This window comes from Staurois parvus, unplaced genomic scaffold (genome assembly GCF_062004578.1).
Source record: "Staurois parvus isolate SC_StPar_1 unplaced genomic scaffold, SC_StPar_1.0 ptg000048l, whole genome shotgun sequence".
NCBI lineage: Eukaryota > Metazoa > Chordata > Amphibia > Anura > Ranidae > Staurois > Staurois parvus.
In genome coordinates, this window is record NW_028317844.1 from 16,692 (window position 1) to 136,947 (window position 120,256).

Genomic DNA, 120,256 nt, shown 5'->3' on the forward strand with positions numbered 1-120,256 from the left:
AAATCTCTGCAAGGCAATGGTATAATGTACTAGTATACATCGCATACTAGCACATTATGTAAAATATACCTTAAAACAAAGCCCTCCAGCGGTGCGTTGTCACCATTGTAAAGGCTTCCATCTTTACCCGGTCTTCCGTTCGGGTTCGAAAGCTCCAACTGAGCCGCAATGAAGTCACTCCCACGCATGCGCACTGGAGTCATGGGCCATTCCTTCAGAGAACATGCGCCAACTAAAAAAAAACTGAATATCTCCTAAACCAGTGGTTTCCAAACTGTGGCCTGGGGGCTTGCTTTTATCTAGCCCTTGGGGCAATATTTCATCCTCAGACACCAACAATGGGGCATAATTCCCTCCACTAAAACCAATGAAGGGGCACAATTCCTCCCAATTACATTAACGATAGGACACAATTTCTCCCAACTACACCAATGATGGGGCATGATTCTTCCCACCCAATGACACCAACGAGGGGGCTCAATTCCTCTAACAGACATAAAAAATGGGCATTTTCTACTTCCAATAGCCACAGTCCAGCCCCCATAAAGTCTGAAGGACAGTGAACTGGCTCTTTGTTTAGAAAGTTTGGAGACCCCTGTCCTAAAAGGTGAATGTTTAGGAGTTATTTATTATACCTACAAGTAAGCTTAGTATAAGTTTATCTGTAGGCAGAAATGATCAAAGTGGGTTTACTACCACTTTAATCCAAGTGGGAAAGCATGCAATACAGAATGAGTGGAAAGAGGGTTAACATGTAAACTGAGGATGTACAACCAACACTTTTTCTTTTTTTTTTTTAGTTTCAGATAGTGAAAGATCTTTCCAAAATGATAGGATATCCACTGTTAGGAAGTTGTCACCAAAACAAGTGTCCTTATTGGGATGCTTCCCCTCAATATATATTTCTGTGACAACATGCAATACACATTATTGATTTCCAATCACTTCCTGTAGCAAGGACAATGGTCACCAAGACTAATAGTGTGAATGACTCTTCCTACTGAGGATAAGGCCAGCAATAAAAACTAACCCTAACTAATTTCTAACCCTTCCATGCTCTGTCCAAAAGAAAATGTGCCTTTGCATACACTTCAATGTCAATAAAAATTCTGACTTTAGCAAAGTTTTGATTTGCCCTGTATATCCTTTTCAGTTTATTGAATATATTGTGTTGCCTGGAACTTAATAAATATGATACTTCTTAAAAATATATTACCAACCTTTTATTTTCCTTTTGTGCAGAGATGTCAACCAGGATTCTACTATTCAGTTTCTGGAGAATGTCTACCATGTTCGTGCAATGGAAATGCATACAAATGCCTGGATGGTTCCGGCTCCTGTGTGGTAAGGTCATCCTCATAGTTATCTAATTTTTTCAATGTTTCTTAGAGCAGAGTCAACATCTGTGTTTATGTACTACAAGTATGCAAACCACTGTGAAATGTTTCCAATTGGTTACATATGGTTACCAGATATCCATTATTGTAAAATCCATTCTGAAAACTATGCAAATCTCCCTGGGTTTTTTTTCTCTAATTTAGCTGTTTCTTTTTTAATGGAATAAAAATCATAACACTTAATTTGTGTTAAAGGTTTTTATAGAGAAAAAGGTTAAACCAGTGCCACTAATATGTTGGAAACACTCAGAAGTGCTCATTGTCACCATCTAAGGAACTCACTCTGATTCTCAGCCACTTATTGGCAGTGAATCTGACTTATTGGGGAGATTTAGTAAAACTTGTGCACCCAGAATCTGGTGGAGTTGTAAATGGTAACCAATCAGCTTATACCTACAGCTTGTTCAATTAAGCTTTGGCAATAAAAGCTAGAAACTGACTGGTTTCTATGCAGAGCTGCACCAGAAATTACATTCTCCAGGAAGATCAGAAGACACCTGCTAAAAACAAGAGAGTTTTAATGTACAGTAATTTATGTTTAAATCCATAAGATTTGCCTGGACAGTCCTGTTTTTTTGTCAGTTGTCCTCTGTGAGGGCTTTGTACCAGCAGTGTCCTGGGATCACAGTGTGATGTTCTGATAGTTTTATCAGTAGCAGTAGCAGCGCCAGCACTGCCCACTAGTCCTGCCTTCTGTCTGTCCACACTGGTCCTACCCCCTGCAACCCACATTCCCACCCACAACATGCAATTTTGGTGTATTGCATGCTGTGCCAGTGATGAGACAGGGCATGTGTGCAAGCAGGAAGATGGAAGCTTAGTGGATCATGTGACTGAATCTGCTGCTGCGTTCTGATTGCACCTGCTCAACCTGAGCTAGTCTGGGTGAAAGTATTTGAGTGAGTAAAAGTTTTTTTTTCACATTCTTCACTGACCATAAATGTGAGGGGTCATTTAACCACAGACCACCAAACTGGTGGTCATTCTAAAGAGCCTCCATTCATTGGTGGTTAGTTATGTGCCCTCCCTCTTATATAGACTGACCGCCAAGGTATATGTATGTACATATATATTTTTTTTTTGGGGGGGGGCAATGGGTTAACAGCACTGCCACTGGCCATCAATGCAGAGGGAACTGGGTTAATTTAAACTGACCACAAGGGAGAAAGTGTTGATTAACAATCCCACTGACTACTAAGATTGGTGTGTTTTTAAATTAAACTGACCATCAATGAAAGAAGGGGGTTAAGGCAGGGTTGACAGCATTTCAACTGACACCAGTTCTGGGGGATATTATTATTGTGGCCACTGGCACCAATGCTGGGGGTTATTATTGTGGTAACTGGCACTAATGCTGGGGGTTATTATTGTGGTAACTGGCACCAATGCTGGGGTTTATTACTGCAGTCACTGACACCAAAGCTGAGAGGTTAATATTGCACTCACTGACAGTAATGCTGGTAATTCTTTTTTAAAACCAATAATTTACATTCAAACAGTACAAGATATAACCAATTTACATTCATGTTTGCATTATTTGCACAAATGAATGTACATGCACTTTCATTGGATGAATGGCTATGCAAATTCTTTATAAATAAAGTGTTGGACAAATCTTGTTTAAAAATCCCCCTGGAAGCCTGTAGGTAAAGAATCCAGTTTGAAAAATCTGGCTATTATTAGGGCAAATGGGCAAGCAATTTTTAAAAAAGGCATGGGAAGCTGGGCATTGTCATGGAGGACAATGTCAATTTAAAAAAATGTTTTAAAATACCATACAGCAGAGAAAGGGTCCTTTTTTATGTAGCTTTCAGAGTGAAAAAGCAAATACACAAATCTTTAACCACTTGCTCTCCAGAGGATTTACCCCCCTTCCTGACCAGGCCATTTTTTGCAATAAGGTGCTGCATTTGTTTAACTGACAATTGCACAGTCATGCAATGCTGTACCCAAAGGAAATTTATGTCCTTTTTTCCCCACAAATAGAGCTTTCTTTTGGTGGTATTTGATCACCTGTGCATTTTTTATTTTTTGCGCTATAAACAATAAAGCCTTACAATTTTGGAAAAAGAAAACAATATTTTTGACTTTTTTACTATAAAACATATCCAGTAAAAATTTTTTAAAAAAAATCAAATTTCATCATGCATTTAGGCCAGAATGTATTCTGTGTCATATCTTTGCTAAACAAAAATCTCAATACATGTAAATTAATTGGTTTACGTGAAAGTTATAGCGTCTACAAATAGCGGTATATATGCTGGAATTTTTTTATTTTATTTTATACTAGTAATGGCAGCAATCAGCGACTTATAGCGGGATTGTGGGACTGCGGCGGGCATTCTGACACTGGGGGAACTGACTAACTGCCACTGACATCCCAAGGACACTAATACAGTGATCAGTGCTAATAAAAAGCACTGACACTGTACTAATGACACTGGGCAGGAAGGAGTTAACATCTGGGGGGATCAAAGGATTAACTGTGTGCTGTTTTACTGTGTGTGTTGTACTAGGGAAACATGCTGCTTTGTATTGCTCTGCTATACAGAGCAATACAAAGCAGCATGTTAGTACTGACAGGGGAGAGTGCGGTGTTGTTTACACACAGACCTCTCCCCTGTCACTGTTCCTTGGCAATACTTGGCAATCGCTGGGTGCCAGAGGGGAATCTCCGGCCAAGACCTGGGGATCAAGAGCTGTAGCTGTCAATGGCGGTGTGGGTAGGGAATCTTTAACACAAGGAGGGGTGGCAACAGCCAGGGCTGTTAGAAATCATGGGGCCCCGTACAGCCTAACTGATGGAACCCCTGACTCCACCCACCCATCAGGGCTGCTTTGTGAAAACCATTGCACAGAACAGGTAAGTATATGTTTGTTGTTTTAGATTTCACACTGATGCAGTGCGCAATTCGCACTGCTTTCTGTTCGCACCCCATTCATGTGAACCGTTGCGGGTGTGTATGTTAAGTTAACAACACCCTGAAATCGGTTCACAAAACATGGCGCGATGTGCAGAATTGGATTGCATGGGTGTGAATACCCATGTGATCCGATTCTAGTGCAGACAAAAAAAGGCACTATTTTGTTAGGGATGCGGTGTGAACTGAGGTATACAAAATGTATAGGTCAAATTGCACCGCACAGAATTCGCATGTGATTTGCACAGGAATGCGGTGCCGTTCCTGTGTGAATCACATGCAATATATCCCGCACCGCAGAAGTGTGAACGCAGGCTTAATTAATAAAAAAAACAAAGCTTTACAATCACTTTAAGACACTTCTTAGCTGTAAAGTCATTTTAATTTTTGTGGTTTTCTTCCATAGACAAATATGACATTTCCCTGCTCCTGTAGTCTCCTGCGATATAAACCCATCACATATCCCAGGAGACTGCGGGAGTCCCTGACTGGAGAACACTTTGATTGCTGCTAGTGGCTATACTAGCTGCTAGCAATAATCGCATGTCAAATCTGACAGGCTGGTATACATCCACCCAAAAAAGGAAAAAAAGTCCCTGATGGCCACAATCTATGGACTCCCAGCTCCAGTCTCCAGAGGTGAGCAGATGGGGCCCCCCTTAGCCCCGCAGGGAGAATGATAGCCCAGGACTCTGGTGGGGAATAGTATATTATATACACAGATTGACTTTACATAGTGACATCCAAATGAAGTCTGAAGCTGCCGGCCAAGCCCCCCTGCTAGGTGACAGGGCCCGGGCACCCTACATGAGGCCCGGTGGAACCCCCTTATCAGCGGCCATGGCAGCAGCACACAGTCTCTAGAATCTCTCCTCTCCCAACTGTCTGTACTCACAAATGTCTTCAGACGATTGACTGCCTCTTTCCAGTGCCCTACAGAAATGTTCTCCCTGTGATACCAGAATAGATCCACAAATGACAGGCCCTCTCAGTCACCCCAGCAACTTCCAGCAAAATCCAGCTCCCCAGTTCACCCAGCTGGTACTGCAATGATCAGCAAACACGTGGCAGGTGGCCCCCCAGGCTATGATCTCCACCAGAAGATTCCCTTTTTCCTACAGGGATTGATAGAGGCAGTATAAATATTCAAGCTCCACACCTATGTTCCAGAACCATCCAAAGGGTTCTAGAAGGCAGTAGGAATAATCAAACCTGCAGCTTGTGAAACAGAAAACAGACCTAAACAATCACAAACAGCCATTCTGATTACAGTGAGCCAGAACTAAATTTACCTAATCATAGCATCTATCTAGGAGGGTGTTACATTTTCATTTACAATTAGCTTGACTTACATATAGCACTTGTTCCCCAGTCTGACTCATTACCTAAAAAAAAATGCCTTTTTTCAGGTAGTTTTATCAACGACACATGCTTTTTCATCAAGCGGTATTAGGCCTGCTTTGGCCCACAGATTGAAACTGGTCTGCTGCTTGCTGAGGATCTCCTTGTTCTCACTGTTGAAAAAGCATCCTTTGTAATTACTATCAAACTCTCATTAACAATTTAGATACCACAGATTATACAGCAGTGTAAAATTGGCCATAACAGGTCAATATCAAGACTAGGCCCAAATGTAGTGGAGACACAGAACAAAGACAGGTATTTTCATGTAAAAATTAGATTACATGTGATGAAGCAGCAACAAGACCATTTAATCATGGATAATAGGTGTAACCACTAAATACCTTGCTTTCATTTTTATTAATAGGATAGAGGGGTGCATGAGAGATATAATATGAGGTAGTTAAGGCCTACACTATTTTTGCACTTTTTTCTTTCAAATGATGCAACAGCACATCATTCACTTGTTGCTGAGCAAAAGAAGTTTGCACAGTTCATTCCATCTCTCCAACGTGGACTCTACTATGTACAGTTTGCAATTACCATGGTTATCTGTCCACCTTGTTGGAGGATCAGATTGCTGGTGAGCTTTTTTCATGGTCAGAAAAATATAAATTCTGTACTTTGGGCACTTCAAACCAAGTAAAATACTACCAACATGAAATAAAAACCAATGTTCCCTCAAAAGAAATCAAAACACCAAAATAACACCCACAAATCAAAAAGTTTTGCTATGGACAGGGCAGCTGCTAGAAGTGAACCACAAACTAAAATTAAGAGACAAAATTCCCCCAATATTAAGAACAAACAAAACAGCAAAGGGGGCAATTGCCCAAAGAGATGCCAATCAGAATTAAGGCTAGTTTCACACCTATGCAGGTTGTGTTTTACTCATTTCTGCATTGCATTTTGCATTGCGTTTTTGCACCTGTGTTTTTGCTGCATTTTTATGGTTGATACATAGATACTTCTATTTTATGGGAAAATTGTCCCTGAAGATAGAAAAATGTTTTCACTATCCTTCTAATTACATCTGTTTAGGCAATGACACCTAGGGATTTTTAGCCCCCTTCCATGTGCCTGAATTCCAGCCATTTGGCCCATCAGAATGATGAACTCCCCTCCAAAAGGAATGTGTTGGGTAATAGGAAAGTGTTGGAGGAGGAAGTGGATGGACAAACTTCAAAACTAATGGGAAGTGCCAATGATTTTCTCAATCAGAATAGCCCAGCATTGGGGCAGAGCAGCAGGGGCTTAAAAGCTACTGCAGGCAAGTCTAAACATCTCTACCCCTCAACATCAAAGTCAGTGTAAGGGAATTTGTTAGAACAGAAATATCAAAGTTGCAATTGCTGACTCTACGTTGCATGTTCCGGGGCTTGCAGTTCCTACTTTTCTAACAGATTCTGTTTAACCACTAGCCTACAGGGCACTTATACTCCCTTCCTGCCCAGGCCAATTTCCAGCTTTCAGCGCTGTCACACTTTGAATGACTATTGCGCGGTCATGCAACACTGTACCCATATGACATTTTTATCATTTTTTTGTGACAGATGGAGCTTTCTTTTGGTGGTATTTAATCACCTCTGGGTTTTTTATTTTTTCTTAAACAAACCAAAAACCACTGAAAATTTTGAAAAAAAAATGTTTTTTCTTAGTTTTTCTTATAAAATGTTGTAAATAAGTGATTTTTCTCCTTCACTCATGTGTGCTAATGAGGCTGCAGTAATGGTCACTGATAGGCTGCACTGATGGACACTGATAGGTTGACACTGATGAGGAGGCACTGGTAAGTGGCACTGATGGGCATTGACAGGCATCACTGATGGGCACTGAAAGGCAGCACTGATATATGTCACTGATAGGCAGCACTGATAGGTGGCACTGACTGGCACTGTTAGGTGGCACTGATAGGGGGCACTGATAGGCAGCACTGATGTACACTGATAGGCGGCACTAACTGGCAGTGATAGGTGGCACTGATTGGCAGCACTGATAGGTTGCACTGATTGGCATTGATAGGTGGCACTGACTGGCACTGATGGGTGACACTGAATGGTAGCTCAGATGGGCACTGATATGTGGCATTGATGTGCACTGGTAGGCGCTGATATTTGGCATTGATGTGGCACTGATGGACACTGGCAGGTGGCATGGATAAGCACTGAGAGCTGGCACTGATGGACACTGACAGGTGGCACTGCTGGGGCTACACTGATCATCAGGGCACACTGATCATCAGTGCCCTGATGATCAGTGTACATGTCCCTCCCAAGGAATGCCGATTACCGGCTCTGCTCTCCTCACGAGCTGTCAGTGTGACAGCTTGTGAGGATAGAAATGCCGATAACCGGCATTTCCCTGTTTACATGCGATCAGCTGTGTTTGGACACAGCTGATCACATGACCGAGCAGACATCTTCAGCTCTTTCCGTGGATCGGTGATCCGCTGTGTCCGAGGGACACAGCGCACCGCCGATCGCCGCACTGCATGCTCCAGAGCCACGCATGCGCGTTAAGAATGGGAGGACGTCATATGATGTCCCCCCAGAATGAGAGAACCGCCTTGCGTCCGTCATTGGACTATATGGCGGGCGGGAGGCGGTTAAATGTGTTTTTTCGTTAAAAATATTATTTATAAAATCACACATTTCAAAATTATTCATGTGTTCTTGTAAATGGATTTTCTGTTGTCCATGTTTAATTACTCACGTCTCAAAGTACAGAATACCTATGTAGTAGAAAAAAGGGATCTTTTCAATGACCATATTTGACAAATGTCTTCTTTGTGCGGTGTTTCCGTTCTCAGACCAGCAACGGATCACCATCCATCATATGTGGAATAGTTAGGACACATTTTCTTACCATGACAATATTTCCTCTCATACTTAACCTACTATGTATTCTCAATGAAATCATCTAAGCAGAAAGGCATAAAGATGAATGTAACTGAACAAGGGAGTCTTTGTGTTTGTGATGTTCCAGAGGAGGAAGCGTGGATTATTAAATCTGGAAGGTCACATCCAAAAGCGCCTATTAAAAATCTCTGAAATGCCAGAGGCAACTTGTAAAATCTCATTTTAAGTAATATTTTACATGTTTTGAGATGACCCTTTTCTACCCACAGCTCTTAACATCAGAGCTGTCCCTTCTTAACTTCGTCATAATAAATACTCTGGGAAACATGTTTAAGTTAGTACAAGGAGCAATGATTTGCCTAAAAGGTACCCATATTTAACATGCCTGTACATGCCTTTTTTGCAGATTTACATAGTACAAATTGCATCATAAACTATACATAATATAATCCTAGGTGATCATAGTTCGACGCAGTTGAATTGGCCTAATTGGAAATGTTTTGTTGGTAATGCAAAGTGTGGTCACCGACTCAAGATCCACAAACTACACTGTTAACCTTTAGAAACCATCTTTCTGGGACACTTTGTTTGAATGTGCTATTGTGAAGTCCTCAGAATCTTTTGCAGATGGTGAATTCTTGGATATGTACTGGGGAGCACATAGCAGAAAAGTTAATTTCACTTACAAGTATTTTTGAAATATTTATTGGTTTAGACCTTCAAATACCGCTAACATGTTTCAGAGGAAAAGCTTCCCCTCCTTCAGGGCTAGAGCAGTCAATTTTATTAGAATCACTATGAAATGCACTAAAGGACCTATGTTAAAGGCATAGTTCACTTTTATCAAAAAACAACCTATGCATTTAATAAATGTCTGTAGGTAAAACAAGCTGTGCAGCTTTGAACAAAGATGAATAAAGCCCTTGCTATAGATGTAAGCCATTTACGTATCTCATGAAGCCTGACTGAAAAACTTCTAGGACAATGCTAAGGAGGTCACTGAGAACGTTTTAGTGATTACCTTCATCAGCACAAAAGCTAACTCTTTCTCTGATTCAAATCCCCTCGCATCCACTTTCCCTCCCCTGATGCATTAGCTCTGGGCTTAGCATTTGAAAGCTCACTCCTGTGATGATGAAGGTGAGCCTTAACAGCTAAGCATCTCTTTGCAGTGTTCTTAGCAACATCTTAGAAGTATTCCAGTTAGGCTTCAAAAGGTCCATAAATGACCTACACCTATAGCAAGGACATTATTTAAATTTGCATAACAATATAGTGTAGCGCAACAAACTAATATCTCATATAAAATAAATCACTAAACAATAATTAAAGTCCCATAAAAAAGTCTCCTCTAACACCACTGTGCAATGTATAAAATAAATCTTCCCTCTTCTTCATTGCCAACCGTGCCACCACCATTAGGTGAAAAACCTGCTCACCTCACTTTATGACCTCATCAATAGGTCATTATGCGCTCAACATATGGACATACTTGTGTACACCTTTTGTGGTCTTCCTCCAGCTCCTCTGCCGGTACTGCCACAGTATACACTCCTCCAGCTGACACTCTCATATAATATGTAGAATTATCTATTTATAAAACTATGTATTCGCACCCAGATTAAAAACATCTACAAGATGTAAGAAAAAAGCCAGCATTTAATGTATATTTTATTACATGGCTCACCACCCCGATCTCCCGGATGGTCATCAATTCAAAATGTCTAGGGCTCAGCTCCTTCCAACCACACCTATAGGTGGAAAGCTGACCCCTAGACGTTTTGAATCCAGCTTAATTATCTCCTAGCTGTGGTAATAAAATATTCAGATGAATAGCAATGCATAGATAACAAAGGAAACATTTCCATCAGTGATGATGGAAGAACCAAGGAAAGTCACAATGTTGCTGGACTACAGCCAAACAAAATATATGTATCTTAGTAAACCACATATGGCTCTTAATATTCTGTATATATGTGTGTGCGTGTGTGTGTGTGTGTGTATGTATCTGGTGGTGCTGTTTTGAGCATCACCTCCCTGTAGTTTTTTCTTGACCAAGGAAAATGACAGTTAACCTATACAACATTCTTGACCACATTAGTGAACAACTGAAGTTGTTTTTCAGTTGCGAAGGAGTTTATGTGGATTCTTTAAAAACACAAGGAGCAGGCTCTCTGCATGTGATACCAGCTGGAATTATCAGCAGGACAGATAAGCAATATGTAATGACAAGTGTTTGAATTTTGCTATTCGACCTTTCCAAGTTAGGCTTCATTAGACTGAAAACAATGCTGGGTACGCCAATGCTGTCAACAGGCAAATAAGAAAATAAGGCTGTTACATTGGTACTCCACTGGGCTTAGGAGATATAAGTTGTGAACACAACTAGCAAATGTGTGATTGTTTGAGTACCTCATAGATTTGGGAGGGTAATAAAATCCGAGCTATACTAAATGAGGAAATCACATTTAATTTATCCAGGGTTATTATATCATGTACTGTCTGCTCTCATGTTGTAAAGTGCTGCGTAAATTGTTGCCACTATATAAATCTTGAATAATAATAATAATAATAATGGGTTCTTGCTGTTCATATATCTTGCAATTCTAATTAATGCAAAAAAAAAACAATCTAAATTTAAGTATTTTTAAGAGAAGACTTAAAGGCTGCCCAAAAAAAGGTTTGATGTTGGACAAAGTTAGAATTCCTACGCACACTGAGTGTGGGAAGATTGGTAATCTGCCACTTGGACACAAAAGCAGGCAACTCCTGACACCTTTTTGGGTTTTATTCCATAGGATACTCAACTTTGCAAACCCTGTAATATGAACTACAAATTAAAGAAATGTATTATCCCATGTATTCACATGTATGAAATGTTATGTTCATTTGTAAAATAGCCATACAACTATTTGCATATAGATACTCCATACATAGCTCTGGTGGATGTTTTAAAGAATACACCATAACTGTTTGCAAGTAAAATGAATAGCAGACATGGTCAATAAACACCCAATAAAAACAACCATTAAAGCTGTTTCATAGCCTTTGCATGAAAGTATAGATGATATTTCAATTTTATTTTGTGCCAGACTAAAACATGATTAGCTTAGGACAATGCACAAAAGAGTTTAAAATGTAATACAAGTCATGGGAAGTTCCTTTATTGTCTCCTTAAAGTCCAACTATTACATATGAAATTACATTGTACACAGTCTGTCACTGTCATTAACACAGCAGTTTTTGTATATTTGAGTTCCACTGTAATAGTTTTATTATCTGTTGATCCTGCCAGTAGATTTGCTATTCTTCCATTTCCTATAACAGGGTCTCTCTGTTGACAGGATAGTCTTAGACATATATTTTTTAAAACATATTTTGTAGAGAAAAGGTTATCAATAAACATGAGTTCAAATAGAAAAGGATCTGGTCAAGCTCTCATTACAGCAACTGTTTAGGCCTTCAAAGATATCAAGAAAGTTAAGGCCATTAATTGTGAACAGATAAATATGTCATTGTATTAAGGCCTAAAAAGAAAAGGTTGGCATTGGAGACATGGTGAACTGACTTGATAATGTCTAAGTAGTAAAAAAAGAATGGGAGAACTATAACCTTCAGGACAGAAAACAGAGAAAAGGTGAAAATAGTATTAGATTGAGAGTCCATAGCTGAGACTGAATAAAAGTATCTATATGTCCATCAGGGAGACAAGAGGAGAGGGGGATCCAGAAAGGTTTGAGAAGCTTGGAGTCCCTAGATTGGGACTATAGATACTGTATGTTTCCACAAGAGGTATATCAAGTTGATGTATCTTCTATAATTTTGTCAATGAGCCATTGAGGGAACGGATAAAGAGTCTGTTCCTGCTCTTGAATGGAGACATTTAGAAGTTTTTTTAAATGGACTCTGAATGCACTAGTTTTTGTTTGGTTAACCACTTGCCCTCCAGAGGATTTACCCCCCTTCCTGACCAGGCCATTTTTTGTAATACAGCACTGCGTTACTTTAACTGACAATTGTGCAGTTATGCAGCGCTGTACATAAATTAAATTTATGTTATTTTTTCCCCACAAATAGAGCTTTTTTTCAGTGGTATTATTTGTGTTTTTTATTTTTTGCGCTATAGTAAAAAAAAAACATCAATTTTTAAAAAAAAACAATATTTTTGACTTTTTGCTATAAAACATATCCAATAAAAAATTATTAAAAATAAAAAAATTTTCCTGAATTTAGGCCAAAATGTATTCTGCTACGTGTCTTTTCTAAAAACAAAATCCCAATACATGTAAATTAATTGATTTGCATGAAAGTTATAGCATCTACAAATGGCGGTATATATATTGGAATTTTTTTTTTATACTAGTAATCAGCGACTTATAGCGGGACTGCTGGACTGCTGTGAGCAATCTGACGCTGGGTGGGAACTGACTAACGGCCACTGACAATTCCAATGACACTAATACAGTGATCAGTGCTAATAACAAGCACTTACACTGCACTAAGACACTGGGCAGGAAGGGGTTAACATCTGGGCTGATCAAAGGGTTAACTGTGTGTTGTGTTTACTCTTTGTGCTGTGTGCTGTTTTACTAGGGAGACATGCTGCTTTCTCTCTCTCTGCTGTGCAGAGAGAGAGAGAAAGCAGCATGTCCATGCTGAGAGGAAATAGATCTGTGTTGTTTATACACAGATCTCTCCCCTCTCAGCTTTAGCGGCGATCACCGAGTGCCGGACGAGAATCACAGGCTGGGGACCCAGTGATTGACATTCTCTGCAACCCCTTACCCAGAACTGCAAAATCTCGTATATTTATGTGGTTTTGCGCAGAGCGGCCACCCAGTAGCAGTATATCTGCTATAGGGTGGTAGGTAAGTGATTGTTTAAGCTGGCTATTAAAATATGGTACCTTTCAGTGTACTTCAATTTTTTTTAACTTTAACTACCACATTGCTGGACAACTTGACCTGTTACAAAAAGTGAAAACATAGTAGATCTACTGGCAGAATCAACGCTTAATAAACTTTGTTAAATGGGGAGGTCAGAAAAACAAAAACTGCCAGTGATTTAAAATGAGCTTCTCGTGATGTTACACAGCCACCTGGTAATAGGCTCAATGCATAAATCTTTACACAAGAACAAGAAGTAAGGCCTCCTTCACACCATGTGCAGACATGTCAGTTTTTCTGCACACCTTCTGCAAGGGCACAAAGAAAACAATTGTTCTCTATGTGTCCTGTTCACACCGCAAGTATCATCTGCAGATTTTTTCTGTGCAGAAATCTGCATCGGGTATGCAGTTTTCTGCACAGAAAACAGTGCCGTGACATCAACAGTGTGGTGTGAACAGGGCAGATGATGTCTAACTGTGCATAAGAAAAACGCACATAAAAACTGATGTCAACATGCATAAAAACTCACTGAAATGTGCATGAAAACTGATGTTAGCCTAGGTTCACACTTGGGCTTTTTCAGTGTGTTTACCAGTTTGCAGGAATGCACTACAGTCCATTTAACATGATTTCCTATGGATCTAGTTCACATCTGTGTGTTTTAAACCAGTGCATTTTTTAGAAAGGGTCAGGGACTTTTTTCCTGCATCAGAAAGCTTTTTTGTGCAATTGATTTCAATAGAACTGCACAAAAAATGCAAGTGTTGAGGTTTTTATGCATTTTGCATTTTTGGGGTTTTTTTCACTAACAGGAAAGTATGATAGTTCTGCTCATGTAGTACAACTTTGATGTGACTTTACACTCTCTGGCACTCAAGTAGCATTAAAGTAGCATCAAAGTTGCACCCATCCAAAGTCATATGAAAGTGGCATTGAAGTCAATACTTTCCTATTGGCAAAAAAAAAAGTAAAATGCATAAAAATGTGGCAAAAACGTGTGTTCAAAAAATCAAAATGCGCCAGAATTAAATCGCAACATGCAGAGGTGCAACCCTAGCCTAAATTGGAGCTAAAGGCTTTTTTCTATTGCTATCAGGTATGCTTTTATTGCAGAAGAGTCTATAGGGTCTATTATTCAATGTTTTCACCGAAGATTCACACAACTTTTACCCGAGAGTGACACATTTAAAATTGAAGCTTTTTGTGAAAATTGTGTGAATCGTGGGTAAATCTATGTATCTTGGGTAAAAACATTGATGAATAAAACTCTGAATGTCTCCTAAGCTCCTTTCTGCCTGCCAAAAATAATCTTTGGATTTTACACAATGAGCACGGCATATGCAGCTCATTGTCCAATCCTGCAATGCCATAGGTGCAGAGACTATGTAACTCCTTTGCAAATTACCTAGGTATGTCATCCCAGACGGACCAATCAAGATAGCCAAAGGTGCCAAACCTGGAAAAGTCCCTGAGAGGTCATTGGTGGCAGTCGTGTGTCCATTTCACTACAGGGTCAAAACCAAAGTAAGCCCATGCTGTAAAAGAAGATGCTATATACCTCCTGTACAGCTGTTTTCTGGCCGATACAGGTATCTGACATTACTGGGTGTGTCAAATGCCTCCTTGCCCATGGCGCATTGTGGTTCCTCCCTCTGGATTCCACATCCTGTAGTGAGGGAGCGGGTATTTGATATACCTGAAAGCAGAGGCATAAATAGAACCTTTAAGTCCCTGGTGCAATAAACCATGAAGGACCCCCTGGTCTCTGGTCCTGGATCCCCTTCCCTCTGAGCCCGGGGCCCTTCCCACTGATCCTGGGGTCCTTTATTCCCATCGCGGGGCCCTTTCCCATGTTCTGCAGCAGGCCCCATATATGCCGTCTTGGGTAGTGTTGACACTTTTTCTTCAAGCCAAACCTGAACACTTTAGCGGCGCACTGCCGATTTTCTTCTGTAGTATACACTATAGATATATTTTGTGATTAAATAACCTTTCTAATCATATATATTTATTCACAAGAGTCCCCCCTTACATCAAAGTCCTCAGAGTTCCCCTTTTAAATCTGAATACACCGTATTCCCCTTCCTACATCTGAATCTGTAGAGTTCTCTTCACATCTGAACTTGCAGCATTCCTCTTTACACCTGAACTCGCTGAGTTCCCAATTACATCTGAACTTACAGCGTTCCCCTTTACATCTGAACTCACAGAGTTACTCTACATCTGAACTCGCAGAGTTCCCCTTTCATCTGAACTCGCAGAATTCCCCTTTTAAATCTGCATTCACAGAGTTCCACTTTACATCTGAACTTGCAGAGTTCTCCTTTAAATCTGAATTTGCAGAGTTTCCCTTACTCTGTAAGTGGGGACTCTGCACACTCTGATGTATGGGAGAACACTGGGGACACTGATTTAACAGACTGGTGTAAAGGATAACTTTGATATAAGGGGGTCTCTCGTAACCAGATCCCACACTTACATCATAGTTCCCAGCAATCCCCTTTAGTCAGGGTTTCCAGAGCCCCCCTTACATCAGAGACTGCAGAATTTCACTGTAAGGGGGAGCTCTGTGGACTGTAACGTAAAGGGGAACTCTGATGTAAGGGGTGCTCTGGGAACCCTGATTTAAAGGGGGGGGTTCTGATGTAAAGGGAAACTCTGCTCACCAAAGCCCCCTTTACATCTGCGTCCACAGAGCACCTTTTATATCTGAGTCCCCTTTTACATTAGAGTCCACAGAGTTCTCTCTTACATTAGTGCACTCATAGGCAGGAGAGAAGGGAGGGGACACTTCAAAAACAATGGATGATGAGTTATCTAACCCAAGGAGGAAGGCTCAGGCAGGCTGCATATATCCTCCACCATGCAGTTGCTGGGCTTTCCCGCCCACTTATCTCCTTAGTAAGGCATAGTGCTGCCGGGAATAGGAGTGTGGGCAGAGCCGTGGGCACACACACAGGAGGACAGGAGCTGGAGGAAGAGGAGCTCATTCATGCAGAGGGGGGAGAGGGGGAAGGCTGTCAGTGCTGGGTCTGAAAAGTGCAAGAGAGAGTGTAATAGACACTCTTTGCTCACAACTGGAGCCAGCCAGCCAACAGTCCGTGCTCTTGGGCCCCTCACAGTGGCAGAACACAAGGGCCTGGTCCCAAGTGCAACCTTTGCAACCTTGGTAGTTCCACCACTGCCTGGAAGTGTCAAATACCTGTAGTAGTCAGAGAACAGCAAACCACCACAGTTTTAACACACAGGCCTCTGGAATGGTATACATCTTCTTTTAAAGCATGGCCTTACTTTTATTTTGACCCATGTAGTGACATAGTCACTTTAATATATTTGCTGCTGGTTTTTATTTTGGTGCATAACCATGGTCCAATAACATCATAAGCAGTTTGTTGGGTTTTTTTTTTTTAAATACCTGGGTGAGATGACTGCACAGTACATAGTAGCACTTTGTTTCTCACATGCTATCAAAATGGTATTTGCGTATTTTGCAAAATGATACTTGTGTAGCAGCAGAATAGCTCATTAATCCCTTAGGTGTGCACTGTTACATCTTTCTCTTTCTTTTACACAGGACTGCCAAAGAAATACAACAGGCAAGCACTGTGAGAGATGTCCAACTGGTTACATGGCTGATGTAGTCCAGGGAGTATTGAAATCCTGTCTGCAATGTCCCTGCCCGCTGCAGTTTAGTTCTAACAAGTACGTTGCTTTCAATCCTGTGATAAAACACATAAATAAAAAAAGGCACAGAAAAGATCTCCATCTATACTTTGTCCTGAAGAAGGTTTACATTTGGAATTGGAGAAGTTAAAATATTCAGTGGTATAGGGTTGTGCTAGATAATGTTTTGCATACCTAAAAGAGAACTGTAGTCTAAATATAAATGCCTATTAATTGTATCTGATTCATGTACTTATAAATCATATTTGGCAGACAATTTCTTCCAGAACAGTTTTCAGCATGATATATGACCATGGTATTTCTGTCAGTGTTTTGTGTGTTAACTAGGTTTTGCTGTGGCTTCTGATCAGCAGCGGTTCGGCTAATTTAAAGTATATCCAAAGCAAAAACTTTTTTTCCAATTTGGATTGAATAGGGTTGAGTAGGGTAGTGTTAAAATTGCAGTTAGATTTTTATTTTTTGCCATCTGTGTTTTTTTTTAATGGAGATATCTCTTCACCCCCTATCCTGTAGATTCAACAGGACAAGAGGAGATATTTTTCCAATAAAAGGGAAATGCCCTCCTAGACCAGTGTCTTGGGAACAAGTGTCCCCAGATTTCTCCTGTATCCCTGTTCTGGTGGCAACTAAGAATTATAGATTCACCTCCACTTTCATTCCCCATTACATTGGAATCATGCCAATTGAAGAATGAATATCCGTAATGGTGACACAGACAGCAATAAGGAAAACTTACAGTGATTCTAACCTCTCACTACTGTATCCAAATCTAAACAAAAGGTTTGGTGTTTAGTTATACATTAAACTTATAACTGAGTTGGACTCCTGCACAAGCCTACCCTTCCAAATGTATGCAGCTTCTTTTAGAATGAGGGCTATACAGTAGTTTTTTCTCAACCTTTTTTCAGTCATGACACCCTTTAAAATTATGCACAATTTTGAGGCACCCCTAAAAGTTGTACATATCTCAGCAACATACACACACATAGGACACCCAACATTAGAGATGATTTATTCTTGCAAAGCAAATATACACTGGTAATGACTAGCATTCCAGCATTTGTTCTCCCTCATTTTCTCTCCACCAAACAGCTAATGTCAGCCCACAGAAGGGCAGAGGTCAGACAAGGATGCCAGTCAAGTGCCAGGCATCCTTCTTATCAACAGATGACTTCAGCAGTTGTTAGGATCCTGGCGGCAGGCCCAATTGGCATCCAAGATTGTAATGTTGCACAATGAAATCCTATAGCCTATAGCCAAAAATGCAGGCTCAATCCATCCACTGTCATGTACACAATTTTTGGGTAATTTAGGGCAATGTTTAGGCATTTTGTCAAGGCACCCCTGAAAGAACTCAGAAGGCAACCCAGGATGCCTAGGCACTCTGGTTGAAAAAGGCTGCTATACAGGATGTCAATTGTATTTAACTCGGGTTCTTACATTTTCAGAGTATGCATTATGTTAATAAATCAAATCACAAGCTCAGGTATGTTTCTAAGAAACCCTCTTGACAAAAATCGTTCAGGTTGTTATAGGGCTTACTAGAGAACAGTTACACTGTTTTTAAATATTTGGTCTACTTCTGCCAGTGGGCTGCTTGTTCGCTACTTAATGCCCAACTCCAGGCAAAACTGTTTTCTTAGTTTTGATTAGAGTTGGGAAGAGTCAGAACTTATTTTGTTATTGTTATCTGGGATTTCTCTTGACTTTTTATTCCTGAAACATCAGGACCAGAAATAAATGTTAATGATGTCACCAGAGCAGGAATACACAAGCTATAGTAAAAACCTGATGGAGATCTAATCCTTTTCCACTTTTCCCCTCTACTTATAATAATAATTGCATTTACTACTTTCATCCATATTATTCAAGCCAAACGGAAGCTTCTGGCTGCATAACCAATTTATTTATTTAAGTGTAGGTGTTTTGTATTGTAAAAGTTGCCCTGTATTGACAGCACATTGGAGAACCAAACCACAGCTTTCACACAGAACACAGCGGTCTGACACTGCCCCTGCATGGTGCAATAAAAAGTCTGATTGTTGTTGGGGAAAGAATAACGTCATCAACGTTCATACTCTTTGAGCAGCATTGTTGATTGGAGAGCTCTGCTGGGTGGTCATAAGCTGCAATTTATTTTTTCTTGTTGTTTGTGTCCCTACTAGGAAGATTCTGTCCTAGTGTCACGGTGTCACAGGAACTGAGTCATGGGAAATCTGTCCAATGGAGGCAGAGACAACAACAAAAACAATTTTATTTAGTAGAGTGGGGAAAGATTAGAACATGTGTCAAGTTGTTTTTGCTCCATGAGACTTCTTCTCCCAGTGACACCTATACTCCTTATTCTTTGTCTTGGTTTCACAGGGATGTAAAGTAAGACATAATTTACTAAATACCATCACTAACAGCAATAAAAACCCAACAGAGTTTCTAGCCCTTCCCCACTAAACTCCAAACTGAAAAAAAGATTTGGTTAGATTTGGGCTTTAGCAATCTAAGCAAGCAAAGGAGAAATCTTTGTAAATCTTTTACAACAGTTTTACTAAATGTTTTTCAGAATCTGATGAAAATATGAATTTAGATTGTTCCTTCCATCAAGTACTTAAGAGTTTATCTTTCCTCTAGGGGAGACAAGAGTACACATGATCTCATCACAGCTCTTATGGGAACAGTTACTTTCTGTTTTGTTCCCATGAACACAGTCCTTATTATCTTGTACTAGAAGGAAGCATATGTAACAATTTCTCTTTATTACACCAGATGTCTCATCTCTTAATACAACTTCAGAAAAGTTCTCAAAATAGATGTGCCTGATTACTGTAACGTAGAGACTGTTTATAAAAACTCCAGCCCGCATTACTTCAGATTTGAAGATAGTCCCTTGGTAGTGGATGAACGTTAATTTCCAGTAAAATTATAGATCGGTACAGGAGCAAATATAGAACAGGAAGTTCATACAATAGAAGGACAACAAGATAATAGGAGGATATCCATTTATGACATAGCTATAAAATAGTACAGAGAACCCATCCTAGTTTATAAGGATTTAATTGTGCTATGTTTGCCTGCGAGGGCCCTCAGCCCTCTCTTTTTTTTTTTGCTCATCAATTTCTCTTTGTGAAACAGCAATTTCTGGATCAATTTCCCACCATGACATTCACAAAACAACCACTTTATTTTCTATTACTTTATGACCCCTATGACTGGTTAACATTTCAACAAAGAGAACAAACAGATTTTCTAATTATTATACAGTATGCTAGTACTTAAACTTCCATTGACCACACCTTTAAAAAAAAACAGGACCAGATGCTAGATTACAATAAGTTATAATATGTTGACATCCTAATGGTTTTTTGTGTCCTTGACTTTGACTTTTGCTTGGAGACCCCACATGTGTACAGACATTTGATGATCTCTTGTCACAGCATTAGACATTTTGTGCAGCACTGGTATACCTTGCAGGGGAGGTCCAACCTTATTCTCTACTGCAGATATGGAGCTCAACTGAGTCTTTTAGCCATTGTATACATAGTACATACTCCACTCTATTAAAAGCACTTGTTTGTTTGTTGATTACAATAGACTATTATTCTTTTCCAACAGCTTTGCCCTTACTTGTGTTATGAAGAAAGGTTTTGTGCGTTGTATTTGTAGGGAAAATTTTGCTGGACCTAAATGTGAAAGGTAAGGACCTTGTGAAAAGACTGAAAGTTCTTTATTCATCACCTTTCAATATATACAGAACATTGTTTATAAATATATGTATATACTGAGTAATATATATGTGTTCTTACTCCTGGTCACACTGACTCCAGCCCTACCTGTCCTTTAGCCTAAAATCTGTACACTCACCTAATCAGATCAAATAAATTTGATTTCTTCTAGCACCACAATGTGCACTGAATTCACTCAGAAGTATGGCTATAATATTAATTCTGAATTCCAGGCACACAGCTAAATACACAGATGAAATAAATACCTGGGAACTGTTTTACCCACCAATGGATTTGTATTTGTGTCCATCCCTCCCCACAATTTGACGGAACTGTGAAACAAGCCCAATTATCTGTCACGCTGCTCTCTCTTGTGCACTGCAGAACACTAAATTGGTTCCTTGTGATGCATCTCTCCCTCTGGCTGGACTCTGCTGTACAGACTATACAATAGAATGCAAAAGGCTAATACCAAGTCATGCACTACAAGTACTGCACGACTTGCATTTAGAGTATATCTAAAGCCTATTTTTTTTTTGTACGGAGTAGGAGATGGATAAAACGTAGGTGTTTTTTTCCTGTGTATGTCCTATTGGGGAGATTTCCCTTCACTTACAGTTCTATAAATACAACAGGAAGTAAGGAAATGCTTTCCAAAGTGACGGACATCCCCTCCAAGATGGTTGCAACCAGAACAGGCATCCCCATTCAAAGATTTCCCCTTATTATGAGCCACCCTGTTCCTTAACTGTGGTCGCATCCAACATTCCACGCCACGTACACATGGATTCTGCTACTCCAGACCACCTACATTCAGGGAGCTGGGAAGTCAAACCTTCTGCTATTCCTGCGTATGAATTCATCACATGCACCCTCTAGACTTTCCCTACACAAACACCACACTGTCTCAATGGGAATGGAATCTCCCATTCCCTGTGCGCCACAGTGCTCACCCGAGACAGAGGTCTTGCTTCTTAATGCGGCTTGGCCAGAAAAAGGTGCAGTTTGTTGCCAGTGCAACCTGACGCCAAGCATCAAGTGGCCTGGCAGCAGGATCTCGCCCCAACCCAAGTTTTAACTATCTGAGCATGTCCAGCAGCAGACACACTCCTACACCCTCCACTGACTTGCTGCCCGTGTGGACCTGAAGCCATAGCTGGTTGCACAGGGCTTGTTTCTTGTCATACCCTGGATTGCTGGCCTGTGACTTTTGGTTTGCCTTGTTTCCACCCTACTGTCCAGCTGCTTTTCCAGTGCTGTGATCCAGGTTGCTACCACTGAACGTATTCCATTTCACTGCATCATATTTCCATCCTGTGATCCTGCTGATATCACACTAATGCCCTGCACCTTCCAGGACTACTCCCTGCTCTACCTCATTGCATCTGTGTACCCTGCAGAGTCACCCTCCACCTATTATATTAATAAATTATCTGCTTGTTGAACCCCTTAATAAAGAACTGACGGTCCTGAACAGCTATTAGCCTTCATGTGTGCTCTGTTCTGCCCACCCTTCCATCACACCCCTTTATTCTTGTTCTGGTGACAATACAAAACTTAATTTCCTCCATCACTTTCAATGTCACTGACAATGTTTGTGTATTCTGAATTAAGGAAAATAAAGAGGTTCGATGTATAGAATTATTGTTTTTTAATTATTCGTCTTGCAGCTCTGTAATTCACACTTTGCTTATATTCACACAGGTTTTTAAAGAAAACCTTTAAAAATGGTTGCGAAATGCCTATAGCATTTGGATGCATTTAGGAGGCATTTGTAAACCATTATCTGTTTCAGGAAACATTGTTAAAAAGGATTTTTTAAAAGAAAAATCAAGTGCTTACTGAAAGCCTTACAAGCATCTAAGGAGCGCTTAGGCTATGCTGTTATTAGCTTGAATTGAAGCATTTGTCAAGTTACCATTGCTTGCCAAATGTTGCTGGTGAACTAAAAAAAACAACACAAAGCAAAGCAAACACCTTCTGATTTTCATGTGTGTACTAAGATGGTTCACTTTTACAGAACAGGCAATGGCAAAGCATTTGCAAAGCTTGAATACCATGAAGCCAAAAATTGTTCTTTACTACCATGGGAGCAATGCCTCACAGGGCAGGGCCAGAAGTTAGTGATAAAAGTGGAAATGTATAATCAACCTTTGGCTGATGACCGTATGTATATATATGTGGACTTTAACCTTGTGCTATCACATATATGTACAGCCAGCACCGCTCTACTGTGCTTGGAGTGTGCCCCCAGTGCCCAGTGCCCCCAGCATTGTGACTGAGATGTCACTTTAGTTATCCAATCAGGGAAAGCAAGTTCCTGTTTACTTATTTCACTGCACATGACTGTATAATTGAAGTGAATATTCACACAATGTATGTGAATATTAGCAGCTCATTTAATAAATCACCCTCATTGTTTTGGCATTTTTACAATGAAGGGCGTAACCTGATTTATTGGGTACAATTTTACAATTGTTTATATATACAGTGTATATACAGTATGTTATATTTATTATTATAATAACAAAGTAACAATAGCTACATCATTATTAGTAACATCCTTATTTAGAGAAACAGCCATTTCTTACCTTTTTATATCCTATTTTTATATCCTACAACACATTTCTTATATAAACTGTTCTATGACGAGAAGGAAAAACTTTTATACAGTCAAATGATCTATGCACCTCCTATATTCAGACACATTTATGGGACAATGTTACAGATGCATTACACTTGACTCAATCCACTTTCTATAGCTATTTCCGTATAGCAAACAGCTGGAAAATTTTACAGTAGAAATATCTGTCATGACATATGATGATGCAAGTTTATTGGGACATAAAGCATATGGTTAACATCTCACACTCTAAGATCATTGCTGAATATTTATATTTTGTCCAAAATGTGGGTGTGATCTTTCATTTCATTTCAAAGTATAATACGGATGAATGGACTTTAAGACCTGTTGCAATGGGAGGTGTTCGTTAAAATGGAAACACTTTGCTAACTGATGAACTGACAAAAGCTAACAGACTTTACTGCAAAAAAGGCAGTTTTTCTGTACAGCTGTAGGAAAGGATATTCCTGCTACATTTTCATGTGCAATTCTAAATAATAAATGTTTATAGATTCCAGCAAGAAGCATTTAAATCTAAAAAGTGCATGAATGTTAAATAGTGAATTTTATGTGCAACATTTAAGTAACAATCAGTAAGAATGATCTAAACTGCCAACTAGTAAAAATGTTACTGTAGGCATGCCACACTTTCAACTACATCTATAAACAAGCATGGTTTAGTTTAACATTTTACAAGATGATTTACAAGGTGTCTTCATGAAAATATTTACAGTTTGTTATGGTTATTTCTCTTTTATTTTAGGTGTGCACCAGGTTATTATGGCAACCCACTGCTAATAGGTGGTACATGTCGAAAATGTGACTGCAGTGGAAACTCAGATCCCAACTTGATTTTTGAAGACTGTAATGAAGTCACAGGGCAATGCAACAGTTGTATGCGCAAAACCACAGGATTTCACTGTGAGCGGTGTGCACCCGGGTATTATGGGGATGCTAGAGTGGCTAAAAACTGCACAGGTAATGCTTATAGACTAATTTCTTTAAACTGCTTACTTACATATTTTTAAGCCAGTGCCATGGTCATTAAAGAAGCCCTGTCAATTCCCTTAAAAAAAAGCCAAATATCAAGCCTGACCAATAGAAGAGTTATTATACTCGCCTATCCAATGGCCTGTGTCTCCTAGATTTGTTCAGTAACTTCCAGCACTGCAGCCCCATCAAACTCTTCATTTTGACAATCACTGCTGAGTCCTTCAGTGGTGTCGGAATCAAAGGAGGAACCACATCATGCTGTTGGTTTCAAAACTATCCAACAATGCCGGACGTTTTGAATGCTGCAGAATCTGTCACAGACCGTAGAGTTGGGATAGAGGAAATAAAGCAGCATCGGACTTCCGAGAGATAAGTATACCATCTGTTCTATTGCAGGGACCTGCCATTTGGATTTTCTTAGGGAAGTGCATGAAGCACTTAACATTAACTTGAAACGTTCTTGAAAGCTATATGACAGAAAGCAAATGAAAAATGTAACAAAATAAAATGTTGACTATAAATCAGTAATGTATAATCATTACCACATGTTAACATCTTTATAAAGTAATATGTGTTATTGCATGTAATCATGCAAGTACACATAATAGTATGTGGTCCATACTAGGTATTATAAATCAAAGTTGTATCTTTAAAAAAAAGGTAATAAAAAAGAAGCCATCCAGCCTATATATAGAAAGGAATGTCCACACAAACCTTTTAAAGCAGGGGTCAGCAACCAGTAGATCATGATCTACCAGTAGATCTTGGCCAGGTGACTGGTAGATCTCTGTCTGGGCTTGCTGACATGCCATCCCAGAGCATCAAACAGAGTACAATGCAGAGGAACTACTTGTAAAGTTGGAGCTGTAGTAACGAGCAAGAGTTGCATAAGTTGATGTCTCCTCTGTAGTTCTGCATCTACGCCCTGTCATGGTTGGTGAGTTTAGCACCTGTCAAACATGGCCCATTCAAGTGAATGAGGCCGCTCTGTAATTGACCTGCAACCTTGTGCAGTACAGCAAACAAGGAGTTAAACAGACAGTGTGTTGCTTTCTCACCACCTGCTTTAACCTCTTGGATCCTGCAGAAGCATGCAGTTGCAGAGCACTTGCAGAGTGACCCATTTACTTGAATGGGTCTCGGTTGACAGGCGATAGCACCCACCAAAAGCATGGCGGGTGTTATTCCTGCTGCATCATGTGTACACCTTTGGCTGCTGCCTCAGCAGCTAAAGGGGGTCTGGATTGGGGGACAGTAAAACCATGATTCAGCCTCAGGGTTTCAACCCCAACTTTACATGTGAACAAGCTCATAGGGTGCCAATGCAGATTTACAACTAAGGGCTCATTCACAGGTGCAGTAGGCACTGCTGCTCCTCTGCAAAGCAATCCAAATGCATTGGCGGTGAGGAGGCGATATGTTGCCTCCTCATCACCTGATTTAAACCCATGATTGCCATGCAATGCACGCAATTGTGACAGGGTGGTATGACAATTAGGGATTTAAATCAGGTGTGCGGAGGCAACACTGTGCCAGTGATCTTTGACTTCTCCCATGTTGTTCAGGTAGATCTCCACATCTTTAGGTTGCCTGCCCCTGTTTTAAAGTTTCCGCAGTTTACTGTTGTTCTTCAGAGATGGTAGTGACATGTATCATTACATTGACATACTGAGAGAACTCTTTAGCGCACATTGCCATACATAAGAGCAAACTCTCTGTAGCACTGAGGAGCAGAACGCCAGTACATAATAAATACGCCAACGTTTCTTTATGCTCCTCTCTATGGGAGCACTACAGTGTTGGGACTCCCTGTACATTAGATCTGTAGCATTCAGCTCTATTCAATCCTGGCTCAGTCAATTTTTAAAGCAGGGTGGTGCTTGCAGGGCCACACACAGCTCACTTTTCAACTGATTCAGCAGAAACCAGTCAAAATTCAAGTTATTTATGGTCAGTTTTAGACATTTTATAAGTTTTCGTTTAATTGCTTATTGCTATGACTGCAAAAAGATACATTCAAAAATTTCATTACTGTTTCAGAGTGTCACTGTTCAAAGTGTGGTACAGATGCCTGCAGTGATATCACAGGAAAATGCAACTGTAAACCAGGTGTCACTGGAGTAACCTGTGATCGCTGTCAAGTGAGTATTAGATTCTATTGTTATCTGGATACATCTAATTATTAGATTGTTGAGCTTTTAATTTACTTTTATTTTTAATGTTCTTTTCTTAATACTATATGTTTTCCTAAACTCTTAAGCCAGTTTATAATTTATCAATGACATAGACAATCAACTTTCAAACCAGACTACAAAGTTTTAGAGAAGTACAATAATGTGTGTGATGAGTATGTACCAACTAGCTCCCATCCCCTAACACAGCAGCAGTGCCTAAGCAACCCATTGTCAAGACTGAGTGCTGTCGTGGTACCAATTATCAAATAGTAGTCTTAGCCTGATGCATTTTTTTTTCACTAAAAATTTACCTTCAGGTTATATTGTGTAGTGTGTTGTAAATTGTTTTGGAGCTGTATTCTTTTTCAGCTATGAAAGCTACAATGTTAGACATTGTCTACTGTATCCTTGCCAAACTAATAAAGCCTAAATGCATAAATGTTATACTCATGTTTTAACCACCCGTCACTATCATGTTACACCCCCTTCTGGTTCAGGCCATTTTGTAATTTGTGCTGTGATAGTATGGCTGACAAATACGTCATCATGGAACACTGTACTCAAGTGAATTTTACATAATTGTTCGAGACTGACAGAGCTTTCTATTGTGGTATTTATTAACCACTGCTTTTTCTAATTTGTTACTATATAAAGGAAAAAAGACAAAATATATTTTTAAAAAACTGTTTCAATTTCTACTATAAAACATATTAAATACAAGTGCTAGGGCACTAAAAATGCCCCCAAAATGATCCCTCTTTGGAAAGTAGACACCAAGGTCAACTTATTTTTTTGCATGGTGGTATTAAGGTGGTTAATCTAACCCTGACAGGGTCACTGCCACTTTAAATATGGCTTCAGCAATCAATGAGATGTCAGAATGACCCAAACCCAGATGTAAGCAGAGTCAGACATGAGAATGCAGCCCCAAAGTGCGGTGTGACCTTTTGTCTGGCCTCTGAGGAATAAACTACTAACCCAAGGACACCTACATAGCATAAGGGGTGAGAGGCCTTTGTGGTAAACTTGCTTGCTGCTGCTTAACTTTGATGCCCCCAGGAGAATCTGCCCAGTATGCTTTGGGAGTGTTTCCTTGTGGATTACAAATACTCTCACTTTAAGAGTAAGTTTACAGGTCCCACCACCATTCAACTGTTCTTCCACTGGCCAGTGGTATAGATAGGACCTAAGAAGAGTAGATAGGCAATACAATTCATTACATCTGCTGGTGTTTTCTTTTAGTTATTTCTCTATTATATTTTATTACGCTGTTGTCAGCCAGGTCATTTTAACTTATTGGCCCTGTTCATTCGAAAAGGCCTGTTACAAGTGATAACAGGGAAAATGTGCCATTGACTCTGTGGTCTTATCCCTGTTGTTGCTGTAACTGTCTAAGCTGATTTTCCCTTTGTAGGGCTTGTCCTGGCTCTAATAAAACCCCTTTGCATCAGGGGCAGACTGACAACTCATGGGGCCCCTGTGTCCTTGCCCAAACTCAAAACTAGCTTATGAAAAAGGTACCAGTTGCATCTCATGGGGCCCCCTACTGACCCCGGGCCCTCGGGCAGTGCCCGGGTTTCCAAATGGTCAGTCCGCCCCTGCTTTGCATCGTTACTCGTCTGTCAGTGAGCATATGTTTCATATCAGAGTAGGTCAACACTGAGAGATGGCAGAAGGACCCAACAATCAAGTGCTTCTTCAGAAGTTCAGAATGCCTGAGATTAGGAAGGATGTTACAGCAAGGTCTACCATGGAGCTCCATCCCAGGGGTGTCTTCCATTTCTTACATGAAGGTAGAGCTAGAACTCAAGTCTGGGTTCTTTCTTGCCATTTTTAGTTAAGAATGGCAACCTTCCACCCCTCGCTATGTCCTTTATGGGTACTTCCCTTCTACTTGTCATTTGTCCCTTGTGACTTTGGGATGAAACTTTGGATCCCATTTTCAGGGACCATTGGTTTAACTCTTTGGAGGTAATTTTACTCTAATTCACCCTCAAGTGGTTCTTCCCTAGTAAGCATTGCTTCTGGGAGATGAGTGTCTGCCCTTATACCCCTTTGAGCCTGTATTGGGATCAGGTGAATTAGACCAAGGACTAACTTCTGCCCTAGGGCAATTTCTGATCCTCTCCTCAACCAGGACATTGTTCTTCATTCACTCTGTCCAGGTCCAGCTCTCTTTTTTGTTTGAATGCGGTTTAAGCTGTGAGTCGCTATCTCTTAGCTACTGACTACTTTTTGGTCTTCCCACATGGAACCTGTAGTTTTTCTCATTCCATCATTCTCCGTGCTCCAAGCTTTTGGTTATAAGGATCCGTTTTCTCCTTTCCCTGTCAAGACATACATATTTGGCCATGTGAGTGTTTCTTGATCTTATAGCAGCAAGCACTGGCTTCCCAATTCAGGTGTACCTCTTGGTCTTCAGTTCTTACAATTTTTCTACCAGATGCAGGGTGCAAGTTCAGCTTCAGGTGTAAGGCCCTTCAAGAGGCTCATGAGCTTCAGGCAGTCCCCAGTTTTTCTACCACTCGCACTGGGCTTTTTACCAAAGGTGAACAATTTATCTGATCCTCAAAAGACAAGAAAGAAAAAAAAAGATTTTTTTTTAATTCACTGTAAAATCTTTTTCTAGGAGTTCATTGAGGGACACAAGTCCTACCCCTATGTGCTATTGATCATGCTCTCGTTACTGCTTTGCTACAAAACATAGGGGAGGTTATCCTAAGCTGGCCTACATTTTTTGTTTTGTCCAATCCTCCTGTAGGTGCCAGTATAACCCCCAGGTGGAAAACTTCCCATGTCCCTCAATGAGCTCCAAGTAAAGGATTTAATGGTGAGTACAAAAATCCTACTCCCCTTTTTAAATAGCTTTGCAACCCAAGCAAGACATTGGGGGAGATTTACTAAAACTGGTGCACGCAGAATCCGATGCAGCTTTACATGGTGGCCAAGCAGCTTCTAACTTCAGCTTGTTCAATTAAGCTTTGGCAATAAAACTTGGAAGGTGATTGGTTTCTATGCAGAGCTGCCCCAAAATTTGCATCATGCAGTTTTAGTAAATAACCCTTCTGAGTCAAAAACATGTATCTGTAGGAATATAAAGAATACTTTTTCTTTTCCATTGCATTGCTTACGGGGAGTAGTAATAAATGGATTCCAATTTCTTTTCATAATTTTTATTAAGTTCTGTGATAATTTTGATACGGATTTTATACATGTGGTTTTGCACTCTGCCAAGTAGTAAAATCTAATATTGAATAGATCATCATTCTCTTCTCATATATCTCTAGATTGGATATTACGGCTTTGACAGTTGCTTAGGCTGTCAGAAGTGTAAGTGCAATGCTGCTTCCATAGACAACAACTGTGATCCCTTAAGTCAGCAGTGCAGATGTAGACCTGGATCAGGAGGTCTGAAATGTGAGCGATGCAAGTCTGGATACTGGAGTTATGGGCCATCTGGCTGTCAGAGTAAGTGCCAACAGAAGCTAAGCATGTCAAAGAGGGTTATTGCTTAAATCCAGCCAAAACTGTAGATAAACACGTTTCAGGAGCTCACTATATTTTTGTTAAAGCTGTGAGGGAAATGAGAGGAGACATGATATAATATAATCCAGGTTTACCACCCTTTTTGACAACTTCAGTTAAGCAAATTACATGTTTTTAACATGAAAACAGTGTCCAAGTTAACATTTCTGAAGACTCCATGCCTATATTTGGTCTCCTTCCTGTTTTTAGGACTACATATGAGCATCACCTCACTGCTGATAGCCATTCTAAACTAACATTCCCATATTAACTCAGATAAATACCTACCCCTTCATCTCATTCAGTATCAAACGCTTACACTGTAAGCCTTATTTTAACTTTTAGCTGTTGTGTGGGAACTCATTGTAGACATATTTCAGGTAACTATGTTAGGTGAACTGAAAGAATTTTATGACATTTGCACAAATGAAGTGGAAAGGTGTATAGCTGACTCTGTTAGTAAAATGAAAGCTAAAGATTTCATTTTGGACAGGTAAACACAATTGTGGGGCTTGAATGGTGTACACATGATCTCTAGGCTGTGGCTAAAGTGAGGCCACAGGACAACAAATGAGTTATTTCCAACACACCACCTATGCACATTGCATTAAAACAGGTTTAATTTTTCATTATTCCTCATTGGATAAATTAGAATGAATTACATCATGCAATCACAAGGAGCAGTAGGAGACATGGAGCCTACAGAAAGATAAGTGCCACTGAACACAAATCCTGGAGGGGTTGTCATATCAATACTGACTTCAATGATGAGAAATATTTCCTTCCACTGACATCAATCACATTGATGACATTGAAATCTCCGCAATGGGAACCAGATGGAGAAAAAAAAATTGACTGGGGTTATAATCTTCCCTTACGCTATCCAAAATGATAAAAAAGAAAATAAAGAAAAAAAAGAATAAAAGCAAGAAATTGGGAAAAACCTGTGCAATTTCCCCCCCAAAAAAGTTGAGACAAACACATGAAAGTTTGATGGTGTGCAGTTTCCAGACTATTTGTGATCAGCAATGTAAATATTCTGCACAAGCAAGGATCACCAAGACCCTCGGTAATTCACAATTATGTTTATCTTTTGTCTAAAGTAGTTATAGGAATTAAGAATATACTTTACACATTTTTAGAGAACCTGCTAGCTTTCACTAAGTAAACATGTTGTGCTGTGTTGACACAAAATGATCATTGTCTGCACTCCCCTAACTAGGAAGGCAGTAATGGCTGAAGAATTGTGCCAGAGTAAATGACTAGATTTAAATCCATAGAACTGGATGCATTTTGGTGTCGTAGGACTTTCCTGGTAAATGCAAAGTGCACCATTAGCAATTATGTCAGCCAGGGCTGCTGTTAGAAACCACGGGGCCCCATACAATCAACCAGACAGGGCCCTGCAAATCCCCCCCCCCCTCCCCAAATAATAAAATGTGCTGTGTCTGTGCTTCAGTTATGAATGAACACCATGTGTGATTGGTAACAATCACTCATTGTGTTCATTCAGGAAAGGAAGGGGCTGGTAAATGTGACATATTTAGACCCTTCTCCTATTCTCCATCCTGAAGGATCCTATTGTGTGCTTGTACCTGCTGGTAGGAAGGCGAGGAGGGAAGATGGCAGCACTGCAGGGGTGGGGTCACACAGGGGAGCCTGGGCAGCAGGGAAAATGTATGGTGCACAGGGAGAGTGATAGGCGTGGTAGGGAGGCAATTACTTGAAAAAATTCCCTGTATGGCTTTCTCTCAGCAGCTGAGAGCCAGTGGAAGGGAAAGGAGAAAAAGCCAGCTTTAAGCTGCTGCAGAAAGAGCCATACAGGGGATCGGTTCCAGTGATTGCCCCCCCGCTGATCACCCTCATGCCCACATCCAATTCACCCAGCTGCCTGTGTCCCCCTGCTGGCCGGGACCCCGTACAGGAGGACTGGTGATACCCCCTTATCCACAAGCTCTGATGTCAGCTTTATAAAAGCAGAATATCATAACTTTCCTAGAAGTCAGCCATATTTGCATAGATATGGCTGGAAATTGAAAGCTCTCTCCAGGACTTTACCAAAATAAATTAGTTTGCACCAGAGTATTAAGGGTTACAGTATGTATTCTACAGGTAGTTTTAAATAGGACAGCTTTCCTTTGATGTAGATAATTGTCATATTTGGCCTTACCAAGTCTGCCAGAGCCCCATCCAAAATGTCCACTTAGTTTTGCATACAAAAACTGAACTATTACATTAAAGCATCAACAAAAGCATATACACTTATTAATCATGATAGCTGAACAAGAATTACTGTTGCTATGGATGCTCAACCAACAATTGGAGGACTACAGGTTGAGCACTCATGCTATAAAGGATATATTTATTTTCAATAGTAGAATTGACTATAGTTAAATTAAGGAAAATTCCACTCAAAGTTAAAAATTAAACATTGAGATGTACATATATTTCTATTGACTTTTAGGAAGAGAAAAGAAGTATTGAAGTAAGCAAAACTTCTTGTACACAGGACTTTAAAGCAGAACTACCCACATGGAAGAAAAATATATTTGAAATATATTTTTAAAATATTCTTCCCAAATATATTGATATATATTTGAAATGCTGCAATTTTGGCAATATTCAATATATTTCATTAAAAAAAAAATATATATATATATATATATATATATACTGCATGTTGAAATGCATTTTTATTATAAAATATATCAAAAATATTTTTAAAAATACATTTCAAATATACTGTATGTTTTTAAAAATAGAAATCTACATTTTTAGAATGCATTTACAAATAAATGTAAAAATATATGTTAAAATTACTTTTTTATATGTTAAAAAAAATCTGAAGAATATATTCCTGCCAGTAACACACCTGTGTTAGAGTGCCTACACTCTAGATGGGGGAGCACAGAAGCACCTTTGGATAGCAGTATTTTTATTCTTGGGGGAGAGGAGTGTTAGATATACTAGCAGATTTAGATATACTAACAAACTGAAGCCACACTCCAGATAAAACTTTCTAACCAAGTAGGCTCCCTTCATGCGGGGATCCACTTGCCCAATGGGGGATCTGCCCGCTGATCATCACTGAGCAAGTGGATGACAAGTCCGTGTCCGCTCAACTTATGCAGGATGGACAGCGGACACAGTCCGCTGTCCATTATGGGCTGTCGGATGGAAATGGACCGCCTGTCCATTTTCATCCGACTATCATCCAATCTGCCAGATGGATGGGGAACGGATCCCCATCCATCTGTTTTTGGTGGAAAGGATCGGATGCAGGCGGATGTAAACGGACACATCTCATCTCATTTTACACCCGCCACTCCATAGAGAGCAATGGAGCATCCAATCAGGTCCGCTTGAAAAACGGACAGGCGGACCCAATTGGTCCACTCTTGTGAAAGGGGCCTTACAGCAAGTTTTTTTCCTTTTGGGATAAAGGTTTTACATATGTAAATAAAAAAATAAAACATAAAAATGCGCCACATTTTTATGTTTTATTATTTGATATATTGTTGCCTGCAATATTAAGGCTTCTTATTCTTTATTGATTGTCTTACTATCAGGGGGTTTCATATATATTATAGCGCAGGATTGTATGTTATATGTAAATAAAAGCTGATCATTGTAAGCACTCCTGTTAGTGGTAACTGCTACAGATGCAGAATGGCTCGCTCTGTTGAAAAACAACAGACTTACTGGCCAGTTCACTTGGTGAAAATAATGGACTTAAAGCCCAAAAACTCTGATGTAGCCATCACATCTAAGAATTAATATGCTGCAATATAATAAATGTTTGTTTTTGGATTTAATACCGCTATAAGGAGGTAGAGAAAAAATTCAGAGGGGTTGTGTGCAACTTACATTTATTAGATAGACACTTCCCTCTGCCCCAGTGTACAGGTAAAAAGGTCAAGAGTACCCTTTATCAGTTCATCACAACTGTAGTGAATAAGTAAAAACATTTTTAGGGTTTTTACGCCAAGCCTATATTTATAATCTTTTCTACACTTTAATAGAAAAAAAATCCTAGAACAGCAAAACGCTGGTGTACCACTGTTGTAGCTAATGAATATTTGCTGCTATTTAGAATTCACAGTTAAAGCAATTCACATAGGTCTATCACTTTACATAGTGATGAGAAATGCACAGATGTTTGACATTCTGTGCAATCTTAAACATGTGTATGTCTTTCCTGTTCTAGAGTAAGTTACTCATTTTGTGTATAATTATTACCCTGTTTGAATGTCTTCTAGAATGCAACTGTGGTGGTGGACCATGTAACAATAAAACAGGAGAATGTCTATTAGAGGATCCTGATTCCCCAAGTGGATCAGACTGTTCATTTGGTAAGTTGTAAAGTAAAGATAAAGACTGTTTGTATCTTCAAAGTCTGTCTTCAAATTTATATGGAAGAAAATGCAGTCAAGGGTCACCTAGAGAATAATGCATTACTCAATATCAGCTGTTATCCCTATTTATACCTTGATTTATGGTGCAGTAAGGGTTAGAAATATAAAACAGGAAAGACCACAGGAAGAATATAAACCTGTGAAATATTACCTGTGATTTATTACAGCAAACTAGAGAGCCTACAGCTTTTTAAACTGATTAAATACAGAAGCACTGTCAAACTGAAGCCTTTGAATAATGTTTCCAAGTTTGACTTTTACTACTGTTTTCATTCTTTTGGTATACACACTCAATCCATTCAATATATCTATATATGACATATGTATCTTGTGTATATATAAATATATATATATATTACTTTCCAGATATCAATAGACTAAATCAGGGGCGGACTGACCATTTGGAAACTCGGGCACTGCCCGAGGGCCCGGGGTCAGTAGGGGGCCCCATGAGATGCCCCTGGTACCTTTTTCATAGGCTTTTTTGAGTTTGGGCAAGGACACAGGGGCCCCATGATCCCCTATTGCCCAGGGGCCCCATGAGTGGTCAGTCCGCCCCTGGACTAAATAGACCACTAGTAGTGCAAAAAAAAGTGTTGTGCCCTGGAAGGTAAAAATATACTAATATACACAAACATGAGTTCCAGAGTTAATGATCTCAGTCCTGGCATCACTCAGTGTTTAAGCACTCTCTTGAATGTGGCTGTAATGTGAAGGTGTTCAGAAGAATGGTGTGCTATGTTTTGCTTTGCTATTCTGTATAATCTATGCTGAGAGGGCTCACAGAAATGTGTAGCATTGAGCAAAAAGGTGAGGAACACTTTTATACTACACTGCTCAAAAAAATTAAAGGAACACTTTGAAACACATCAGATCTCAAAGGGGAAAAATATCATGCTGGATATTTACACTGATATGGACTGGGTAATGTGTTAGGAAGGTAAGGATGCCCAACTTCTGATGGAAATGAAAATGATCAACCTACAGAGGACTGAATTCAAAGACACCCCGAAAATCAAAGTGAAAAAATGATGCCGCAGGCTAGTCCATTTTGCTGAAATTTCATTGCAGCAACTCCAAATGGTACTCAGTAGTTTTTATGGCCCCCTCGTTCTTGTATGCATGCCTGACAACGTCAGGGCATGCTCCTAATGAGACGACGGATGGTGTCCTGGTATATTTCCGTCCAGATCTGGACCAGGACATCACTGAGCTCCTGGACAGTCTGTGGTGCAACCTGGCAACATCGGATGGACTGAATCATGATATCCCAGAGGTGTTCTATTGAAATTAGGTCAGGCAAGCGTGGGGGCCATTCAATCGTATCAATTCCTTCATCCTCCAGGAACTGCCTGCATACTCTCGCCACATGAGGCCAGGCATTGTCATGCACCAGGAGGATCCCAGGACCCACTGCACCAACATAGGGTCTGATAATGGGTCCAAGAATTTCATCCCGATACCTAATGGCAGTCAAGTTGCCATTGTCTAGCCTGTAGAGGTCTGTGCGTCCCTCCTTGGATATACCTCCACAGACCCACTACCAAAACGGTCATGCTGAATGATGTTACAAGCAGCATAACATTCTCCATAGCTTCTCCAGACCCTTTCAGGTCTGTGCACATGGTGAACCTGCTTTCATCTGTGGAAAGCACAGGGCACCAGTGGTGGACCTGCCAATTCTGGTATTCAATGACAAATGTCAATCGAGCTCTGTGGTGCCGGGCAGTGAGCACAGGGCCCACTAGAGGATGTCAGGCCCTCAGGCCACCCTCATTAAGTCTCCTTCTGATTGTTTGGTCAGAGACATTCACACCAGTGGCCTGCTGGAGGTCATTTTGTTGGGCTCTGGCAGTGCTCATCCTATTCCACCTTGCACAAAGGAGCTGATGGGTTAAGGACCTTCTATGGCCCTGTCCAGCTCTCCTAGAGTAACTGCCTGTTTCCTGGAATCTCCTCCATGCTCTTGAGACTGTGCTGGGAGACACAGCAAACCTTCTGGCAATGACAGGTATTGATGTGCCATCCTGGAGGAATTGAACTGCCTGTGCAACCTCTGTAGGGTCCAGGCATCGCCTCATGCTACCAGTAGTGACACCAAACGTAGACAAATGCAAAACTAGTGAAAATCAGTCAGAAAAGATGAGTAGGGAAAAAATTGTCAGTGGCCTCCACCTGTAAAACCATTCCTGTTTTGGGGGTCATCCCATTGTTGCCCATCTAGTGCACCTGTTTTTAATTTCATTAATACCAAAGCAGCTGAAACTGATTAACAATCCCCTCTGCTACTTAACTGACCAGATCAATATCCCTGGAGTTTAATTGACTTGATGCTATACTCTGATTAAAAGTGTTCCTTTAATTTTTTCTGAGCAGTAGATATATTAAAACTAGATTTCAAGTACACTGTTAAAAATGCTATCCTCAAAATGTAATGTATTTTTTTGTTAAAATTTTTAATTTGATAGAGTCCACAAATTACTGAATAAAGTACAATATTGTTTTCTCTTATATTTTATATTGGTGTAGCACACTCCTAGATAGGTGCTAGGTTAGGTAAATGTAGATCCTTAGCTCTCCTGTAATCAGTAGAGCTGCTTGTGATAGCTCTGGTCTCCTCTGTGGGTTTAACTGCTACCCCCTGCCTTCTTGATGGCTCTGGAAAGCAGTGGGCTGGGAGAGTGTAATTTTATAAGTGCATTTGTATTCTTATTCTGTTTAGTAACAGTTGTTTTACCTGCACTACCTAGGATTCTCTGTTTGCTTTATTATGAACAGCTGGTTTTATTGCCTTTAGATATACGCAAAACTAGCAAGGATGAGTAGCTTGCCCTAGGATTGGTGAAATGCATGAAAATTTGATCCGTGGTAGTGTACTGAGCTATGACTCATATTGTCTTCCCACCACCACCCTATCTTCTTGATTCAATTATTTGTCTACCTTTGCTTTACTGCTTGTATTTGACAGCCCTACCTCTGCTTGTGATGCCATCTGTCTGCATGCTGCCTGCCTGATTTTGCTAGTTCTACAGATTGCATTTCTGCCTAGGAAGTTGGCAAATTGCTTCAGTCTTTTATTTGCAAGCTAACTGTTGCTTTCTGAGGGTTACAACCTTGTGTACAGCAATCTCTATATGCTTGCCAACGTTTGTTGGTGAAGTACAAATGTTCTTTAGGGTCTGCCAACCACTAGTGGCATAGTCTATAGTCATTTGTGTTATATACTGTGGTAAATTATTACATATGCCTGTAGATTAAATAACCCAGTTGTGTATTTTGCCCCCAAACAAATCTAAAGAACATTAAAACATAGGACAGAAAAATTCAAAAATCAAACATTTCAGTAGAGATGCTGTATTAAATACAGCAATGAAATAGCATACAAAGTGTGAAATAGAATGAACTGTTAACTCTGCTTGTGGTGTCTCCATCTTAACTATGTCCAGGGGCAGACTGACCATTTGGAAACTTGGGCACTGTCCGAGGGCCTGGGGTCAGTAGGAGGCCCCATGAGATGCCCTTGGTACCTTTTTCATAGGCTTTTCTGAGTTTGGGCAAGGACACAGGGGTCCCATGATCCCCTATTGCCCGGGGGGCCCCATGAGTTGTCAGTCCGCTGCTGGCTATGTCCCTTAAATTTTACAAACAATGTCTGCAGATTCTTCCATAATTGACCCCGACCATCTGCCCCAATAACTCCATTTGGTGCAAGCCAAGGCTTGAACACGTTTTAATGGTTCCATCAACTGTACACATGGAATATCTCTTAATCCTTCCCTCTACTTAACAGGAGACACCTGGTATCTTCAACTCAGACACACTGATGAGTCTCAGATTGGCCAATGTGATGTAGTTTTTTACTCATCTGCATTGGAAGCTGTTTTACTCCAGCCCAACTGCAATTGATCAATAGAATTTATGGCACCCTACTACAGGTTTTGAGTGAGCAGGACTTATATGTCCTCTTACGTTGGCACAGTTACAATATATCTGTGAGAGAAAACTCAGTACTTTTATTCTTTTCAAAATGGTCAAATTATGTGCCCCCATTTGCTATAAATTCCAGGCTCTAGTAGAAACATCCTACATATGGTCTGAGGATGCTCTAAAAGTGGGCCTTTTTAGTTATCTGTCACTGAATTATTTGCTCATAGATTTCTAATACCCAATATCTGTAACCCAGAGTGATGTCTTTTTGGTATTTTTAGTGATATGGATTTAGATACCAATAAAAAACTTTGTATACCACCGTTTCCTTTTTCTGTTAAGAAAACAATAGTCCAACATTGGATGTCTATTGAAACTCTTGATATCAATGCGTGGAAACATTAAATGAATAATATGTTTCCCCTCTACAGTAGAATAATCTTAGAGGCCAGGGGATGACTTACTAAATTCAACAAAATCTGGGGTGACTGGGTTTCCTATCCTGAAATTGATAAAACACTTTCTCCTGGATTGGATTGCAGTTAAGTCTGAAGTTAACTTCAGTTATTTCAAAACTGATCTTACTGTTTTACTTAAAGTGTAACTTTAGGCAAAACCTTTTTTAGTTTTGTTGGAGGGGGGAGGGATTAGAACACCTGTCAGTTTTTATTGCCATCTGTACCTCCATTAGGGAGATTCACCCTTTCGATTTATCCTGTTTACCATTATTATTGAAAGTGAAAGTAAAAGAAAATCCCAAATTTTGGGTTGACATCAGGGCACTAATAGAGGGGAAATCTTCCAATGGGGACAATAGTTCTGGTGACACTGGGATTCCCTCACTTTAGAGGGATCTCCTTTCACTTCCTGTTTTGGCTATAGGACAGGATATGAAGGGAAATTTCCCCAATGGGGCAATGATGGCAAAGCTAGCCTTGTTACTTCACATAACTATTGTTTCTTGTTTATTGCTTTTGTATGTACAAAAACAAAAAGAAAATACACCTAAATACTTTGTCAAGTTATAATGCTGTCACACGTTTCTGTCTACAAAATCCCAATCTTTTGAATGTGTTGATATAAAATAATATGTACATGTGTGCCTTACTTTATAAATTACAGTATTAAAAATGTTCTATATGCTATACATAAACATATTGTTCTGTACATATACTGGAGCTAAAAAAAATTTCTCCTATTTTACTAGATTGTGATAAATGTATCTGGGACCTAATTGATGACCTTAGAATCAGTGATTTACTAATAAATGAAACCAGGTCAACAATAGGGAATATATCCACTGGAGTGGCAGTTAACAGACTTCTCAGTGGCATTAACTCATCGGTCATTCTATTCACGGTATTGATTCTGATCATTTTTACTTTACTGGTTTACAGTTTGCCATTGATTGCTGTCTTGGTAATAATATTTCTAATGTAATATCTCATAGCAATGCATTTAGTGAAAAGAGTTTCTTCAAAAACATTATGAGAAAAGGCTTGGCCTATATTCATTCCAAAAAGGCACAACATACTTTGTGTCATACTGATATTGTATCTCACCAGTCATAGATATACAGTACAAGCACCAAAACGATATAATAAAAAGCAAAGATTATCATCTCATTCCAAAAGTTGAATATACAAAAAGTTACATAGTTAGTCTGGCTGAAAAAAGACAAAAGTCCATCCAGTTCAACCATTAAAAAAAAACAAAGTTAAAACATTATTTACAAGATTACATATACAATGTAAACATTACAACACTATTTTATTTGTAAGTGACCTGTTTCCCCCATACATATAAATACTTGGGTAGATCTTAAGAGTCACTTTATATTTTAGGGGATTTCTATGGACAGAGGAACTTTCTCTTTGCTTTTAATAACTATAGGTGGTGTCAATAAAATTCATAGGCATTGTGTTGTAATCACCAAGGAAAAGTATTAACCATGCAGAGCAAAAGAGATGGGGCACACAAGGATGGATTTAAAACTGGGGCTCAGGGTTGTAGGTTGTTGTTCTTTGATATAATCTCATCTAAACATTGCTTGCTCTGGTGGCTTTCACATGTATCACTAATGAGATATGATCTTCTTCTTTTGGTACCATAAAAATCCCACACTGTAGAAACCTTATTTGCATGTACTCATGTGTAAGGACAAGTGTACCAGTCATATCAGCCTGTATCATGTCCTTTTGGCTGCCTTTGGAGTTCTGCTGATATTGCTATGATGTATTTATAAATGCAAGTAGATATATATCATTGGCTTCATTAAGTACTACATACAGTATATTGCATTAACCTTCTGTTTTGTAAACATACTACAAAATGTTATCACTTCAATTGTATCAATTAAAGGAAAAACTGCAAGATAAGAAGAACCAATCATTGTTTGAAGATTTCCAGATTTCTAACATTGAAACAGAAGTGGAACTCATTGAAGCAGAAGTCAATGAATTTGCTGAGAAGGTTAGTATAATATAGACTTCATACGCTGTTTTCATATTAGTACATTCACAGGTAATTGCTTGATTTACTAAATTTTTAAGGTTGCTTCAAAACTCAACCAGAATAATTTTCATAGCCATCAATTGAATATACTGTATAAACATAGGCTGCTAATAATAACCAATACAAATTTTTTAAATATATATATATATATATATATATACAGTCAGGTCCATAAATATTGGGACATCGACACAATTCTAACATTTTTGGCTCTATACACCACCACAATGGATTTGAAATGAAACGAACAAGATGTGCTTTAACTGCAGACTGTCAGCTTTAATTTGAGCGTATTTACATCCAAATCAGGTGAACGGTGTAGGAATTACAACAGTTTGCATATGTGCCTCCCACTTATTAAGGGACCAAAAGTAATGGGACAATTGGCTTCTCAGCTGTTCCATGGCCAGGTGTGTTATTCCCTCATTATCCCAATTACAATGGGCAGATAAAAGGTCCAGAGTTAATTTCAAGTGTGTATTTGCATTTGGAATCTGTTGCTGTCAACTCTCAAGATGAGATCCAAAGAGCTGTCACTATCAGTGAAGCAAGCTATCATTAGGCTGAAAAAACAAAACAAACCCATCAGAGAGATAGCAAAAACACCAAAAGACCCGAAAGACCACGGAAAACAACTGTGGTGGATGACTGAAGAATTCTTTCCCTGGTGAAGAAAAACACCCTTCACAACAGTTGACCAGATCAAGAACACTCTCCAGGAGGTAGGTGTATGTGTGTCAAAGTCAACAATCAAGAGAACACTTCACCAGAGTGAATACAGAGGGTTCACCACAAGATGTAAACCATTGGTGAGCCTCAAAAACAGGAAGGCCAGATTAGAGTTTGCCAAACGACATCTAAAAAAGCCTTCACAGTTCTGGAACAACATCCTATGGACAGATGAGACCAATATCAACTTGTACCAGAGTGATGGGAAGAGAAGAGTATGGAGAAGGAAAGGAACTGCTCATGATCCTAAGCATACCACCTCATCAGTGAAGCATGGTGGTGGTAGTGTCATGGCGTGGGCATGTATGGCTGCCAGTGGAACTGGTTCTCTTGAATTTATTGATGATGTGACTGCTGACAAAAGCAGCAGGATGAATTCTGAAGTGTTTCGGGCAATATTATCTGCTCATATTCAGCCAAATGCTTCACAACTCATTGGACGCTGCTTCACAGTGCAGATGGACAATGACCCAAAGCATACTGCAAAAGCAACCAAAGAGTTTTTTAAGGGAAAGAAGTGGAATGTTATGCAATGGCTAAGTCACTCACCTGACCTAAATCCGATTGAGCATGCATTTCACTTGCTGAAGACAAACCTGAAGGGAAAATGCCCCAAGAACAAGAAGGAACTGAAGACAGTTGCAGGAGAGGCCTGGCAGAGCATCACCAGGGATGAAACCCAGCATCTGGTGATGTCTATGCGTTCCAGACTTCAGGCTGTAATTGACTGCAAAGGATTTGCAACCAAGTATTAAGAAGTGAAAGTTTGATTTATGATTAATATTCTGTCCCATTACTTTTGGTCCCTTAATAAGTGGGAGGCACATATGCAAACTGTTGCAATTCCTACACCGTTCACCTGATTTTTATGTAAATACACTCAGATTAAAGCTGACAGTCTGCAGTTAAAGCGCATCTTGTTCATTTCATTTCAAATCCATTGTGGTGGTGTATAGAGCCAAAAATGTTAGATTTGTGTCGTTGTCCCAATATTTATGGACCTGACTGTATATATATATATCCAGTTTGGCTCTGCATATCCCTTTATGGACTGAAGCAATTTTTACATTTCATTTATGGGTCTATGTATTTGCCATTAACCTAAGGTAACAATGTGATATATATATTGTTTTATTCAGTAAGAACATGGGATTCTTTTGCTGGTAGTGTCTTGAAAACATTTTTTTTTCTTTGCAGTCTATAAGCAAAAGGTCCAAAACAAACATAATTTTACCAGTATTAGTTTTGAACCAACAAGCATTCCTGTTGATAAGTGCACATTTTATTCTATAATTTCCCCAACACTAACATTTTGTTACTATTAGGCTAGGTTCGCACTTGCCTGCAGTCTGCGGGCTAGTTGAGGGTGTAGGAATTGTAGCTGTTCCCACACCCACAACCAAATTGCACTTCTCTTACGGGATGCGTGGAGCTGTCTTTCATTCTGAATGGCATCTCCACGCATCTCAACCCACAGCTCATTTGCAAGTGCAGGAACCACAGGGAAATCACATGGTCAAAAAGACCATGTGGTTTCTAAAACCACTTTTCTAAAAAGGTGCATGCACCTTTTTCCTTTGGGAAAAATGGGCACAGCAGCTTATTCAATCAAATGGGCATCCATGCCTGAGCAAATGTGGGCCACACTGCCTGCAATAGTCTGAACATATGCTTACCAAGCACAGCAAAGTTATTTACAAATTGAATAAAGCCTTTTTTTTTAAATTTTGCACTTTTTTTAAAATGTGTCACTAGCAAAATTAAGCAACAAACAAAGGAAAATTTAAAAAAGAAAGTTCAATTATAAAAGGTAAAAAATCAGCATCAATATAATAGATAAAAAGGGAAAGAAATTAGCACTGATAACGGTTAGCTAAAGAGTTGAAGAGGAGTTCCAGCCCCCTAAAAAAAATGTAAATTAATATTAGGGCACTTACTTGTCCAAGAATGCAGTGGTGTCCTCACCCCAAGCCTTTTCTTCAATCGGCTATCAGGTGCTGGTGCCACCATCTTGACTAAGGGAAGATGGCAGTGAAGCCTTGCAGCTTCACAATCACTTTCCTACTGTGCATGTGTGAAGCTGTACTTTGTGAATGGGCCGCAGTTTTCTGGGACCTGTGAAGTGTTAAGGTTTGCTGCAGCACACTGAGCTAAAAGTAGAAGCAGGTATCTTTCAAAACCAGTTACCTTCTCCCCCCCAAAGGGTGCCAAATGTTGCAGTGGAGGGGGGGAAGAAGCAGGCAAGTGAAGTTTCCCCTATTTGGTGGAGCTCTGCTTTAAGTAGGAGCATTTTTTTTTCACTGTTTTACTTTTTGACTTGCAAGGTTCTTTTAACTGACATTGTATGCAAATCTAATGTAATCCCTTTGATCTGCTATGAATGATCCAGAGAAGTTACAGTGAAGCAATAATAGCATTGCCTTATTGTACAGTAACTCTTTTTGACACTCCCAACACTGTTCTCTGGGTCAGTTTACACAAGAGCAAAAAAACTTCTCCTGTGTAAAGAAAAGTCCTGGCTGTCCTATGCAGCTAGGGAACTTCAAGGCAGGAGGGGCTGGGCATACTACACATGTCCAAAATATTAAGATAAAATTTGCAAGATGAAGGGCACTTGCCTGACTGCATTGTGCCAAGTGTAAAATTTGGTGGAGGTGGGATTATGCTGTGGGGCGTCAGCATACCAAGACATTTTGGACAGTTTCATGCTCCCAACTTTGTGGGAAGAGTTTGGGGATGGCCCCTTCCTGTTCCAACATGACTGCGCACCAGTGCACAAAGCAAGGTCCATAAAGACATGAATGAGCGAGTTTGAGGTGGAGGACCTTGACTGGCCTGCACAGAGTCCTGACCTCAACCCAATAGAACACCTTTGGGATAAATTAGAGTGGAAACTGCAATCCAGGCTTTCTTATCTGGCATCAGTGCCTGACCTCACAAATGTGCTTCTTGAAGAATGGTCAAACAATCCCATAGACTCCTAAACCTTGTGGACAGCCTTCCAAGAAGAGTTGCAAAGGATGGTCCAACTCAATATTGAACCCTACAGACTAAGACGGGGATGCCATTAAAGTTCATGTTTGTGTAAAGGCAGATGGCCCAATACTTTTGGCAATAAAGTATATATATATATATAATGATATTTGAATAAAACTAAATATATATAAATTATATATATGGTATATACTTAATTAATAATATAATTATACAGGTGACTCAACAAGTAATCCACTGTAAACCTATAAAAGAACACTAGCACCTGCACCATTTTGAGCCTTCAGGCAAAACCTTTTTACATTTTGGATTGGGCAAGGGATAGAGATTGCTGTCTGGGTCCCCTCTCTTTGTCCTGTTGACCATTGTCCCTGAGAAAGAAAATGGGGGAAAATCTAACATTTTTGAGTTATCCCTAGAATATGACATGAAATATTTCTGTTCAAGGGACAACTGTCTGAGAGAAAAATTTATCAACTTAAGGAAATTTCCTCTAATAGCTGTTACGTTTCTAGGACAGAAATTTTCCTAATGGTACACAGACAGCAAAAAATAAACTAGCAGGGTTTTTAACCATTATACTTACCAGGGGGGTTTAACCCTTCCCTACTGTAAAGAATAATGATTTGTTGTATTTTGAGCCTGGCGGGGGAAGCTGAGGGTGGACTTGGTGCCTACCACTCATGGCCAGGACTTCACCGTTACACACTCTATAAAAAAAAAAAGTTGTGGTTGTACGTACACTTTAATATTTTAACTTAACTGGGCAGCTAGCCCAGAAATATGTGACACAGCAGTTACGTAAAAGTCAAATACCTCCTTTTATGTACAGTGATGGTTTCTTTTAAATCTCTAGCTGTCAATTTAAGTAGTTGCTTTATGATTTAGTGTATTTTCATTGGTTAGTTTATTTATTATTAAAAATATATTCAAGTAAATATTGTAACATAATTTGTATGTCATGTGTATGTTCACAGCAATACATTTTGAATATATGCCTCCATGTGATTAATGTTTAATGTGGTATCATGGGGGGGCAGTATGCATCCAGCTGTGCATGGAATGTACTGTGTACTTTTACGGATTATGACATTGTGAACTTATGCTGACACTGGCCATTTGCAGGGAAATCTTGCAGAGATGAAAGGCCAGCTGATACACAAGGAAACTATGAAAACGATGAGCCATGCAAAGTTAACTGCAGAACAAGTTAGTGACATAGAAGATGAGGTTAATGGTACGGAGCATATTTTTTTTTATACTGTTATTTTAGTTTGTATCGTTCAGCAATATGCAAGAAATGAATTGTAGGTCCAGAGGTCATGATTACGGAAGCATCCCCGAAACACAAGAACATATTTCAGTGTTATATTTATTTCTGAAAATATAACATTACTTATAGGCTACTCAAACCCAACATTAAATAGCACATGGCAATATAAGATAACAAATAATCACAAATTATTTTAAAACACATTAAAACCTTCTTATTATGCTTCAGAGCAGCGTACAAAGTGCAGTAGCTTACTACAATCAAATTAAAATAATATTTGAATCATTCTGTGAAATTAGTTTAATAAATTGTAGTCTGATTGGTTGCAATGAACAGTGCACATCATCTCTGCTCTATACACATACTCAATATACTCAGTTATGATTTTAGATTATGTTTGAGATTATCTGTGAGAAATGTAACTCATTTCTATCAATCTACACTTCTAAAATCTCAGAGTTGTGCACTACTGTGCCTCTATTCATTTTCTAGTCTGTGCTATCGATACCACACGTACAATGGGTGGACTACAGGAGGTGAAGCTTTCAGCTTGTCTGCCATACATGTCAGTGATTTGTAAATTGTGTATGCCACTCACCCCACTAGGCACCCCTGTAACAAGCATTGGGAGACGGAAATAGGTCACCTGCTTGGAACACAATTTGCATTAAAAATAGTTTTTTTTTCTTAATTGGCCAACACCATGTTGGGGAGTTGACAGGATGGGGGGTTAGGTATTTTTTGTAGGTGAATCTGGGCTGTAATGCAACTCTGCCACTATATTAAAACAAAGGAACTGCTGTCAAATACAAAGTGTGGACACCGAAAAGTGCCTGGAGATTCCTGCAATAGTCTTTATATCCTTAACATTATCCCAAAGGCTGCATTTTAAAGAGAAAGCTGTGGCATTTACTGGCAAGATAAAAACTTGCAGTTGCCTTAATGCATCCTGAACATCCAATGAGAAAGCCCAGAATAAGAATAGGTGGGCAGTAGGAGGAAGTGAATGATCTTGACATATTCCACATGTCAGAGATATATCCATCACAGTGGCCCAGAATGTGGTCATAATAGAAGGGACAAGTATATTCAGTTATAGTTGCACTTTAAACTTTACATTCTCTTTGTTTTATTATAATGACTCAGTTTCTTTAGTTGGTGAACCGCTTACCTGGAACATGACTGTACATAATTAGTGTTGGAGACATTGACATGCTTGTTGCAGGTCCATGACTTAATTTGAATTATGAAGGAAGACTAATGATGGCAGCCCTAGCAACTATTCAACAATGTGTTTTTTGGGGGTTTTTTTAGAAAATATTAGAGATTGGAAAATATTTTAGGATCTATTATGCTTAAATCTAGGTATTTCCAAACAATCCCCAAATATTTGCTTAAAACTGTAAGACCTCTTGTCATTTATTTCAAAGACACAATCCTTCTAGAGACTGGGACACTTCTCTGGCTGGCAATACCCAAATGTATGCAATATTCCAGCTGTAAGCAGAAAATTAGATTTCCCCCAAGGCACGCTGCCTCTCGAAAGTCAGATGGAGAAAGGCTGCAGTACATCACTTTATTGTACTCCCCAACATCCTGTGTCTGTGGTTTGGATGGCTCACTGTGCTGTCTTGTATTGCAGCTGTTTTATATGACCTCTTCTTCACACTTTGCATTGTAACTTAGAACTCTCCCTATCTCTATAACAGTATCATTTCTATAGAATGCTATCATTTAAAGCCAAGTTGGTACTCTATGAAATAAAGGAAAGTGACATTTAGTAAAATAAATAAACATAATAAATGACAAACATAAAGTCTTGATCTTTTTGTTCCTCTGTGCAATGCATTCAATGCAGCAAATATGTGGGAACCATCTGTCAAACTGCTGATTTAATATGTCGGTTCCCTGGTATTACTCTAATAGTTTGTCAGCATATCAGCAAGTGTTTCAGTTCATAGTATGTGATGCAAAATGCACAGTGATTTTTAATATAGATTATAGATTCTCTAAATATGTAGACTCTATTTAGGCACAAAATCACCATACTTAAAGCTTCACTCAGTTATTCACAATGTTGGACTGACAATAACACAACGCATATTGTATATTTTAAATAGAAGGTAAGTGTCTCTTAAAATAAAGGTTAAAAAAATTATATATTTATATGTATATATACAGTATATATACATACACACACTACACAATAACATCACATCTATCTAAATTATTAAATGCATAATTTGATTTAAAAAACTTGGATTTATTAAATTTTATTTATTATTGACATATTATTTTTTTGTAGCCAGTCATGAAATATTAATTGACATTAATAACTATAGAGTTACACTGTAATGGATTAAACATCTACTTCTGCATTTGTAAAAAAACAGTTGATAATCGAAATAGGACAGCTATCCACAGTCACAGCAAGTAGACACTTTAGTTAGTGGGCAGGCAGGAAAAAAGGAGATATGCACAGACAGAAGTCAGTGTTGCATTACACTATTTGATTTATTATTATTTCTCTGTGACCATCACTTGTTTATTATTGCTCTGTGTCTTTAAGCTGTTTTCTCCTGTCTAAGCTGAGCTCTTTCTCTCACCGTATTTATGTATACCCTCCCCCCTGCCTCTCTCTGGTAGTCATTCCACTGTATCCTGCCTTCTTGAATGCATCTTTTCATGAGGCTTACGATGTTAATGTTTTTTTACCTATGATTAGCCACCATTAAACGGAACATTTGAATTATCCAAAACTACCACTAGATGTGAGCATACTAAGAAAAAAATTATAAACTCAAGCAATTGAATACAAGACATAAAAAATACATGAAAGTGGGGGAAGAACAAGACTACCTCTGAGACCTGGCTTATGTGGGGTATTGGAGAACTGCAGCCAGTATAGGCTGTATCTTTGATTTCCCATAGGACTGTGATTGATACACTATGCTGAACCTCTGTTACCTCTAGTCACTGGGACCTGGTTTTGTACCTGGATACCCACAATAGATACAATAATCTGAATGCAATCTCATTATTTCCACAGAAACACTTGTTAAGCTAAAGTATTATGAATCCCTGCAAGGCGATGTGAGCCCCAAAGATCGTATTAAAAACTTAAAGGATGCGGAGCAAATGCTCAAGGAACTGTTAGTACTTAGCTTTGACTTTGAAAAAAAGCTGGTGCAAGAAGAAGTTGAAAATGCTGAAGACTGTAAGCAGACACATTTATTTACACATTTTTAAATTAAGAATCATGTTAACACTTGGAATCTGCTGAAATAACCATCAGATTGATCTTTTTTACACGTGCTGTTGTTTTTTAGGTTTATTATATTGATTAGTTGTGCAATTATGAACATGTCTATTTTCTTTATTTGGATTTTATAAAAACATTTAATAAACAAGTGTAGGGTGAGGCATTGGTTCCACCATATTAAAATACCAGCATGGTTCTTGTCTCTATCAGTGAAGGCAAATGTCATGCTCTGTCTGGAATTCAGCTAGCACCTTCCTAAAGCTGGCCAAACATACTATTCAGCGAGTTGAATGAAAAAGACTGACCAGATTGACCTCAAATGTGTAGATGGGAGAATTCTGCCACTGTGTTATTGTATTCTGACAGTGGGGAGACTTCCCCGCTGTCAAAATACACTGATCAGTGCTGCAGGCTCTAGCTGATCATCTAAATTGTCAAACAGCCTGATTGAACAGAAGTCGATAAATCAGTAGATCAACTTCTGTTCAACCATAGTGGTCTACATGGATCAAAGCTCGGCCGGTCCCTGCTGAAACTTTCGATCCATGCATGGCCGGCTTAAAGTGTTACTAAACCCACAACAGTAAAATCAGTCTGTATATACAGGAAAGCATGCTTGGTATACTCACTGTTGAACCTAAATGGTTAATCCTCTGCATTGTGTAAAGAGACTGTTTGATCCTTTCTTCTCTGCCCTTCCTCTTGTTGAAATGTCCACCTGATACAGACTGAATCTGTAGTCACAGGACTAGGCTGGTAACTTCCTCTTTTCTTCATGGGTTTTCACATATGACAGCTACAGAATGCAGTTTTACTGGGAAAGGAATTAATACTTTGATAAAACAGGGAAGTTAGCAATGCCTGGATACAGTATAATACATATATACACTATAATTTATTAAGCTGAAATGGGCTAATGTTTACACATAGTTTTCTTTTATTGTGATTATTTATAAATATTGTGATTATAATGCACAAAGAGCATCTATTCTCAAAACATCTTTAGGTTTGGGTATAATGGGGAAAGTATAGAACACCTGTAAAGTTTTACCACTATCCTGGAGATATCTCACCTAACTTTCCGTACTGGAGACAACCTTTTACCAGACAGGAAATGAGGCAAAATCCACAAATGGAAACAGAGAACAATATAAAGCTGGCAGAAGTTATAGCATTCCCTCACTTAACTTAAAAAAGCATTTTTACTTCTGTCTGTGTTGCTGTTGGAGAGATTTCCCTTCATCCCAGTCTTGGGGACAACCTTCTATTGAACAGGAAGTGGATTTTCCGGCTATAGATGCATTTTAAGGTCTCAGTAGATGTTGTTACATTTTCATGGAATTGGTAGAGTATTATATTTTGCTATGTGATCCTAATTTTGCAGTGTTAAGTGAGGTCCAAGAAGATTGGGTGCAGAAACACAACAATACCCTGTCTCTCTTTCCTATTGTACTGGAGCCCATCGCAGAATACAATAAGAAGCTATCAGATCTGCAAGAGTTCATAAAGGAAGCTCGCAACAACACCATGCAAACAAATGACAAAAACACTGAGAACAGTGCCAAGCTTCATATGCAAGACGTAAGATGATTTTATTCCCTATAGTGCATTACAAAAGACAAGAATACTGCAATACAATTAGATCTCTATATAATATCTAGCCATAAGAGAAACAGTGTTCATTGCAATTTAGTTATTTTTTTAAGTCCAGAAGTGAGTTAATTTAAAATTTGAAGCACAATCTTTGCACTCACCCATGCGCCTCTCCTTTTCTCTCTACACCTTTTCCTGTAACCTTTTTTCAGATGATGAGTACCTTCATAGACTAATGACCATAGACTACTGGGCAGCACAGTGGCTAAACGGTTAGCACTTCTGCCTGGCAGTACTAGGGTCGTTGGTTCGAATCCCAGCCACAGCACCACCTGCCTGGAGTTTGCATGTTCTCCCAGTGCCTGCATGGGTTTCCTCCAGGTACTCCGGTTTCCTCTCACACTCCAAAGACATGCTGGTAGGTTAATTGGCTCCTGTCTAAATTGGCCCTAATATGTGTATATATGAATGTGAGTTAGGGATCTTAGATTGTACGCCCCTTGAGGGTTAGGGACTGATGTGAATGTAGAATATATATATGTGTGTAAAGCGCTGCGTAAATGGACGGTGCTATATAAGTACCTGAAATTAATTAATAATGACCACATTTGGGTAGGGCTTCATCAACTAATGAGATGGTGAGGAATGCCCCTCTCCTAAACCAGACCTTAGATGTAGAGCTGCACTGGGAAGTATCCCATTTCTGTATGATGTACATTCCACAGAATACCTTGAGAAGATAACTGTTTTCCTGAACAACTCTTTATTTACCGTAATAACATCACTGATCTGACTGATTTCAACAATATCGCTCTTTGTCTTTTAAAAAATTAACAACCAGCTCATTATCTCAAGATGTCACTGAGATCAATTCATAGCATATTCTCAGTGAAAAATTATGTAGAACCCAGCAAGAGGGACCAAAATGAATATTTTAATAGAATCAGATAAACATTGCATTTGCAAATGTTTAAAGCCACATGCCATGCCAAAATGTATTGGTATGGTATTCTCAACTATGAAAATACTAAATACAGCTATAAAAAATGTACAGTAAATGCAGTTTTCAAAAAGTAAAGCAGCACACAATATGAAGCATCCCAGCATACCATCTCCATACCATAGAAGTCTGTTTCTAGGATAGTTTCTCATAAAGGAGCCTATAACTGTGAAGTCTTTTACCTGACAGTCTCTAATAGGACACTGTTCTCTCTCTCAAGACAGTCTCTCAAGGGGCAGTCTCTAAGAGGACAGTATTTCGCACCACATAGGAAGATCTCCCTAATAAGCCACTCCCTAACAGTGAAGCCTGTTTAACAGAGCAATTGATTATATGACTGGGTCCCTCCAAAAATGCATTCTCTTTTCTCTGTATACTCTGGTGGGGCGGTTTTTCTATCTTATGGGAGTCTTATTCGAAGGGGGCTTTCCCTTCCAGTCTCTCAAAAACAGGTTGATCTCTTGCTCTTACTAAGGGCAATGTATTTTAAATAGGATATTATTTTCAATCAGAGCAGGCTACACACTTTTTTTCATTACAAATCCACAGTCACAATTTAAAAAAAAAATAGATTTTATTCCAAGTTTTTCATATTTCCATCACAAATCACAACATTTATTAATTTCTATGTGTCTGTACTTTCTATTTTTAATATTGTGAATATGTGTTTTCAATACACCATTTCATTTTTTAATATTGAGTTAGCAAGCTCTATGATTAGAAATATATGCAAAATGCCTATTTAATACTACAAAAAAAAGTGGCATTTGGTAGTTTTGTTTTTAGGATTTTGTGTCTTTTAATATATTTTACCTATTAAGTTATTTTGTTTAGTACTAAAAACATGTATTTCTCTTTATCAAGCAGATATTTATATTGCATGTAAATATTTTACATTTGCCATCCGCAGCCAGGAGGTGATGCTCTGTGCGAGTACTAAGTCTCTTCTTCATATATTTTTTAGATATTTATATTGTGCTAAAGCAGACTTGAATGGGATATTTCCACTCTGCTATGATAATATTTTAACCAGTTGATTAACAGCTAGAAGTGGTCAGTCACATTTAACTGGACATGCTCTGTAACATTGAAGTCATTTTTTAGCTTATCCAACCCACTTCTTCTTCCAGCGATTGTCAGGAAGATACCTCAGCATTCATATCCACAGCTTAATCCAATCGCCATGGAATATATAGATACGGATTGTCCAAGAACATGATGGTGGATGTGAAAATTATGTAACCACCCTGTCCTAGTTAAATAGTCCCATTGCTGATGTCCTGAAACCTGCAGAGGTGTTAGTTCTTCAATTTACATGGCTAAAGGTGTGAGTTGTTGTCAAATCCCTGTGCTAGAGATGTGAAATTGACATATGTGGAAGACAGATGGTACTGAATAATGGTTGTTCCATTTTGACTTCTTTCATGGCTCTTGCAAATCATTTGTCATCTCTGTCCAAATATGCACCTCACTGTTTTTGAAAGAATTTCTCATTTTCTTAAGGTGTAGGAGAACTAATGAATCTTGACCTGCAGAATGTGTCCTCCTATGTTGGGTCATTCATTTGTGGAATGGTTGTTTTGTCTCCCCAATGTACAAGTCTTTACATTACATACTACATTGCACTGCATATACCAAGTTACTCTAGTTTTGTTTGGTGCCAAGACATCTCCCTGACACTCTGAACTGTAGAAGTGGTGTGGATAAGCTATGGGACATCTTTAACACTATAGAATATAGTCCAGTTGAATGCAACTAATTACTACTAGCTATACTAGGACTTGGATGAATGAGAACCTCAACAGACACAATAGATTAACATAGTCTGCCATGAAGCATAAGGGAGGTGATGCTTATTAGAAAGCCAAGCATGCTTTTGAAACAGAATACCAACAATTCACCCTACAATCAATCTATATTTGTCAAATTATCTAAACCATGTATTAATAACTAATGTGTACATTTTGAGGTCCTAATGAAATGTAATATCCCCACTAGGAACAGAAAACAAGTGTGAATGAAGCAGCAACATCTACCAAGGATACTTTGAAAGAAGGATGGACAATACTAAATAATACCCATGTGCTCATTGAAGATATTAATGGCATTATCAAGGTAAAGTGATGTGAACTGAGTAGGGGAAAATGGGTCAAATACCTATTTTGCATTTTGCGGGGATCTGAAAGTGTCAGAGAATAGTATTAGTATAGTATTTATGAACATTTTGACACCAGATGAGAATTTATGCGAAATATTAAAAAAACCTTTTTTTGTGGCAAGTTCTGGAACATACCAAGTAACATCTTTATTTGTTAAATACAGAGTGGGAAAAATGCACGAACATGAGTTAGAACCATGTACTTGGCTTACAAAATGTTAATACAGACACATTTTTCATATAGTTTTTTGCTGTACATAGAAAACAGGAGTAATGAGGATGAAAAGCATAAGGCGAGGTAAGTTAAAGTGAAGTGCACCAGTGTTCAAATTTAAACAACTAATCACTGAAATAAGTTCTATTTTTTAATATTCCCCCACACATGATTGGATATTTGAAGTGTACATGGGACATACTTCACTAAATTGGTAAATCTAGTTTAAGTTCACCACAATTATTCCTATTTCTACTTCTATTTACTACATTTAATTTTAATATGTTTATTGGTTTTAGCTTTGCAATGTAGCAAACAACATAGAAAATAAGTAGGGATTCTCTATCCCAGATAACAGAGATTGTGCAAACAACACATGTAGTTTGAAATGAAGGACCTGGAGTGGTTAGAAAAAGTGGCATCTGCTTGAGACCAGCCAACAGTCAGTATCCAAAAAGAAATAAAGGAGAAAAGTGGAAAAAAGGGGAAACTAAAAACAAGAATAGCCACAGAGGGAAAATTGTTTTTAATCACTTGGACCAGTTTGCTGAACCTAGAGAGAAAAGTAGTAAGGCACAGCCACTGTGCTGTATTACCAAACAGGATGCATAGCCTGTATATGTAATAAGCAAATATGGCGGTACCCCAAGTAATTTACTACATACTGAGAAAATGATTTATATTAAGTTCAATTCTTTTACATATATATAAAAAATACCTTATTTTCCTTATGAATGCAAAAGTGGGCAAAATGTATAAACATTTCTTAGAACCATGTAAACATAGATATTGTTCAAGCAATGATCAACTTAAACTGTCAGTCCATCAATAAAGTAACATTTTAAATATAGGTGGAGTTTGATGGGCAAACCTTATATATGTCATGATTACTTTAACAGTGTGATCTCTCTCCCTTGATTCCCAACTCCATTCTTGCCCACCTGGAAGATTTATAGCCCCTCGCCACCACCTTTATGTGTTCCAGCATCTCCTGTTTAATTCTTCATAATATAGGAAAAGTTAAAAAAAATACAACAGGGAGAGTGGAAACCCCCACATAATCACATTAGATATGTAGACCAAAGAACTTTGGACTAGAGATCTCACCAACAGTCCTTGAAAGATAGAACTTGTCAGGGAGTTTAATTATTCAGCATCTATCAAAAATTTTAATGTAAGTTTTGTGTGGACTGGCCCTTTAGCATTATGATATAATAGGTGTTTTGGTAACTCATATTTACATTGCTTTTAATTTTTAACATAGAACATGTCTGGCCACCATGCTGAAATAGATGGAGCTAACAATGAACTGCAAGAGAGAATAGCTAATTTATCTGACAATGTTGAAGACCTAGTCCGGCAGGCTGTAGATCATGCACTTGTACTGCAAAGGCAAGCTGATGGGCTGAAAAGGTAAGAGAACAAAATTTTAGGATCTTCAGTAAATGACAGCTGTTTTGTACCGTAGATGAACTTCAAAGTTAATGTTTAATATACAGACCTACAAGAATGAGATGGATTTAGTATAGCAGGCTGCACAAGATAGTTGCATGAATACCATAGGTCATTAATGCAAAATAAGTAATATTTTATTTTTTAGATATATGGGTTCTTTAAAGCCCAACCTCTAGAAAAAAAAAAAATTTTTTGTTTTGGCTAGAGATGAAAAGGGTTAAGCATCTGTTACTTTTTTGTCATTTGTGTCCCTGTTGGAGAGATTTCCCTTCACTTGTTGTCAGTAAAGGAAGTAATGGGAAATCTGTGCAATGTGTACTGTGTTGCCAGATGAAAGAAATCTTTCCAAAGTGGACACAGCCAGAATGGCATTGTCTGGTAACTACAGCATCCACTATTTATAGGCTGGAACGCTATATTGAGCATGCTAGGTTTTTTGCACTTTGAAAAAACAAAAATACATTTTTAGTAAAATGCGGAAGTGTTAGAAATTCTGGGGGTTTTTTTTGCTTTTGCACCTTCCTGTACTGGTAACCCAAACACAAATTGCGTTTTTTGGGCATTTTTTTGCATGTTTTTGGAGTAGTACAACTCATTTGAATGGGTCTCCCCCTACTCCACCAAATTTTGGACATGAGCCAAGTGCATTTTATGTCACGTGTTTTTGCATATTTTTCACATGTTTTGTTGCACAGAAAATGCATGGAAAAATGTGTAGCGAAACCCACAACTGCTACCCATGTTTGGGTTACGAAATAATGGCAGCGAAAGTACGCCCTAACTTGTGTTTTATGCGTTTACAGAAATTCAGGCAGAAACACGCATTTCTGCTACAACCAGATTTCAACAGGGCCTCATAAAGTAGTTGTTACTTGCCATTAGCATGCTATTAGGCTCTAGCCTTGTTGCCTTCATGCAGCTTCCGACAGTGTGCGGCATTTCACTTGGTTGTAGATCACTTGTCCAGTTACTGCTGGCTCATCAGGTGTGACCTGCTGCTCAGGGTAGCTGAGGAATATACACTCACTGGCCACTTTATTAGATAAACCTGTTTACCATCTAGATGTTGTGAAGACAACTTGCTGAAGTTCAAACCGAGCATCAGAATGGGGAAGAAAGGGGATTTAAGTGACTTTGAACGTGGCATGGTTGTTGGTTCCAGACGGGCTGGTCTGAGTTTTTCAAACACTTCTGATATACAGAGAATGGTCATGAAAAGAGACAATATCCAGTGAGCAGCAGTTGTGTGGACGAATATGCCTTGTTGATGTCAGAGGTCAGAGGAGAATGGGCAGACTGGTTCAAGATGATAGAAAGACAACAGTAACTCAAATAACCGCTGGTTACAACCAAAGTGTGCAGAATACCAACTCTGAATGCATGACACGTCGAACCTCAAAGTAGATGGGCTACAGCAGCTAAAGACCGCACCGGGTGCCATTCCTGTCATCTAAGAACAGGAAATGGAGGCTACCATTCACACAGGCTCACCAAAATTGGACAATAAAAGATTGGAAAAATGTTTCCTGATCTGGTGAGTCTTGATTTCAGCTGCGACATTCAGGTGGTAGGGTCAGAATTTGGTGCAAGCAACATGAAAGCATGGATCCATACTGCCTTGTATCAATGGTTCATGGATGTGCAGCCAACAAATATGCAGCCACTGCGTGATGCTATCAAGTCAATATGGACCAATATCTCTGAGGAACACCTTGTTGAATATATACCACGAAGAATTAAGGCAGTTCTGAAGGCAAAAGAAGGTCCAATCCAGTACTAGTAAGGTGTACCTAATAGAGTGGCCAGTGAGTGTATCTTCCCTGGGTATGTCCAGGAACCCAGGGTGTTGTGAGAAAGGAGTTAAAGGGGTCTGTGTCTACATCTCAGCATGGTGAGATAATGTCCACTCTACTACAGAGCTCAGAAAGCAATAATATGTCCCCCAAGAATGGCTTTAATGTATGTCAGAATAATGGTGGATCATATTGTATTTCATTATCCCTAACAAACTTGTGTATCTTCATTATCAAGAATGGTCTAAAAATTGTTCTCTTACAGAAAAATTGGAAATCTCCTCCTAGACACCTCTCTACCTTTCTCAAAACCAAATATCATAAATATTGGGGTGTGATTTGAAAAGAATATATTATGATGTGTAGTGTTAACTCTACCAGCCAAGAAAACCTCAGAGACCATAAAGTAATCTATCCATGAAAATTTTTTCTTGGATTTTGAGTGAGATATAAAATCTCTTCAGTGCTAAAGCCTCCATGGGCCAAATAAGTCTAATTGAGGTTTAATCTGTATTATAATTATAACTCTCTTCGTTACACTATTCATTTATTAAAAGTACGGTAAATAGATTCACTTTGCAAGTGAGGCTTTCTTGGCTTAGTGAATGAGGTCAAGGTTTGTTTACTTCCATCAAGCATTTATGTGCAAACAGAAATACCATTTTTGTTTTCCTTGCGTATTCCTTGCAAATTAAATGTTTACTATATTCACAAGCTAAGGGAAAATTTGCTTTGCAAAGTAAAAATTCCATTACCTATTTGCCTATAGTAAATCAACCCCTATGTCTCTGTTTTGAGTGAACCCCTTCTATTATCCTCCAATGGACTGAATTATGTTGAAATCCCATAATAAATTTAAAGCCAAAGCATACATTTATTTTATTGCAGCTTACCAAATCTTAGATGGTTGCATGCATTTTTTAGGCTTTCTTTCCTTTATTTTTATCTGGTGATCCTGTCAATAGGTCTGTGGTTTTTCACAGAACAAGCTGTCCTGCAGATGTAGCAATTACAGGGTTAAGACAAACCCAGGGGCGGACTAACCATTTGGAAACTCGGGAACTGCCCGAGGGCCCGGGGTCAGTAGGGGCCCCATGAGATGCCCCTGGTACCTTTTTCATAGGCTTTTTTGAGTTTAGGCAAGGACACAGGAGCCCCATGATCCCCTATTGCCTGAGGGCCCCATGAGTTGTCAGTCCGCCCCTGGACAAATCTTTTACCACTGACAAGGGTGCTTCCAATGGTCAGCTTTTATCTATTTATGTAAAACTTTTATCAAAAAATGAACAAAACTGTTGCTGTAACTGCTTAAAAAGTCTTAGCTGGAGTCTTACTTCAGTTTGTTAGTGTATCTAAATATGCTAGTGCAGTACCATTATCATTTAAACCTCCTTTTCTTGTACTAGCATCAATTGTACATGAAGTGAGGGAACATCTCCCCAGTAAGGTCACAAACTGAAAGGATCTAAAGGAATTTTAACATTTCCTCCCGTCACCCAAAAAACAAAAAAAAAATTGTGGCTGGAAATAGGTTTTAAAACAGAAATGTCTCTACTGACAAAATAACATCACTGCAGTTTTTTGTAAATATTTAATTTAATAGAAAAGAATATTAAATTATAGTAAATATAGATTAGACTTGAAATTTCTTAGACATATATTAGATTCAGAGAGAAATATTTACAGTCTTTACACTATACATTTCCCCAATAACAGTGATCTGAAGAACGTTGACACAAATGGATTGGTCCAAAAAGCTCTTGAAGCCTCCAATGTGTATGAGAAAATTGTAACTCTTGTTGAAGATTCCAATGAGACATCTGTTATGGCTGTGAATGCTGCTGACAGGGCTAAAGATGTAAGTCACAATGATTTCCACTGTTTACTGAATCCCTGTTGCTATCAGCACCTGTTCCTAAGCATTCCATGACTGTGATCTTGTAGTTCTCGGGTGTTAATGTCAGCTCATTTATCCACATTGCTCTGCAGTGAGCTTTTAATTAATGTGTTGATTATGCAGTCTATGGAGATGTGTCTTTCCTCTTTGGAACAAAGCCTCATAGTAGCTGTGTACCTTATACTGTACTGCAATAGGGTGAGGGGGAACAAAGACTTGAATCATTTCTATGCTGCAGAAATATGAAATCAGTCTTAAAGAAGGTGTGCCTAAACTGGGTACTAATAGCGAGGAGCAGGAGTTACAAACACAAACTCATTTGAAGACTTATCTGACAGGGATATCTTTTTCATATGCTATGTGCTAAACAAAGATGAAAGGTGTGGCTTACCTTAACATTTCAAGGACTGAACAAAAAAATCTAACTTTCCTAAAATTGACTCTGATGCATCCAGGTTTAAGCCCCATTTAGAGTCTCCTACTTTTCAATCCCTTTATTGTTTATTACAGGTACACAGTCACACACATATATATATATATATATATATATATATATATATATATATATATATATATATGGTATTACAGGTACATATGTATATATACAGTAAGTATATATATATATATATATATATATATATATATATATATATATCACATTCGGATCAGTTCTCTATCTTTAGCTCACAATTGAAGGTCCGTAACTCATATTCATACATACACATACTTTTAGACAGGAGCCAGTTAACCTACCAGCAGCATGTCTTTGGAGTGTGGGAGGGAACCGGAGTACTCGGAGGAAACCCACGCAGGCAGGCACAGGGAGAACATGCAAACTCCAGGCCCGGTCCTCTACCTGCATATGTTATAATTTGTGACTGCTTTCTGCTTGCAAATGCCTTAAAATACCCTGTTGTTCCCTGCCACTACAGCTGCATAGAGCACAGGAGTACAGAGCACTCCACCCTCCAGCACTTAGTGCAGCTGTAGTTTACATGATTAAAGTGTTACTAAACCCACAACAGTAAAATCAGTCTGTATATGCAGTAAAGCATGCTTGGTATACTCACTGTGGAACCTAAGGGGTTAATCCTCTGCACAGGGGTGGGCTGAGCATTTGGAAACTCGGGCATTTCCCGAGGGCCCGGGGTCAGTAGGGGGCCCCATGAGATGCCTCTGGTATCTTTTTCATAGGCTTTTTTGAGTTTGGGCAAGGACACAGGGGCCCCATGATCCCCTATTGCCCGGGGGCCCCATGAATTGTCAGTCCGCCCCTGCCTCTGCATTGTGTAAAAAGGCTGTTTGATCCTGTCTTCTCTGCTGCTCCCCTTCTTTTACTGTCCCCAGTCCACCTGCTGATAGTATAAAGCTCTAGGAGGCACTCTGCACATGCTCAGTTTGGTGTGTATTGCTAGAGAGTTTTTTCTTTTCTTGGGAGAGTGCATGTGATCAGCACAGGGCCAATCAGCACTGTCCAGACAGAGGGTCAGGGGTTATGCAGCCTCATAGGACAGTTCGAGCACAATGAAAACTCCTTCTACAACCTTTAACAAGTGTTTAGATGGAGACTGATAGAAGTCACTAGACTGCTATATACTGCTGATGAGAAAAGATATTTAGCAGTTTATATTTACTAAAATAATTGCATTTCCATGTTGTGTGTACTGTGGGAGACCACATATAGTGATTGCAGGGTCCTGGGTTTAGTAACACTTTAAGGCCTGAACAGCTGAAATGTGTTAACATCTTTGTGACTGTATTCCTCTGCATACAATAAAAAAAGCAACCACTGATTTACACCGATCTGCCGGCTTTCTTCTGTGATTAAGCTCATTTCTGAGTGAAACGCGTCAGTGGTGGAGATTCAGGAGATTTTGCCATTTGCACCAGATGGATTAATAAATATCTTTATCTGCTTTTATCTTGGAGCATAGCTTGCCTTTCTCTACAATATTTGCATGTTTAGCAAAGGACAGACTTCTTGGGGAGCCAGCACCAGTAGCTGGGTATGCAGAGGAACAGAATCTGCAGCAAAGCATTTGAGTTATTTGATAGAATGCTTAAATTTATCGTATATATGTTTTGATCTTTCTGGAGCTCATGCATTTGGTGTGATTACACAGAATTGTATATCAGAACTGCAGCTTGTTTGAAATTCTCAAGGTATTGTGTAAATATCCTTCCAGGCTGTGGATGGTATCGATAACCAAGTTACCTACCAGAGAGGAGAAAGTAATCGACTTATTGCTCAAGCTAACAACCTTAGAAACTCAGAGCTTATCAGTAAGTACATGGTCACTTACTACAGCACAGTCTTATGATTTTAGTATATGTAAACCCTCGCCTTGTAAAACAACCCATTCTGTTTAAAATAGAAATGAAAGGCAAAACATTTGTGTATAGATATAAATATATATATATATACCTTTTTCCCCTTTTTTTATCATCATTCCCTCTGTTCTCAGCTGCATAATGATCTTACAGAGCTGGGGGAGGAGAATCAACAGCACCGTGATCTTTTCAGTGAATGGCTGTGAAGGGGGGGCATGTCAGGACGGGTTTGATCATTGGAGGAGAGCAGGACTAGAGAACTGACCACACTGTGCTCGTCTGCTAAGAGTGGTCAGTTTTTATTAGGTAAGCAGAGGGACTGGCAGGAACACCAGGGATTTCACATAAAGGAAGCAAAACAAACAGAACAGGATACATTTCACACGAGTACGTGGTACAGCAGGCAAATATCAGGAATATAAAATGTTTGGTTTACATATTCTTTAATGCTTTAAAGTAGCATAAAATATAATTTTCTACCAAGTTACAAAGTGCTTAGATGTTATCAGAACAAGATACATTATTTAGCACATTGCTGGTGTTGAAAACATCAAGTAAAATAGTCCTTTGTGATTGTTTTATTCATTTCATAAAATCTTGTAATTTAGGTTTAACTGAGACCAGAAAACGGGTTGAAGCTGCCACTTCCAGAAAAACTTACTTGAGTGACAGGTTGGCAAATGTTATTGATCAACTCCAACTAACAAATGATGGTGAGTGGGGCATATCTGACACTGTTGTAAATCGATTCCATATATATGTATTGCTGCTAAAGATAAAAGATATGCAGGACTTACTTCTTACTTTCTAAAGTGCTCTGTGGAAGTCTATTGTTCACACCACTATGTTCACTTACTAAAGGAAGATGTTTACTTAACTTAATCAGTAAAGTGAAGCTGTGGTCACTTCAATCATCCAATCATAAGCAAGTAAAATTGTGGATTTTTTTTTCCTCATATCTCATTCAATTAGGAAAATGAAGGTCATTCATTCAAAACTGATGCATGCACTTATTTTATTCTAAGACAAAGCATCACAACACTACCGTGTGTACAAGACCCATAGGGGTTACATAGTTACATAGTTAGTCTGGCTGAAAAAAGGCATAAGTCCATCCAGTTCAACCATTAAAAAAAAAAAGTTATAATCCTATACCCACAGTTGATCCAGAGGAAGGCAAAAAACACAGCAAAGCATGATCCAATTTGCTCCTGCAGGGAAAAAAATTCCTTCCTGAACCCCCGAGAGGCAATCAGATATTCCCTGGATCAACTTTACCTATAAATGTTAGTATCCAGTTATATTCTGTGTATCTAAGAAATAATCCAGGCCTTTTTTAAAGCAATCCAGTGAGCTGGCCAGAACCAACTCTTGAGAGAGTCTATTCCACATTTTCACAGCTCTCAATTTCCGTGCTTGGAGATTAAATTTCTTTTCCTCCAGAAGTAAAGAGTGCCCCCTTGTCCTCTGTGATGACCTCAAGGTGAATAGGTCTACACCAAGTTCACAATATGAACCACTGATGTATTTATACATGTTGATCATATCCCCCCTTACTCTCCTCTTCTCAAGAGAGAATAAATTCAGTTCCTCTAATCTTTCCTCATAGCTGAGCTCCTCCATGCCTCTTATCAGTTTGGTTGCCCTTCTCTGTTCTTTCTCCAGTTCCCCAATATTCTTTTTGAGAATTGGTGCCCAAAACTGAACTGCATATTCCAGATGAGGTCTTACTAATAATTTGTACAGGGGTAAAAGGATATCTCTCTCTCTGGAGTCTATATGTCTTTTAATACAAGAGGGCTGATTTAGTAAAATGAGAGTGCAAAATCCAGTGCAGCTGTGCATTGAAACCAATCAGCTTCCAAGGTTTTTTGTCAAAGCTTAAGTGAACAAGCTGAATTTAGAAGCTGACTGGCCACCATGCAGAGCTGCACCAGATTTTGCACTCTCCAGTTTTAGTAAATCAACCCCATAGACTTCTCTCTTCCCTCAAAAACTGCATTTTCCTGCATCACGAAGGATAAGTTGAGTAATAGCTGTTGTCTACTTTTTCTTTTCTTAATAAAATATTGTGTCTAAAATTGCCTCAGTACTGGAGATACTGGGCTTCCATTGTTCTCATTGTTCTCACAACGAAAGACGCTGAAAAGCATGCCCTGCTGAGAAACTGAAGACCTAAGAAGCTGTAGCAAATGAAAATGTAGAAGTAGAAGCAATTTTCATATACAGTATATGAGGACTACTACTAATCCGGTTGCTTCTTACAATAGTGTAAGACACTGAAATTTTCAACTATTCTCTGTATAAAACCAAATTCCAGATATGTTTTTTCATTGTTTGCACTTTTCACACAGATGAAACCAGAAAACGACTTGAAAAGTCAAAGTTTATAGCAGACAAAGCTTTAAATATTTCTACCATGGTGGCGGAGATGACTGACCCAATGTCCAAAAATGCAAACATGTGGAAAGAAGACCTAAGCAATTCAGGTTTTGATGCTTCTGCTTACAACTCTGTTGTAAATGCAGCTGGTGAAACAGGTAATCAATTGTCTTGCTGAACATGCTGCTCTAGCCTATAATCTGCAATATTTGAACCATTTAGCTAAATAACATATATAAGAAGTGCTTGATGTATGACAGGCTCACCTAATATGAACACTGATGACACACAATGTACATGAACCTTTTACATAATAAGGTTGGTTAAAGATGAATCGATATTGATTTTTGTGGGCTAAAACACTTTGTACATTGCTCTTGGCCTTATCAAGTAGATCCAAATGGCACAAATAAAATCAAACCCTGATTTGTCATTGAGGCACACCAGGATTTGCTGTGGATGAATGCTTGTGTAAACACTTCATGTAGTGGCTATTGACATAAAAAAACACTAAATGCTAGGCAGAATAATGGCACAAAACCATTAGATGTCAAAAGTTAATTTGGTTATAAATGCCAATTGATGCAGAATACAGGTACCAAAACAACTAGATGCTAAGCTATTCATCTCCAACCCATAATACGCTTTATTCCATCCTTGCTTCATACAACTGTTTGTCAACCAATCTGTTTCTGATGCTATTAACATATGGATGCACAAATGTTAAGTGGCATGGAGTTCAAATCTTAATAAAGAGGTATGAAACAGAGAATTAGATGCTAGGGGAAAAATGGGCACAACATCCAGAACTTGCCAGGCATAAATTCTTCTGGATACCAGATAGACAACTGGTGCAAAACGTTTAGATGCTGAGGTGAATATTGGCACAACATCCAGCATACGCTAGGGAGAACACAGCACATAGCCAATAGGTGCCGGGAACAATATAGGCAAAACTACGACACACCTGGGCATGTGTCACTATGTCAAAGAGACTAGAAATCTATTTTTCTTTTCATATTTTGAAAAATATTAGAACAATCTAGTGAAAGCTATATTATAATAAATAACTTCCTTAAAATAATAATTTTATTTTTTTTCATTTCACTGAGATGTATACTACCCTAAACTATGTGCAATTCATTATTTTCAGTAAAGGAGAGCTCAATTTCTTTGCCCAGGATAGTGAAGTTCATTTTCACCATACTTTTCGTATTTTTTCACCAATCTACCTATTTTTCACCATTCTATACTTCTAGAAGTGGTGGTAGGAAATAAATGAAGGCAAACCCAAATCATTATTATAAGGCCCCTATTAATAACCCCAAGAGCACCAACTTGTTTATTTTCCACATAATCAATTATTTATTTTGCAAAAACAATTTAATTTTCACCTACAATGATTGTTCATTTTTATTTTGGTGTTCTTCATAACATAGCTCTATTATAACCTATTTGTGTTATCAATCTTATTTCCCATGTCATTTACTTGGAAATTAAGTGAAGAACCTGACAGAGGTAATGCCATTACTACTGACTAAACTGCACACTGTGGAACACAAGTTTCCATCAGACAACATTTCATCCAGCATTCTTCGTATCCGTGAGCTCATTGCCCAGACAAGAAGTGTTGCCAGTAAGGTATGTGGGCATTTCAGTTTTTTTCCTTTAACCTGTATTCATAATCAAACTGTCAATATATATAATATTATATCTTTTCTTTTTTTTAATAATCTTCTTGTATATCATCATAGATCTTTATAAGAAGCAAATAGCAGACATAACATAAAACACATAATAAATGGAATTAAATATAACGTACATAAAATATGTGTGTATTGTTGAAATTACTTAATAAAAGAGTAGATAATGTTAATTTGAACCAGAATTTAAGAGAAAAAGATTTTGACTTGCAGAAGGTGGGCTAGTTGAAGTGAACACAATATCATTATATTCTCTTTACCAGAAAGGACATTTTTAAAGAGAGAACAGATATTGCTATTTGCTCTTCGCTATACTCCGCAAGGTTACTCATAAACAACGGGTCATGAAGTGAAGCCTTTGGTGTCCTTTGGAGTTTTCTCTGCTTAATGCATAATGGACAAGGGACTGCTCAACATTTCTTTGTAGGTCATGTGACCTGGCTCTCCTCTTTCCTTATTATTTGTTTTTTTTTATACTTTCTTTATTTTACTAACATTCCACCGACATTATAAATGTGTCAGGGTTTTTTTTTGTAAGCAGCAATGTGGCTGCAGTAAGGTCATACAGCTACTTTTTGAAAGGACCCCTAAAAGAACATTCTCTACTCATTTAGTAATTCTACATTAATGCATCCTTTGTTGATTCTCTCTGAAAGAAAATGCTATCTTAAACTAAGTCACTTAATAAACTGCCATTTTTATTCTCAGGTTCAAGTATCAATGAAGTTTGGTGGTAAATCAGCAGTTAATGTCAATCTGAAAACAAACCTTGATGACCTTAAGGCCTACTCATCCATAAGTCTATATATTAATCCAGAAGCACATCAACAACAGCCTCAAGACAGATTTATTATGTATCTCGGACATAAAAATGTAAGAAAGTATTAAAAAAAATTAACATAAATAACAGGTAAACTAAAAATCAGGAAATTGTGTATTGCTCTGGCCACCTTTCACAGCTGCAAATATGAGTTTTCTAATCTGGTCAATACTTATGCAGCAACTCTCTATACTGATCAGTAGAACTACGTGTAATGCACGTTGTGTTAATAGTTCTCACACCAAATATCCTTACTAATTAAATTTACAATTACAACCTAATTAAGAGGTACACATGGTGATACAACACCAGGTTAACTACACAGTGGGATTGATTTACCAAAGGCAAATAGGCTGTGCACTGAAAGTGCACTGAAAGAGTAGTTGCTCTAGATCTAAGGGGAACATGCATGGAAAAAAAAAAAACTGCATTTTTGCTTACACATCATTAAAAATATGAAATCAGCAGAGCTTCGCCTCATTTCAGAGCTTCCCCTTGGATATAAAGCAACTGCACTTGCAGTGCACAGCATATTTACCTTTAGTAAATCAACCTCAGTGTGAGGTATGTTAGACTTTACCCATGAAAGAAACCCTTTTAAACCTACCCAGTTGTCCAACCAAATGAAGAAAAATGTTGCTCCAATCAACCACTGCCCTTTAAAGGGCTAAATCCATTGCTTATTTACAAAAAATCTGTATCTGTAGACAAAAACATTTTTTGGAGGACATCATAGACAAAGTGGCACTTGCTGTGTGTGACTGCCAGAGATATGCAAATTGAGTCTTTAAGTTTCCACCTAGATTAGGTTGATTTGCCAGAGGATGAAATCTGTGAACTTTTATCAATTCAACATTGTGTACCATTTTTATGTTTTGGTGATACTAAATGGGTTTTAGTATCCATCATCAATTGTCTTGTACCACCTTGTCCCACAGCCAGTTGGGAAGGGTTGTGTCATAAAGAAAAAATCTAATTTTTTATTGCTGTCCTTTTTGCCTGATCTAAAATGTTGATTGTGTTGTTGTTGCTGTAATTTAGTCCACTTTTCTTACTAAAACCTACTTCTCACCAAAGTGTTTCTATTGGGACACCTTTCTACAAAAATGGTAAGGTAACATAAAGTCAGGAACTTAAGCAGCTTTTTTTCTGTAATGAAAAAGAAATTTCTATAATATATCGGCCTGGTGTTGGAAAATGTACTAATCTGGGAAGCTTTTTTTTTCAGATCAAAGATGTGGTTTATGTGGTCTAGGACAAATCATTTACACAGTTCACCTATTATCTTTAGAGCCTGTGTTTCACATCTTCATCAAGCGCTTCTATCTGTTGGTTTTAGGAGGCACTAAACAGGCACACATCTTCTTTATTTTTTCATCACTGGATTTTCCCTTATGCAGCCACTGAGTTGGTGGAGGGGGTAGGGGCATCGTTAATGATACCAATCACATTTGGCTCTCCTGCGTGAAAACTAAAAGTGTGAGCAGGAAGCAGCTTCTACTGGAAACCCTGGTATCACCATAATGTGACATCATTTACTGGCTACTGCTTCCCACCAGCATTATCAATCTTTGTATTGAATCATGGTATGCTGCTAACATAGTAACCAGTAGGCACTCCTTCCTTCTAATACACCAGTCTTTGCTTTCCAGCAAGCTAAATGTGAGAGACCCTGCCACTGATCCAACCCTAGATCATTACGCCTTCTTGCAATTTCAACACCATAGCACAGCTGTGTTAAGAAAAAAATATTTTGAGTGGGCAAATTATTAAAATAAATAAACAAGATTATTTTTATCTCTTTATAGGCCAAATCGGACTACCTGGGTCTCGCGATTAAGCGCAATAACCTCGTTTACATATACAACTTGGGAAGTGGAGATGTTGAAATTCCCCTGGACTCCAAGCCCATCAGTACATGGCCAGAGTATTTTAGCCTTGTGAAAATAGAAAGGTGATTTATTTTCATTCCTTTGCAAAAACGAAGTTTTCACTTCAAGGCAGCAATATGTAAATACAGCTGTTCCAGTAGACTGAAACAGATGCAGCTATATGAGTTCACTGCACGAGAGTTCTGTTTCCTTTGTACCTAGTTCAAAAGATCAAGAGTAGAAGCAGTCTAGAAGTGATCATTTGAAGTAAACGTGCCCTGACTCTGCTTGCCAAACCTGGGCTGTAACTTCAGATACATTTGGTGTTTGAATGAAAAGTAATTTTGCAAACTTTTTCGACATAGACATTCTATAACTGCATTTGAAAATTAGAAGAGACTCTGTCACTAGACTATTAATTTCAACAAAAATCTTCCTATAAGAATACATGTGTTTAAACAACTAGGGATCATGATAAGCTCCACTTTAGGGAATTAAACCCAATTGAATATAGTACCCTCCTAACCAAACTCAAACTCAAGAGTAGAAGCTGGGTAAAAATACCATTGGCTGTAGTGAGAAGGGTAAACTTAATAAAAATGATCCGGGCACCAAAAATAATGTATACAAAATTCACCACTATGAATCTCTCAGGTCTGGTTCAAAAAGATTGACACTTTATTCAGGGATCTAATTTGGAAAGGTAATGTCCCTTGTCTCAAACTTTCATCTCTACAACTGCCATAAGATAAAGGTGGTCTGGTGCTACCTAATGTTAAAATGTATTTTAAGTGTCGCCATTGCAACATACAGTGGGTTGGGGAAAGGATTGAAGATCCCAATGAAAGACGTGTACCTACTCAATCAGACAAATATCCTGCCATATCCTCTAATTTATTTTAATTATGAAATAATGGGGTTACAAACACTTAGACTTTTAAATAAAATATGGGCTGAAATGAGACAGATTATGCAATACATGTCATATACTCAATATACCCCTCAATATATGGCACATTAGGATTTGGGGGAAAGTTGATAAATTAACAGCTTTTGACATGTGGCTTACACTAGAGGTAAAATATCTTTCTCAAACTTTTTTCTTTTAATGTTACCATTAAGCCCTTCCTGACTTTGTAATCAGAGTTTCAGATTCCTAAGCAGAAGTTTTACCAGTGTTTAGAACTGCGACACGCATTGATGACACAGTTTAAAACCCACCCTATCGCATTGACGCCCACACCCTTATTGGATGCACTGGCATTTTCTTCTAAAATGAAGGGATTTGTTTAATAATTATACTGAATATTGCATAATAATATGGGAGATTAAATATATCTTCCATGCAAAGGGGGTTGGAAAACAGATTTAGGAACTATATCAGAAAAATGATGGCAACAATCATTGGAATGATACCTTTAGTGTCTGTCACCATCACAGAGGCTAATGTAGCTATTTATTGTACATAAGGTTTATCATACCCAGAAGTTGTTTGGGTGGAACCATTGGGACACCCCAAACTGCCCAATATGTTAGGGAGCTCTAGTAGATCATATGCCACGGAGGAGCCCTTCACTTTTCTGATATTGGCTGTTATACAAATTACTTACCAGATGACAATTGCTATGGATCACCTCCAGTGTATCATAGTGGCAATAGATGAGGAGGCATACCAACCATAAGTTATAGCTCCAGTAACCAGATTGTTCTTTCTTGCTAGAAAAAAGGATTGCACTGAAATGGTTATTTCCTTTCCCTCCTATCTTAGAAGAATGATTTGTCCAAATCAATACTATCTTACCCAGAGAAAAAATAATATTTCAACACAGAGAATGCCTAAATACATTTCATAAAATTTGGGATCCGTGTTCATCCATTCCAGGCCTTTCCTTTATTTTCCTCTATATCACTAGTTATCTGATGACTGTTTTAAGTGGTGCCAAACCACATGAACACATATATTTACTTGTCTCTTGATCATACTTTTTGCTTATCCCATAACTGTTAAAACTGTTTTTCGTAAATCTCACTCTTAAAAATTCTTAATTTTTACTGATTCACAAGACGTAGAAACAACTTGCTTTTTGCACACTATTGTTTTATTATCTAATTGCTACTTTGACCTTGAATATCAATATTGCAAGATGATATATGTCTTCTTTTTCCCTATGGATGCTCTTCCAAGACCTCTTGGTTTGGTTAACCCATTCCTTAAAAGTGATGCTTAATATGTCTCATTGCTATATCTCAAACAACTCAAATCAGATAAGAAGTGTAAAAGTCTTTTGTATGCTTTTTGTGCTTTTCAATCCAATTTCAAAACCCAATAAGGTATCTAGGAAAAAACAATATATGTACATTTAACACATTTTATGCATGTTATTCACCTGCAAAGCCTCCCTTGTGCAGACATTTAAAAGTGATGAGGCTTCTGCTGGGTGCTGCCATCTTGGGTGTGTTGTCAGCAGTTCTAGCAAACTCTGACAGACTGAGACCTGTCACTAAAATGACACTCTATATCAGCCTTTCCCAATATTTTAACACAGAGGAAACCTTAACTTTCTCAAATCTCAGGGAACCCCTGCCAATAGTTACATTATCCTCAGCTCAGGGCACATTAGCTTGGTGGTTAGTTGAAAGAATGCCCTTTAATTGGTGGCTAGTGGGAAAGATAGCTGAAAAGATCATTGGTGTCAGTGGTAACTTACCTGGGAGGCATAAATTGCACAATGCTCAAGGAACCCCCCCCCCATGACCTTTGGAGAAACCCCAGAGTTCCACAGAACCCTGGTTAAGAAAGGTTGCTCTGTATTATTTTCCCCTTCACTTCTCCCTGGAAGCTGCATACCAGTGAGGTGAGAAAGCGACAGAGAAGCTGGGCCAGCACAGAAAGTAATTAGACACTCCCAGAAGAGGAGAGGGCTATGACATGCGGAGAGGGTGGGGACTGTGCTAGGAAAATGATTCTAGCTTAAGGAGTCCAATTTTTTAGCAAGTCCAAAACCACATTGCAAGTTGATAAAAAATTATTTATGGAAAGGAAAAATACTGTAAATACACATTTAAAAATACTTGATTTTTTTGTGTTTTCACTTGCATTTTTTTAGGTTGGTGACAGGGTTCCTTTATGACAAGTGTGGACAATTAAGTGCTGAAACTTCCAATATATAAAATATACAAGAATGAATTTACTAAACAGCAGTCAGGAAAGAGGAATAGCTACACAAGTAACACCTATACATCTACCTATATATTAAGCCTTAGTGAAATGCTTTGTGTGCATGCTGCATGAATATGGATAGAATAACACTTTTTGCTGAAAATTCTCCCAGATTGGGCCGACATGGAAAAGTACTTCTAACTGTACCTAGCCAGACTGGTGCAACAGAGGAAAAATTCATTAAAAAGGGAGAGGCTTCTGGCAGTGACACACTTCTGGATCTGGACCCTGACAATACCGTATTCTATGTTGGTGGCGTGCCTGAAAGATTTAAGGTAGTATTTGACAGACTGCTTATTATTACTATTCCCTTGGTAAGGTGTAGTTCTACAGTTGGGGACAAAATATGAAAAATATATCCAAAGCCAAAACATTTATTTTGGCTTTGGATAAGTAGGGTATTTTTTAGCCTGGGGAGTAAAGTAGAAAGAGATAAAATGCCTGTAAGTTTGTTTTTGCTCTGTATCCAGTTGGGGAAATTTTCACTTACGAACTAGTATAGAAACAGGAAGAGTGTCCAAAACTCTCCAAAGTGAGGAAATTGCAACCGTATAAATCGCTAACAATGAGATAATAGCAAAAGTACTCAGTGATCGGCCACTGCAGGAAAGAGAAGGAGCCAATAATTACAATGCAAAGAAACAGAAATGGCTTTGTAAGGCAGGACTCTGCAGGCCTGTTTACTTTGCAGTATGAAATAGCAAAGAGACAAAAGCATGCTGGTAATATTTCTATTTGTATTACTATTTTTTGGTAGTACTTCACCTGAAAGTTCAGCTTGTTGAGGTTTTTTTTTTAATTTTCAAGAAATGATCAAAGGCACATAAACCTAACATATCCTTTAGCAGTGGTTCTCAACCACTAGCAGGCCTAGTTCCCATTGTGCCAACCAGCTTACCCATAGTGGGTTGCAGAGGGCCACTCAACCTCCTGCTGTGCCCCGAATCCCCATGAAAGCCTCGACTACTGCAACTCCCTCCTCACCGGCCTACCCCAGTGCAGGCTCTCCCCGTTTCAGACCATCCTGAACTCAGCGGCTAGACTCATCCACCTCACCAACTGCTCCACCTCTGCCACCCCCCTCTGCCTATCCCTCTACTGGCTCCCTATCGCCCAACGCATCAAATTCAAACTACTCACTCTGACCTACAAAGCCACTCACAACACTGCCCCTAACTACCTCACCAACCTGATTCCCAGGTATCACCCTACCCGTACCCTTCGCTCTTCACAGGACCTCCTTCTATCTTGCCCCCTGGTCTCCTCCTCCCACGCACGTCTGCAAGACTTCTCCAGGTCCTCCCCCATCCTCTGGAACTCACTACCCCAATCCATCAGACTGTCACCTTCCCTCCTCACCTTCAGGCGCTCCCTGAAAACCCGCCTCTTCAGGGAAGCCTACCCCACCCTCACCTAACTGCCGCTCTCCTTCATTCCTCCTACCACTCCATTCCCCACAGCCACTTCCTCCTGTACCACTACCCCCTCCCTCCTAGATTGTAAGCTCAAAAGAGTAGGGCCCTCTAACCCCTCGTGTGCTGTTTGTAGTTGCTGTTCTGTTTCATGTATTGTCCCCCCCTCTATTGTACAGTGCTGAGCAAACCCTTTGGCGCTATATAAACTCGATGTAATGTATTGAAAGCCTTCAGATTCTACAGTTCTGCTCAACCTCCCACAGTATCCCCATTTACCTGCAGTGCCCCCTAGCTTGCTGCACAGTCTCCAACCCTCCATAGTGCCTCCAACCTCCAACAGAGTCCCTCAGTGCACCCCAGCGCCCACAGTGCCCTCCAGTCTCCCACAGTGCTCCTGCTAAGTTCCCAGCCTCCTAGAGAGATCTCCAGTCTCCTCCAGAAACCCCATCCCCCCTGTTGTCCCCAATCCCTCTAGAAACCTCAACCCTTACAGGGCCACCAAATCTGCTGCAGAGTCCCCCAACTCCTTCCAGAACCCCCATCATCCCTGCAGTTACACCCAGCCCCATTCAGAGCCTTCCAGCAATTGAATATATATTCTGAATTCCCATGCTTTTGTATGACTTTAAACATTTTTTTAGCCTGGGTTCACATATGTGTGTGGCCAGTTTGCAGTGCGATTTGTACAAAAGTCCACTGCAATTTCATTAAGCGGGTTCAGGTGCAATTCCATTGCAAATTGTTAAAGTGTATAACATCGCAGCAAAATCGCGCCTGAACCAGACTGCGCCTGTGCTCACACTAATGCAGTGCAGAATTCGCACCGGTTTATGTTTGAATTCTGGACCGCATCATAATTGCACCCCATTCATGTGAACTGCTGCTTGTGTGTATGTTAAGTTAACAACACCCCAAAATCGGTTCGCAAAACGCAGTGCAATGTGCAAAATCAGATTGCATGGGTGTGAATACCCATGAGATCCGATTCTAGTGCGGACAAAAAAAAGGGTCCTGCACCTTTTTGGTGCAGATGCAGTGCGATTTGAGCCATACAAAATGTATGGCTCAAATTGCACCGCACAGAATTAGCATGTGATTTGTATAGGAATGCAGCACAGTTCCTCTGCGAATCACATGCGATGTTTCGCACTGCAGAAGTGTGAACCCAGGCTGAAAATGGCACAGGACACTTTGACAAATCGCACTGCGGCCGGCCCATATGTGAACCGGCTGAACAGAAAAAGTTTTTGGTTCATGTGTTATGTGGATCAAATGCAGCTCAAAATGCGCCTAATTTGCATATATGGAACTGGGTCTTACTGTTGATGCATGGAAGGGTTTGGAAGAATTGAATGGACCTTGGCCCTAAGGTTGAGAACAGGGGCGGACTGACCAAGGGCCCGGGTCAGTAGGGGGCCCCATGAGATGCCCCTGGTACCTTTTTCATAGGCTTTTTTGAGTTTGGGCAAGGACACAGGGGCCACATGATCCCCTATTGCCCGGGGGCCCCATGAGTTGTCAGTCCGCCCCTGCTTGAGAACTACTGCCCTGTAGAATTTCCTGTAAAAAAACCTGTGGTTAAAAAGAGCTACACTGTTAAACTGACACAATTAAAAGACAGTCAGGGGAATTTGAAAAAGCGTCAATGTCCCTTTTCTGGCAATATGGCCTCTTTAATATGGCCTGTGCCTAATTCATAAATGTCTTGTGCCAGTTTTGGTACATTTACACATGCACCAGATTTAGGTAATTCTTACTATGACCGCTTTTAGGATCTGTCACTATGGCTGCAGCAAAATCTACAAGAATTCTAGCAAGTTCACAAATAAGCAAACTGCCAGTAATTTAGGCTACGTTCACATTTTTGCAAAATTGCGTGCATTCCCGCAACATGCAAAAACACGCAAGCCTTTTGCAGATGCGCAGTGGGGCCACTAACTCATAATGGCACCCTCATGCATCTTGTTAACGTGTGTGAGGATGAGAGATGGCTGTCATATTGAATCCTGAAATCATTGCGCAGTGTATGCCTATATACTATCCATCCTATCCAACAATGTTCATTTCATTTCTTTAAATCCCTGTTACCACAATGGGATGTGATAATACAGTACATAGCATTAATAAATGATGTATAAACTATTACTAGTGTGATGACGGAACAGTGATTTTTCAAAAAATGTCTTAATTAATAACACAAGATCTGTCTGACAGCTATGTTCTAGTAGAGGTCACACTTTAAACAGGGAACTTGGCACATTTGTTTGCAGCTAGTATCTCAGGCATGATGTGTGCCAAGCATTGCTTGTGTTTGATTTACATTTTCTTACTGATAATTTGTTTTCTTCAGCTCCCGGCCAGTTTGAACCTACCTGGCTTTGTTGGCTGTCTGGAACTTGCTGCTGTAAATGATGATGTTGTCAGTTTGTATAATTTCCATAATATATATAACATCAATACAGCCACAGCACCACCTTGTGTGAGGTAAAGGGAATGTCTTGACATAAACTCAACTCTATTTTGCAAATGTTTCCCTATTGTTTAGTTCATTACTTTGCTACTTTTTATGTCATTCTAGCGCTACGAAAAGAGTAACAAATACAGTGACAAGAAAAAGTATGTGAACCCGCTGGATTTAACTGTTTTTTTTACAGTAATTTGACATAAAATGTGATATGAGCCTTATTTAAGTCATAACAATAGACAAACTTGATGTGCTTAAGCTGATAACAAACAATTCCAATTTCCCAATTGACTTTATTGATCACACCTATTAACTGCTTGCCTACTGAACACTTAAACCCCCTTCCTGCCCAGGCCAATTTTCAGCTTTCAGCACTGTCGCGCTTTGAATGACAATTGCTCGGTCATGCAACACTGTACCCATATGAAACTTTTATAATTTTTTTTCACACAAATAGTGCTTTCTTTTGGTGGTATTTAATCACCGCTGAGTGTTTTATTTTTTGCGCTATAAACAAAAAAAGAGCAAAAAATGTGAAAAAAAAGGTCTTCTTTGTTTTTGTTATAAACTTTTGCAAACGGGTAATTTTTCTCCATCATTGATGTGCGTTGATGAGGCTGTACTGATAGGCAGCACTGATGGGAACTGATGAGGTGGCACGGATAGGCAGCACGGATGGGCACTGATAGGCGGCATTGATAGACAGCTCTGTAGATGTTGCACTGATAGGCGGCACTGATGGGCAGCACTGATGCTGCTGCACTGATGGGCACTGATGGGTGGCACTGCTGGGCAGCACTGATGGGTGGCACTGCTGGGCACTGATGGGCAGCATTGCTGGGCAGCACTGATGGGCACAGGTGGGTGGCACTGATGGACACAGGTTGGTGGCACTGATGATCAGGCCCTCCCCCTTTCCTGACCTGCCGGGCATACTAGACCAGGGTCTGGTATGGATTTTGGGGGGGACCCCACGCCATTGTTTTAATAATTTTGGCGTGGGGGTTCCCCTCAAAATCCTAACCAGACCCAAAGGGCTTGTTATGGATGGAGGGGGGGGGGGGGCATACAATTTTTTTGTGTTATTTGGTAGTTGCCAGCTTTTTTTTTTTTTTTTTTTTTTTTACATTCAGCTGTCAGTGGGGAACCACGCTGACAGCTCATTACTATAGGTTGTTAGGGACTGACAGATAGCAGTACATACCGCATGCCTGGACCACTACTTAATTACCACATTCATTTAATTATTTATTTCCTTTTGTGAATTGACTTTAAGGTCTTTTTTATGCAGGATTTACAGAGTGTTTTTGCTATTTTCGGTAAATACCGCATACTAGCAATAGTGAAATGACATTTTCAGTAAGCGTTAGCCCAGACCTTCCCAATGTGCGGTGCGTTTTGGAGTGTTTTTGAGGTGGTTACCATTCATTTCGATGGAAAGAGGCATTTTTGAGGCATTTGTTTTAACTCCCCAAACATGCCCCAAAGATGCTGCATGCAGGAGTTTTTACAGCGCAAGCACAACGCCTCAGTGTAAAAACATACATAGATATACATTCACAAACACAGGGAAGCAGTTTTCTTGAGCTTTTCAGGCAGTTTTTTTAACGCAAAAATGCTTCAAAAACTCCTCAGTGTGAAAGTAGCTTAACTGTTGACTGAAGGATGTCTAAACACTTTGAGATTGCTTCATATCCCTTTCCAACCTTATGTATCAACTACTTTTGATCGTATGTACCCAGAGAGCTCCTTTTTGCTAGGCATGGTTCACATTAGCTGATGCTTCTTATGAACAGCAATCTTAAAATGTTTGAGTGATTTTAATCAAAGTAGCTTTAAACCACACCTCCAAACTCATTTCATTAATTGGACTCCAAGAGTTCAAACTACCGACTCCAATTAGCTTTCACTTAAAGTGTTACTAAACCCAGGACACCACATTCACTGTATCTGGTCTCCCACAACACATAGAACATGGGACTTCAATTATTTTAGTAAATATAAACTGCTAAATACCTTTTCTCATCAGCAGTTAGAGAAGTCTTGTGACTTCTATCTGTGTCCAGCCTACCATTAGCTAAAGCTTGTAGGAGTTTTCTTTCTGCTCTAGGAGGATGCAAATCCCCTGACCTCTGTCTAGACCGTGCTGATTGGCCCTGTGCTAATCACATGCACTCTCCCAAGAAAAAAAAACCCTCTCTAGAAATACACACCAAACTGAGCATGTGCATGCCTACGGTTCATTATGGAGATAAGAAGTGGTCATTTGAAAAAGGGAAGGAACATAGAAGAAAGGATCAAACAGTCTTTTTACACAATACAGAGGATTAACCCCTTAGGTTCCACAGTGAGTATAACAAACACGCTTTACTGCATATACAGACTGATTTTACTGTCGTGGGTTTAGTAACACTTTAAGTAATTAGTCAGTGGGTTCACTTACTTTTTTCCTCCAGTACTGTGAATGTTTTGTGGGTGTGTTCAATAAAGACACAAGAAATTAGATTTGTTTGTGTGTTATCAGCTTAAGCACACTGGAGGCTATTTACTAGAACTGCATGGTGAAAAATCTGGTGCAGCTCTGCATAGAAACCAATTAGCTTCCATGTTTTGTTGTCAAAGCTTAATTGAACAAACTTAAGGCTAGATTCGCACCTATGCAGGTTGTGTTTGAGCCATTTCTGCATTTTTGCGTTTTTGATGCATTTTGCATTTTTTATATTTCTCTTGTTGCTGGGCAGATTTAAAATGCAAAACGCATCAAAACTTGACAAAAATGCAGGAAAAACCCAGCAAAATTGCACTACATGCTTTTCTGCAGCGTGTCCATTGACGTCTATAGAACCAAAAACACAACTTTTTGCGTTCAAAAAAGTCCCTGACCCTTTCCATAAAATGCACCGGGTGAAAACGTGTGAACATGTCCCATAGGAAATCATGTTAAATGGACTGTACTGTGTTTCTGCAAAATGTTGAGGTGTGGACCTAGGGTAAGTTAGAAGCTGATTGGTTACTATGCACGGCTGCTCCAAATTATGAGTGCTCTAGTTTTAGTAAATCCTCCCCATTGTGTTTGTCTATTATTGTGATGTGGAACAGATACCTTTTTATGGCAAAGTACTGCAGAAAACCAGTTAAATCCAGGAGGTTCACATACTTTTTCTTGCCACTGTTTGTGTCTGATCTTGTAGTTCTTTTCAAGCTTAGATTGAATAGAGTGTATTGTTGCCTTTTAAAGTGACACTAGATGATTTTCTAAAAAAAAAAATCACCCATACACATCCACTAATTAATGGCCCTGTGTTTCTTCTGCCTCCTTGTAATGTCCTCCATCAGCTCGTAAACCTCTCCTTTTCCTCCCTTTCTTCCATCTGTTTGAAATGAACAGTAGATGTTAGTTGCAATCATGAGCACTGCTCTATGCACAATACAAATCCCACAGTCCATCCCAGGCACAAGCAGGAGAGTGTGGCTATGTTGCTAATTACATTTGGACCATGGAGGACGTCCATACCTAATAGGAAGTTGGATCATAGCAGCAAAAAAAAGGAATCTGGATATTTGAAGGAGGCATAAAGCAATGAAGTCTTTTTGGTGTCACTTTAAATTCTAATGAAATACCATTTCAAGTGTTATTATTTAATGCTATAGATAATAAATGGAAGCTGCCATTGATGAGGATCCACATTGAAAATACTAGTTGCTGGACTCATACTGATCCAATGGCTTCATTACACTGTATCTCAGATCTAGAAAAATTTGCAGATTAGGAAGCCTACTTTCACTCTGATTTTCTTGAGCTGTATAATTGCCAGATACAGCCAATCAACTAGCATTGTCATAAGCAGCTCATCAATGGCAGGGTCAATATGTCCTTTAACCATTTGGTACTAATTCTGTGCGTCCATCACCAATACCAATTTAACACATGCCAAAACCCTAAAGTTACATGTTTACGTAAAAAGAATAAAATATGATGCACCCTATATGCTTGTATCTGTCTTAGAAATAAGTTGGCGTTCACTCAAAGTCGAGCAGCAACCTACTTCTTTGATGGCACTGGTTATGCTGTAATACGCAACATAGAAAGAAGGGGGAAATTTACTCAGGTTACCCGATTTGATATTGAAGTCCGAACACCTGTGGACAATGCTCTTGTTTTCTTAATGGTTAATGGCGTAAGTATGGTCCTTGTATTCACACTCAAAATATCAATGTAACGTGGTTAAATCCCACGCTGTAAACAATGCTTCATATCCATGCCATTTAATTATTATATGCTCCCTATTTCCCAGACAAAATTCTTTAGCTTGGAAATCCAAGATGGCTACCTGAGTCTCTTGTATGACTTTGGCTTCAGTAAAGGTCCCATGCTTCTTGATGACTCAATGAAAAAAGCTCAGATTAATGACGCAAGATTTCATGAGGTATGTTTTTTTTCTATAGTATTTCATGATTCAGTGGCCAGAAAGAGCCACTGATTTACACATACAATAAATGCTAAATATCTGTTAGTTAAATATATAAAAGTTTAGAAAATATGCACTGTGTAAATGTTTTTAGCCAGCAAAAATACAAAGAACATTTATTTGTTTATTGCACAGCATGTAAAGCATGTTCATTTGAAAAATATGTTGATAATTTGCACAAATGAGGCTCACAGCTTGATCACAGACTTTACTGCCAAATTTCATTTCCCAGATCTCTGTAATTTATCACAATTCCAAGAAGATGATCTTGGTGGTTGACAGAAAGCATGTGAAGAGTGTTGACAATGATAGAACCTCAATTCCATTTACTGATATTTATATTGGTGGAGCGCCTTCATACATTCTGGAGAGGTGAGTTAAAAGGAAACTCCGGGCAACTTCTATGGTAGCAACTATGTTAAAGTCAGGAAAACAACTTGATTTGGATATATATACATCCTTGATAGACAAGACAGTAACACAGCTTTGTCTTGACCACTGATCCAAACACCCCCATCCTCAGACAATTAAAGAGCAGCAGAATACTGATAAGTTCATTCTCCTGGCATATATCCTTATCTCAGTATGTTCCCTGGCAAATATGTGCATCTGTCTTCCCTTACATAGTACAAGTGCTCTGTACAGGGTAAAGCTCCTGATAGTTAATCACATTCAAGTGGACTTTTTAATTACGGAACAAGCCCTGCTGATCGTGACTATTAGTAGCTATACTATGACATGGATAAATGAGAACCTGCACAGTTGTCCTGTACAGGGGATTACAAGGAACTGATATCAAGGCAAAGCTAGTTAATTTAAAAATATATTTAATGATTTTAATGGACATACTGTATAACTACATTAATTGGCATTTATATAAATATGCTTTGAGTTCAGCTTTAATATAATAGCTGCCAGTGAACAGACTTAGTTTTTCTGCAACATTCCTTAATATTAACCCTTAAAATAAAGGGTGCTAAATTAAGAAAACACAATTCTCTCATGATAGCCATGTATTGTAGTCCTATTTTCTTTTCACTAAACCTCCCTGTACACCCATTATACTTTGTAACCGGTAGGGCAACAGGGTTAGACTACACAACAACCATGAGAGATCAGGTATCTTTTTTGTAATACAGCCCCTGGATTTTAGGGTTAATTTGGCATTTGTAGGAAACGTAAAAGCCTTGTAACACTAGCAGTCCTGTTGCTGGTGGCAACTTGCTAAAGAGACTGCTCACCTAACCTTAGGTGTTATTCCCTCGTTGGTTAAGAATACTGTAAAATTTTGCTCACCAGAATGAAAGCAGAAACAGAGCGACAACTTACCAGATCGGCCAGCGAGGAAACAATATCACAGGAGCAGGTGAGTATTCTAGCTGCTCTTTTAGGCATCATGGTGTTAGTAAAATGGTAAAGGATTGCTAGTGTAGCACTCCACTGACACCTCAAAGGCAGGATGGCACCTCCAGAGGCAGGGGAAGGGCTAGATTTTACCCCAGGGCCGAGTCCATGGCTAAAATGGGGAGCAGAGAAGGAATATTGGGCCCCAGTCACCTTTGTCTTTTTGAGGTTTTATTACAGAATGGGTAAGAAGGTGAGGGTTAGGGGTCCCAGATACCACAGCAGACAAATTACAAGGTCTCCAGATCCAGATCACTGTCCAGCTTCACAGTATCATAATCTTTAAGCTGATCCAACAACACTGTAAGCATGTTCCCAAATTTGAGTGTGTCCTCCAAGTAAGTCACCAAGTCCTTCTTCCTGGCTTTCTCTAGCAAGGGGACTTCTCTGGATCTTCTCCTTGGCACAACTTCTCCCAAAGCAGGACAGTTCCAGGACCATTTCAGCACATGTTAGGCCCCAAACAGGCTACTGGACCTAACAGCAGAGCTCCATCCAGCAGAACTTCCTCAGGCCTGAGCCTGAGGTAAGAGAGCAAACACATGTCCCAAATATTTCTATCCTCCCCCAGCATGCACCTGTGGCATAAACCTCCTACTGTATTGACTGAAGAAAAGATACATGTTCATAACTTAGTTTTGGTTGTGAAATTTCATACTATGACCAGTGATACCAGTGGCAAGTGAGAAATCACAAGCCAACTCACCCAAAAGGGGAAGCCCCGCTTTAAGGCCATCTCCCCCTCTCCTCATTAAAAAATGGCACTTTTTTTTTGGGGGGGGGGCAGGTAACTGGTTTTAACAGGTACCCACTCTTCTTACCGCTCAGATCGCTTCAAGAGGAAGATCTCCTTCCCCCCTCTCTCCGCAGTCTTCTGAGACACGTCAGATGACCATTCACAATCTGCAGTGAGGCTAATGCACATACAGTGGGCACCTGGCTGTAAAGCCACAAGCTGTCACAGCCAGGTACCCACAGTTGAGATGCCACCATTGGGGACCGAAGACCAAAGGAAGAAAGGGCTCAGGTGAGCACAGCGCTGGATCCTGAGACAGGCAAATAATTGTTTATTACACGTCAGCAGCTACAGTTTTTGTAGCTGCTGGCTTTTAATTTCTAAAAATTAGCCTAGAGCCCCTCTTTAAGCTGAGCTAAATGCAGCCCAGCCAAAAACTAAATTGACATAATAGCCCTTCTTTAGAGCAAGGGGGCTACACTAGTGTGACATGGGTCTAAGTCTGCATGCAGACAGTGGAAGGTGCCTGCACTATAATGCTGCCAGTAGCTCTACTCACAGGTTAAGAAATGCCATAATGACACATAATCGCTATGAGCTTATAAGCTGTTTCTCCTGTAAGTAAATCCATGCTAAATGTTTGCATTTGACCTAAAAATAACTTTGGAGTCAGTATGTGCAATATTATAACTCAAGTTTGCAAGCAAATTATCAGGCAAAACAAAAATGTGTGAACTACAGATTTTTCTGATTCAATCATCACTAGTTTATTCAATTTCCATTAGCCTTAACCAGTGGCATTTATCTCATTATTTCCCACAGTATGAAGGCCCATGTGGCTGCAGATATTTCATACAGAGGATGTATGAAGAGCTTCCAATTCCAGAAAAAAGATTTCAATCTCTTAGAAGAACCAGACACCATTGGAATCAGCTATGGTTGCCCTGAAGACTCTCTTGTAATTGTTCTGTTTTATTAATTAGTACTAGTAAAGAAAGGCTTATTTAAACTTATTATACATTTTAAACCGTTTTCTATCATTTGTATGCATTTTTGGAAATATGCTCATGCACGCTGCTGTTGTACTGTAATTTAAGCTCTCGTTACTCAGAAGAAGTATTAAATGAAAGGATCTATCCACACAAAAGTATTATTTTAATAATAGGTTCCTTATATGTCTTGGATATGCCAATGTTGATATCTACCTACCATAACTTTTAGCCAACAGGTTGAATGAAAAAAACTGACAGATCACTCCATTATTATGATAATATGTGCTTTTTGTATTCTGACAAGGGAATCACCCCGCCCCCCCCCCCCTCTCCCCACCAGAATACAAGCATTGACTGCAAGCGCTAATCAAATGCTGGTTTTCCAGCAAGACCATTCGATAGAAGCCAATTGTTACCCAGACTTTGGTTGAACAGACAGTGGTACACATGTATCAAAAGTTGGCTGGTTCCTGCTGAACTCTGCGTTTTGGGTGTTCCCATCCAGCTTTGAGTGCACTTGATCTCCTTGTTTAATTTCTTGTAATATAAAATAAACAAAAATCCAACAGGAACAATGTGGACCTCTGGTAATGGCCACATGAGGGGTGCAGACCAAGGAACTGAAGTGCAAATTGCTTACCAACAGTGTCTCAGATAGATAGCAATCTCCCAAGCAGCGTCTACCTAAAATTGAAATATTACTTTTTGGTGGATCAAACCTCAAATTGGGTCATTCAGGAACTGCAAGAAAATTCTAGCACTACCTGGTAATGTTGATATTAATTCATGGGAAGCACCCTGGACTTACACAGTATTTTTAGATGCCTGGCATAATTTTCCAGCACTTCTCAATGCCTGGGGAGCAACCTGTGCTGGATACAGCTTGCCATACAATTGAATGGCTTTACGCCTGCCATGCAAGTGAATGAATGTACGCAGCTATACTCTTACTTCTGCACATTGGTGCTCACTCATTCATGCAGGACGCTGCTAACCACCGATGTAAAGAAGCATTGGTGTTTACAAGAACACAACCACATACAGCTATACATTAGTATGGCAGGTTGTATGCGGCATGTGCAGCATCTGAAATGTCAGTGTGTTTTGTAGTGGCTGCTTAGCAGCCACACAGCATTGTGGCCTAGGCAAAGACCAGCTGCAAATTTCCTACTGTAATTCCTGCAAATCATTCACAACTGACATGCCTTGCACTGTTTGAAGGATAAGGCTGTCTGAGCCTAGGCCTGATTTAAACTGAAAGTGTCAGGACAAATACACAAAAGTATTTTTATTCTTAGCTAGTCTGACAAGCATCATATCCAGCAGGGATATTTAAGCTTCATTTGACATTTAGTAAGTTTCCCGAGAGCTTGGTCTAGTAACCTCTTTGTATTCGACAATATCAGAATGGAGCAGAAGGGTGCTTATACAGTAGTACTTGAACACATTTGTTCATCTCTTTGTAACTGCTTGTTGAATTTGATGCCCTTTACACTAGAGGATCAAAAAACATATTTATGTACTTTGCCTACAATTGATTTCTGCAATGTCTTAGTCTGCTTTACATTACCATCCTCATGTCGGAGATTTATTTTAAATGAATGCTTGTACCAGTGTTTCTCAACTCCAGTCCTCATGGACCCCCAACAGGTCATGTTTTCAGGATTTCCCTCAGATGAAACAGCTGTGGTAATTACTAAGGCAGTGAAACTGATCAAATCACCTGTGCAAAATAATGGAAATCCTGAAAACATGACCTGTTGGGGGTCCATGAGGACTGGAGTTGAGAAACACTGGCTTGTACCGTGTAACATACAGTTACCAGCTTAAAATAAGTATTGGAATTTTCTGTAGCACATACTGAAAACCTTTTATTTTGAAATCCTGAAATCAAAGTAACAATAAGAGATATATTTGCATTGCTGGAAAAATGTAGAACAACTATGAGTGCTTTATTGATGAATCAACAGTCTAGCACACCTGTATTAACCAGTCATTTTAAGGAAAGGTTTTTATGTTTGTGTTCTCCTAAAGTGATTGGCTATTTGAAGCAAACATAAGCAGATGCTCCTAACCAATAAAGCTGGCCACACTGTACATGGATCAAAAGTTGGACAGTTGAGCAGGAACCAGACAAATTTAGTTTCATTTGTGGCCACTGAAGTTGAATGGACGTCCATCTATTTATCGACTTCTGTTCAACCTCCCTGTCCAATAAAATCCACTCAATCAGCAATGCAGGCAATAGGCTGCAGCACTGATTTGTGTATTCTGACAGTGGGGGAGTCTACCTGCTGTCTGAAACCAATAGCACAATGGGGAGGGTTCCCCCATCCACCTTGAATGTATGGATGAGGGAATCGGCTCAATTTTTTTTTTATTTAGCATGCTAGCTGAACGTTAAAGCTGAGCCATGTATGTATGTGTACAGGACCAAAAGGAGCACTCAATACTTGAAACTAAAAACAAGAGTGTGATCGAGCCTTTCTGAACCCCTTTACTTCAGAGGAACTCTTTAAATAATGTTTGGGTCTCATGGAATCCCTGGTAAGGTTAGCCTATAGTGAGCCATTGGGAAAATGGCTCTTACATTGGTGCTGATAAGTGGGAAGAATGCCTCCCTTAGAGGGGTGGCCAGAACAACACCTTTACAGTCATGCCACTAGCTCTGCCAAGTGGTGCTGGATCTGGAACTATGCAGGAACCATCAGATGGAGGGTCAGTTAGCCACAGCTCAGGGAACACCTAGCCACCCCTGGAGGAACCCTAGTGTTCTTTGGAACCCTGGCTGAGAATGGATGATGAAAACATATGTAATGCCTTCAGGCAACTTGGGATAAAACTGTTCATTCCAACTTGGTCAATATATCAAATGGTCCTTTATAAAGCACATTATCCATTTACTCATTGCAAATGTATTCATATCATGAGTAAGCATGGATGGTTAGAGCTGAAAATTATCATTTTGTGCTATTCAGTATTAAAAGAATTTATAAATTTACACAAGATAGACATGTTATAGTATTACAAGATAATGTGATTCTTCCCACAGAGCCAAAAAAATGAAGCTGTTTTTTGTCTTGGGCTCACGTTACCTTGTCGTTTGTTAAACAAAGAACTAGCAAATATTATCATACCATAAAGATCTACCATATGTTTGGCTACAGACGTTTTTAAAATGAATCTTTGTTATTTTTTGTTTACACAGATGTCTCGCAAAGCATATTTCAATGGACAAAGCTTTATAGCATCCAGTCAAAAATTAGCTCCCTTTGATGCTTTTGAAGGAGGCTTTAGCTTCAAAACCCTACAGCCAAGTGGATTATTGCTCTATCATTCTGAAGGGGTAAGAACTAGTTCACATGCAACAAACAAATTAACCCTTTCAATAAAAATCAAACTTATGAAATAAGTTTACATACAGTACAGCAGTACATACAAGAATTGCGCTGAATGGGAGATTTCCATGTGGGTTCTAATGCATTTTTAAAATAGGACCAAATCTAGATTCCAGATTCCAATTAAAAAAAAAATCTGAAATACAAAAACTAAATATTTCTTACTGTAAATTACTGATTATTACCCACATACAGTTATAAATGGGGAATTTCTTGTTATTGACAACAAGTAATATAAATCATTGTGTCACTGTGCACTGCAGAAATAGAAGGAGAAAATTGGTTGCTATGGACAAAAAAAGTTTCTTCTCAGCATACATAGGGTCCCCTATATGGGGCTTATATTACATTTTTAAATAATGAGACATTATAGTGTATCCCTGATGCCAAGAGAATGTTCAAGGAAATCTTTGATAGGAGCGGATTCCTAAGTATTAAAGCCTGTTTGGCTCTGCATGCAGAGCTCTAGTGAACAAGTAAATGCTTCTCTAGCTGCCCCTTTTGTATGAAGTTATTTTAGCTCAATAGATTTTTAAACTACTATATTTGATGATTGGCAAGCATCTTAAATGCATGTGGGGTTTTCCTTTTGACATGCATGTGAAAATTATATATAATCTGCTCTTTCTTTAATTTATTGAAGCACACAGTTGCAATCACAGATTCATTTTAGTCACTTGCTCCTGAGCATTTACCCCCTTTCCTGACCAGGCCATTTTTTGCTTTACGGCGCTGCGTTACTTTAACTGACAATTGCGCGGTCGTACAACGCTGCAATCAAATGAAATTTACATCCTTATTTTCCCTTAAATTGAGCTTTCTTTTAGTGGTATTTGATCGCCTGTGCGTTTTTAATTTTTTTGCGCTATAAAAAAAAAGTCTGACAATTTTGAAAAAAAAAACAATATTTTGGACTTTTTGCTATTAAAAATGTTCAGTATAAAAATGTTTATGCCAAAATGTATTCTGCGACATGTCTTTGCGAAAAAAATTCCAATATGTGTAAATTAATTGGTTTACATGAATTTTAGAGTGTTTACAAATGGCGGTATAGATACTGGGATTTTCTTTTTTCTATTAGTAATGGTGGCGATCAGTGACTTTTTGCGGGGCTGCGGTGGCCATTCTGACACTGGGGGGAACTGACTTGGTGTCACTGACATCCCCAGTGACACCAATACCGTGATCAGTGCTAAAAAAAAGCACTGACACTGTACTAATGGCCTTAGGTAGGAAGGGGTTATAATGAAAGGCGATCAAAGGGTTAACTCTGTGTAGGGAGTGTTTTACTAGGGAGCGGGGAGGTGTGCTTCACTGTAAGCACACTGCTCTGGATAGCTGTACTGTGCACAGCCAACCCGAACAGTGTAAACAAAACAATCTTCCTCCCCGTCAGAGATTCTCGGTAAAAAATAAAATAGTGGCAGTTCCAATTTTCTATGTCACACAATATTAGCGCAACAGTTTAGAACACTCAAACTTTCAGGAAAAAATACACTAAAGTTAATTTTAGGGTACACAAACTCAATAAATTACCCATGTTTTTTATGAAATATAAAAGATGAGGTTTTGCCAAGTAAATAGCTTATTTATTACAGGTACTTACTGTATATAGCACCCTCAATGTACACAGTGCTTTACATATACTGTATATTGTACATTCACATCAGTCCCTAACCGTCAAGGGAGATACAATCTAAGGTCCCTAACTTACATTCATACACATACTAGGGCCAATTTAGACAGGAGCCAACTAACCTAACAGCATGTCTTTGGAGTGTGGGAGGAAACCCACGCAGGCACAGGGAGAACATGCAAACTCCAGACAGGAAGACTCATGGTTGGGTTTTGAGCCAATGACCATAGTGCTGCTAGGCAGAAGTGCTAACCACGGCCCAGTTTGTATTTACTCCTCCCCCCTCCAGCAAAGAAGCCTTTAGTCCAAATGCAGGGCCCGGGGTCAGTAGAGGGCCCCATGAGATGCCCCTGGTACCTTTAATAGGCTTTTTAGGGAGTGGTTTGAGTGTGGGCAAGGACGCAAGGGCCCCATGATCCCCTATTTTCCGGGGGGCCTCATGAGTTGTCAGTCTGCCCCTGGCAAGGAAACACAATAAGAGATGCTGTAATCCCCAATACTAGTGTGAGTCTGCACAAGCCATATATGTAAAATAAGTTCAGAGTGTACCGGGGCAGACTGACCATTTGGAAACTCAGGCACTGCCCGAGGGCCCGGGGTCAGTAGGAGGCCCCTTGAGATGCCCCTGGTACCTTTTTCATAGGCTTTTCTGAGTTTGGGCAAGGACACAGGGGCCCCATGATCCCCTATTGCCCGGGGGCCCCATGAGTTGTCAGTCCGTCCCTGGGGTGTACACATGTACAACATCAGTAAACGATCCTGTTAACTGCAGCTATCCTGCCACTGTATATTTTAGTAGTAATACAGTTATGCATATGTATTTTTTCTTTTTTAGGCTGATGTGTTTTCCGTTTCTATGGATAAAGGTGCTGTGGTCTTAACTGTAAAAGACATGAAGGTGCAGTCCAAAAACACACAATACAATGATGGGCATAATCACTTTATTGTAACGTCAGTTTCACCAACTAGGTAAAATGGTCTTTCTTCCATTTTTACTTCCCAAAACTAAACAAAACAAGATCTTAAATGTTTATTTATTTGGGTTATTTTGGGGGTTTTTTAATTTTGTTTTTGTTTTTTGTTTTTTACAATAGCACATCCATTTTGATATACAGTAAACTTATACAATTAAATGTACTAAGTAACTTTCTAAAATGTATTTTGCTGTAGATGTCATCTGTTGGTAGATGAGGCAGATACTGCTTCCCAGCAGAGAGATGAAAAAGACATACCTCTTCCAACAGCAAGAAAGTTCTACTTTGGTGGTTCTCCTAATGATCCTCCACAAGCTAACTTTACAGGGTGTATCAGCAATGCTTATTTCACCAGGTATGTACCATGTTTTTCCAAATTAATTTCTGCTTTAGATAAATCTGATATATCATGTCAAACAACAACTCAAGAAATTGCACTTTGATTTTTCATATGAGATTAAGCCTGCTCTTTTCTTACTCTAAGAGGTCGGTATGTAAATCTTTTCACACAAGATTCATAAAGTTTTCACTGAAGAATCACGGGTGAAAATTGTGTGAGTCTTGTGTAAAAAGAATTATAGACAGACCCCTAAATTGCATTGTGTTTTTTTTTCCATTGCCCAAGCTTCTATTGTCAGTAGTGGCTTTAGCATATGGAAGTCGAATTCGAAGGCAGGTCCTACCCTGGCCAAAGAAAAAAACCAAAAACCCTGTCACCAAGTTAAAAACTTTGCTGGTAAAAGCACAGAAGCACAGTAAAATCAAGTTTTTTAAAAGATTATGTACTTAAATTTTAGAGGTACTTTGCAAGACAGTAAAAAATGTTTCTGGAAAGCAAAAATTGACTTATTCATTAAGAGTCACATTCCCTTGCGCAGTCACCTCCATCTTGCAAGTCATGGCTCTCTGCTGTTTTGGAAGTTTTCTAATTACTGTCTATGCTGGCCCAACTCCTCCTCACCTCCCTACATAGCTTTTTATATAGCAGTCAGGGGAAGAGTGAAATTAAATACTATTGATACACTTAAGTGAAAGCTCTGAGTTTGCGGGGGCTGCTGACATCACATCCGAGATGAGGCAACTAGCACCAGTCTCAGGACATTTAGATGTCTGAACAAGGAAGGTTTTTACAGGAAAATAACAGGCAATAAATACATTAGGGGTTGATTTACTAACATGGAAAGGTGCAAAATCTGGTGCAGCTCTGCATAGAAACCAATCAGCTTCCACTTTTAATTGAACAAGGTGAAGTTAGAAGCTGATTGGCTACCATGCACAGCTGCACCACATTTTGCACTCTCCAGTTTTAGTAGATCAACCTCTAAATGTACACACAATCTTATGGGAAGACTGTTGTTGAATTAAATTGTCTGGTAACAGGGTTCTTTTCTCAGCTGACATTAGAAATCATTACCCTGTTGTTATGTACAAAGTTGATTTTTGTAGTTAGAATAACAGTAAATTTGCTCATCTACAAAATTTCATAATATAGTAGACTAGTTTAGTATATGTATATATGGTGCCTAAGCTGTTTCCCTTGCAGTGGCTGTAATATGTGTGGACTATGATGTTATTTTGCAGAACTGACAGAGATGTGGAAGTTGAGGACTTTCAGAAATACCAAGAAAAGGTCCAAGTCTCCCTGTATGGATGTCCTGTTGAAACACCACCCATTGCTCTGACCCATAAATGGGGTAAAAACTCTTCAAAGGCCAAAGGAAAACAAAAAAAGAGAGTAAGCAAAAATATTTCTCATAAACAGATTTACTAAATATGTTAATTACATTTATGGGAATGTCACTATACACATTAAACTCACTTTTCCAATGCCATATAAGACCATCTAAACAATTATCAGATTAAGCCTAGAAAAACACATTGTCCACTGCCAACAACTATCAAGAAACAATCCTATACTTTTTAATGTAGACAGGTCACAAACTATTACAGTAAAAAATCTTTCAGTACTTATAAGTATAACTATAGCAATAGTTAACCACTGAGGATTTATCCCCCTTCATGACCAGGACATTTTATTGCGTTACGGCGTTGCATTATTTTAACTGACAATTGTGCGGTCATTCAACACTGCACCCAAATGAAATTTATGTCCTTTTTTTCCCACGAACTGAGCTTTCTTTCCTTGGTATTTGATCCCCTGTGCGGTTTTTATTTTTTGCGCTATGAGCAAAACAAAACTACAATTTTGAGAAAAAAACAATATTTTGGACTTTTTGCTATTAAACATGTCCAGTAAAAAAATTTTAAAAATCAAATTTCATCATAAATTTAGGCCAAAATGTATTCTGCTACATGTCTTTGCTAAAAAAAATCCCAATACGTGTAAAGTGATTGGTTTACGTGAAAGTTATAGTGTTTAAAAATGGGATTTTTTTTTTCTACTAGTAATGGCGGCGATCAGTGACTTTTACCAGGACTGCGAGACTGCAGTGGACATTCTGACACTGGGGGAGAACCAACTTGGTGCCACAGTGACCCCAATACAGTGATCAGTGCTAAAAAAAAGCACTGACACTGTACATATGGTATTGGGCAGCAAGGGGTTAATATGAGGGGCAATCAAAGGGTTAATTGTGTGCTGGGAGTGTTTTACTAGGGGGTGGGGGGTGTTCTTCACTGTAAGCACACTGATTGGCATGGCTGTACTGTGCAGAGCAATCCCTAGCAGTGTGCTCGAGCTGACAGGGAGGAAGATTGTTTGTAAACAAAACAATGTTCCTCCCTATCGGAGATGCTTGGAAATCACCAGTCGCTAGCGGGTAATTACCGGCCAGGACCTGGTGATTGACATCCGCAGCCGCGAATGGCGTATGCCCCCTACCGGTAAATGCAAAATCATGTATATATACGTGATTCTGAGCACAGGTGTCACCCTGTAGCAGTATATCTGCTATAGGGTCGTCCTTAAGCGGTTAATATATCAGAATGAGGTAAGTCTAGAGTCATACACTTACATATAGCACTTTTCAGGGCAGAAATGGAAAAGTAAAATTACAATTTGTATGTCATATTTTCTTTTTTGCTTTCTAAAATGTTTCAGGCAACAACCCAATTACTGTATGTACAAGTTATGCTTCCCAGGAGTACTTTGATTGTCATCATTCTAGTATACAAAGATTTTGATTATGTTGGTAATAATGAGGCTGATTTACTAAGTGCAAAAAAATTGTTCACTTTGCATAGGAATTTTTCCCAGAGCTTAGTGAATGTGATTAATCTTGCTGAGTTTCATCATTCAATCACATGCAAGCAAAATACTGTTTTTTTTTCTTTTTATTTTCATTTGCAAAATTAAATTTTGCCACATTCAATAAACTCTGGGAAAAACTCCCTTTCCAAAGTCCAACTTTCTGAAAAAAAGTCCAAAAACGCCAGTTTGCCACTATTTACTGCGTTTTCCACGTTTTGCTGCATTTTTCAGCGTTTGAGCATTTTTACAGCTAAAAAACTTCTCTAGAAACCCACTAATTCTGTTTTTTTTTCCAGTCAAAAAATGCCCCTGCCAAAAAACGTTGATTACAGTCTATGTGTGCATAACATGCTGGGGGGTTTACTGGCTGCAGAAAAAAACGTGAAAAGCCCAAACCAGAAGCTGTAGAAATGTCCAGAGTGCATGAGGACTTTAGGTGAGGTTAAACCTTCCTCTCCTAAACACAAAAGAATCTCATTCAGGACAGGAATGTTTTGATAGCCGACTGCGGAAAACCATAAAAACGCGGTAAAACGTGGCAAACACGGTACTGTGTTTTTGCCGCGATTTGCGTTTCCCAGCGGCCAGCGGCCAGCGGTCAGAGTAGGCTAGTGTACATGAAGCTTTATTCTTGTTTGGTTTCCCTCTTCTGGACATCTCTGGACTTTTGGGGCCAAATTCATGAAGAGAATTGTAGTTGGAAGGGGATAGCATTTGATGATAAGAGGAGTCAGAAGGTTCATTATAGCCAGTGCCATGTATTCCATGCAGTTTGGCAGATTGATGTTTAATGAAAACACTAAATTCTTCTGTTGTTCGCCTTTTGTCTTCTTTTTCCAATGTTTTTACAGCTTGGTAAACATAAAACACAATCCTCACACAGTGTAACTGAGACTAAAAGTATAGAAATAGAAGACACAGAAGTAGTCTCCCAGTGTCTACTGCCTGGTAGACCGAGATCGGTCAGGAATGCCTATCTCTATGGAGGAACTGCTAACAGTCGGCAGGAGTTTAAGCGTATTCCTAAACAGTTTCATCAAAAGTAAGCTACGTGTCCTTGTCTTGTAAAAAAAAATCTACTGATAATGAACAGAACTTGAGTATATAATTAATGAAACAGGCTTGTGGGCGGGTCCTACCCTCGCCTGTGCACATGGGGTACCTTTAGCCTGTGTGCGCAAGCTCATCAATACCCAGGACTAGGTGCAACAACATTATGGAGGCAGTCCAGCAAGGGATGAGTGGTGTACCATGTGTAGCTGTATGACCTACAGACTCTCTCTGTAGATATACTGTCCCATCTCACTACACACCTTGTTGTTACGTGGTTGCATTTAGGAGGATCATTGTGGAGCCCATGCCCTCTCCCCCAGTCCAGTGTACCTCTTCCACCTCACTCCCAGTGACAGAACGGGGTCCCATCAAGCACCTCTGCAGACCTCATGCGTGCTCTCATTTAGCTCTTAACACTCTCTCATACCTTGCGGCTGGGTTGTGGGCCACCGTAATGTGAGTCTGGTCCCAATCTGAGGGAACCGGCAGCCAGAGGAAGAAATCAGCTTACTGACCCCCTCGCTCCTGAAGGACCCTCCACCGACGCCAGTAACCACTCTTCTGACTGGCTGCTTTGTACTTTGCACTAGTTACTGGTTACTCCTAGCAAATGCTTACCCTTACTAGTGACCTTTCTTCATACCCCATAGTGCTTTACAGACCCTGTTCTTCTGAAGCCAAATTCTACCTTTGAATAACTTCAGATCAGGCTCAAAACGTTTAAAAACTTTACTGAAAGTCATTTAGGAAAGTCCACCGAACATTTAGTGTAAACGTTGTAACCCCAACTGTCTAACTGTTGCTGCCCAGGCATACCTTGATACAGGTGATAGTCCATGATTGGTGTCCTCCACAATTTGGCAGTTCTCTGGGAGTCCAGTATTCCGTAGAGGATTCTTTAGTGCTCCAAATCCTTTGCAGCGGGGATGGGCCAAAGCTTGAGCGGGAATCGGCAGCTCTCTCTGGGCCTCGCCCCCTCCATTTATAACACACCAGGTAGGAATGCAGGACCTATAAAGCCTGGGAAAGAAGACTTGAACAGATAAACCCCTTCCCTGCCTAGGCAGATTTACTGGCTAACTGGAACCAAACCCGACCTGTAAGCAACCTGCCTGCAATCTTACAGTACAATTACTTTTAAAAAATTGTGAATTTTGTCATTATTTCCAGTTTCCAGGTTACAATAATGATCTGCCTCCTCTCTGATCTCCTGAACCATGTTTTGGAAATAAATATCTAGGACACTATATGTTTGTGGGTTGGGCTCAACCTACGTACCTGAGAATTAACAACAAAACACAAGTTGATGCTTACAGGTTATTTTATATTGTAGAAATTGAATGATCACAGAACTAAGGTTGTTTACAGAAATGGCAACACTTGTGAGGTGGGTTACACACTCTTTCAAGCAGGGAGCTAATGTCCCTCAGCAAGGGCACTTTTTCAACAGCAATATAATGTGAGTTTACAGACCATAGAATGCCTGAGGAGCACTTCCCTTGGAGGTGGTATCCAGATTACTGGATCGTACTGAGATCTCCAAAGTTCTTGCAATTTTTTTCAGCTGAAGGTGAGAGACCAAGAAGCTAGCAGAAGAGATACCTTGTAAGGAAAAACCTACTCTTTCCCTTCTTGTCTGGTACCTCTCTGTAATACTGCTCCTATACTATCTCCATGTCAAGCAAGGCTCTATCCTTGACCTTCTCGCACACTGTAGCTGTGCCAAATGACACGGAATATGCTATTTAAGCACTTCTGCATCAATATGGACACCCAAATCTCATGGGATTTTGTCATCTAATAGGAGATTTTATATTATGTAGATATTATAGGTACATACATATTGGCATCAATTTACGCATCACTTTACAAATAAAAATATATATATTTTGTACATTCACATCAGTTCCTAACCCTCAAGGAGCGTATAATCTAAGGTCCCTACTCACATCCATACATACACATACTAGGGCCAATTTAGACAGGAGCCAATTAACCTACCAGCCTGTCTTTGGGGTTTGGAAGGAAACCTACACAGGCACAGGGAGACAAATTAGTCCCTAATAGTTTCCTGCCACCTTCATGTTGGTGGGAAAACTACAGCCTAACACTTGCCTACATATTGGTTGCTTAAAGTATACAAATGAAGAACACCTGTTAAGCTAGTGTGTACCACATTGGTATAAATTCAATTTGACAGCTAATTTACGATATGTGCCATCATCATGGAAGCTGCTTCCTCCTGAATTTGAGTTGGTAACAAAAATGATTTATGGCAATATTATGTTTACAGAAGCAGACTTACCATACCCCTTTTTATATCTGGCAGGTCTGAATTGTCTTTCCGCTTAAGAACACAATCGTCCCATGGAATGATCTTCTATATATCAGATGAGGAAGAAGATAACTTTGTAACACTTTTCCTTTCTGATGGACGTCTACACTTCATGTTCAATGTTGGACCTGAAAAACTCACAATTAAAAGCCAGGAAAAATATAATGATGGATTGTGGCACACTGTAAGTAGCTATTAAATAACTAATATATTACAGCTTACCAGTCCTTAGATGTGGCGGCTGCATTAGTTTTCTTTTTTCAGGCTACAAACATATTCAGAAATAACCCATAATGCCTGTTGATCTTGCCAGAAATGCTGTGTCATTGTCAACAGTTGTGAACAGGATTGAAAGCACAAACAATGTTATCTTTCTACCAAAAATTACTAGTCCCCCTACCCCCATGTCATAAAGATTAACAAGGGCACACATGTTTGAAGTCCATCCTAGGTGGAAACCATGGCTCCCTCCATGGGTGCAATGGAGAAGTGAGCACAGCCACTTTGGGCTATAGATAAGTCAAAGTTACAATAAACAAATCAGCTCTCAATGCCATGCTGTGCCTTGCAGACTTACCCCTTTTGCAATTTGATACTAGTCCTGCTACAGGTTAAATTATGCCACTTCCTTTGAGCCCAGGGTGTCAATGACCTGCCCCCAGGGAAAGTCATAAAGCCTCCCTGGACTCAAAAAAGAATGATGTAGGAAACATCATTACTTTGGAGGAAGATGTCACTGGAGGAAGAGGACCTTTTATGTCAGGTGACCAAATTGGAGAGGAAAAACGTATGTATGCAATTAAAAAACAAAAAATGCTGTGTGTGTGAGGTCCAAGGTGGAGAAGAGTGATTTTGGGACCTAACCTCGAGTTGGTCTTTAAAACAAAAAGGCAATTCTCCCCCACACAACTGGATGTTTGAAGAGAACACAGGTTAGGTTCATTTCACTTTATGTCAATCATTATTAATCTGTCCAATGAAAGCAAACACCTGAATAATTGGGCTAACACCTCTACCTTTTTAACTGGCAAAGGAATTTGGAGTGCAGTAGCATTTTCCAACACCCTATCACATTCTAGTTCAATAGGTCCAGCTGAAGAGATGGCTTACAGTATATGAACTGGTATGCAGCTGAAGGGAAGAAAAGTCTAGCAGCTATTAAACCCTGCAAACAGTAATTGTTCAGTAAAGAAGTTGGAATTAGCCTACTAAATATATGGAAAACTACCAGAAGCTGCATCTGGTAGTAAATATAAAATATTAATATGCCATATTTCTTATTTTCCTGAATAAAAAATAATTCAAAATCTTTACTTTTTGGTCCTGAACATAATAAAGAGAAACGATATATAAAACATAATACATGTTTAAATGTCATAACTTTAATATGTGGCAGGCATCGTTTCTTTTTCTGTTAGAAAATCAGAATATAAACACTATTTTTCACTGAATGTATAAAAAAGATCTTGCTTTATCATACAAGAGAGTTCTGTGTTTTGATTGTAACACGGGAGTTTATTTACTAAAGTTGGAGAATGAAAAGTCAGGCTCACTTCTGCATAGAAACCAATCAGCTTCTAACCTCATCTTATTCTATTAAAGTGATACTAAACCCAGGACCCTGCATTCACTATATCTGGTCTCCCACAGTACACACAAAATGGAAATGCAATTATTTTAGTAAATATAAACTGCTAAATACCTTTTCTCATTAGATGTTAGAGCAGTCTTGTGACTTCAGCAGAGCACTGATTAAAGCTTGTAGGAGGAGTTTTCTTTCTGCTCCAGGAGGATGTGAAACCTCTGTCTGACCCTTTGTCTAGACAGTTCTGATTGGCCCTGTGCTGATCACATGAACTCTCCCAAGGAAAGAAGAAAACCTCTCCAGCAATACACACCAAACTGAGCATGTGACTTTGGATTTAGTCTGTATCAGATGGTCATTTCAACAAGAGGAGGGACAGAGAAGAAAGGATCAAACAGCTTTTTAACAAAATGCAGAGGATTAACCCCTTAGGTTCCACAGTGAGTATAACAAGCATGCTTTACTGCATATACAGACTGATTTTACTGTTGTAGGTTTAGTAACACTTTAGGCTTTGGAAGCAGATTGGTTTCTATGCAGACGTGAGCCTGATTCTGCACTCTCCAGCTTTAGTAAATAAATCCCACATTGTTACGCAGAATTAGCCATCTCTTCCTTTTGTGTTAAAAAGGGAACTTGCTCACAAGTATTTTTTTTCCGAATACTTTTTGTGCCTAGGTAATATGTGTCCGTGATGCGAACAGAGGTAAAATAATTATTGATGGCTTACGGATGTATGAAGACAGTCTTCCTACCACTGATAGCGAATGGAGAGTGGAAGCACCACTTTATTTAGGAGGTGTAGTTCCAAAGAGAGCTATGAAGAATGTAGAGGTAATGACCCTTTTGGAAAAAGTGTTATGACTTCACATGATGTGGCTGTGCCAATTTACTTGTGTGTATTTATAAAATATGAATAGCTAATTATCACACAATAGGAATGATTGGGCATTTTTACCATACTTTACATTGCAGCAAAATGATCAATTTCACTTTTTCTGAAATTACTTTGAAATTAGCTTCACATTACATCATGCAGGTTACTTTACATGAAGGCAAGATTTACTTGAAGAAAAAAAATCACATGGCATTGTTTTGTCAATGCTAACATGGTTATTAGTGACTTTGTTGACATACAACGTCAAAGCTAACCCTGACCCTGTTGTTAGATCTAACCCTAATCTTAACTCCAAATAAGTCTGCAGACTTATAATAGAGAGAAGCGGCCACTAAATAGCAGACCGCGGTCCAAGAACGGCCCAAGCAGCGCTCCCGCCCAGACTGTCAGCCTGCCAGACTAGAACGACAGATCTGCTGCTTAGCAGTGTGGTTGTCCCAGCAACGGATGACATCACGCATGCGTCCCGCCACTTGCAGTTCACTGTCTCTCCCAGCTACCTGTCCACAAGTGCATGCCACACCCCCATCAGCTAGGATCCCGTCAAGCTCCTGCCTCCCGCTCCTGTCTGCCCTCAAGGTAGGGTGTGTTCTTTTTGGTGGACCTTGATGGGCACATTTATATTAAGGGGCACTATGATGAGCACAACATAGAATGTACCCATCAGGGTTTCCCTTAACATAAAATGTGCCCATCAGAGTGCCCCTTAACATAAAATATGCCCAGAGTGTCCCTTAATATAAATGTGCCCATCAGAGTACCTCTTAACATAAAATGTGCCCATCAGAGTGCCCCTTAACATAAAATGTGCCCAGAGTGTCCCTTAATATAAAAGTGCCCAACAGAGTATCTCTTAACATAAAATGTGCCCATCAGCATGCCACTTATTTTATGTTAAGGGTCACTCAGATGGGCACATTTTGTGTTAAGGGGCACTCTGATGGGCACATGTGAGGGAAAGGGGCACTCTGATGGGAAATATGATGGAAAAGGGTACTTTAAGTGTAAGGGGGCACTCTGACGGGAATACCTGATGTAAGGTGGCAATGTGATGGGGATACCTGATCTAAAGGGGCACTCTGATTGGCACACCTGATGTAATGGGGATACATGATGTAAAGTTGCACTTTGATGGTGACACCTAATGTAAGGGGGCACGCTGATGGGAACACCCTATGCAAGGTGTCACCGTGATGGGGGAACCTTATATAATGGGGCACTCTAATGGTGCCCCATTATGGGGCACTCTGATGTAAGGGGGCACACTGATGGGAGACACCAAATGTAAGGGGGCCTTCTGATGCAGAAACCTGATGTAAGGGGGCACTCTGATGGGAATGCCTGATGCAAGGGAGCACTCTGATTGGAATATCCAATGTAAGGGGGCACTCTGATGGAAATGCCTAATGTATGGGGACACTGTGATGGGAACACATGACTTAAGGTGGCACTCTGATAGGAACGCCTGATATTGGGGGGTACTCTGACGGTGGCAACTGTGTTATGGGGGAAGTCTGATGGGGGCACCCAATGTAATAAATTACTCTGGAGGGGGAACCTGATGTAAGGGGAAACACTAATGGGGACATTTATTTTTGGGCCTTGGCCAAAAGAAGATTTTAGTGACTGGACCTCCTTGAATTTGAATTTAATCCCCTTGATATAGAGGTTCTCCAAACAAGTAGAGAATAAGAGAAAGAGAACATGAACAAAATTGGGACAAAGATCCTTCAAAGTGTATTGGTATTTTTGCAGCAAAAGGCAAGAATTTTAACAATATAAATAAAACTGTGTACATGTATTCAAATCTGTAGGTTTACCCCACCTGGGGTCGAGCAACTTGGTAAGCTCTTGTGGAGAATATAACTGTCTCCATGAAGACTATGCAGAGGTTGCATTTGATGCTCGTCATGTATAAGTTTAAGTCATGTTGCATATTTCCTTTTCCATAGATCAGCTCAGTCTACAGTTTTCATGGCTGCCTTGGAGACCTGAAGCTCAATGGGCGCTCTGTAACTTCTCCATCTCAAACATTCAGTGTGACACCTTGTTTTGAAGGCCCCACAGAATCCGGAACTTATATTTCATCAGAAGGAGGTTATGTGATTCTAGGTAATGACCTAGTGAATGAAAACTTTGTGCACATTAGCACTGCCCTGTCATGGCTGTCCTACATAAAAGTATTTCTTTGATAGATATGCGAGTCAATACAGTATGGCAATTATGTGATTCTTCCAGAGCCAGTGGAGCTTGAAGATTAGTCTAGAATGCAGTAAATAGCAGATTTCCGTATAAAGATACCTAACATGGAAAATATGAAGAAAAGCATGGACAGCAGTTATCCTGCATAACTATTTATTTTAGAAAAATATAGCACATGCATGAGTAACACAGTTAAATTGGGAGAGATATAATTCACAACAAATCCATGTCTGTAAAATTGTCACAAGTACACTGAAAATATAACATTAAGCCCTGCTTCACACTAAATGTGGCTTTAAAATCGAGTTACTTCTCTTAAATTAGCGCAATTTCAAAGCTGCTAGTCAGTGCTATTTTATGTGCAGCTTGCCTGACATCTGTGCGACTTCATGAACAGATGTCTATGCAAATCACACATGAAATCAGCAAAAAAATAGTACAGAAATCTTTTTACAAAATCGGTTCTGCACTGAAAAGATGGAGTTGTATAGATTTGAGTGGTTCCATTGCTGGCAATGGGGTGCAACTTGTCATGCGATTTGGAAATGTCAAACCGCATGACACATCACACTGGTGTAAACCAAGGCTCAAAAGGATAACGCTCCCAGATATTACTAAAACAGAGAAACGTGTGTCATAGGCTATTCGCATTGAAAATACTACTATTATTATTTATATAGTGCTAACATATTCAATACTTTTAACCTTTCCATGACCAGAGGTCATTAATATGCCTAGATGTCTTGGAAGATTTATCAGCGTCAGCATTTGTCAACTACCTTCACAATAACTCTGACACATTTGCTAACTAAAATATTTGTTTTAAGGATAAATAGGGCTTTTATTTGGTAGCTGTTTTTTAAAATGCATTGCTCTTTTTATTGTAGGCAGGGGCGGACTGACAACTCATGGGGCCCCCAGGCAATAGGGGATCATGGGGCCCCTGTGTCCTTGCCAAAATTCAAAAAAGCCTATGAAAAAGGTACCAGGGGCATCTCATGGGGCCCCCTACTGACCCCGGGCCCTCGGGTAGTGCCCGAGTTTCCAAATGGTCAGTCCGCCCCTGATTGTAGGCTTAGAAAAGCATACACATATTTAAAAAGTTTGCAGTTTTTTTTTAATTCATGTATTATTATTTCTGCATCTGATGATTACAGTATTACACAGATAAGCACTGCTAACTTCTGCAATGCCAACTGAAGGCTGAAAGATAATTTTTACAATGAAAGTTCTGGCCTGCATGTGAATACTATGTTATAGCTGACATAGTGATCACATGATCAGGAACAACCCAGATTTGTTCTCAGTCATTAGTTGGGCCTGGAGTGTCACTGACAGCAGAGACTGACAGCCACCAATCCAGCAAAGTTTAGGCTGGTGTCTCTCAAAGAGAGGACATTTGTTAACCTATCCCCAGCATTAGGGTTTGTGCCCTGTCAGTATTATTTATTTTTTGCCATCCGTGTTCCATTGGGGAGGTTTCCCTTCACTTCCTGGTGCATTCGCCAAAACAGGAAGTGAGAGAAAATCCCTCCAAATTGAAATCCTGGGGTATCACCTGGGTCACCAGAACTATTGTCCCCATTGGAAGATTTTCCTTTTACTCCTGTTCTGATGTCAACCTAAAATGTTAGATTTGATTTTACTTTCACTTTCGATGATAATGGTAAACAGAACAAATAGAGAGGGTTAATCTCCATAATGGGGGCATAGACAGCAATAAAACATGACAAGAGACTCTCTCCACTCTACCCAAAACTGAAAAAAAAAGTTTTGCCTTTAGTGGCACGTTAAATAATATAGGCAATGTTGAATTAGAAGTCCCTCATACAAAGCATATGGGGTGTTAGATTTCAAAATAGTGAAATTTTGTATATCATGAGGTCCAGTATAGCTACAAGTCTGGTAACTATCAGGGCACTCAACCACAGATGTAGATTCCAGATATTCACTTATCATATATGTAATCCTTATACACCAAGAAGGCTATTTCATCAATTCTCTAAATGTCATATAGATTGTATAAAGAGTATTTCCACTCAAAATTTACACAGCCTTTCGTTTAACCGCTTCCTGATCAAACTATAGCAGAAATACTGCTACAGGGCAGTACGGGTGTGCAAAATCAAGTGTATATATACGTGGTTTTGCATTTCCAGGTAGGGGGCCATTCATGGCCACTGCTGTCAATCACGGGGTCCCGGCCGGTGATTACTCGCTGGCATCCAGTGATTGCTGAGGATCTCCGATGGGGAGAAGAACTGTTTGTAAACAAAACAGTTCTCCTCCCTGTCAGCTCGAGCAAACTATATATACTCTGTGGCTGTGGTATTTGTTTTGACGCACCTTTATTGTACTTAGTTGATTTAAACTGAAGGTTCATTTAGGTTTTAACCACTTCCCGTCCGGCCGTTGTATATAAACAGCCAGACAGTGGCAGTGCAGGGGCGGGTGGCCGTTTATAAACAGCCTCCCCGCTCCCTGCTTGTGCGCGCTCCCTGGGAGCACGCAGCACTGCGATACGGTGCCCACTGTGTCCTCCGGAGACAGTGGAACACCGATCATTGTACGGGATCTCTGTGCGAGGTCCCGATCATGTGATCACTGATTGGCCAATCAGTGATCACATGCAGAGTAGTAAACAAGATGTCACTTCTGACATCATTGCTTACTCCGTGTGAAATCTATGAATGATCACAGAGGTCATATGGTACAAGGCTAGTCACAACAGTCTTGTACCATGTGACAAGCTGTGACCAATCACAGCTCACACAGTAGTTCTCAATGGCTGCAAGAATGCAGCTAGAGAGGAGGACAAAATGATTGCTTTTATAGCCTTTATGGGTGTAAAAGCAATCAGTGTTAAAAAAAAAAAATCCTCATCACCCCCCACAATTAGTACAGTGTCACCATGGTGACACTGTACTGCTAGGGTGACAGTATGTAGAAAATAAAAACATAAATAATAATATTAAAAAAAAAAATTAAAATGTAAAAAAAAATGTTTAAAAATTATAAATTTTGGTTATAAACTAATTTGGGTTATTTTTTTTTTTACTAAAAAGATAACTGAATACATTTTGAGCAAGATCTATGATGAACTATTATTTATTTGCAAAATGTTATAAGAAAAACACTTTTTTTCAACATTTTTGGACATTTTCATTTATATAGCGAAAAAAAAAAAATCCCAGTGGTAAACAAATACCACCAAAATAAAGCTTTATCTGTCTCAAAAAAATGCTAAAAAATTAACACACAGTGTTGCATGACCGCGCAATTGTCATTCAAAGTGTGATAGCGCTGAAAGTTGAAAATTGGCTTGGACAAGAAGGGGGTAAAAGTGTCCAGACTGGAAGTAGTTGAACTGAAGGTTCATTTAGGTTTTAAAGAAACACTTAAAAAGTTGATTAGTTGCTATGTGTATCTGGAATACACTCATACACTCACACAGGTGAAACTCAAAAAATTTGAATATCGTTCAAAAGTTCATTTATTTCAGTAATGCAATTTAAATAAAAAACTAATATATGAGATAGACTCATTACATGCAAAGCAAGATAGTTCAAGCCGTGATTTGTCATAATTGTGATGATTATGGCTTACAGCTCATGAAAACCCCAAATCCACAATCTCAGAAAATTAGAATATTACATGCAATCAATAAAACAAGGATTGTACATAGAACAATATCGAACCTCTGAAAAGTATAAGCATGCATATGTACTCAGTACTTGGTTTGGGCCCCTTTTGCAGCAATTACTGCCTCAAAGCGGCGTGGCTTGGAAGTTATCAGCCTGTGGCACTGCTGAGGTGTTATGGAAGACCAGGATGCTTCAATAGCGGCCTTCAGCTCTTCTGCATTGTTCAGTCTCATGTCTCTCATCTTTCTTTTGGCAATGCCCCATAGATTCTTTATGGGGTTCAGGTCAGGCGAGTTTGCTGGCCAATGAAGCACAGTAATCCCACGGTCATTGAACCAGGTTTTGGTGCTTTTGGCAGTGTGGGCAGGTGCCAAGTCCTGCTGGAAAATGAAGTCAGCATCCCCATAAAGCTCGTCTGTGGAAGGAAGCATGAAGTGCTCCAAAATCTCCTGATAGACGGCTGCGTTGACCCTGGACTTAATGAAGCACAGTGGACCAACACCAGCAGATGACATGGCTCCCCAAATCAACACAGACTGTGGAAACTTCACACTGGACTTCAAGCATCTTGCAGTGTGTGCCTCTCCATTCTTCTTCCATACTCTAAGTCCTTGGTTTCCAAATGAGATGCAAAAGTTGCTCTCATCAGAAAAGAGGACTTTGGACCACTGAGCAACAGACCAGGTATGTTTTTCTTTAGCCCAGGTAAGACGCTTCTGACATTTGTTGTTCAGGAGCGGCTTGACAAGAGGAATACAACATTTGAAGCCCATGTCCAGGATCCGTCTGTGTGTGGTGGCTCTTGATGCACTGACTCCAGCCTCAGTCCACTCCTTAGGAAAAGGCCATTCAAAAGTGTTGGGGACTTTCACGACAATCCTCTCCAGGCTGCGGTCATCCCTGCTGCTTGTGCACCTTTTTCTTCCACACTTTTCCCTTCCACATAACTTTCTATTAATGTGCTTTGATACAGCACTTTGGGAACATCCAACTTCTTTTGCAATTACCTTTTGAGGCTTTCCCTCCTTATGGAGGGTGTCAATGATGGTTTTCTGCACAACTGTCAGGTCAGCAGTCTTTCCCATGATTGTGATTCCAACTGAACCAGACTGAGAGACCACTTAAAGGCTTAATTAGCTGATTAGAGTGGGACACTTTGAGCCTAGAATATTGCACCTTTCACAATATTCTAATTTTCTGAGATTGTGGATTTGGGGTTTTCATGAGCTGTAAGCCATAATCATCACAATTATGACAAATCACGGCTTGAACTATCTTGCTTTGCATGTAATGAGTCTCATATATTAGTTTCACCTTTTAAGTTGCATTACTGAAATAAATGAACTTTTGCACGATATTCTAATTTTTTGAGATTCACCTGTATATGAGAACAATGCGAAAATGCAGTTTTTACAGCTTTTTTTTTTTTTTCAGCGGAATCTTTCCATTCTGGAATAAAATTTGAATTAGTCATTGAAGTACGCCCTAGGAGTAACTCTGGAATTTTGCTTCATGTTCAGAATGTGAATGGCGAATACCTAAATATGCATATGAAGAAAGGGCAGGTAAACAAAATATTTCATATTGTGTTGTAATCCACTCATAGGGGTTCCTGTCAGATGATTATATTCTCCACACATTTCCCAAATATGCTCCTTTACCAAATATGTATGTACAGTAAGTGCCTGTGAAGACAGAAACACAGGCGCTTTCGCTGCAGACCTCCTTTAAAGGTGGAGGCTCCAGAACCATCAACCTGACCCTGACTTAAGTGCCTAGTGAATTATTGATGCAAAACAACCATGAAGGACAGACATTCAGACTGTCCAGACTTCAAAGGTTGTGTGTTTCAAAGGTTGTGTGAGTCAGAGGGTAATTGGCCAGCAAATCCTAGAATTGGAAGACAGCCAAAAAGCCAATGGGATTCATTTATTAAACCTGGAGAGTGCAAAATCTGGTGCAGCTCTACATGGAAACCAGCTTCCAGGTTTTATTATATATAAAATATACAACAGAGCCAAAAGGTATAAACCATCAAGCAGCTGGGAATGCTACTGCCCCCCTGGGCAGGTAAACTATCTGTACAAAAACCAGCGCACTCTGGTGAGAATATGAGGAGGCCACCATCACTTGCATACGGACCTTTCCAGGTTTTATTGTCAAAGCTTAATTGAACAAACTGAAGGTAGAAGCTGATTGGCTACCATGCACAGCTGCACCAGATTTTGCACTCTCCAATTTTAGTAAATCAACCCCTATGTTCCTTCAAAAACAAGCCAGCTGCAGATGTCCCGTATTTATTTCAGTACAGGTTCACTTCAAAGCTGAACTCCGGGCAGATATAAAAGATAGAAAAAAAATGTGAATGCATTCATTGACACATTGTTACTAAACCCACAACAGTGAAATCAGTCTGTTTATGCAGTAAAGCATGCTTGTTATACTCACTGTGGAACCTAAGGGGTTAATCCTCCGCATTGTGTAAAAATGCAGTTTGATCCTGTCTTCTCTGATCCTCCACTTCTTCCAGTGCCCTCCTCCTATCTCCTGATAAGACACATCATGTGGAGTCACTTTGCACATGCTCAGTTTGGTGTGTATTGGTAGAGAGGGTTTTTTTTTGTTTGGGAGAGTGCACGTGATCAGCACAGCACCAATCAGCACTGCCCAGACAGAGGTCAGGGGTTCTGCATCCTCCTAGAGCAAAATGAAAAAATTAAAACTCCTCCTACAAGCTTTAACCAGTGCTCTGCTGATAGATGTCTCAAGACTACTCTAACTGCTAATGAGAAAAGGTATTTAGCAGTTTATATTTACTAAAATAATTGCATTTCCATGTTCTGTGTACTGTGGGAGACCAGATATTGTGAATGCAGGGTCCTGGGTTTAGTAACACTTTAATACATGTATGTAAATGCAAGTTATGTAAGTAGCTGAACTTAACCTGGTATCAGCCTGTTGCATTGCAATGTACAGCAGAGCTCAGAACGGGAGAGGGAGCCTGTCAGTTGTGCTGCAGTGCCAGAGGCGTAGCTAGGATATTTTGCGCCCGGGGACGAACTATAAAATTGTCGCTCCAGCCCCCCTCCCCGTTTAATCACATCAGTGACACCAATGCTGGGGCACTATTCCTCCCACTGACACCAATGACACTTACCTTGCTGACCCCTGCTCCAGCCTAGGCTCCTTCCCTCTCCCATCCACAGCCAGCATACCTCATTGCAGAAGCACCATCTGCATGGCACACTTACCAGTCAGCTGTCTTCTTCACTTGCTTCGGCTGCTCCCTCACTCGATCTTCGCATTGCTGCTTGGCTCCTCCTCTCAAAGCTCCACCTCCTCACAGGTGATTGGCTGCCTGTGTGCCTTTCCTGAGCTACAGTTCTGGCGCCCAATCACCGATGAGGAGGCGGAGCTTGCAGAGGGAGGTACAAGCTGCCATAGGCTGTTCAGTGATCCCGAGGGTGCGGCCAGATGACAGGGGCGGCATGTCATCCCGCCCACACATCGTGTCCAGGGAAAAGAAGACACCAGACCTGCGGACCTCTCTACCCCTCCTCCAGCAGCGCCTCCTGGACTGGATCATCGTGGGACTGGGACAAGGAGCCAGGTAAGACACAGCAGCTCGCTGCCCGCCCCTGTACTAAGTGTCCCTTCCGTTGGATGGGGGGGCGGCGGCACCGCGCCCCCCCCCCAAAAAAAGTGCCGCCCTAGGCAAACGCCTTGTTTGCCTCACGGCAAATACGCCTCTGGTTGTAAGCCTCATTTTGGCGCCCCTGTACCTTGGCGCCCAGGTACATATGTACCCTCCTGCCCCCCCCCCCCCCCAGCTACGCCTCTGTGCAGTGCTCATGCTGCTGGGAGGGAAAAGCAGAGAGACAGAAATATTGCATTTTCCAGCACTGTGTGAGGGACAAGACCTGTAAGTGTTATTCATCTGCAGCAGGGAAAACACAGGTATCTTCCAGCCAGCCAGACTGGGCTATGCTTTGTGGAAAAGCTGTGTAAATCTCAACAAATTGAACAGAAATATAAATCCTTTGACAGGTAAAACAGCTCCTACATATGCATTTTATCAGTGTATTTAGATGTTTGCCTTGTGGTCAACTTTAAGAACCAAACCTAAAATATAGATAAAGGTTAGATAAAAGAGGTATTCATATTATTACATTTACATATCTAAGCCAGGGCCCATGATAAGGGGGTGCCACCAGTCCTCTTGTATGGGGCTTGGGCAAGCAAGGGGACCCAGGCAGCAGGAGGAATCAGATGTGGTCAGGGAGGATTATGAGTGCAGCAGGGCATTTACAGGAACCAATCCCTTGTGTGGCTCCCTCTGCAGCAGTCAGGGCTGCTGTTAGAAACCATGAGGCCCCATACAGCCAACCTGATGGGGCCCCCCAAATAAACACAGTTTACTATGCTTCTGTTATGAATGAACACATTGAGTAATTAGTAACAGTCACTCATTGTGTTCGTTCAGGTAAGGAACGGGCAGGTAAATGTGACATGTTTACCATACCCTTCACCTACTCTCCATCCTGAAGGATCCTATAGTGTGCAGCTACCGGTGGGAAGGAGAGGAGGGAAGCCGGCATTACTGCGGGGGTAGGGGGGTACACAGTGGGGTCTGGGCAGCAGGATGAAATGTATGGTGCATAAGAAGGGCTGATAAGTGCGGCATGGGGGAGGGTAGAAATTACTGGAACCTATCCCCTGTATGGCTCTTTCTGCAGCAGCTAAAAGCTGGCAGGATGGAGAGGAGAAAAAGCCAGCTTTCAGCTGCTACAGCAGAGAGCCAGATAGGGGATCAGTTTCAGTAATTGCACCCCAACCATGCTGACCACCTTCCCTGTCCACATCCGATTTACCCAGCTGCTTGGCCCCCCTGCTGGCCTGGGCCCCATACAGGAGGACCAGTGGTACCCCCTTATCCACGGCCCTGGCAGCAGTTGAAAGCTGGGTTTTCCTCCTCTCCCTCCCACTGGCGTTCAGATGTTGTCGAGAGCCATACAGTGGATCAGCTCCTATAAATGCCCCCCCTTCCCCGCTGCACCAATTTCTCTCCCTGCCCGCATCCAATTCCTCATGCTGCCCAGGCCATCCTGTGTGTCCCTTTCCACCGCAGCGCTGCTGGCTTCCCCTCCAATCCCTCCCACCGGCTGCTGCAGGCACACAGAAGGGATCTTTTCAGGATGGAGAGCAGGGGGCTGATACATGTAACATTTTCTGGCCCCTTCCTTTACTGAATGAACACAATGGAACGATCACTACCTATTACTCACTGTGTTCATTCATAACTGAAGCACAGTAAACTGCATTAAGATATAAAGAAAAAACATTCTGCCTCTAGAACCACCTTAATGTTTTTAGGGCTTGGATGTCTTTGATTCCCAAGTAAGTTTGACTCTAGATCATCAAACATACTATCAGCCACATCTCCTTGGTCCCCTTTGCTTCCATATGTATATCATTTTAATAAAAGAGAATATACATGGTACGTGCCTACATCTGTAGTTTGCTTAAATTCAATATTTAACGATCTAATGCTTTTTTCTTACAAATATGTTCTTTCTTTCAACACAGGTTGTTGTGAAAGTGAAATTTGGCAATAAAGAATTTTCTACAAATGTTGTTCCAAAGCAAAACCTCTGCGATGGCCAGTGGCACCGGATTGCAGGTTTGTATTACATAAATAAGACTTCTGCTACAGGTATTCATCATGACCATTTATTTATTTCTATTTTATTTATTTATTTCCATTTTTTTTATTTATATTATCTTGTTTCAATCATACTACCCTACTGAAACGATTTTACACTATAGATTTTATGAGGCCCTATATCTTACAGCTTTGTATACATTATGCAGGGGTAGGAAATACAAGGTGGTTTTAGCAGAAGAAAGCTGGCCAAGCTGCACCTCACTATCTCATGGCCCCTCAGTAACTTTGTCAGAGGCTTATAATTTATTTCATCTTATTCTATCCTACCCTTACTATACTTATTTGTAAAAGAAGAATACAAGAAGTGAAAGTGAGTTTTAGTTTCCCCTCTATCTGGCCTGATAGAGATAAAAGTTCACAATATTAATACAGAAGGTTCAGTAGCTTAGAAGCAGGAGTGAAAAATAATGTTAAATTTCAAGTAAAACACTATGAAGTAAAAGAAATAAAGTATAAACTTGGATATCGGGATTCCAGAAAATGGCTGCCGCATTGGAAGGGTTCCATAACAATGGAGGTGGTGGGCTTCTTCTTTTTTTGGCTTCCCTCTTCCTTTCAGCTCAGAAGTGTGCACCTCCCCTCTTCCCTACTGTGTGCAGAGCCCCCAGAGGCCAGAGGACTGACTGGCTTCTACAGGCAGCACTGAGGAGCAGGTGATATCACCAGATGGGGAGAAGGAAGTAGCCAGAGAGGACAATATCTTTCTCCCCTCGTTAACCTTAAGGGATAAAGAATAAGATGCTCTGTACTCTTCTTTGCTCTGGACTGTGAGCAGTTCCTTGCTGACCTCATGTACAATGAGTTTGAAGAAGGACCAACACAGACTTGATCAGAACACCCTGCAACATAAACCCTTCAAGCACACGTGCACTTAAAAGCAGCACTTATCCTTTTCCTGATCTAACCTAACCCACCCTCATTCTTCACAGAAGCACATTTACCTCAATCCAACGGCCATAGTTCCTGGCCATGCCTGTGCATTACACTATGTAGACTTCTATAAGACCATCTGCAATCATCTCTAGCTTCGGGACACAGCCCAAAGAAGTCTGTAGGGCACTAATACTCAGGCTTGTCCAAGACAATGAACACTTGAACAGTAGCCATTGGATTGAGGTAAGTATCCATGTATAGGGGGAGGGTGGGTTAGGTTAGGCCAGTAGAAGGAGGCTAAAACGATAAATACCCTTTGTCTTTAAGTTCCTTTAATGATGTCTGTAATGCCATACAGTACATATACTTAGTATCCTGACCATGAAATGTTTCAAATAAGAAAACACTGGGGGTTATTTGCTAAAACTGGAAAGTGAAAAATCTGGTGAAACTCTGCATAGAAACCAGTTTCCAGCTTTTATTATATTTTGTACTTTTTATTTATCGGTACGCAACAGGTACAATAAAATGGTAACTTCACACAACATACTGATAGCATATGATGTCATTTGCTCAATCAAGGAACAAGTACAGTACATTGTTAGCAGGGCTGCCAAAGTAGTACAAAAAATAAAGCGGTAGAGGGGTGGCAAACCAGAACTCAATAATAGCAGTTTTTATGAACCTTGTGAGGCTGGCCACCCATATGTCGACCCGCCTTCAGGGAAGGATCCCCCTTCTGATGACATAGAGCTATTGGTAGAGGAGGTGATGTCTAATGTGAGGTAGCCTATTACGGTTTGATGAGCATACCAGTTTTTTTGTTATATTGGGTAAGGTGATAGGTATGAGTGAGAAAAAAAAGGGGTGGGGGGGAGAATAGAAGCTTTTGTTGCCAAAGCTAAATTGAACAAGCTGAAGTTAGAAGATGATTGGATTCCACCTGTTTTAGTAAATCTCACCCTCTGATTTCCAGTCCTGAAATTACTGATTGTCTTTCTCTGTATAATTTAAAAATAAATGTAAAAAATCATATAGACTAGTCTATAAAGTGAAGCATTTGACCACTATAGCAGAATATATTCTCAGAAGTAGCAGCAACGTGAATTGTATATCAAGTTTAACCAGTGTACATCATCCCTGTGAATTATTGCAGTTATAAGAGATGGCAATGTGCTGCAGCTGGACGTGGACTCGGAGATAAACCATGTCGTAGGTCCCCTGAACGAAAAACTGGTTAACCTTAAAGAGCCTGTGTTTGTTGGAGGAGTTCCAGGTAAGAACGGCCACAGCATAACATCCCTTATACAAGCTACCCTTGTTTGCTTGTTTTCCATTCTAAATATATTTGTGATTATTAACATTTTTTCTTTTATGCGTTTTCTCTCTCTTTTAGATGCCTTGCTTGCGCCAAGTCTGACAACAAGAAACTCATTCACAGGCTGCATCCGCAACTTTGTGATAGACAAGCTGCCAGTGAGCTTTAGCAAAGCCTCCCTAGTCAGCGGAGCAGTTAGTGTAAACACCTGCCCTTCATCCTAACAGTGGCAATGTACAATTAACTTTGTAATAAATATATGTTCTAATAAAGATTGTCTGTTTTAATAAATAAAATAATATGTTATGGTGAAAGGGTATGAGAAGAAGTAACACTGCTTGCAAAACAGCTAAAACATCCTCCTTGGAGGACAAATAATGGTGATGTTGGCTATGCTTTGCAGTTATAAACATTTTAATATATACATAATGATGGTCTTGTCTACTAAAGACATACTGTATATGTGTAATATTAAAAATAAACTAGATTAAACTACTACAGTAAAGATACTTACAGATACCTGATGATAATGTCTGTTGTGCAAGAAATGTGATTTGGAAGTCTTAGGCTTAGTTTCTAAATTTTTTTTATTTTTGGGGGGGAAGGGGGTAGAAATAGCCAGTTGAGCTGCATTCCGCATCTTTACCACCCCCCTGCCACACACACACACACATCCACAATGTTTCACTTTTCAGAATTGCCAAAATGATCCCCCTTGTTACGTTTGGTGGGAAGTACCTCTGCCTGAGATAATCCCACAAAAAACTGTTTGGCTGCCAAAAAAAAGGCATAACGGAGGTGCCTGTATGGCCTCCTGAATGCCTGTCAGCTGTGCCTGCACCACTCTCTAAAAATCAATGCATTGTGGATCTCTCTTCAGACAGTACTTTGAGATGTTCTACTGCCAGCTATCGTTGGGACCCTTTAAGAACATTGATGCACTTAACAACATCCCAGTTAACCTGCATGCAGTATAAGTACAGTATAGGTACAGTATAGTCTCAGCACAGGTGCAAGGTAGATGTTCAGGTGCAGTAATGGATCGCTATAATGTGGTATAGAGTTAGTGTAAGTGCAGTCTAGGTGTGGAATAAGTGCAGTATAGACTGCTGTATGGGTGCAGTATGGATCAGACACAATTGGTGCCCTTCTCTCAGTGGATCAGTCTATGCTAGCAGTATTAGTATTGGGTGAATAGCCCTATCACCAGCCCGAGATGCTGTGGTGACCTCTCACTGTAGAAGGGGGTCCCCTTGGTCTCTCCCCAAAAGCCTCTGGTGATCAGTGGTGGGAGGCAGAGAGTGAGTGGACGGTCCAGTCTCCCTGCAGCAGTGGGGCAGGTGCTGTAATGTTGGCAGTGCTACTCTGTCCCATTCCCAGTTTCAGGTTCAAATCTCTGCTGGTATGGTCTACCCCCGGGCAGGCAAATATCCAGACAGAGGTGCTATCTCTCTAGCTCTCTCGGTGCCAAGAGGCAGAACTTCCCAGGGAGTTTAATAAAAATCATCTCTCTACTCCTCCTACTGCACAGTGCCTATCGGGATCTGCAGTGTAAGGAATCCAATCTTCCCATTATATGGCTGCCTTCTCAAACTACAACTCCCAGGATTCTCAGCTCTCTAATTAGAAGTTTCTGGGCATGCTTGCCTTTAGCTTTCCCCCTGCTGACCGGAGGAGAATGGTGCAGCATAACATCAGTATCTCAGTAGAGGGAGAGAAGAATACAAATCTCATCCATATTGCTGTAGCCCAGCACCTGGCTACATCTACATGCAGTTTCTCTGGACAAGTAGTTTTGTAATGTTTTTATAAATAGATCCTAAACTGTGTAACAAGTTAGATCACCAGATTAAAATGTGAAAAAAAGCTTGAGAAAAAGAAAATAAATGAAGCCACCACATTTAGGGACTGCTAAACTGCAATTGTTTAAAGTGTATTTAATAATTTAATAAATTTAATGCCTGTGAGGTCTGTAAGTACAACCTACAGTACATTTCAATATGGGTACTTATTTGAAAAAGAAAGTAATAAGCCACTTCAAAGTTTAGACCAGCACTTCTCAACCGGGGTGCCGTGCACCCCAGGGTGCTGCCTGAGGTCGTCAGGGGTGCCGTGGCATCATGCTTGGAAAAGCTGTCATATCCGACCGAACTCCTGCTCTGACAAATATTACAAGACCAAGCGCTCGCTCAGCACAGTGCAGTGCAAAGCAGTAGCAGGGGTAGGCAGCTTTCTGAATCCTGAGCTCTATGCCTTCCCCTACAGGACAGTACCCAACCAGCACCGCCCACCGCTGTGTGGATTACAATAGAAGAACGGTCTGACCCAAGGCTCTAGTAAGTGGAAAGCAAGTTGCAGAGGGGATCAAAAGGGAGGGTGGAGGTTAGTTTGTAGCTTTTAGCAGGGAGAGTGGTGTACATAGGAGTGCTAACAGGGGGTTTTGTGGTGTGTAGGTGAGAAGAGAGGGTGATGTGGAAGTGAGCAGAGAGGGGTTTGGGCATGGAGGTGAGCAGAGAGGGGGGTGTGGAAGTGAGCAGAGATGGGTTGGGGTGTGGAGGTGAGCAGGGAGGGGGGTGTGGAGGTGAGCAGAGATGGGTTGGGGTGTGGAGGTGAGCAGAGAGGGGTTGGGGTGTGGAGGTGAGCAGGAAGGGGGGTGTGGAGGTGAGCAGAGATGGGTTGGGGTGTGGAGGTGAACAGAGAGGGGTTGGGGTGTGGAGGTGAGCAGGGAGGGGGGTGTGGAGGTGAGCAGAGAGGGGTTGGGGTTTGGAGGTGAGCAGGGAGGGGGGTGTAGAGATGAGCAAAGAGGGGTTTGGAGGTGAGCAGAGAGGGTTAGGGGGTGTGAAGGTGAGCAGAGAGGGGGTTTTTGGGTGTGGAGGTGAGCAGAAAGGGATTAGGGGTGTGGAAGTGAGAAGAGAGGGGCTGGGGGTGTGATCAGGTTTTGTGGTGTGGAGGTGAGGGGGGGGGGGGGTTGCGGTGCAGAGGTGAGCAGAGGGGGGGCTATGGAGATAAACAGGGGGGGGTTAGGGTACAGAGGTGAGCAGAGAAGCAGAGACAGAGTTTTGGGATATAAAGGTGAGCAGAGAGGGGGTTCGGGGAACCAAGGTGAGAAGAAAGGAGGGTTGCAGTGCAGAGGTGAGCAGAAGGGTTCTGGGGTGCAGAGATTAGCAGGGGGATTGAGGTCCAAAGGTGGGCAGGGTGGGATTGGGATGCAGAGGTTAGCAGAGAGGTGAACAAGCAGTAGGATTTTCCAGCCCATGCATTTGAATACAGTCTGGTGCCTTAAAACACATTTGTGATCTGTGTTTGGGATGCCATTAACAGTGCATTGGCCCCTACATGCAAATCACAAGGACAATGCAATCACCTGCAGTGTGCGAAATGCATGCGGAGTGCTTTCCTATACTGCGTTCTGGTGTGAACTGGCCCTAGTCCCAGAACCATTTTTTTTTTTTTTTAATTGCGCCACGCCGGAAATGCACTGCATGGGGGTAACTTAAGGAATTAATTGCACCCTTGTGCATCTGCTAAAAAGCAGTGCATTTGTGTGTACGTTGGGAATGTACGCGATTTTGTGCACATTCCCCGACATGCAGTAGTGTGAACCAACCCTTAACTAGGGTGCCTCAAGAATCATTTTCAAGGGCACTCTGACTGGAAAAAGGTTGAGAAACACTAGTTTAGACACATAAAACATCACATATAAATTAAAAATGTATAAATATAAGTTTGAGCTGTGATTGACTTAATGCCATTGAAAAATATAAATAAAAACTATTTTGGAGGCAAAGTATAATTGATGTTCAGTTAATGAATGACAGGCAAAACACAAATGTGGTCATAATAATTTAAAGTGACATAAAAGCTTCCTTTTTTTAATTAATATAACAAACAAATCATACTTACCTGCTCTGTGCAATAGTTTTGCACACAGCAGCCCCCATCCTCCTGCTCTCCAGGCTCCTCTTCTTCAGCGAGTGCCTCCATGTCCAGTTGTCCAGTAATACTCAAAACCAAAATCAGGTATTAAACAATGTAAGCCAAGATTTCCAGGCTTTCTCAAATGCAGGTAATGTGTCAGATTGGATAGCTAGTAATCTTTCATTTGAGTAATGTTGTTGAGTAGTATAAAAAACTTCTGACGGATTAGTGGCCAGTTTCTTTTTCCGATGTCTTGTAATGGTTAATTTAGAGGATAACAGGAGGTTAGCAATAATTTTGCGGCAATAAAAGGGGAAGTTATCTGTTGACAGGTTCAATATAGCCAGACCTGGATTAGAGGGAGTAAGTATACCTGACATGCCTGACAGGATTTGAAATATTCTTTGCCAGAAGCTGCAAATACTTTTTCATTTACACATTACATGAAACAAATTGCCCGTAGAGCCACAACATCTCCAGCAGAGGGAAGAGCACTCAGGATATATGCGAGCCAACTTGTAAGGTGTAAGATACCATCTTGTGTTTAATTTTAAGGCCAATTATAATATTATACGTGTATTTTATGGCATATTGCCACTGAGAAATGGTGAAGGTCACATTGAGATTCATTTCCCATTTGAGCATAGAGTTATTTTTTATAAATTCAGATTTGTTGTGAAGTAGATTGTAGATTAGAGATATTCCTCTTGATGGTTTCTCTGGGCATGTTAAGAAACACCACACTTTAGGGTGTAGATAAATCCTAGGTAGAAGATGAGATAGCAAAAAGTATCTAATACATAATAATATAAAATATGTTGTCCGTGGTAATTTAAATTTATTTATTATGGTTTCAGGAGTGTCAGGGTTTCCATCTGTGAGCAGTTCCTGAGCTCAGGTAATACCATATTTCTCCCAGTTGTGTGTTCGTATGTTCGGGAATAAAATTTCCATTATGTGAATGGGAAATCGTACAATGTCAGCATGTAAGGGAGGATGAGTGGATTTGATTAATGTTCTCCAAGCCAGAATAGATGCTTTGGTGGTAATGGGAAAGTCATCTATGGGGATCAGTCTCTAAAAGTCTGCTAAGAGCAAGTGGCCTAGTGTAGCGGTTTTCGTAAAGGGGTTTTTCGATATCAACCCATAGTGGAGTCTTGTTGGTAGAAAACCAATATTTCAATTGGTCAGAATGAGTTGTGTGGTAATCGAAGATATCTACCATCCCCATGCCTCCCACTCTCCTGTGTTTTGTGAGAAGAATGTGAGTATCTGGATTTTTTTCCCTGCCTTATAAATTTTTTAAGCATTGTGGATAATAGGGATAGGTGCGAATGTGGAGTGGGAATATGTAGGGTTCTAAATAAATAAATCATTTGGGGGAGGATAAGCATTTTGAAAGCAGTCAACCAACCTGTTGTTGACTAGGTTATGGGTATTTGTGAATACACCCCATCCTTGTAGGAGTAGTTACATGTACCCAGCTAGATCTGAGAGTTCCTACACAAAGGAGGCAGTTCCATATGCAATATACATTTATATGCTCGACCCTGTCCTGCATAGTGAATAATATTCATGAGTCTCTTAGTGGCATCTCAGGTTTGTTTACCAGCTATAAACCCCATTTGATCATGTTTGATCAATTTAGGCAAAAATGCTGACAAGCGGAAGGCTGTAATCTTTCCAGAAAGTTTTATATCCGAATTGAGAAGAGAAATGGGTCTAAAATTATCTGGAGAGTTGAGTTCCTTTCCGAGTTTAAGAAGAGTCACAATATGCACCTTCAACATCTCTGAGGGGAAAGAGGATCGTTCAGCTGCTGCATTAAATAACGTGGTTAGGTGAGGAGCCATGTGTTCTCCAAAAATCTGATAATATTCATTTGAGAACCCATCAGCGCCCAGGGATTTAAGAACATGGAGTATCTCTTTATTGGAAAAGGATTGGTTGGTTGATCAATCAGATCAGATGTTGATAACGAGAGAAGTTGAAGATGGCTGAGATGTGGTAGAATCTGTTTGAAGACTATACAGCAAGGCATATTAATCTGCAAATGTATCTGCAATATGCAGGGGATTATGCAGTTTTTGTTTAGTGACATAGAAACAAATAGGGAATTTTAGATTTGGCCCTTTGTGATTTTATACGGGATGCCAAAAATTTCCCCGCTCTATTATGATGAGCATAATACTTAAGTTTAAATTGACTGAGTAGCCAGTCATGGTTATCAGTAAGAAGTGCACGTAGTTCCATTCTTAGACTAGTAAGCATATGCGCCATATTCATATTTGGAGTGACTTTATTTTGGGTGTCTAGGGAGTGAATGGAGGACAGTATTTGCTGTATTTTAGCAGATTTATGCTTTTCTTGTGCACCTAGTTGAATCATTATGCCATGCATGCATGCCTTATGCGTGGTCCAAAGGGCGAAGATATCAATACCATGGGAGAGATTAAAACAAAAATAATCACGGAGCTGTTGACTAAGTACGGTATATCGTTAGTTTTAGGTTCTTTGAGAAGTCTGTTATTACATCACCATAAGCAAATGGGGTGACAAGAGTTTGCTTCTGATATCGTTATGGAGACAGCCGTATGGTCTGATTACGTGATGTCATCAGTATTAGAGGAGGAAACTCTGCAACAACCATTTGTCGACTAAAAATTTACCAATGCATGAATACGAGTTGCAGCGTGGCGAATAGTATGTGTAATCTCTCTCCAAAGCATGTTGGCATCGTCAGACATTGTACATATCCTCTGAATGTAAAAGAGAGTATAATGTATAAGAGCGGAATCTTTGATTAGAGGATGAGGAGGAATCTAGTTGTGGGTCTACGACCGAATTGAGATCACCACATACTATGAGGCCACCACTTTTAACCTTGTTCACACGACTGAAAAGTTTGCGAAAGAATATCCCTTGATGGGAATTCGGAGCATATACCCCAACAATAGTATATCTATTACCATTTACATCACATTCCAAAATAATATACTGTCCACCCTCATCAATAATAGATGAATATAAGGTAAAGGATACTGACTTCCAGCCATGAGAACTCCACGCTTTTTTGAGGAGAAGTTGGCAAAAAAGACATGTGGGAAATCTTTGTGTTGGCATCTTGGGGCTGCTGAGTCTTGAAAGTGGGTTTCTTCAGCTATGGCAATATCTGCATTGGATCCTGTGGCTTCTTTCCACAATGAAAATCTCCTGGCCGGATGGTGGAGGCCTTGGGCATTGATCGAGAGGAGTTTAAGTGTCATTCCAACAGAAGACCAGTAGCTTTAGCATTGACACGTACCAATGTAGCCAAATGAAGTAGTGGGCATATAAAAGAGAAAAGCATAGGATTGTATGTATGGGCCAAAAAAAGAGGACCTTGAGAGATACATCTTGCAATCCAGAGGAAATAACATGGTAGATACCTTGTAGAGTCCAGGTGCAAAAAAGTGAAGGTTTAGAAATTAAACGGGGAGTGTAAGCAGAGTCCTCCCCTAAGAGAGACAACATTGAAAACCTAAAAAGAGAAGGTTCCATGAGGAACCAGTAGCAGTATCACTGCTATCTTACTGGGGTATTATGAAAACTGTAAAATTTTAAATCAACAAACAGCACATTCAAGAGAAGCCATTCAAATGGTATAACTGACTTTAGGTGTTGTGGCCCATCATGGGTAGCTGTTTAGAAGAATTTTTGTAGGACGTTTTCCGCCATTCCGGTTGGGATTTAGAAGGTGAGTGTCTAGGGTCTCGATCGGGTGGAATTTCTGGAATAATGTTCCAAGATTTAAGTAGGCGAATGCCATCTTCCACATATTTAATAAAGGTAGGTGAGCCATCACAAATAATTTTCAATGTAGCTGGGTATTTCCACTGATATGGTATATCATGGTTGCCTAAAGGCTTAGTTATAGACGGCAGGTTATTGCGCTGCTGTAGAGTATGCGCTGAGACATCTGGCAGTACCTGGAGTGAAATAGCTTTTTCTGGTAGTTGTTCTTTTTTGTGGAATGCGGATAGAATGTGTTCCTTGACTTGGTAATAGTGTATTTGCATTAGAACATCTCTGGGAACCTCTTGTGGTAAGAAGGACATTTAGGAATTCTGTGAATTCTATCAATAGTGAGGTCCTCAGAGATTAGAGATGGAACAATCGCTTGAAAAAGATCCCACACACAATAAGGTAATTGGGATGATTGAACCAACTCCGGAATACCTCTAAGTTTCAAGTTGTTATGTCTGCAGCGGTCTTCCAGGTCCGCTACTTTAGAT

General features: G+C 39.8%; 1 protein-coding gene across 1 annotated transcript; it reads left to right on the forward strand.

Moving 5' to 3' along the window:
- Window positions 1-1,242: 1,242 nt before the first annotated feature.
- On the forward strand, window positions 1,243-112,336 carry LAMA4 (laminin subunit alpha 4; the record flags this gene model as incomplete). Its single annotated transcript, XM_089665396.1, has 39 exons — window positions 1,243-1,344; window positions 17,041-17,168; window positions 20,757-20,837; window positions 24,253-24,467; window positions 26,523-26,623; window positions 29,944-30,124; window positions 34,441-34,533; window positions 39,731-39,882; window positions 40,885-40,995; window positions 45,886-45,997; window positions 49,083-49,250; window positions 50,680-50,876; window positions 53,887-54,003; window positions 55,525-55,673; window positions 59,225-59,366; window positions 61,592-61,688; window positions 62,345-62,449; window positions 64,091-64,276; window positions 65,620-65,759; window positions 66,530-66,694; window positions 68,450-68,595; window positions 71,845-72,007; window positions 75,498-75,631; window positions 79,618-79,789; window positions 79,907-80,038; window positions 80,313-80,452; window positions 83,043-83,178; window positions 86,421-86,558; window positions 89,082-89,215; window positions 89,417-89,575; window positions 90,802-90,955; window positions 93,283-93,473; window positions 95,814-96,003; window positions 98,083-98,238; window positions 100,255-100,414; window positions 105,583-105,713; window positions 109,735-109,828; window positions 111,903-112,022; window positions 112,143-112,336. Coding segments are annotated over 39 exons (5,538 nt in total), but the record flags the coding sequence as incomplete, so codon positions are not given.
- Between the last annotated feature and the right edge of the window lie 7,920 nt (window positions 112,337-120,256).